The sequence below is a fragment of the Diadema antillarum genome, unplaced genomic scaffold (assembly GCF_040938485.1).
Source record: "Diadema antillarum isolate AM-2024a unplaced genomic scaffold, OU_Dant_1.0 seq00001536_RagTag, whole genome shotgun sequence".
Classification (NCBI taxonomy): Eukaryota; Metazoa; Echinodermata; class Echinoidea; order Diadematoida; family Diadematidae; genus Diadema; species Diadema antillarum.
The window spans coordinates 1,110,195-1,254,373 of record NW_027272268.1 but is presented as its reverse complement, the minus strand read 5'-3'; the positions used below and the strand labels follow the sequence as shown (position 1 = coordinate 1,254,373).

The 144,179-nt window shown below is 38.4% G+C and overlaps 6 protein-coding genes across 6 annotated transcripts in view; 3 read left to right on the top strand and 3 right to left on the bottom strand.

The window, feature by feature from the left end:
* Positions 1-3,792, top strand: part of LOC139710478 (mitogen-activated protein kinase kinase kinase 11-like) — a 73,166-nt gene extending 69,374 nt beyond the window's left edge. The window contains exon 9 of the mRNA XM_071622393.1: positions 3,246-3,792. Within this exon, the coding sequence (XP_071478494.1) occupies positions 3,246-3,733 (488 nt within the window). The 3' untranslated portion in view covers positions 3,734-3,792. The remainder of the gene's footprint in view (positions 1-3,245) is intronic.
* A 17,555-nt stretch (positions 3,793-21,347) lies between these two features.
* Positions 21,348-36,309, bottom strand: LOC139710489 (zinc finger FYVE domain-containing protein 1-like). The gene is made up of 10 exons (XM_071622402.1): positions 34,798-36,309; positions 33,558-34,062; positions 32,369-32,601; positions 31,559-31,765; positions 27,599-27,696; positions 26,880-26,997; positions 25,784-25,954; positions 24,743-24,917; positions 22,896-23,045; positions 21,348-22,315 (listed from the first exon to the last, which is right to left on the bottom strand). The coding sequence occupies exons 1-10, from the start codon at positions 36,184-36,186 to the stop codon at positions 22,083-22,085; spliced, it is 3,279 nt and encodes a 1,092-aa protein (XP_071478503.1). The 5' UTR covers positions 36,187-36,309; the 3' UTR covers positions 21,348-22,082.
* A 14,688-nt stretch (positions 36,310-50,997) lies between these two features.
* On the top strand, positions 50,998-66,670 carry LOC139710469 (RNA polymerase-associated protein RTF1 homolog). The gene is made up of 17 exons (XM_071622382.1): positions 50,998-51,316; positions 53,441-53,548; positions 54,125-54,248; positions 54,918-55,104; positions 55,988-56,193; positions 56,778-56,949; positions 57,568-57,651; positions 58,227-58,317; positions 59,753-59,835; positions 60,543-60,630; positions 61,847-61,954; positions 62,487-62,564; positions 63,391-63,512; positions 64,027-64,162; positions 65,094-65,204; positions 65,604-65,733; positions 66,390-66,670. The coding sequence occupies exons 1-17, from the start codon at positions 51,233-51,235 to the stop codon at positions 66,497-66,499; spliced, it is 2,022 nt and encodes a 673-aa protein (XP_071478483.1). The 5' UTR covers positions 50,998-51,232; the 3' UTR covers positions 66,500-66,670.
* Positions 66,671-71,990: 5,320 nt separating this feature from the next.
* LOC139710513 (uncharacterized) lies at positions 71,991-76,840 on the bottom strand. Its single transcript, XM_071622446.1, has 6 exons — positions 76,737-76,840; positions 75,695-75,837; positions 73,940-74,067; positions 73,266-73,367; positions 72,805-72,943; positions 71,991-72,180 (listed from the first exon to the last, which is right to left on the bottom strand). Exons 1-6 carry the CDS (start codon positions 76,806-76,808, stop codon positions 71,991-71,993), a joined length of 774 nt encoding a protein of 257 aa, XP_071478547.1. The 5' UTR covers positions 76,809-76,840.
* A 547-nt stretch (positions 76,841-77,387) lies between these two features.
* Positions 77,388-81,541, top strand: LOC139710512 (uncharacterized). Its single transcript, XM_071622445.1, has 4 exons — positions 77,388-77,736; positions 79,362-79,549; positions 80,268-80,577; positions 81,153-81,541. The coding sequence occupies exons 1-4, from the start codon at positions 77,388-77,390 to the stop codon at positions 81,539-81,541; spliced, it is 1,236 nt and encodes a 411-aa protein (XP_071478546.1).
* A 3,258-nt stretch (positions 81,542-84,799) lies between these two features.
* LOC139710511 (poly [ADP-ribose] polymerase tankyrase-like) lies at positions 84,800-143,013 on the bottom strand. Its single transcript, XM_071622443.1, has 51 exons — positions 142,591-143,013; positions 134,908-134,967; positions 132,874-133,063; positions 130,390-130,656; positions 129,587-129,766; positions 128,825-128,839; positions 128,593-128,734; positions 127,755-127,935; positions 126,416-126,519; positions 125,662-125,746; positions 125,087-125,197; positions 124,394-124,513; positions 123,200-123,280; positions 122,394-122,557; positions 121,933-122,042; positions 121,445-121,521; positions 120,527-120,683; positions 119,897-120,105; positions 117,927-118,148; positions 117,126-117,158; positions 116,281-116,412; positions 115,814-115,969; positions 114,780-114,944; positions 114,020-114,058; positions 113,150-113,207; positions 112,225-112,430; positions 111,501-111,580; positions 110,700-110,809; positions 109,071-109,308; positions 108,474-108,633; positions 107,759-107,835; positions 107,169-107,460; positions 106,506-106,649; positions 105,586-105,700; positions 104,349-104,463; positions 103,493-103,760; positions 102,650-102,785; positions 101,569-101,862; positions 100,814-101,082; positions 100,028-100,221; positions 99,275-99,380; positions 97,870-98,039; positions 95,177-95,321; positions 93,381-93,502; positions 92,891-92,957; positions 92,157-92,334; positions 90,654-90,761; positions 89,818-90,017; positions 88,400-88,492; positions 87,473-87,593; positions 84,800-86,331 (listed from the first exon to the last, which is right to left on the bottom strand). The coding sequence occupies exons 1-51, from the start codon at positions 142,633-142,635 to the stop codon at positions 86,210-86,212; spliced, it is 7,233 nt and encodes a 2,410-aa protein (XP_071478544.1). The 5' UTR covers positions 142,636-143,013; the 3' UTR covers positions 84,800-86,209.
* Positions 143,014-144,179: the final 1,166 nt, after the last annotated feature.

Here is a 144,179-nt window from a genome sequence, read left to right as displayed (position 1 = left end):
TCTTACCTTGGAGACAATAAGCACCACATTTGTGGTACAGGAGGCAATACTTTTTAAAGTTGCTAATTTCAGGAATATTGGTCAAAAATTGTGAAAATAAAAACACTGCAAAGAATAGTTTGTATACAGTATATATGAAATTCAGGATGGATTCTTTTTGGTTTTTTAGGCAAAATATTTTCTAAACAGTGATAAGCTGGACAGGTTTTGCAGACTTTCAATATATTAGTGTTTTCTGTGCATAAGGGTAATGCATGGCTTTGAAAAAGATTGAGGGTAGGTGTTTGAATATTTTGGAGAAGGAAAAGGATTTTTCCTGTAAAATGGTGTTGTTGATATTTGCACTTTGATCAAATTCTAAGGGGCTTTAGCACAAAAACAGCAACCACACTGAAAGCATGATAACAAGAAATAATAATAAAGAAAAGATGTTGTGCCAGTCCTTACATCTGCAGTGTGAAGGGAATTACCACACAAAGAGCATTGGGGTGTTTGGTTGTCATATTCATCTTCACGGTTTGTGTGTCATGCTTTGCACCACCCACCATTCCCGTTCATTTTTCACTGCATTCTCAGTGGTATTACACATAGCTTTCCATAATATTTCTGTTTTTTGTCTATACCTCCTCTGCTTTATTATATTAATTCTTGTCTTTCCTCGTCTCCTCAGCATTCCATACACTTGATTTTCATTTTGTTGTCATCTTTTTGTGTTCTGGCTTTGCTGTGTGTCTTACTGGATACCCAAATGAAGAGTGCTGTTTGTGCTAACAGAAACACAGCTTAGTGATTAATTTTCAAGGTATTGCTATTTCTAGGGCAGGGCTGGGTCATTTTATTAAACTCCCATCTTCAAGGTCATTTGCCTTAAAGTATTAATCTTCTTTTTTGATAGAGAGAGTTACTGTATACTCCAAATATTTCATGAGGTTTTTATTGTTGCGAAATTAAAGACACGCGAAAATATTGACTCTGATCCCGATGTGGATGTAACATACGCATGTATATTTCTCCGTTCAGTACAGGACTCCACGATCGCGAATTTAGCCACTCGCAAAATCGTCAGGAATTCCCAATTGGCGAAAATTTAGACTCACAAAATATATGGTGTATACAGTATATGTTTGGTACCCAGAGAATTCAACAACAAATACTGGCCTTGTGGGAGACATTGTTAATTATCATGATAGATTACTCTTGTAGTTTGTGCGTTTTATTTTGAGTCAGTGTGTATCAACAACGGAACCACGGCTAAAAAGATACTTTTCATAATCCGTGTAAACTTATATTTTGTATCTCACAACTTGAATGGAATTCTGAAAGTGTGAATACATTCCCTGCTGCGTCTTGTCCCGTACCTGACTGCTGTGCTTTCAAGGTGACATAGAGTTAGGACCTCATTGGCCCGAATTCACGAAGGTGGTACAATCTTGCCCATGGTTTAAACCATGGACAAAGACCATTGGGCACCAGGTGTCGCATGGAATATTTTGTTACAAAATCAGTCATTTTGTCGACATAATGACCATTTTGTTGATGGAATTATTATTTCATCGACGAAATGGTCATTTTGTTATGAAATGTTATTTCGTTACAAAATAATCATTTCGTCAATGAAATGACTGATTTCTTCATGAAATATTCCATGCAACACTTTGCGCCCCATGGTCTTTGTCCATGGTTTAAGCCATGGACAAGATTGTACCACCTTCGTGAATTCGGGCCTTTGTTAGTTGTTACTTCCTTGATATCATCAGTGTAATACATGACACTGTCAGTGTGTCACAGCAGTGCAAACACAAGTAGGGACAGTAGAAGGAAAGAGCACGCTTGTCGCAATGCAACCTGCCTCTTACTCAGTATCAATTCAGTTTGGGCATTTTGAGTCAAATGACGATGGCTTGCAAGTGAGTTGGTCATTAAAGATATCATGCATGTTCCCAGTGATTTGTGTTGTGACACCCAACCAAAGAGTTGTAGTAACATAAGTGTACTTCAAGAGGTTTTTTTTTTCCCCCTAACATAATTTCAAAAACGTGCTGATCAATGTATGTGGTGTGATATCTCAGCTACCAACATAGATATGAATATAAGGGATTTATAAGGGTACACATGCACAGACTCTCTTTCTCTCTTCCTCTCTATTTATTTCTTTCTACTTCTAACAAAATCATTTAAGTCATTTTCAGATATGCGTTAGCTGAGCTTCCATGTTTTGACAATGATGGTGGAGGAGGGTTTTTTCCCCCATTAATTTTCATTGATATACCAATATTGGGTGCATATGAATAATTGCCAGGGCATTTTTGCCATTTATTTCCAACATTGTATATTTGAATTCATGCTATAACAGGATTTCAGGATGTTATAAAATCAGGTGTTTTCAGTGTATGATGACATTCTCAGTCACATGGAATACCACAATTATATATTCTGTATATTGCAGTATAGTCATGCCACATGGAAGACTAACACTAGACGTTATTACTGCAGTGGTATACACTTGATATCATTAATGTGATTTAATGTGCAGATATTCCAATATATAGATATATTGCTTGGATGTTAAACTTTCATTTAGATGCTGACATGTATCACCTTAAGTTTTAACCCATAGTATGTTTCGTATTAACTTCACAAGACAGTGATTTGTGTTTCATGTGGAAATGGACAAACTCCATACTTACTGCCTTTTGTGAGAAAACAGTGACCTTCACACAGAGCTTGCCTAAGTGTTTTCATGATTGTGCACCCCTTTATTTACCCCATGATGACATGTATACAGTCACATTGCTTCTTTGCAGAGGGGATGAGTTGCTATTTGTGATAAAATTGGATGTATAGCTTGCAAACTTGTACATAAATGTCCGTGAAAAGTAGCATGTTCTACATCTGAATTGTGCGATATGGTACAATATCAAACTGCATGTAATCCAATGTCAGTATGCATGATATTTATGCAACCTGATTTTCCTGATAAAACCAATGGATTACACTTGTGTGAGGAAAAAGAAATTGAAATGATTAAACTGTTCAGTGACTTTAAATTTTCATTTGCTGTATTGGATGTTATCATCATAATGTCTCATAATATCTGTTCAATATGCAAAGTTTTTTATGTTTATATGGTATGGAATTTATTATTTTTCATGTTGGACTTGACAGCTGTTTGCCTGTGTGTAGAGCTTCACTGCTTTATGTGGCACTGGTTTTTAATTACAATGCACTTACATTTTGATTTGCAGGAAGAGTCTCTTCATCAGCGAACACCACACCACGTCACAGTTACCATGCCGACTCCTCCACAGCCAGTTACAGCAGCTACAGCAGCAGCAACACATCTGGTGCCACTTCTCCGCCACTGTCTACCACCACACCGCACCACATCCCTTTCCACCACTCCCTGTCCCAGCCGCAGACCCAGCAGCAGCTGCAGTTGTACCAGCATCACCTCCAGCAGCCACACCAACAGCACCCACAACACCAACCACACTCACAACACCAGCAGCAGTCAGTGCACAGCTACCATCACCACCAGCCAACATCCCTACATCACCAGCAGCAGCTCCAGCAGCAGCAGCTCCAACACCAGGTGGTCAACGCCTCCCTGCTGGACCAGGAGACTGAGGGTCAAAAGAGAGACCCGACTCGCACCCTTCCGGTCAAGCAGGCCCCACCCTCAAAAGCGGAGGCTAAGGCGTCGATCAATGCACTCATCCAAGAGTTCTTATGATCAAGGCTTTAACTTTTGTGTAATAGTAATAGTAGTGTAGTGCTGCAAAGATACACATCTTAGAACATGACACACTCCTTCAATGGGATGGGAGACCTTTTGGTAAGGAACATCGAAGCATTTGATAAGATGCCAGCATTCAAAATCTGCTCTCTGTAACAATTTGTGTTTCATTTGGTGCTGCCATCTTATTTCTTGTTCCCAGAGTCGTAAAACATGGTGTGTGTAATAGCCTTCTAGTTTAACAGTTGCTTAAATGCGAGTGTGTATTACTCATACGAGAAGTCCCATTCAGTCGCTGAACTTTGTGACATTGCTTTTTTGGTTTGTTTGATTTGTTCTTTTTCTTTTTTTTTAACCTGCATTACGAGAATCACTACAAAGGTGCTGCATTGTGTCATGAAAACAAGTTTGTTTTTGTTATTGTTCCTAATGAGTAGTGAAAATTGTTATATGCAGCTAGTGTGTTAGTAAATGCCAATGTATTGCACAGTATAGTATTCTAGTGAAAATGATTCACCGCCATCAGTACTCGATGTATTCAATACTGATCAAGAGCTGTTCTTTTTTTCTTTCTTTTTTTCAATTTTCAGTACTGAGGCCAAATCAATGCTTTTTGATTCCAGTATCTATCTTTAACATAGTAAGCAAGAGAGAGAGAATGAAAGAGTGTTAGAGAGAGAGAGAGAGAGAAAGAGAGAGGGAGAGAAAAGAAAGTACAGAGAATGCATACCCTTTACAAATGATTTTGATATATGGATATAAGAGTAGACCAATTTTTGTAACTCTATTCTTAATAAGAATTTTAGTATTCAATATCATGCACTTTAAACAGCCCTATACCTTTTCAACATTCCCCTTTGTACGTCATGATTTCCCAGGGAAAACATCATATACGTGCTGGAAGGATTTTGAATAATATTGCAGAATGACCAAAGCCTTAGTGATAATACATGTACTAGAAAACTCAAGATTACATACTTGTAGTTTTTAGTGAATGAAGGGAAAATCATTGTAAATCATGTCTTCATTCTATATGCCCATATCTTCGTTGGGAGCTTTTAATTTTTTGAATTTATTTTATTTTATTTTTTTTTTACGTGAAAGTAAACCTTACTGAGGGGGAGCTGCATTGGGTGTTGAAGTTTAGAAGCATGACAATCATTATCTTACAAAAAAGTCAGATGAAAGCAGTTCTAGTCATTCCTTGTACGTCCTTGATCAATCAGTTGTATGATTTATATAATATAAGGTATATGAGTACATTATCTTTAATCATCTTATTCCTTGTAAGCATATGGCATCATTTCATAATCAAGCAGAATAGTTTGATCAGACGCGAGCTGCCAGATATTTCAGCCCCATTCCTAGTCATCCGTGTCAGTGTTATCCTAGCACAAGAGTAACTAACTCAGACTGGCAAAAGCATGTACTACAGTATCAAGCAGACCCTCAGGTACTGTTGCACGAGCAAGTTTGCACAGCAGCAGTAATGCTATAGTGCATCACAAACCAGAAGATGGACAACAGGGGGTCCAAGAAACAGGGAATTGATGACAGTGATTTTGTGGCAATGGCCAAAAGGTTGATATGCTTTATAACAGTAAAGAGAAAGTGATGTTGAATATTCCATTTTGATTTTAGTTGTTGTTCAGCATTCCCCAAATGACTCTGTTGACAAGTCAGAGTCGTATTTGTACAGGGTTGTCTTGACAGAAATCAGATTTGATATTAAGTCAAAGTTGGCCCAAGCTTTTGATCCTAGCGCCTTTATCTTCATCTTTATCTCCATCTAGAACGTGACTGTGGTGTGCATTGGTGTATTTACACAGAGTTTGTGTGTCATTGAAATTGTTTTGCAGCATGCCTTACTTCTAGGCAGTGAGTTAGCTCTTGTTTGTTCTATGCAGGCTATGATTTAGTCATGTGTCTTGTAGAGTGCACCACCTATTTTGCTCACCTTTGCGATCATATGTCTTGGACCTAATTTACTAGAATGCATGCAAAACTGATTATTCATAGATTATGTAGTTATTTCTCCACCAGTTCATGATTCTATGACTATTTCTCTATTTCTCCTCATAATGTAGTCCATGAAAAATCAGCTGGGTGATAGATTTGTGAAGAAGAAGGATAGAGAACACAACTAGACAAATATCCCATGATCCCTTTTGTGAAGATTGTATAAGCTTATATGTAGGCTTGATCCCTCCCTCCACTCAGTTCAGTATTTCTTTCTGTCGGAAGTCCAAACCAGCGTCCCGTAGGGAAATCCCCCATGCTCTATCTCTTATCTGTGGCTCATGCCAGGGTTAGGTATTCATCTGACAGATCTTTTCTGATCACTGGCTCAAATATCGTGTTGATGTTTGTCCCTTTAAATGTTTTAACCCTTGTGCATAGGGCTTTTAAAAAGAAATTACTTTGCAGAATCATGAATTTTTAACTCCTTTCTTATGTAAATTTGATGACACCCAATTCAAAACTGCTGTCTCACTTTCTTAGGAGTCATGTCCCACTTTATTTTTAATTTTAGCAGAAAATATACGTTACATTTCTTTAAAACATATCAAACATGCCTTTTATCGCTCATCACAAGTCCAGTCAGTAGTTTGATTTTTAGTGTGGTTGATGACGTTCAGATATCCGCATTCATGTTAAGATGGTATGATGTTTGTTTTTTTTTGTTGTTTTTGTCAAGCCCACCAGAGGTGAGGGGAGACTAAGGGATCGCCTGCGCCGTCCGTCTGTCCCTCCGTCGTCTGTCCGTAACGCTACAAAAACTTCAATAACTCTTTACTCTGGTCTTCAATTGCAATTAAACTTCGAGGGAAGAGGGGTCATACAAAGTTTCACATTGTATTATATATATGAAGGTCACCTCAAGGTCAAGGCTCACAGGCAGGGGTCAATGAACTTTTAGAGCCCAATGTTAAGTTTTTATGGTGCGTTTCTATTATGGGTCATAACTTTTGATCCATAACTCCATTTGTGACCAAACTTGGATGGTAGATGTCCCTTGGGGAGTGGATGATCACCACAAGGTCAAAGGTCACAACAGGGGTCAACAAACTTTTCGAGCCCTATGTTAAGTCTTTATGGCGCGTTTCTATTATGGGTCATAACTTTTGATCCATAACTCCATTTGTGACCAAACTTGGATGGTAGATGTCCCTTTGGGAGTGGATGATCAATATAAGGTCAAAGGTCACAAGCATGGGTCAACGAACTTTTAGAGCCCAATGTGAAGTTTTTATGGCACGTTTCTATTATGAGTCATTACTTTTGATCCCTAACTTCACTTGTGACCAAACTTGGATAGTAGATGTCCCTTGGGGAGTGGATGGTCACCCAAGGTCAAAGGTCACAAGCATGGATCAACAAACTTTTAGAGCCCAATGTTAATTTTTATGGCGCGTTTCTATTATGGGTCATAATTTTTGATCCATAGGTCCGTTTGTGACCAAACTTGGATGGTAGATGTCCCTTGGGGAGTGGATGGTCACCACAAGGTCAAAGGTCACAGGCAGGGGTCAACGAACTTTAAGGGCCCAATGTTAAGTTTTTATGGCACTTTTTTTTTTGCCATAAATTTTTACCCTTTCATATCTCTTTTTATCTTTTATCTCTTTTTTTTTAATCTGTTATATCCCATTCGCGTACAATTTCTTGTCCGCGAATGGGCGAGACACATTATGGCACTTTATGGCCTTGTTTTAACCAACTGCGGTAGAATGTCTTACATAGCTCATGCATGTAATTCTGCCACTCAAACTCCAAAAGGTTGTAAGCAACAGTATTGACTCATGTGCCAAGTCCCATTTCAGCCTTTAAAGTGTTTTATGTGATATCCACGAGTAACAAATGCATCAAACATAGGTAGTCTGATTCATACCTGGGGCTGATTTGTCAGTAGGCAAGCGGAATGGAAAGTAACAAAATTATATAATTGTGTGATGCACATGATTTAATGCCACCTGTTGATTCACATGTGTGATATATTAAAGAAGTTACCATATTTGTCACTGAGGTGACTCGTTTGTTAGAATTCACTGATGTATTCATGTAATGTATTGTAATGTAATGTAATTTTTAGTGCAGCATTCTTTCAGAAGATTGTGGCCACTTGATGTGTAAGTTATTGACTTCCCAGTCATGCTCTCTATTCCCAGTGAATTCAATTCCACTTTGCATTCCAGCTTTTATTTTTTGAATCATAATCAACCAGATGTGACCATTCTTTTTTTTTAAAAGAGTTATCGATGTTTGTTTGTATATATTGCAGAAGAAAGAAGATAGAGTTCATCAAATTATATTTTGGAGTTGTGTGAATGCATTTATATCCTGAAAATGCTCTAGGAATCCTGGATATCTTTTATATCTGCCAATTTATGCAGTGTGTTAGCTGCCAATCATGAAAATGTTACTCTCCTCCTTGTGTCTGTCGGGGTTTTTTTGTTTCTTTGTAATTAACCTTGTATTAGTTCAGTAGATCATTCTGGATTCCTCAGGTCAGGTTGTCTTGGATGCCTGTGCCTCTTTCAGAAGAAATTATCATCTGCATACCCTCCATATGAGTCCAATTTCGTTGCTAGTGTTTGAAATTTGTTCATTTGATGACAATATTGTTCCTCTGTTTTAGCAGGCAAAGTAGATCCCTGTTGTGGTAAACTTCTGTCTCAGACATTTCCATTTTTACCAGCCACTGAAGGACACAAATATTAACTGATTCAGATCTATGTCATATTATTAATTTCATCTGCCAGATGTTATTGTAAGTTAGGAATGGATACACATATTATGTGACTAAAGCCAAAAATTGTATGTGTACACCTCGACTGGCACAGAATTGGTTTTATGTCAAGAACACAAGTCAAGTGGAAGTTAGATATTTATTATGTACGTTGAGAGAATCTGAGGGTTGTTAGTGTATTATTGACTTGTTCAGGTAGCAATACACACCTTGTGTCTCATTCAGATCACTGTCCATACATGAAACAGAGAGGCAACCTTGCCTGTATGCCTGTAGCTCAGAGGAATGTTGGAACAAGTATATCAACATCAGGTGTAGATATTTGTTCTATGGTGCTTGGATGTAGGATATGCTTCTACATGACAACATACCAATATCTCTTTGTGGAGGATCATGTTGGGGCATTTGTTTTCCTTCCCGTGTAGGGCAATGGCAAGTAATAATGTTGGACAGTGGCTGGTAAGCTGCAGGTTTGGCCAGTTTGCTAATGCTTATTGTGAGTAATGAGCCACTGAATGGGCTGCTTTACATATACATTCAAATTTACGGATATTTTCTTGGAGTATTTACTACCAAACAATCACATGTTCCCATGTCTACTGAATACATTTTAATACCTACAAGTGTGTGCTTGCACACATGATATCAGATATTGCTATGTCAGTCTGGCCTTAGGCAAGCCTTGTGGGTGTCAATAGTGCCCTCAGTAATACAGGTATACCAGTCATTTTTATATCAGTTAAAAGTGGTCTATTTACTTCGCTCCAACCAAATTTAAGACAACACTTGCTTGAACTTTTTATTGCTATGTTGTCCGCTAAGTGGTTTATATACTAGCTCCTATCAAATTCACAAGAACACTAAGAAACCAGTTTGCATGTATTTCTTGTTGCTATGTTAGGCAATCCCAAGACAGGGTCTCTGGATAATATGCATAGATATTGAATATGTCAGTAAACCAGTCTATTCACTCCCACATGATATCAAGCACCTTTACAACTAGGTACATACAGATCAAGTATGTAGTTAGTGTGCAGGGACTGATGGAGAGGAGGGGGCGCCATTTCCTTATATCAGTTGCTCCTGTTATATAACGGGATGGGGAAAATGATGAGACGACAATCATTTAATGACATCACACAGGTTGTCTATTTTGGGTTATCCACTGACTTAGCAGAGGAGGGTGTAGCTGAAATATTGGCTTATTCAAACCACGGTCCATCGAATGGGACTGTAGAGGGTATCCCTAGGGTTTACTTGTTCCATTGGTAGTTCTACTTTCATTAGAATGTATTTATTTCCTGTTCCTGTTTGTGTGCTCTCCTGTGGTGAAGTCTTGAACCCCTCCCGCCCCCCACCTTCTTCCGGCCCCAACCATCCAGTCCCAAAATAAAAGTTGCCATAGAGGGAGTGGTGTGAGGATTTATGTCTATCTACTCAAAGGCTGTCTGCTTCTCATGGAGTTCACATCTCAATTTCTTTTTTCATAATGGTTTATTGGTCATGAACAGTAATTGTATTTTAGTAAAGAAAGAGAGAGAAAGAAAGGGATTTGTATATGAACAATGGGATAAATGTGTTCTCAGAAAATTCCACCATGCCACAGTCGGATTTTGTAGCCATCAATATCTGATTTGTTTTTGCTATGAGATGATGAAACGAGTAGAGCACTGTATTTCATGTTGTTCTTTTCATTCCCATGCTTTACATGACCAGTGTGTGATTTTTGTCTGGGTAAGCTTCATCTTGATATATTTTCCAGCCAACTGTATACTAACAACAAATAATATGAGCTGATGTGTAGTGTTGAACTTGTTCATTGCTTTATAAAGTACTGTATACGCCATATATTTCGCGAGCCTAAATTTTCGCGAATCGCGAACTCCTGACGATTTCGCAAGAGGTTAAATTCGCGATCGGGGAGTCCTGTACTGAACGGAGAAGTGTACACTCGAACGTCACATTCACATTGGGATCAGAGTCAATATTTTCGCGTGTCTTTAATTTCGCGAATAGCACGCGACTCACGAAATTCGCGAAAATAAAAACCTTGCGAAATATTGGGCGTATACAGTAATATCTTCACAATATATGATTGCCAAGTATGGTTTTACTTGTAGCCGCTCTGTTGGTTCCATAAGCTTAATGTTGATTCATTACTTCACATCTGTCACTCATGAAGAGAAATTGGCCTTGTCTGCAGTGTATAAGCACAACCCCAGATAGTACTGTTTCAGGCATCCAGTAAAGCCATAAAATTCAGACAATAAAGATGATAAAGAAATTGTGAGGTCAGAATGAGAAGTACTGTAACTCCTTCAACATTTCTGAAGAGTAGGCATTCTTCTGCCATGGGAGACGTAGAGCATTAACCCCTGCGATAAATGATGCTGACCATTTAGAAAATGAATGTTCAATTGTAACTATACCTGTACTCTTGATCTATACTGTGATTTGTATTCATGAAGTGTGTAATATGAAAGTATTTATGAAATATTGTGTCAATTCTTGAATTTTTTAAAACTTCTTTTCTGTTGTTCTATTATTGTGGTAGAGTTGATGTTCATGGTAGTCTTTCATCTACGCTTTGGATAATGTTAAGCGCTCTCAAGGGGAAGGTGGGATGGATTTTTGCGAGGATGGGAGGGAATTGTATATTGGGTTCCGCTCCTCTCTTGATGTTAATGTCAAGCTTTAGAGGGCATAATGAGTATTTGGATTCTTTGTGACATTCCATTTCAATAATACCAACACTAGCAACATGGTACATTTTATTAAGAACATTAAGCATTTAAGAGAGTTCAGTGGTTCCCTTATCCCCCTCCCCCCCCCCCGAAAAAAAAGAGAATAAATGGCATGTAATTCTATAAACCCCTACGTCATTACCTTCAAAGAGCTCATTGCGAAATATAACTTGTCCATGGCAGATACCCTCTTGATTACCAGTAATAGGTATGCTCAATTTACAAGTTATGACATTTATCTTGGTATTGCTGCCTTTGTCACTAGGTAGTACACTCATGTCCATTTTTATCAAATAGTGTATGTTTGCTGTTTATGTTTGCTGTTTATTTTCTCTTGCTATTATTATTTATTTCTTTTATTTTTTTAGGTAGACATGTTCAGTGAAGCCTGTTTAGTTCTGAGTTCATGCGCACCATTTCATGGTGCCACTGATTTCTACAAAACTGTGATGAAATGAAAAGCTGCATTTTGCGAAGCCACTGTACACAAAGACATAATAATAGCTGTGTGAATTCACACTGTCTGTTTGCATATTTATTATCCTTTGTAGTGTACTGACGCACGACACTTCTACCATCCCGGGATAGTTTCAAGGAACTGCTGAAAGGGATTACTACTTCAAGGTTCAAGGTTCAAGTGTTACCTAGTTTTAGTGGCATCAAAGAACTGTTCTTTAGAGATATGTTTGTGCTGCTCATAAAACAAAACAAACTAAAAAGAAAAAAAAAAACTACTGTTAAATATTTAGACTTTAAGTTGCTGTGTCGCACTATTACTAGTATACTGAATGGGGTATTTTTTCCTGGCTTCAGACCAGCACTTTTTTATTATGGCTGTATTAACGCACAAAATGCTCAAAAGAAAGAGGTTCAGACAACTTGTTTTGGCAAGTATTTTGGGGTTTTTTTTTTTTACCTAAATTGTTGTAGTGATTGAGCAAGGCATATACAGAGATAATTTTGTGCAAATTTTGCACTTACTCATACTGGAGCAGCTACACACTTGAAATCCTAAACTTTCGCATACCTGCTAGTTTGTGTGAGCGTCATTTTCAATTTGTGTGCTAAGTTCTCAGAACTTACCTTACACTGAATCTCTCTGGGCTCCCATGATAAGGCCTAATGATGACATGCACATACAATGCATGACTTTATTTTCTGTTATCTCATATGCATCACAATAGGTATTGCTTTACTGTGGGTGTCGATCATCACTATTGGGACATGGTAGTTCTTTCCAGTTATGTATGATGTTCACCAAAAGTGGTCATATTTCACCATTTTCAGCATCTGTCTAACTTGGTCCACTCTCCATTTGGCATTTCAGTTTGTTTTTTTAATTTTTATCAAGCAACAGAATCATGTTATTCATGCAATATTAATACTTTGTCTTTGTATGAAAGTGAAGTATGACGTAGTACTCGGCATGTTGCATAGCGATGCGACAACATTACCAAATGAGAAGGAAAAGATGATAGATTATCAGTACAGTGTGAGTTTATATGTTGATGTATAATTTCGCTCCATACCATGAATAGATATTGTTTTATGAGAAAAAAAAAAAGTTGGTACTATATCCTGTACAGTGTGTTGGTTTTTTTACAACTTTATGTATATTTGTTTTTGTTTGTAACATATCTATATATCTATAAATATATATATATATATGTATTATCATCAACCTCACATGTATGTCATTCCGGTCATTTTATTATCAATTGATATCAACGTATAGATATATTTGATGATTTGTTCAGATGAGCAAGAGTAAAGCAACAAACGAAAACTGGTATTGAAATAATGACATTAAAACCAATGTGGAGTTTGGCAAGATGGCAGATTTTGTACAAAAAAACCAACAACAGTATTCCCAGTGTATTCTGTGTATTCTTATTTCTGTTGTTACGGCTGTTGTATGTGTGGTGTGTATGCAGGCTTATCTTTATAGGTGACAAGTTCACAAGTCAGAGGCCGGATGCGTGAGATGCAATGCGAAATTCCATCTTTTAGCTGACTGACAGAGGGCGTGTGACTGGCTTCCAGTACAGTGAAGTGTGAAAAAGTGTATAATTCTCCCTGTCGCATATAAGCATCTCGTTGCTATCGGTCGAGTCCATTCACTTTCTGTGCACTACATGCAAACAGGGAGGTGCACCTCCCTATCAAAGAGGAAATCCAATCCACATATAAGTTAGTTTGATTTTTTTTTTTTTTTGAAGTAAAATCTTGCAAGTTCAGTGGTAAAAATTTGACTGAAATCAGATGAAAAATAAGGAAGTTATGACATTTTGATGTTTGCTCATTTCTTCGAAACAGTTCATGTACAGAGGATATGAATATGCAAATGAGTTAGCTGACCATGTCATACCCTCACAATTTTCCTTTGATCGTGTACAAGAAAATGATGAAATTTCAATGTTTCTGTCATTGAAGTCTGAAACATGACGTTCTTCCTGGTTGAATAACTTCAGAATAGTGATCAGTTAGATATAGGAGGATTTGAGCCTCGGGCATAATTGCGTTTGAATGAAAAACTGGAAATTTCACAATTTTATTTACAAACTATTTATGGTAAGTTGCGAGGAAATGACATGCTCACTTTGCCATTTACATATTCATATTGACTGTTCAAGAACTGTTTCCCCCCAAAATAGCGAAACTTCAAAATGTTATAACTTCCTTATTTTTCATCCTATTTCGATCAAATTTATACTGTTTGACTAGTAATATTTTACTCTTTCTTATCAGACTAACTTGTATTTGGACTGGATTTCCCCTTTAATGCAAATGAATGAGGTGATCTTGCGCACCCATGCGCAACACACGGATGTCAAGTGGGGCCACACTTTCGGTGTTCGCTTGTGCACTTCAGTAATGCAAAGTTACTGTGCAGCAGGCATGGGTAGGGCATATATGCAGTTATCACATCTATTTTCCCCCCTTTTTTCATAACTTCAACATGTCATTTCACAATAGAAATCCATTTTTAGAGCTAGTAACTTCATACATGTACATGTATTTCTTTTCCCAACGTGTAACAATTGCTGAGAAAATCTACAAAATCATATTTGGAGATAGAGATAGTGCTCCATGTTTTTCGAGTATGATCAAATAGAGCTTGTGCTGTACACTGGCACAGCTTTCTCAACACATTGCTACGGAAATCACATACTACCGCCCGTCGTTTGAGTTATTACAGTTATACATGTATACAATAGGGAGAATTGTGTACGACATGTTGTGGTTGAGGCGCGTCATTCACATATGAATATTTGCGCCTTCATGTATGCGCCTTTATGTATATGCGCCAATCATGTATTCATGATTACACTAGCCTCTGTCAAAGACTGTCTCTACATTACATGTACAACAATTTAGGTTGCCCCCTAGGATCCTTGGGATCATCACTGACCCACCTCTGCCTTTTGTCTGTCCACCCTCTTGCTTTAATCCCCTCCCTTACTTATTGGGCTCCCTGCCCATGACTTCCAACCCCTCCCTTTTGTTTTCTTTGTTCTGTGTCCCTAGCCCTCCTCTGACTGCTCTTGTTTTGTGTAGTCCTTACAATGTGATTGCTTTCCCTGCCTGTTTGTCACTTTGCCTCTGACAAAGCTTCTGCTAGGATCGAAAGCTAAGGCCCCTTTTGACTGCCATTTTACATTTCGAGAGAAGCAAGCAGAGGGTCATTCAATTGAAATCTCAATTGCTCACATTGTCTTTTTTCTTTTTTTGACGAGAGAGATAGATTTCCCTTCTCTTAGGAGTAGTTGAAGTGACTGCAGGTGTTCCCTCAATATGAACAAGAGAGGGCTCACTAGCATTTATGGCATTGTTGGCAAGCTGTCATCATGACCAGAGCCATAATGACAACAGCCTGGTCTACAAGTTCATAAATGCCATTATGATATTAGTACCTGTACCTGTATAACATAAGAACATTAATGTCCATTATTTTGTTATAGAGGTACAATATATAATGCTGAACCAGTAATTCCCTTTTTGGTGACTTTTTGTGGTTTTGTGATGCAGGATCAGATGACTATGATTCTATGCACCTTAGATGCCTTGGTACTACAACAAAATACTCATTTTAGATAAAGAATATTTCAGACACATCAAAGTGGGCTACAGAGCAGTTTATTCACTTATATATTCACTGATATAGTGTGCATTGTACATTGCGGCATATCCATCTTAAAGTTTAGGATGAAAGGTTTCCCCCTATATCAAGAAATTCCTCTCCTTTTTTTTTTCCTGTAAATTATATTGGTACCAGATTGACATGCCAAAATCTCAGCATGTAAATTGTAACAAGTAAATACATTCTTGAAAGTTCACTCTATCACCTTTGGGGGATTGTGACATCTATCTTATTTATCTGGTGAGGATTACAGTGCATCGTGATGACATATTCATCTACGTAGTACTGTAAAAGTGGATATTTTCGCGTGACTAATTTTTCGCGCTTGGCCGGGTCGGAAGAGTTTCGCGTGTTTTTAATTCCGCGGAATCAAGACATCACGCACAGGCACATATGGCAAGCAAAAATATTCGCGTGCTTTTATTTTCGCGCTAGTTTCTGGTTGCGCGAAATGCACGAAAATTTGAACATTGCGAAAATTTCCACTTTTACAGTATGTCATTTAAAGTTCAATCCTGTTTACAGTAGGTCAGTGAAAATTAGTATCAATCTTTGAGAGATTCAGCTCACAGTAAGCCTACATCAATACAACACATACTTAAATGAGTCCAAATACTTCAGTATCAATTTACTACTTACTACAATGATGCAGTTCCATGTGAGTTAGCATACACATACACAAATTCTTTGGGCACTGTGTACTTGCAAAGTTTGGCTCATGGTTTACCTCATTTTTCCCCAAGAGGACAAAAGAAACAGAACAGAGCATTAGTTTAAAATTGACTGGAATATCTCCTCTAACATTAGCATTGCGGCACCAGTGTTCAGTATTAGTCTGCAGACTTTGAAATAAATATACAGTAGTTAGTTAGTGTTACGGACTGGACATGGCATACTCGGTTGCTTCTCTGACATATACCTTTAAGCAGAGGTAACATCATCGTAATAAAAGCAACTGCCTCTTTTGGATCTCCCTATCAACTCTTACAAGATTACAAATAACTGGTGAAAATGATCACAGCTAGCATCAAAGCATACAAAAGTTCTGACCTCTTACTGAGCAATGTCTCGGCTATAGGTTCAGGGAGTGGAAATTTAGCGAAATTCATACAGCAAATAGATACAGTGTGATGAATGTCCTGCTAACACACAAAAAAAGACTCACTCAAACTAAATGTGTTTCTGTGCAAACTTTTCAACAATTATTTTCTTTGTTATGTAAACTGAACTTGTCAAAATTTTGATACTGAAGCATCCTATCATTTTCCCTATATTGTGGGAGTTTGTAAATAACAGTCCTCTTAATGTTGTGAATAGCATGTTCAAAGCAAAGCAAATACAGGTAGCCACAGCCACAGCCAACGCCAAAATTCCCAGTATCAGCTTTAATTAGCAAAGTTCCATTGATTATAGTGACATAACTTTACGAGGAAGTATTTTCCTGGCACCAAAGCATATCAAGAACTGCTTGTCAAGTTGGTACAGTTCCAATTGATTGACTTTCAAGCAGTTAATATAAAATGGACACAACACAATAATTTCAATATCGCATAAGTACAACTTTCAATGTATGAAAACATACTGTACAGTTACACACTGCAAGACTTGATAACCACTAGAAATGAAACAAATTGTACTAAAACATACCAGTAGGCCTTCATGTCGACTTTGATTCAGGTTCCTCTGTATCATTCAAAAGGCTGCTGGTGCAATGCACATGTACATGACTGGAAAACATGCAATGAGTGACTTTCACAACTTTGCTTTAACAGTCACAATCAACACACTTGTATGAATATAGAGAACTTTCTCTTTGTGAATACATTCTTGCTCTGAAAGAGAACTGACAGGGAGCCAAACAATGTCCACATCACATCATGCAAACATTTGCAAGGTACTAAAACAGTTGGAAATTCTTTGGGTACACAAATATACTCTGTACCAGTTTGTTGTTGTTGTTGTTGTTGCTTTGTTTTGGGGTTTTTTTTGTCAGTGATAATTATAAAAAGAACAGACCTGTTCATAACTCTTAAATACACCCAAGGGGAGGACTAAGCCAAATTTTCCTGCACTTTAATACCTTTTTGATAATGAAAGTATAACGCCAAGGATATTGTATGTACGATACAGCGTAAAACATGCTGAACCCAAGCATGTCGAGAGCAGCACTGAATTCCGAACAGGCTGTGACACGCAACAAAAAGAGCTGAATTACAAACCTTTTTCAGTGCAGTCACTTCTCCAAAATTGTCACACTTGATATTGTACCTCTATTATGCTATCATGTCTCTTGTACAGCGGTGTCAGTACAACTGAAGAAAAGAACGCTATATTGGCCCAAGGACAGTCATTTTTTTTTTTTCACAAGCAGTACCCTGTTGCCACCCACCCAACAATGTCAATTTCAATGTAACAATGGTAAAAGAATTACACGATATAACAACATATTTGTTTTCTCACATCTAGACAGCCGATGACATATTCACAAAGAAGATTGTACCAAAGACACTTTACCATACAGATATAAAAATGACTTGCATCTAAAATACATACCGCATTATGGAATATTTTGAAAGCAAGCATAAAGCTTGCTCTCACGCTGTATCCAGTTACACATTCATATGTGTTGGGGTGTATAGACTGGTGTGTTAAAGTGACTAGATCAGTGTGTACTGTAGGGTGTATAGATTAGAGTGTAGTGGGAGTGTGAACTTAGTTAAGTACCAGGTAGACATTACATGGCATGAAAACACTTTGGTGTATTGGGCATGTCCACACTGGTAAATGTACAATGTACTAGCTGGTGTGTGCAATACCATGGGGATCACAATGTTCTTTCATATGTTATACAAATAGAATATATTACACTTACCCATTCTTTCCCTTACTGAAAACACACACACACAAATTCACAAACCCAATGTAACAATAAGTCAGAATATTTCTTGTAAGCAATAGCGAACACTGAACAGAATGTGCTTCAGTGAGGTGACTGGGGGCAAGTGTACTCTTTAATTAAACATGTGTACCCTCTAAGAGCAGCAAAGGATGTCAAGAGTATTATGAGTCTACAAAATGAACAATAATTCAACTTCTTGCCCTTTCCTCAACATACCATTGGGCAGGGAACTTGTCATCCAACACATGTATCTCAGTTACCTACAAACATACTTTCTTGCTGACTAGCAACCCAAGTATGGCCCAATAAACCTTGTATTCACAATAACTTTCCCTGTGTACAGCAGGGAACTTTTGACACCCTGAAACCTTGATAGTTTTGCCTATTGACCCCCCCCCCCCCTCCCCCCCCCAAAAAAAAAGACAACAAACTAACAACGAACTGGTTTCACATGTGTTATTTCTTCATGAGATGTTAATAGGCATAAGTGCCTGGACAAATGTTTATGTCTGTGATGATATTTCATTGGTCATATCTTTTTTTTCTTTCTTTCTTTCTGTGTGTGAAAATCCCACTTATAAACAATGTTGCACACCATATTCACTTCAACATGTATCTATACAAAGGGGGAAAAAATCAATAGTGGATAGAATCTGATAACCATACATCAACAATGCAGATTAAAACATGGATAATGTACAATGAATATATTAATTTACTATTTACATGGATAATGTTCTTTATCATCTGTATACTGGTGACACTGTTGCTCATTTATCATACATACATAATACAGTTACAAATTGTACAATCAATTGGGCAATGAGAGATTCCCCTTTGGCAAGATATAATATATCCATATAATAATCTGCAAATGGGGAAAAAAAAAATTAGCCTGCTTCTATCAGTTTGACTTCGGCCTGTTTTAGTTTGAATCACTGATTTATCAAAACATACAGCACTTTAATATCCACCATTTATTTCATTTCTTTTGCTTTGTTTGTAACTCTCTTTCTCTCGGCAAACTTGATCATAATGTAGTATTGCACTTTTATTTACATACGGAAACCTTTATTGTTATTTCTATTACAGTCCAAAATCCAACAGGAATTGGGATGTGAAAGAGATGTCAATGTCAAAGGTATATCAGTTAGAACAACATTTTCCTAAACAAAATATAATTTGAAATGACAGCAGGTATTGTGCTGCTGATTGATGCAAATATGACTGGAATCAGACAACCAATACAGAAGTTATGACAGTATTATAAGGACAAGTTCACCTTCATATACATGTGGATTGAGTGAAGGCAACAATGTTAGTAGAACACATCAGTGAAAGTTTGGGGAAAATCCGACAATCCGTTCAAAAATTATGAATCTTTAAAATATCTGTGCAATCACTGCTGGAGGAGAAGACTACTACAGTGTATGATGTCACATGCGTACAACGATATAAGGAAAATAAGAAGAGAATTTCACAAAACTTGACTTTTTGAATAAAGTGCACATTTCCTCGACTTGTTACTGACTTATGTTAAGGGTAATATTATTCCCCCTGACTTCTGAAAGAGAGAAGTTGAGTGTTCTTTTATTATTTGAGAAAAGTGAGAATATCTTGAAATTTCTTTATACTTTCTTTATATAGTTGTACTCATATGACATCACAAGCTATAGTAGTCTTCTCATCCAGCCGTGACTGAGCAGAAACTTCAAAAATTCATAACTTTTGAACGGATTGTCTGATTTTCCTCAAACTCTCATTGATGTGTTCTACTAATATTGCTGCTTTCACTCAACCCTAATGTCTATGAAGGTGAACTTGTCCTTTAATATCAGTCATTTATCAACTGGCTTTCATACAACACTAATGTTACAATGTACATTTCAGTTTTATGTTCAAGTAACTTTTTTGAAAACAAAACATATTCTAACTAAACAGTGTTCACCAAGCAGAAGATTAATCTAACAAGATAAACAAAAGGCATGATTTCCTTTCATCATTTTCATGCAGAGTTGTGACATTTCTTTCTTGACACGATTGAATTACTTGTAATAAAAATTTTTACCTGAAAACAGAAAATGAGTAGTACTGCTATTGCAAAATTAAGAGGTTTACTGGTATGTTGATGAGTAAATAGGACATTTTGTTAGCCAACAGAAATGCAGTAAACTAGGGATAGTAGCCTTCTCCTTATTTGTCCTACTCAGCCAAAATTTCCACTGATCTGTTGCTTTCATTTTTATTTACATTTTAATACCTTGGTTCCTTGCTTTAATGGTTTTCTTCTTTCCTCGAGTCAGAAATTGTCATAGTTGACCGTAAAATCATGTCGAATCAAAATTGCTCGTTTCTTTTGATATGTCAAGGTCTTGCTAATTCTTTACATCTTTTGTTGTATCAGCTACAGATATTGCACTTTACTAAAGGTGAAAATTACATGTCATTACCGCTGATGTAAGTAATGGCCATAATCTGTGCCATGTCTCTTCTTTATGCACAAACAGCCAGAAGCATATTAACCTGATGAGGAGTGTATGGGAAATGCGTCTTGCAGCAAAATCAAACTGTCCTCGATGGGTTAAATTCATGCTCAAAGCCATAGTTCCTCTGCTTTTCTCAGTCTATTATAAGTGAGACATAGAATAAACTGTTGTTCCACTTTTCCATACATGTATCTATGCTGTCAATTGCTAACATACTTTACCTCCATGATTTTTTTGTCTGTTTGGTTGTTGTTTTTACTTACTTTGGTTGAACTTTCTTGTCCCATGACAAAGAATACACTAGCATAATTAAGCAATAAATGCCAATTATCAGCCAGCTGTTCATTTTGTACCACATATGATGTGGCTGTAAAACAAGGAACAACGTATCACACAAATATCACACATCACTTTACCCTTCCATGGTCATACACAGGAGTTCCGAGTACTGTGCATTAAGTTGGTGTTAGTACATCACCCGTAAATGATAATAATCACCTGTAAACTAGTTCATATGCAGAGTGGATATGCATGAGCTTTACACAAGAACTTTCATACATGTCATAAGCATATAGCAAAAGAGAGGGGAAAAATAGATGTATGGTATTATCCATGATGCCACATGAAATGAGTAGAAGGCTGTCACTATGACTTTGTTGTACTTGGTATGTATACACACAAGGTGTGTATATCTTAAAGAATATATGACGAATTTGTAAGCCCATGTTTGTGAGCGTATTTATACACATCAAGAGCCAGTGGATGTAGCTGCCACCTCTATCCATGTGATGTGTTTTCCACAAAGTCATGATGACACTGATGAAATATCAACTAGTGAATATCTTTGATCAGTGGACACATGTAATTTACCGAATAGAAATTGAGTTGCATTTACACACTGTCACAATCTCAGTAGAAGATGAAGTTTTGTCAAATCAGTCCAGCAGACTCCATTTATCTGACCCCACCATGTCTGCAGTTCAAATCAACCCTAGTCAACAACTCCATTCTACTCTGCATTTATACGACAACCTTGAAAGATGCCATCTGTCAAAAATGGAGCTGAATAAACCTATTCCGTCAGTCATAAATGGTGACACAATAAGATGGACAAACATCATTGGCACTGCCTGAGGAATAGTGACCTTCTTCTGGAGCACTTCTCACTTTCCTGAAAAAAGAAAACCCACATACCATCTTGAGAAGACGGACTCTCAAGTGACCATCACACCTTTCTCCTCGATCATACTGTCACTTTCTAAATCATGTGACCAGACAGACAGCATGATGGAATTCTTCACTTCCCAGCTTCATTCCACAACCTCTCTACAGCTGTCCCTCCTTGGCGTCACACAGGCTGCACACTCTGACTGGTATGTCCCACCCCCGGGAGGGGACTGGCCTGCAGTTTGGGGAGCAGTCTGCACACACTCCCTGCCCACATGCCCTGCAGTGGTGGATCTTCAGCTTTGGGGTGAACGGCTCCTTGCACGCGATACACTCTGTGATCTCACTGTCAGGAATCCAATAGGCTGGCCTCGCTGCTTCTATCAGCATTCCTAATAAAACCAAATTAAGAGCAAAAAAAATGAACAATGGGGTCTGTAAATAATGTTGTTACATGGTATGCATCAAATCCTGGTAAATTCATGAGAGTACGAATGACAAAAGTAATCCCTGCTTTTTGTGTAATTTTAACACATACTGACTGCAAAAGCATCGTATGTGACATAGTTTCTGAAACTTCACATTGAATACAATGTATTTACATCCTTCATGTATCAAAATTATATACAGACATCTTCAGACACAAGCATGATTTGTAATAAAACTGTGTTGGTCTACTACAGTATGTCACTTCAGAAACGTCCTCAATAAATTAAACATAATTTGACCCTCTCCATACACATCCCTAAACAGTGCAGGTTCATTGTCTTCTTACATCATTTATATTTCCCTCATTGTGAAGTTGGATGTTTTCATTTCATTCATGACCTGTCTCATTTAACCCCTTGAGGACGGTTTGATTTTGCTACAACGCACATTTCCCATAGACACTTGCCCAAGTATACTTGGCACTCGTCCTCAACGGGTTAATGTTTTAACTTCTTGGTAGGTGTGTGATGCTACCTAACTTACCAGCTGGGTAATTCACAGCTGAGCCTAGTACCCCCAGGGTTGTCTGCAGCACCTCCCCAACTTTTCTGGCCATCACTGGTTGGGGTTCTTCACTCATAGCACTCTCAATCTCAGCTTCCAGGTCAATGGGCATTTTGCCTCCACCCACATCTGTGGAGAGAATGAGGGAAGATTGATCAAAAGCCTTTCAACACTAAAACTACACCTCGCACATCTACACTACAAGAAACAAGGAAAAGTAGAAATTACGCGGTGCGTAATATATGTCCCCGCCGGAAGTAGCATTTAGTAGCAAAATGTACAATATAGGTAAAAAGATGAAGGTCAAAGGTCAAAGAAGTCAAAGGTCAAAATTCTATGTAGAAGTTTTGAAGCCCTCACCTAGTGCCATCACATAAAGCAAACGGAATCGAAATCGGGTTAGAAATGGCGAAGGAGTAGCATTTTGTAGCCAATGTACAATATAGGTAAAAAAATCAAGGTCAAAGGTCAAAGAAGTCAAAGGTCAAAATTCTGTGTACAAGTTTTGAAGCCCTCACCTAGTGCCATCACATAAAGCAAACGGAATCGAAATCGGGTTAGAAATGGCGAAGGAGTAGCATTTGGTAGCAAAATGTACAATACAGGTCAAAAATCAAGGTCAAAGGTCAAAGAAATCAAAGGTCAAAATTCTGTGTAGAAGTTTTGAAGCCCTCACCTAGTGCCATCACTTAAAGCAAACGGAATTGAAATCGGGTTACAAATGGCGAAGGAGTAGCATTTTGTAGCAAAATGTACAATCTAGGTCAAAAATCAAGGTCAAAGGTCAAAGAAGTCAAAGGTCAAAATTCTGTGTAGAAGTTTTGAAGCCCTCACCTAGTGCCATCACATAAAGCAAACGGAATCAAAATCGGGTTACAAATGGCGAAGGAGTAGCATTTTGTAGGCAATGTACAATATAGGTCAAAAATCAAGGTCAAAGGTCAAAGAAGTCAAAGGTCAAAATTCTGTGTAGAAGGTTTGAAGCCCTCACCTAGTGCCATCATATAAAGCAAATGGAATCAAAATCGGGTTAGAAATGGCGAAGGAGTAGCATTTTGAAGCAAAATGTACAATATAGGTCAAAGGTCAAGGTCAAAGGTCACAACTGAAATTCTGTACAGAAGTTTCAAAGCTCCCATGTAGTGCTATCATATAAAGCAAACAGAATCAAAATTGGGTTAGAAATCGCGAAGGAGTAGCATTTTGAACATTTTGATCACACACGGACGCACACACGGACGGACACACGGACGGACGGACGGACGGACACACGGACACACGGACACACACACGTACGGAGCCCGTTTCATAGTCCCCTGCTCGAACTCGTTCGGCGGGGACAAAAAGTAAGTGAAAATGATTAACACCCAATTCTGAAAGTTCTTCAGTCCTCAGTCAGGCTTTATGCCTACTGACCCACATCAGGTAATATGACTCCACTCCTCAAGCCACAAAAACAGCCATTTAATGCACACTTGTGCTTGCACTGTGGTAGTTTCACCATACTTATAAAGTTGGAATGTGCTATGCAATGACGAACATACGGGTTATATCATTAAGTATAATCATCAACATCAAAATAATGAGAATAAGGAAGCGCTGATCACAAAAAGTAACTTTGTAGAAAAGGGTCTTATTCTTCTTTCTCTCCTTCTTTTCTTTCATCTTTTCCTCCTCTTCTTCCCCTCATCTCCTTCTTCCCTTTCTTTTTTTCTCTTTCTTCCCTTTCTTTACTTGGATTACACAAAAACTTCCTACATGATAGAAACAAACACAAACCAACACATTATTTGTCCTCTAATGGGCGACTGCTAAATTGGCTATACCTTCTGTTTTCTGGCTGAAACATGTCTCACAGACTCTGACAGGCTTTGGACCCCACCCTCTCTCTGGAACAGGCAGTTGGTGCTGGGAGCATGCATCACAGAACCCCTCCCCACAGGCCCTGCAGTGATGGATGCTTTCATCGGTGTCAAATTTCAGATGACATCGCTTGCAAGCCTGTTTAAATCATCATGAAAACAAGCACAGAAATATGGGGTAGCTCTTCCAAAAATGATTGCCTTGTCATAAAGAAAATACTTCACACACAAAAAAAATTAAAAAACACACACACACACACACAGACAAACACACACATACACATTTGATACGTAAAAGAAAAAAATAGATAAATAGCTAGAGATCTTGGATCAGTGTTTGGTCTATCATTCCAAATCATAAATTCTAATCAATATACATTTTAAAGTGCATCCGTACATATGAAGTCAACTTAAAAGGTGGTGTGATGATAAGCAAAATGTATCCATGGAAAACAGCTTTCTGATAATACTACTGCACTGCATTATTTTGATATCAATTACAATAAATGCATCAATTTCTACATTAATCCAGCAAAATCTTCTGTAAAGAATACAAAATATAAGAAGAAAAAAAATAGATCATGTCTGACCTTAATTTCAACAACCTTATTTGATATCATTTAGAATATACATCAATTTCTACATTGATCCAGCTAATCAACTGTAAAAGGAATAAAATACAGAAGAGGAAAATACAAGAAGATCACATGTAATGTTGAGATGAAAATGTTTATATTTGTATCAATCACAATACTGACACCATGTTTTTGGTTTCACAACAATCCATTGGGTCTTATTCCAGACTGTAGTCAAAATTAACCTTATGCAAACCATGCTGTGACGACTGGCTTGGTATGGAAGTAAATCTTAAAGACTAGATTAAAACTTATACAGGATTTTGCACCTTTAACTTGAGAGTAAAGTGAAGGGAAAAAAACAACAACAACAGCTCATAAGATGTTAATTCCAGATTTATTTCAAGAGAAAATATTCTCAGAAACTCACAGTGATCTCTGCATTTGGTCTCCAGTAGGGAGGGGCTATTTGGTCCATCATCCATTGTGACATCATCTTGGTGGGCTTGGCACTGACACTACTGACCACGCCCACAACCTGTTGAAGACCATCCAACAAGCGTCTTCCAGCATTGTGCGTTCCCTGCAGCACAGTGCTTCCCTAAAACCAAAACAGGTGTACTCATGAGGATAGCTTACATGACTATGTGACTTGGGAATGGTCTTGCACAGGGAGTCGAGCGTAGTTTTATGAACAATCAGAGACTGTTTTCTTAATTAGTCTGAATGTATCTCAAGGGCAAAGGAGAATGACTACACAAATGCTTGACTGTCTCTCTGGTAGCAATTGGTGTAGTTATTATTGTTCCAGAATATACTAAAGGTTGTCACATAATAATCATTGGGGGGTACATATCGTGATGTACTTCATAACTTTTGTCTAACAACAATAATAACAATGGCTACATGTATAGTGCAGAGGTCCACCTTTTGGGGCTCATTGCACTTCAAGAAAATACATATGAGAACTGTGAAAAAATAACTAACATATAAATCAATACCTGAGTTCAAAACAACAAAATCATTAGTTACAAAATTACACACAGTTTAACGTGCAGCAATGACAGGATATTTTATGAATCCATCTCGCCCATCAAATACAAACTGACCATCACACAGTGCGGTGAGTTGGCTCAGTCGGTAGCGCGTCTGCCTCACGATCACGCGGCCCGGGTTCGAACCAGAGTCTGGACTGAGCAATGTTGTGTGTAAACATACCGTCCCCTCTAGCAAGAGGCAAAACACTCTGTCCCTCGGATAGGACATAAAATGGAGGTCCCGTGTATGAGAGAGTCACAGCTCATGCACGTAAAAGATCCCGCTTCATTCATTCATCGTAAAGAGCAGGGTGTCTAACCCGGTGAAGTGGTCCCACCCCCCACATCCAACTGGACCCCATGGAAGACCAGCTTAGTGTAGCTGAATATGGGCTATCCAGCCATCTTCACGGATGGAAAATTAACAACAACAACAACATCATTTGCATTACGTTCAAAGAGTACAGGTCAAGCAATGAGAGGACTAACCCCTGGCCAGACATGTCTGATCTCTGTTCGCACTGCTTCCATCTCTGGTTCCTGGTTGCCGTACCAATACTGACGGCTGCGGTAAATGACGCCACAATGTGGACACTCCAGCACAAATCTGGTTAATATGAACACAACATTTGCAGCTTGGTGAGATACAAGTGCGATAGGCCTTTCTTTTAGCCCCCTTGAACTAGATTGGCATGAAAACACACACAGCCATCCTTGCTAATAAATGCAAATAAATTTGTGAAGTGACTGAAAACTGTAGAACAAGGAATGTTTGCGTGCAGTTTAATTTTGTGAATTTCGCAAGCACCGACATTCGCGAAACTAAATTGCACGCGAAAGTTCTTGCCTATACAATATGCATTGGATGCCAGTTTAGATGCCGATTCGCGAAAATTTCATGCTGCGAGACAGGCCATCGGCTCCAATTCGCGAAATTTTCATACCGCTAATATATTGTGTTTTACAGTACTACTTCTCAAAATACCACAATGCAAATTGACAATGTTCAAAATTATATTCTAAGAAATTAATCTCTGGTTCCAAACCTAAAAGTGCATGATTATAGTAAATCAGGTATAATTTTTTTTTCTTTTTTTTAATGATGCTAACTGACACTCTTCAAAGCAAAGAAACACTCAAGTAGGGGTTTTGACTAGGAATTGTTTTTTTTTTCCCATCTGTTTGTATATATTTGAGTAAGTACTCACCCTGACACAGCATACTTGATCATTCCCATCCAGGAGTTGTCTGACGCTGAGCACATCTTGGGCACAACCAGTACCTCTTCTCCACCCTGATAGCATGTCTGTAAAAAAAAAATTAAGACAGTGCCATATAATTTCTTAAGAAAGTAACAAAGACAAACACAAATGTCAAAAGCTCACATACAAAAAGACCAAATATCTGACTATGGACACAACACGCCCTTCCGATCGTATAAGTCAACAGAAAGAAATGTATATATAGAATCCATAACAATGAGGAAAAGTAACAGCAAAAATGTTGTAACCCCTCCCCCTCCCCCCCCCCCAAAAAAAAAATGAAATTGTCTATATTGCATAACATTTAACAAGCTTTCGTTTAAAGTAAATGCAACACACAGTCATCCAGGGAGGCATGTCAAGTTTCACTGTGACGTTCAATAGTGAAAACCTGCAAGACCTGACAGACACAATGGACATTATACCCATCCATCTGACCCAATGTGTGAGTAGCATGTTAGTCAAGTCTGGTAGCATTACAGTGTACGGGATGCTCTCCAAACTGCAGTGGTGAATCTAGCTAGATATTCACAGACTGATTCCACATAGATGTCCCCTCTCATGCATACAATACCACGCAATACAATACAAATTTTCCTACAGTCCTTAGCCTAATTGTTTCATAGCTCTTGACAGCCATTCTAATCAGTTCTCTTTCATTGCGATTGGCATCTTACAGACATTGCTTTTTATAAATATCTCAGTAATGATCATAACCATTTTCATTTCTGGCTATGTCATATAGAAACATACAGTACATTTGTACAAATTGTACACACTTCATTCTCAAACCAGATCCTGAAGTCACTCTAAACATGATTTCATGGTTACACTGCTCCATCATTGCCACCTAGTTTGCAGAATTTACATTTAATCACTGTTTAAATACATTTATCTGTTTGTACCTCTACCAGATATAAACCCTTGTGGGACACTGTTTCTAAGAATGAATAAAACTGACCTCAAAGGGGATTTTGTACTCTAGAAAAAAACCTAACCAAAAAAAAAAAAACCTGACACAAGGACAACATCAAAGACTCAGTGAAGACCCTCTGTTTACACAATTGTAAGTTTACACGTAACCTTTGGAACACAGCACTGACCTGATTAACACAGATCTTTCTGTGTACAGAAATTTATTGACATTGCTGCAGGCCAACACTTGCCATATTGTGGTTAAGTTTGGACAGTGGACTATCAAAATCCTGATTTTGTGGTTTTGCTTGGATTCAACCTCTCTAAGATGGCACAATTCAGTCAATAACACTTTTCACACAGCTGCTAATTCACAGGCATTGAAGCTGGTATCTCACTGAGCGGCAAACGTTTGCAAATTGTAGCGAATTTTAGATTCGCCAACTTTTCTGACGAATGTTTGCGAAAAATCAAGGTTCCCTTCTGCCATTAGCGACAGTTAGCGACTTTTAGCGATGTTTAGCGACAATTAGCAACACTCGAGCGAATGTTTGTGAAAGCGTTTGCGAAACACGGGTGGCGACTATTAGCGACTGTTAGCAACAGCTTTGCAAATATTAGCAACTGTTTGCAAATCCCTTGCGACAATTTGCGAATGTTTTGGGACCTGGAAAAGTACCAGGCGATTATGTATACTAGTAGTCAGACCTATAAAACGAACCTACAACCTTCCACTGCATTCAGATCTCTTGTGACCACCGTTCAAGATAGATTTTCAGAATATGGCAGTCATAGAAATACAGGACAGAGTAATTCAAGAAATTAATGGTAGTACAGATGTTTTATCAGTATTCATGGATCTTTCTAAAGCCTTCGACTGTCTTTCTCATGAAATTTTATTACAAAAATTACAATATTATGGTGTTAGAGCTGTATGTTTTAAATGGTTTAAATCTTATTTATATGGAAGAAAACAATTTACTGTGTATGATACTTTTAGTTCGTCTTTTAAGAATATTGAAATGGGTGTGCCTCAAGGATCCATTCTTGGACCTTTACTGTTTTTTATCTATACAGTATGTCCCAAAAAAATTACAATGGGACCCCCCGCAATGGTATCTTTAAAAATAGTGAATCAATCTAAATACAAATTCAGGGTATGAAACTATAACTCATTGCCCACATCTTACAGAAAATATTCAATTTGCTTCAGTGGTCAAAGACCCCGTTTACAGTGCGAGGCTCGGCCGCGGCTCGGCCGCGGCCGTGCCCAGCCCCGCTTCAGTGTAAACGCGCAAAAGGCCAAATGCGAGGCCAAAATTGGCCTCGCATTTGGCCTCACTCTGGAGGTGGTCTCGGCCGCGGCCGAACCGCGGCCAAGCCCGGCCTTTTCTTGGTGTAAACGCAAACTGGGCCAAATGCGCGGCCACTTGCGCGGCCAATTTTAGTCTGGCTTCCAAACCCTCTGCCTGTATCTTTCGCTATTCAGGACATTAACCCCCTCAATGTCGAAAACTAGTATAGTTTAAGGTGGTTTTGTCCTGCAAAGGATTCTTCCCTTCCGCAAAGGCCTTTGCCCGAACGGCGACTTCGTCGCCACGGAATTCATTTGGCAAAGTGTCTGAAAACCAGACAATACCAAATTGCATTTGTTTACAAGCAGAGCGCCACTACGACAAAATATTGAAAGGTTTGAATCAAAAGCACGGCCGAGCCCGGCAGTGTAAACGGACAAAATTGCGGGGCCCAGCCTCGCAATTGAGGCTGGGCTCGGCCGCGGCTCGGCCGCGGCTCGGCCCAGCCCCGCACTGTAAACGGGGTCAAAGAGAAATTAGGAATTTTGTAGAGGATGTCGGGAATCTCTTTCGTCCAAGTTCTGTCTATTATTCACGCGCTAGAGCATTGAATTGCTAAAATTGGAAAAATCAGACTCACGACATGCTTTACAACAATCTACATTTCTCTGTGACCGCTTAACCAAATTGAATGGGGTTTTCTGCAAAATAGAGCTAAGATGTTATATTTTAAGACCCTGAAGTAGCACTTAGACAGGTGGATCATTTTGGATGTTATCAATTCGAAAAATTGATTGTAATTTTTGGGGGACATACTGCAGTATGTCACACAAAAATTACAATCAGATTTTCGCATTGATAACATCCAATATGATTATTTTTTTTCAAGGCTACTTCATTTGCGAATGTTTGCAACTGTTAGCAAAAATACAAATTTGCAAAGAAATTTTGAACATGTTCCAAATTTCTTTGTGAAAAGAAAAACTGCTTGCGACAATAAAAACCATTTGCGAACTTTCTTGCAACTGTTAACGAACCTTTTGCAACCCTTCACGAACCCTGGTGAAATCCCAAATTCGCTACCGGTACGTTCGCAAACGTTCGCCGCTCAGTGAGATACCCCCTTTAGGATGCTCCAAAACAGATCAGACCCCCATATTAAACCAGCATTAAATCTTAAATCCCAGACCATTAATGAAAACAGAAAATTTGTTTTGAGAAGTGATGATCGGGTAGACATGTGATAAAACATCAGTGTCCGTAAGTACACATCTTACCTTGTATGCATTTTGTCATTTATATCAATAGTGGGATGCCAACAGATGTTACAAAGTACCATGTACTGTGTCCAAGATATGTTCGCTTACTCTTTGGCAGGATTTTACAAGTCTTATTGATTACAAATAAATGCATGCTGCCAAGTGACTTGTATGTATGACATGAACACAATACCTGTTTGAATATGCATCATGCACTTAAAATCAACATTCAAATTCACATAGCAATACAAAATTCAGCAAGAAAAATTGAAATATGTTGGGTATCTTGTCTATCAAAGAGGTCCCAAAAGTCAGGACAATCCTACAATCAGGCTATCAACAACGAAGAATACTAGACTGCTCACATCAGGCAAAGTATACATACTGGTGATACATTTAGTATCATGATCTGAGTGAAGATGTTTGGGATGTCTCACCTTGCAGATGTAGACCCTGTTGTCAAACTGATGCTGATATTTGCAGCGGGACGGGGCCTCATGGCAAACATTGTCTTGGCAATGATTCATCGTATTTGTGCAGCGAGCATCACATGACAGACATCGTGTGGAACAGGTGAAGTATTCATCAGGGAAGGGTGAAGGGACAATGCCATCAATGGCACCGCTGAATTTGTCATTCAGTCCCTACAGTGCAGCAGAACATGAATACAGCCAAAAATAACTACAAACTTGTTATGGCACTATGTACAGTAATATTCCTTCAAGTGGCATGATCTGTATCATCTTTATTTTTGTCTTCTTTTTTTTTTTCCTTTTAAAGGAGTGGCCAAAAACAGAAAATATGACTTGAAAAGTATTCAGTAAACTCGACAGACAACAATATACTTTCATGACTCTTAAGAAACTTTAATTCCGTTGTTCTCTTTTCATGCACCAAGGGTACCTGTACAAAAGGATACATGGGTAGGTAATGAAGAAAAGTTGTTTGGATAATGTATGCAGTAATTTTGAATGCTTTACACGAAGAAAAAAAATCCTGGTTTTGATACAGTTGATACAGTTCTGCACAGCACTGTGGAATTACAAAATATTTTGAGAGATATTGATCAATACCTATGAAAATTAGTATCAACTGACAAGAACTGAAAGTACATAATAATATATCTTTTCCAAAATACTTTAATTACGTGTTTTGACTATTTTGATAGCTCAAAGTTTATACTGTAATCTCCCACTTCGAAACAGGCTTAACACACAACATCAGATCAAGACAGTCATGGTACCAACCTTCAATGCGCAAAATACTACTTCTGGAGGTCGAGGTGACCGAACAGAGCTATTGTTGACATGGTTGAGAATGGCTGCTCTGAGGGAACTGAAATTGGTTAGTCCTTCAATTGTCTGAACCCCAATGTACTGTACACAGCTGAAGGCATCCATGTGACAGCCATGCTCCTTGAAACGCTCTTGAAGCAGAGTGTCTGCCGACTTTGTCCTACTCCTAGAGGCGTGAGTTGCAGCTGTTACACAAAATGATAAGGCAAGTCTTGTTTTCATTCCAACAAGTTCCATCTCCTGTTTCCAGTCACACAGTGTTGCATCATCACTCATTAAAATCAAATAAGCATTGCATACAGTACAACACTGTTGGTAGCTATCTCCATTACATGACCTTCCTTTACAGATTTGTTAGTATACAAATGACGCACAGGTCTGAGTGCGTCAGTCGGAATTGTGTGCATAAGGCTGCGTTCACATAGAAGTATTCGGTATTCGGTATTCGGTATTCGGCATTCGCTATTCGCTATTCGAGCACCGAATACACCATCACTAGCACCGTCAACTCACCATCCCATGTAGTGAGGATTTCTTCCTCCTACATTGCATCAAATCTTATTAACAATTTCTAAACTGCATCAGAATGTCAGTCTACATGCTTATTTTTGCTAACGGGCAAATCCAGACCAAAATTGTCATTATTTCATAAACGAGAGACGGTATACGCTGCAAGAAAATCGAACAAGCTCGATTCCCACTTTGCTATACTTTTCGCAGGTATTCGGTACATTCGAATAGTGCCCTCTTATGTGAACCGGTGTGAGGAAATCCTATCGTTCGATTCAAGCTATTCGCGTGCCCTCGAAAAATGAGCCCGAATACCCGAATAGTATACTTCTATGTGAACGCAGCCTTAGGTAACTATGGAATGCTTAACCCACGAGGCAAAGCCGAATGGGTTTAGGCTAAATTCCATAGTTATCGCATGCACACTATATTCCGACTGTTCTATAAATGGCCAACTCATAGATCTTTATATCCTAATCTTAATACAATTCAAGCAATGACTTTGTGCATCTTATTTTGGTGTATACCTTATTTTTTTTGTCCAAATCAAAACAGAAATATGACAAAACATATGCCCTACCTACTGCTTGTAGTTGGGTTCTGAGTAGTATTCAAAATATTAATACTGTACCTGCTCCAAGGGGTAGGGTGTGTGTTGTCTCATGAAACACAATAACAGCAGGTCCTAGAGTTGAAACTGGTCCCTTTATGTTACATTTCTCCAGGGTAAGCTTCAGCTCTGGCGTGAAGTGCTTCAGGTATGCCTTGGATGCGTCTCCCAGAAACTGGAACAGGTCCCTGTGAAGCCGGTCAGCTCTTGTACGGTATATGATGACATCAGAGATGGCAATCACCTTCAGCAACAGCCTCGTCCTCTTGTTCTCATTGGCAGATACCCCAAGAAGCCCCTCTGTATCTATGACAACGATGTTGGTCTTCTCATCATAGGCTGCCCAGACTCCAATCGTACAGGACTCTTGAGTTGGGGAGGTGTGAAACACTTCTTGTCCATGAAAGAAAGTGTGATTTAATGTGTGTGACTTCCCGTCCCCTGTGTTTCCAAAGATGGAAATGACTTTGATGGGTGGCTTGCCCTGGCACTGAAGCTTCTCAACGAATGACTGGGCTGTTTTGACCTGCAATGTGGAAGGATACAAAGCTACAATGTAGTTACTAAAACGGCACATGCACAAGGTTTTTCAATAATGTACTTCATAATTCTGTTGGTATCTTTCATGTCCCATTCACAATCCAATGCAACACTTTGTCTTCATTTTACAACTTTTAACCATCAGAGAACAAAGTAACTTGAATTTTTTTCTTGGTTCTTGATCATGAATTCAAGTATGACTCTTAAAATTATCTCACAAGTCCCAATTTGTGAAAGATACATTTCTTATGCTAATGAAATACAATTAGTATGGCGAGTACAGTATTTTTCCCACTTGCCCATATGTGCGGTGGGTATTTTTGGACAAGTGTCCAATAAGACCAGGAGAAAATATTCAAATGCTAACTTTCACAACAGAGTTTTAGTTGCCCTAGGCAAGCATGAAAGTACATTGTAGGTTTGTAGCACCCTGCTCTTCAGAGCAAATGGCATAAAAGAAGGAGCGAATGTATGCATACAATTGTACACTATATGGTGTAAACAGTTCTGAGCTGAGATGATAAAATGATGCTATTGAGAATTCACAATGTGCAAACTCCATGGCACCAATCACACTCAAAGATGCATGTTTTTGCCTTTAAAAAAACAAACAAACAAACAAGGAAAAAAAAAACCTCTACACACAGCTCACGGAAATAGGACAAAAAAGGGGCGAAAATCTACATGACACATAAATTGCAGAAATATACTTTCAGCATACCTGAAGGACCTCTGCATCATTCACCAGCAGAATGCCGCCACAATGGGGAGTAGGCCTAGCATAACATCCCTCATCCATGACATTTGCTGCATGCACTTGTCCATTCTTTCTGTCCCCCGAAGTAGCAGCCATCTTTTTGGACTCATCTACAGGAACTCTGTCCCTTGAAGATGATGGCACAGCTCTGACACTGCTCACTGGTTTGACAATAGCTTCCATTCTTCTCTTTCCAGAGCTCTCCAAACTGTGTGCAGACAGAATGGAATGGTTTGAGTGAGTCGAATCTGTTGAGTTTGACCTAGATCTGTCCCTCATTAGTAGGCTCACATTTTCAGTGTTGCTAGAACTGAAGTGTTCCTTTGACTGTTCCTCAGGTATTTGTTCATCAACCCTGATTGGGGATCCCCCTTGGCTTTGGAGTAAACCATGCCCTCCAAGACCGTATTCACTCTGCTGCTGGCTCCTCCGTACAATTGCTTTGTTTACTTCTGTGGCACTTCCGGGTATACCACTTGCACGGGTAACACGATGCGTCACGGTCATACGCCCATGACTGCTGCTCTCCTTGCCGTTGTTCTTTGTAGGCGCAGGTACTGCGATTGCACTGGATTGCGCAACACGGTGTTTATCCAAACTATCAAAATGTCCTGAAAGAAACTCTAGAGAGGCTGGTCCATCTTGAACGCCGCTTTCAAAAGACACGAAATCATCCCTTTCTATGTCCAAGTTCGCAGGCGATGAGAGCGAATCTTTGCTTACATCCAAAGGAGACAAACTGTGAAACTCCAATTCACTTCCAATAAAATTCAGACCGAGATCAGCCGCAGACGAGGAGATGTCCCCTGTAAGAAAAGTCGTTTGCCTTTCCTTGATCTCGCATGGAGTTGGTTCACTGAGAGAATCCATGAAAGGAGAGGGTGGCAAACAATCTTCTTGGGGTCTTGATGGATTCATGTCGACTGCTACTTGTGCTTGTGGAACCACTGGTACTGGCACGTGCGCATTTGACTCGTGCTCACCACTCACTTCGCTAACCTCTTGTTTTTGTTTTGGTAGAAGTGTGCGATGGTGACCCGTTAATTTCCCTCGATGATACTCTTTGTTGCAATCTCGACAAATCACAGTTTTGCACTCAAGACAGGAATATTCCGCTGGCTTGTAAGGACACAGAGCACACTCTACAGCGCATGGAAGTTGCTCAATTTTGCGCCTGGTGTGTGAAGCAAATTTTGGTCTTTCTGCTTTGTGAAGCAGCTTCTCGCAGTCAACGCATTGGCGAGTTCCACAATTTAGACACTCGAAACAAGCGTTTGCACCGTCGCAAGCAAACTGTTCTTGACAAACCCGTTTAGAAATGTATTTCACAGGTCGTTTGTTTCTGCTGGCCATGGCGAAATGTAAAATTCAGAGAGCGTACACGTTCGGGATACATGATTTAATCGGCCTGGAGCAACAGACATATCACTCCAATATCCCACGTCCTAAACATTATGAGGTTCGAGCGAGATGTAGTTACGAAGCTTTGCCACAGTACATAACATATCGCCGCAGCTGAATGCAGCAGCTGCGCTGCTAGCGCAGTAAACTTCACATGTACACTCGTCAATACAGACTACCCTTGTATTATTATGAAGGCATGCATGACAAGGGGGATCTCTCGTCCAGAAACAGAGCCAAGGCATTTACATAGTGTGTGTATTACATGAGCGAACCGATCAGCAGCCAATCACGCATCGCACACAATGATTACAATGTAGTGCTGTACAAAGTGTATCAGCATAAAGGTCGATTGAGGTTGATGCATGGTCTTATTTTGTACACAGTATTATCAACATACCAATACATAATATGGGTGTACCTCTTGAGAATTGGCTACCTATACTGGAAATATATTTCAGGACAAGAATTGGAAGAGGAGATAAAAAGAGAAGGAAAATGATCACATGTTTTACAAGCTTTTACAGTACAGGCCGTAGTTCTGTTCCGTTGTCAGTTGGTACTGGTAGACTATGTGATGTTTTGTTCTCTTCCCTTTTGTTGAGGACAGGTGGTATGTCTCGCGAGGGGAAGCTTTCGGCGTCATTTGACAGATCCGGGTATATTCAGATTAATCATTTTGATATTGATAAGATGATGAAAGTTATAAAGTGATAACAATATATGGACTAATAGTAATAATAGAAGGAAATTAAGAGAGATCAGAGACTGCTAGGGGTTACTGGGTGTTCAAATTGACAAGCTAGCATAAAATGCAGAGATGTCATTAAAATCAGACGTAATCAAAATGAGCCAATATTCCTCAGAGATGATGGACTAAAATGAAATACACAAATTACTTGAGCGCTCCCATGAATCTTGGACTGGAGCTCACGAATCTTTACTATATTATTATCCCCCTAAAACAAACAAACAAACAAACAAACAGTGTATTGTATAGAGTTAAAATAATTAAGAAGTTTTTGTGTGATGAAAAAGAAATAGCCAAATGCTATGATATCTTTGATATCATTTTGTCATGTCGAAACCAATGGGAGACTCGTATATGACGCCATCGAAAACTTTGGTACGCGGAGGTACGTTGTCGTGACTTTATACCACAAATCAGAGAAAATATTAATTTTATGTAGAATATGTTGTTTGATTTCATGGTCAGCTTCAGGTTAGCTCTGAGTTAGTGGCTGTGCGAGACCTTATGAGCCAGTATGACCCAAACAGACCATGGCCGCATAAGAGCGGGGGGAGGGGCAGTTCTGGCCGGGTGCACTTCACGAGACCGACACCCACGCACTGGCGTAGCCGGGGGGGGGGGGGGGGGGATGGGGGCGATCGCCCCCCCCCCCCCTAAGATTTTGACCGGGGATTTGGGAGGCAGAAAAAAAAATGCGTGTATACTGTATGCATGCACATGAAGCGGGTCTCCTTTGCAACCTTTCATCAAATAAGATATTTTTTTGAATATTTCACTCAAGTGTGCACCAGATCGTTGAATTTCAATTCAAAATATGCAAAATCTCTCGTGCTTGGGAGGGGGTATCCCCCTCCCAAACCCTCCCCCTCTGTGCCTCTTTCCCTAGCTTAGTACACTTTTTAGATTTACACAAAAAAAAATTATGAATAATTCTGAGTGCACAAGACTTATCACTTAGGCCCTATATTCCGAAAACTCAAGGTTCCCTCATGTGTAAGGGGAATTTCCCCTTTTAATCGACCCTTTCCTCCCTCAGTCCCCCCCCCCATTCATTTGTGTGTGTGTGTGTGTGTGTGATTTCCCAAATGTTGATTCCATCAAATGTGCGTATACGAGATATCTCAATTTCAACCTTAAAAAGGCAAAAGCTCCATCGGAAGGGAAGGGTGGAGATAATACTCGCCCATGCCTTCTCCCTGCTCGTCCGCCCCTCCCCCGCCCCCTTCCGCCATGCATAGAAGTAGACTGTGGCTATACCCAGATCGCTTCATTTCAATTCTAAAAACGCAAAAGCTCTGCGAGCGGGAGGGGGATTCCCCTTTCCCCCAAGCTCTATCCTCACTAGACTTTATACATACACACAGATGGTGCACATTCGGAATAAGAGCTAAATTCCGTGATTTTAACACTTCGATGAAAAAGTATTGCACCAAAAATTTGCACCAAATCGCTGAATTTCAGGTCTGAAAACGCAAAATCACCTTCGTGTGGGAGGGGATATGCCCCTATCTACACCCTCGTGTGCATGCTTTTTCTGTTTGATTGCTTAAAGGACAAGTTCACCTTCATAAACATAAGGATTGAGAGAATGTAGCAATATTAGTAGAACACATCATTGAAAGTTTGAGAAAAATCGGACAATCCGTTCAAAAGTTATGAATTTTTGAAGTTTTTGTGCAGTAACCGCTGGATGAGAAGACTACTGCAGTGTGTGAAAAACTTAGATGTCACATGCGTACAACAATATAAGGACAATATAACGAGAATTTCACAAAATTTCATCTTATGAAAAAAGTACACATTCCCCCGACTCGTTATACCGACAAATGTTATGGGTAATATTATTCCCCCTGCCTTTAGAAAGAGGCAAGTCAAATGCTCTTTTATTATGCGAAAAAAGTGAAAATATGTTGAATTTTCTTTATATTTTCTTTATACTGTTGTACGCATATGACTCACAAGCTGTAGTAGTCTCCTCATCCAGCGGTTCCAAAACAAAAATTTTAAAAATTCATAACTTTTGCATCGATTGTCCAATTTTCCTCAAACTTTCACTGATGTGTTCTACTAATATTGTTGCATTCTCTCAATCGTTATGTTTATGAGGGTGAACTTGTCCTTTAACTGCAGACAGCAATCATGATCCCCTCCCCCCTCGCTCGCTCCGCTCGCTCGGGTTCAGTCGCGTTCATGATATTCAGTGAAAAGAATTAATACAAGAAGTGTATACCATTTTATAGGCAAATTGTTCAATAATAATCTACACTAAAATACACTGCTACCTTAAACAAGTGGGACTGTTTCACGTCGATAAAACGCGCAAAAACATGCATCAAATTGCACCATTTGCAACATCAAAATGCAAAAAGTTCTTACCGTGGGAGGGGGGACACCCCCCTCCCACACCCTCCCCTCCGCCTCGCTCGCTCCGCTCGCTCGGGTTCAGTCGCGTTCATGATATTCAATGAAAAAGAATTAATACAAGAAGTGTATTTAAATTATACCATTTTATAGGCAAATTGTTCAATAATAATCTACACTAAAACTGCTACCTTAAACAAGTGTTACTGTTTCACGTCGATAAAACGCGCAAAAGCATGCATCAACATAAAATTGCACCATTTAAAACATCAAAATGCAAAAAGTTCTTACCGAGGGAGGGGGGACACCCCCCTCCCACACCCTCCCCCCCCCCCCCCCCACCCAAGATGAAATCCTGGCTACGCCGTTGCACCCACGAACCATAGAGCCCAAGAGTATACAGCCCTCGAGATAACCCACGAGTCATAACGTCAACACAATACAAGCAGTAAAAAAATCTGTTACTCTGCATGGGAGAGAAACAGGATTTGATGCGTTTTACCAAAATCTTAAAAAGTCAATGACTTCGACACTAAGCAAACAAGGTCCACGAGACCGACACATTATGACGCTTGAACCGTTTTTCAAGGTCGAACTCGTGCATGACTCGTGGGTGTTCGTCTCGTGGGATGACCTTGTTCTGCCCCCCCCCCCCCCAAACAAAAAAATATAAACCCTCTTTAGGATATTAGATTTTATGCATGTTACATTTTCCGTTATCCTAGTGCGGGTTAATGACATTATCGTGATATCTGTCACCATTCCGTTCACTGCAGTTTATTTTGTCATTGCCGGTGAGCCCTATAGGCCCTAAAACCAAATACGCAGTGGAGACATACACGCGGAACAACATTATGGCAAATAAAACATTACACGGTTTATAGTTATTTACATTTTCACTGCAAATTTAAGTCGCAGATATCTATTTTTCTTACGTATTTGAGTGAAACTTTCCCAAAATATTCCACCTATAAGGCGTAGAAGGTCGGTGAATTTCAATTAAAAACAATGCAAAAACTCCCTTGTGTGGGAGGGGGTATCCCTATCGAATATAATAGTATACATAATAGCTATTTACATTTTCCTATAGCAAGATATCTATTTTTCTTACGTATTTCATTAAAAATTTCCCAAATATTCTGTTATAAGTCTGTATGCCAGATCGTTGAATTTATTTTTTAATACAAAAGCTCCCTCGTGTGGGAGGAGGTAACTCCCTCCCAAACCATAGGATCCCTCATCTGATAGATTTTCAAATAATTTGATCATCGATGGGAATGCAACAATTTCAGAATTTAGGGGGTGACTTTTTTATCTTGCAACTTAAACTAATCTGGTGTATAGGTCTATCGTCCTACTTTTTAAATCGAGAATTCCCCAAATATTCCACCACAAGTGTTTAACAGAGCTCCCTCGTATGGGAAGGGGGGCACACCCTCCCCGTCTTGGTCACTGCTCTGCCTGGATGTGATGATGTTCGTTGCATTGTTATTCTGAGGGTTCGTTAATCCAAGGTTCTTTATTCCAAAATACACAAATTCAGAATGAAGAAATAAAAAAAAAATCATTGTCCCGAACATTAATGTTTGATCGGGTTGGTTAGTATTCTGTATTTTTTTCTCCAACTACAATAAAGTGACAAATCAACACAAATTGATACAAGATATGTGCAAAAGAAATGTATGACATACAAATTAATACCGGGTATTACACATTGAAACTGTCAATTTCGTAACAACACTGCCTCTGATAACAAATATGAAAATATAGCAACATTACAAGCCCTATATTATATACTGGATATAATAGTTATACGTGAACGAGGGAGAAATCAATGCAGGGGACCGTCATCATGTGATAACCAGAGTTTGACGTTTCTTCTCACCTCCCATGGTATGAGGCACCATAGGCCTATACATTTCCATTTTTTAATACTTTGCCACTGTACATACTATACATTCGTGACGTTATTCCGAAGGTTCGTAATTCCAAAATGAAATAAGGTTTGTTATTTCGAAGGTTCGCTAATCTCAAAATGATGGAAAGGTTCGTTAGTCCAAAAATGAAAAGAATGTGCATGCTGGCTTTGGGAATAACGAACCTTCAGAATAACAGCCAAAGTATTTCATCCAAGATGACCATGAATATCCTGAATATCTCAAAAGATTCGAGAGTTGAATTGCATCTATATACTCAGATTCGTTTATTCAGTGGAAATAGGTTAAAACCATGAATTTGCTAATTCACCAAGAAATATTTCATTTCACTGTTTGGCGGCCATCATGGATATCATAAAACCCTCCGGGGTGGAAGAGTTGCTTTAACCAGACAGGGGCGGATCCAGGAATTCCGTAAAGGGGATGGGGGTGCCCAAAAAAAAGTTCTGATGCCACTTCCAGGTTTCATCGGCTGACAAGCAAAAAAAAAAAATGATAATGATAATGATAGATAGATTAAAAAAAAAATAGGCTTCAGCGCAATTTCTGATGCCAATACAATCAGCTGACAAAGATGGTTTCTTTAGAAATTTTAGGGAGGGCACACATTCCCTCTTTCATCTTTTTTAATTTCCTTTGTTTTAACAAAAAATAAAAAATAAAGGGGGTGCGCCCGGGGCGCCCGTCCCCCCCCCCCCCCCCCCCCCCCCCCCCAAATCCGCCACTGCCAGAGTAGGATTCAGCACCCTTGGAATACATTTGATTTTTTTTTTTTAATTTGAGTTTGATTTTATTTCTGAATTTCTTTTTCATATACTTAAATGAAATACAAAGTCAATAATATATTGAACAAACTAATTGAGCACAGTATAGTTTTAATCTGACAGTTAAAACAAATAATTGATTAAATCAAATATTCAACTCTTTCCCCCTTTTTGTACATGTTTATACTCTCTAAAAAAAATCGAGTGAAAATTTTCACTCTAAAAAGAGTGAATACAAAAAAGAGTGAATTTCGAGTGAAATTGGAGTGAATTTTGAGTGAAAATGCTCATTTTCACTCATTTTGGAGTGACGTCAGGGATCACTCGAAGATTTTGGAGTGATCCCTGACGTCACTCCAAAATGAGTGAAAATGAGCATTTTCACTCAAAATTCACTCCAATTTCACTCGAAATTCACTCTTTTTTGTATTCACTCTTTTTAGAGTGAAAATTTTCACTCGATTATTTTTTTAGAGAGTATGGATGTAAAATAATAGATAATTCATTCTAAGTTTTTTTTTCACTATTTATAAGGAAATATAGGCCTACACTTATATTGGATTTATTGGCTTTGCATGTTTGTTTTTTTCATGCCGAATACAGATTTGACAAAGAAAGTACGCATTCAAGGTATGAACTATAATCTATAATAAGGGTATATTTGACATCGTGATATAACACAACACAGGTTTGTCAAAATCAATGGGCAACACATGTGTTTTCCAATGTTTTCTTATATAGGTTTGGTGAGGTGAAGGGGTTGACACAAAATGCAGAACTTGAAAACGTGACAACCCTGAAAGCAATCTACAGTATACCTTAATTCTAAACTTGATAAAAAAAACGTGCAGGTACATTTGCGAGGGAAGGGGGGGGGGGTGCACACCACGAGATCGACACCCACGAGCGATATAAGTACTGTAATATTTACTTTCATTTTATACGCATGGCTTAGCGGCTCCGTTAACTCATCACTTTTCTTCTTCATAATCGACATTGTTTTTCTTTCTATTTTCCAGCCATGTTATCAGTTCTTCTACATCTTTCTGTCTTTCCTTTCCTGTTCTATTTCTGCGTGACAGCGACTTTTGTGGATTTGTCTGGGTGCTTGTCTTACGCTGGGCTATAGTTAGGTTTTATTTGTAGTTTATGTAAAAATTTTTGTAAATCTAGTTTCATGTGCTAAGTAGAAGATCAATGATACAAGATGTAAAATTGTTTTACTATATGTTTGGGAGGAATGCACCTTATACAAGCTATGCTTCTAGAGTATTCCTCCCCATCTCCTGCATTTTCTTAACTTCAGAATGTTTTTTGTGCTTTTTCTTTTTCACCCTATCATTTGTGTATCCATAAATTCCATTCATCATATTTTGTATTAATATTGACATGATTATATTATGTACTTACATTATTATGTGGAAAGAAAAATATATTGCAAGTTCTGTTGGAGATGGAAAAAATAAAATAAATGAAATGAAATGAAATGAAATGAAATATTAAAAGCTGTGTGCGGTACACCAGCTCGACACTAGGCAAACAAGGCCCATGAGTGCGACAATATAGGGTAAAAATTAGGCCCACGGGCTCGACGGTAGGCAGAAAAAAAAAAAAAAGACCCGTGAGCTCGACAATAGGCAAATAAGGTCCACGAGTTCGACGTATAGGGAGTAGTGACTACAGCTCGACGGGATGAACAGCTCCATCTTAGTAAACCAATGATCAGTGTACGATTTTGTACAGAGTGTCCAGATAATTGCATAAGAAAGAAGGCATAATGGAAGAAAAATACAATGTATAGAATGACGTATACATTCAGATCAGCCTATGACTGCATGAAAAACATTAAATTGTGAAATGAAGTTTTCAAGGAAGTGTTTCACGAATGCATGTCGACTTACACATCTACGATACAATCATGACCTGGAGGAGGATTGTAGGATTCAGGAGAAATAAGATGTACAGTTACTTAGTTATTCATTCCTTTGCACATTTATACCGCATTGAGGATTATCAAAAGGAAAAAAAAGATATACTCAAATCGATGCATCGCTGCAATGTCAAAGCTTTTTTCAATTACCGTAATTTCATACATTTTCAAAGATGACTCATTTATACAAATTGTTTCTCTGATAGCTGGATTCCTAACTAATTATTGACAAGTCGTTTGGGATCATTTTGTATATAAAATACTAGTATACGACAGTTAAATACTAGTAGTGAAGCGATAGGGAAGGGGAAAAAAAATCTGACGTCCGACCCATTATCTTCTATACGGGTGGCAAACCGAATGACATTACCAAAAAACCCACAGTGTAGCCCCCATATCGTTTGTGAGTGCTGTGAGTGTGTGTGTGTGTGTGTGTGTGTGTGTGTGTGTGTGTGTGTGTGTGTGTGTGAGTGTGTGTGAGTGAGTGAGTGTGTGTGTTTATTTTGGGGGAGGGGTCCATGAAAAGCACAATCTAATCGGAAAGTAAAATCAACAATCTCACGCCGAAAGAGCTTGACGAAAATGCCCTCTCCAGTCAGTATATTTTTTCTTATTGCAATACCCTGTACATTAATACGCGCTTGGTGTGTATAGATGGCGCTCTGGCTCATCCTGCCGAACTTGTAGGCCTTATTTGCCTCCTGTCGAGCTGCTATATTGTGTCGAGTTCGAGGGGTGTATTGAATGAGTCGATCTTGGGCTGTAAGAAGACTCGTCGGTGCTGTATAACTCATGGACCTTGTATTCTGATGCCAAATGCCTAATAGGCAATTAAGACTTGAAAGTTGATTAGGTAAAAACTTTTCGAGATATTACATTTCATTTCATTTCATTTCATTTATTTCCAAATTCTCATAAAAAAATGAAAAGAGCAAAACGACAATAATAAGAGTACATTAGGTAAAAGTATACATGTACAAGAAGAAAAAAAAAAGCACAATGGAGAGAAAGATTTAAAAAAAAATAAAAAAGAGGAAATTTTTAAGAGAGAAAATGGAGGAGCCAGCAGAGGTCATTGGCCTTTCTATATACGGCTGGACTCCCACTTGAGATTTTATGTATATTATAAGATACGCTTAAAAAGAGGGAAAGAAAGACAAATAAAACAGGCAAACTATACATGATTGAAAAATATGTAACAAGAATACACATTGCAGGCATCACATAAACTTTTGATTAAATTTCTGCAAAAACTTCAATTATAGTTATTCAACAAATATCTTTTATATCTACGTTCAAAAGAGAGAAGGGAAGAACATAACTTAATTTCACCAGGCACAGAATTCCAAACATGTACTCCTTGATATTTAACAGATCTTTGCAATGTAACATAATCTGAGAAGAGGTAAATATAGGTCACCAGTTTGTCCATAGTGTTATATAAATGAATATCTCTCCTATGTTTGAACATATTATTAACAAAGACAGAGGGTAGTAAATTGTGAGTATACATTATGTATACATAAATGAGGCGGTTTGTAATTTACATTAATGTCAAATACAGCCTAAGAAGCTGGAGCTTTTTAAACAGAGGTTGGGAAGGTGTTGAAGGATGAGAATTTGTTCTTGGCACATAATGACCTTTTCTGGAGTGTGAACACACGATTCAAAACAGATTTTGCACATTGGCCCCAGATCATTGAACAATATGTTAAAGGCGGTAATACAGTGGCGTTATAAATATATGATAAAATCCTTAACGATAACAAAAATCTTATCCAATAGATTACACCTGTTGCACGAGATATTTTATGTACTTGTAGAACATCATCTATATGAGGCGCCCAATTAAGATGTTCATCTAACATAACACCAAGAAATGATATACAAGAAACTCGCAATACCTTTTGATTATTTATAACAACATCAGCTACATCATCTGGTATTCTCTTATTATTTTTTTTTTTGAATATTATATGCAATGACGAGAGATGATACTCTAGGTATCCCATTTCTCCTGCGTCCCAGTTCACTCCATGCACTCTCCCCGAGTAGATACGTTCGGTCATTGCACTCATGGTGCTATGTAGGCCAATCGCTGCAGGGGTAGCGGTAGGGGGCGGGGGGGGGGGGGCTGGGTTTGTTGAAGAACTACAAATAAAGTTAATGAATCGAAGAAAAAAAAAGAAACTAATAGTAGGGGAATCACAGCACTTCTATTTTCTGAACCCTGCGGCCCCCCCCCCCCCACACACACCTTTAAAAAAAAAGCGTTCTACATGATTTCATTAATTGAGGGATGTATAATAAACAGTAATAATTGATAGGCCCGGTGAAATACAACAAACTTGCCGACATCTTGTAAGTTTTTTCCTTTCCCTTGGACCATTTCAGAAAAATCAAACCTGTATAGATACAGACACAGGTAGAGCATACTCAAGAATTTGAAATTTAATTGCAAGATGATAGGTCTGTACTTATTAGAAAAAGCAAACAGACATCCCCATACAAACATAGCCCTTTTGATGCAAACAAGACAGGTGGAAGGGTTAATCAATTATCTTTACATGTAGTCTTGAACATGTGCGTTCGACTTTCAATATAGTCCATGGGCCAAGACCCGAATAATGGGTTATTGGTACCGCCTGAGGTGGCAAAACCTCTTTGGTGTCATTTTGTTTGTCGGGCATAGATATGCTTATCAAGCTATAATAGCATTTCCAAATGAGTAGCTCAGTCATAAGAAATTAATTTTTAACCAATTTGGTCTCGTTTTTATATCCCTATTATACTTCTGAATCGAAACTAACCGCTATACAAAGAAGAGCACTGTCTTCTGTATGTCCACTATTGTGTTCTGTTGTAAACGCGGTGCGCTTAGTCTTTATTCAAGGCAGGAAGGGAATATCCAAAGGGTTATGACGTCCACAGCCGTCACGCGGTGCGCTTAATCTTTATTCAAGACGGCGAAGGGAATATCCCAAGCTTATGATACAGTGTACATATCCCTTTATCTAAAAACAACAACAACAAAAGAAGCAATTCCTCGTGAATTTGCTGTATTTTTCAATTATTCATCATTTTCCGGTGAAAACGCTACGGTGACAACGCTAATACCACGCCAATGTCGCTTTATTTCCATCCAACAATGCCAGATAATGCAAAAAACAATATACTGGTACACTACAATACATTATGATAAACAATATTGTAAATGAACAGAGTGATTTTTGTTTAAAACTGATGTATTTGTTGAGAGGGTAGTATAAAAACAGTGTAGATAATCCCTTTTATTAGGAACTTTGGATATGATAACAGTACATTGTCTTGTTTTGTTTACCAGAATATTGTTGTTAATCAGGCAAAAAACAAAAACAAAACAAAAAACACACAGACACGGAAACAATTGTCACAAGATAAATTTATTAGTCCATGGCCAAGACCCAAAAAATGGGTTATTGGTATTACACCTGAGGTGGCAAGTTCTAGTTGTGCATTTGGAATGATGGCATCTAAGGATTATATTTTGCTATGATAGCATTTCCAGAGTAGTAGCTTAGTCATAGATTTCAGCCATTAACCCGATCAAGACCAAATATTTTTTGACGCTCTTTGACCAAAGACAGGCAGAGTGTGACCTTTGGTAATTTCAAGGTTTTTAAACCAATTGCTCTGAAATTTGGCACATATATTCAGCATAATAATGATGCTCTAAAAAGTGACACCATCAAAATTTCACCGCTTATATCAAAACAGAAGCACAGTGAAATGTAACAACTCACCTTGATCTTCGGGACGACTTCTATTCGTATACTTCCAGCTGGTGATGGAGTTGCGTGGCATCAGATCTCTCTTTCTTTCTTCTCACCCCCTTCTTTTGTCTCTTTGACCTTCATTGTCCTGTCAATGTGTTCTTAATTTCTGCTACAATACTGCGTCTTTACATTATGTGACAATATTGTTTCCGTGTCTGTGTGTGTGTGGTTTTTTGTTTTTTGGGTTTTTTTTTGCCTGATTAACAACAATATTCTGGTAAACACTGCTAAAAACAGTTTGTTTTTAGATAAAGAAATAAAACATTGTATCATAAGCTTTGGATATTCTCTTCGCCGTCTTGAATGAAGACTAAACGCTGTGTAAGCTTGGTTTAAAGATTACTTGCAAAATAGACAGCAATGTGTAACGGTAAATGGAGTTAAATCACAGTCGAGGCAAGTAACATGTGGTGTTCCACAGGGCTCAGTCTTAGGCCCTTTATTGTTCCTTATTTATATTAATGACATTATCAATTCATCTAGCTTGTTTACTTATTCGCTTTTTGCAGATGACACTTGCTTACTTGCCCACCACAACTATTTGTTACCCTTAATAAACTCTGTAAATGATGAAATTGGTAATATATTTGAATGGTTTTGTTGTAATAAACTATTATTGAATACTAGCAAATCTCAATATGTTGTATTTAGATTAAGAGGGAAAAGAATCCAAAATGACATTGTTCCACTTGTTATAGGCGGTAACCAGCTTGATCGAAGCCAAAATGTACGATTCCTAGGCGTTATAGTCGATGAATATTTATCGTGGAAAGACCACGTCAGTTACGTCTGTACTAAAGTTTCTCGTAGTGTTGGTATCATATCCAAGTTTCGTCTCTATTTACCAAAAGAAACCTTAATTACTCTGTATAATGCCATAGTTATGCCTCATTTAATGTACTGTAATGTAGCTTGGGGAAATACTTATAAGACTCATATAGATAAGTTGATTGTTCTTCAGAAAAAAGCTGTAAGGTATATTACAAATTCAAACTTTAGAAGTCCAAGTTTGCCATTGTTTATTCAACTTCATATTTTGCCATTTGAAAAATTAGTTATCTTGAGTTGCTTGATTTTTATATTTAAGACACAAGGTGATCCGAAATCTTTCATGAAGGATGCGTTTGTGTTAAATTCTACCGTTCATGCTTATAATACGCGTAAAAGTAATCTCATTCGTCAACCCTTTGCAAGAACTCAAACTGCCCAAAATTCATTTGTATATGTTTGTATTAGAGAATGGAATAATTTGCCATTGAGAATTAGGTCAGCCTCATCACTATCCAACTTTAAACGTACATGTCGCATTTATCTTGAGGGAAATCTGTAAAACAAGAATGATCAGGGAAGCTGAATTTAAAAGTATAGTAAAATAGAAAGTATCTTTCTGCAATTTCATGTAAATTATATGTGTGTGCATGAGAGTTTTTGTGACACGTGTTTGTATGATTGAATGTGTGTGTGTGCGCGTGTGTGTGTGTGTGTGCTTGTGTTGCATCTGTCCTATGTAAATATGTTACTATTGTACTTCTTGTTAATATGTTTAAAACTTTAGTATGTTTTGCTTTGTTTTATATGTTTATCCGGGACCCCTTTTTTACAAGCTCTGCTTCTTTTGGGGTCCCAAACCATTCATTATTCTTAATGCTGTATCCTTTTGTAAAATGTCAAATGTTTAATGAATTGGTTAAATAAACTTGAAACTTGAAACTTGAAACTTGACATCATAACCCTTTGGATATTTCCTTCGCTGCCTTGAATAAAGACCAAGCGCACCGCGTTTACAAAATACAGAAAAAATGGCGTAAATATTCATGAATGAATGATACACGCCTCAAATTTAGAATGATAACAACAACAACAAGCGCACCGCGTTTGAGTTTTGTTTGATTTAGATTTGCACACTGCACACCGGGACGTTTGCTTATTACATAATGAAAAATTATGAATTATTTGTAAATTAAGTGTTTATTTAATGGAAAGTGCGTATGAAATAATCATTTTTGATGTTTATATATCGCATTCGGGAGTCTGCTTGTGCACCATTTAATTATTATATGCGTTGGGCATCCAGAGGGTCTTGAGTGCGGTAAATGAGGGATCTAGGTTTGCAGTACGGTGTGCGCGACTGAGAAGCCTGCTCAATGTAACGAGCCGGGGGCATTTCATGAAGCGTTTGGTCGGATATTTTTCTGACAAACTGTTACAAGCTACTGAAATCCTTGCATCTGATTGGTTAAGAGCAAATTTGTCCGACAACTTTGTTGGACAAAATGTTTCATGAAATGCCCCCCTGAGTTTGCCATCAGCATGCACCAGGGGGTGTTTCATCAACGTTTGTCGGCGCTGACAACTTGAATCACCATAGTAACAGTCAGTGACCAGAGCATCTCAGCCAATCAAAACCAAGGATTTTGCTGAAATTGGTCGGTGCCGACAGTTGTCGGCGCTGACAAGCGTTGATGAAACACCCCCCCCCCCCCCGAACTTATTTGCCCCAACCGTGTAACAGCAGACAACGCGCATAAAAATAATTGTAAAAAGTTTATTTTTTAAGAAATTAATCATATGTAAAGTAATCATATTATAAAGAGAAACGCGTAAATATTGAATGACGCGCCTCAAATACAAAAACAACAAACAACAGGACACCTGTGGACATTCAGAAGACAGCTGCTCTTCTTTGTTAGCGGTTAGTTTCGATTCAGAAGTATAGGGATATAACAACGAGACCAAATTGGTTAAAAATTAATTTTTAATGAGTAATTTGGAAATGCTATCATAGCTTGATAAGCATATCTACAATGCCCGACAAACAAAATGACACCAGAAAGGTTCTGCCACCTCAGGTGGTACCAATATCTGGCCTGGCCGCGGCCTGGCCCATGGACTACTCAGTACGAGTACTAAGTAGTTTAGTGACAAAATTCTGCGGGGCGGCCGCCGTGCACCCGTCCGTCCGTCGGTGCGTGTACGCGCGTGCTCTGTCTTCCTTGTGTTTCGAGAGCCAGCCAGAGAGACTAGTACAGTACCACTGCACTGAGGAGAGGAATAAAGTAATGAGTGCTTATTGCACATGCATGATGCAGCGAGCGAGCGTAGATGTAGTCGCTCGTAATTCGTAGAGCATGCAGTGTGTGTGTTGTAAAAGCGAATAACGTAACGTGAGCGCAGTGCACAGCACGCAGTAGTGCGGATCCCTCTACCAGATCGAAGGTATTCTGACGGGGGATCTGTTGTAAAGCAACCACTGAAGTCAGTCTTTCAACAATTATTTCATCTATCTAGCCTGCAACTTATGTGGAGACCGGTTTGCCCAATTCTATATCTTCACATCATTCGTTTGATGCCTAATCTACCCTTGCTTGCTGGGGGAGCCGGAGCTTTCGTGCCAGTGACAGTGTGCCCACCAGCTAGCTAGCGTTGTGAATACAGCAGCCATGTCAAAACGAAAGAAGCCTCGCGCAGTGATAAATTCAGACAGTTCTGCTTCGGATAATGAATCAGATCTTGATTCGGAAGAGGTACGTGAAGAGTCAGACTTGTATACCATCTAACTGTTAGTGTTAGAACTCTATATTCTGATGTCACAACAGATGGTCTAGACTCTAACTACAACTGTAACTAGAAGTTAGAACCTTTTAGAAATCATGGTAACGTAGACCTCCCCAAAAGTGGCACTGACAGAGACTCAGAATAATCAGCAAGTTGATTGTGGTCACTAGACACTATCATCAATCATGGAAATAGAAAAATTCTATGTATTCAACCAGCATGTCTTTGTTTCTGTTTTTCAGTTACAAATGTAAACCTCTCACTTGTGTCATGTACCAATGCAATACTGTAAAAGTGGATATTTTCGTGCGACTAATTTTTCACGCTTGGCCGGGCAAGAAGAGTTTCGCATGTTTTTGATTCCGCGGAATTAAGACATCACGCACAGGAACGTATGGCAAGCAAAATATTCACGTGCTTTTATTTTCATGCTAGTTTCTGGTTGCGCGAAATCCGCGAAAATTTCCAGTTTTACAGTAGTACCATGATGATTGATATGGTTGGGGTGGTCGCACTTAATGCCACCTGAATATGATGACGATGATTACTACATCTAGTCTATATTTAAAGCCTAAAAAAAGGACATTTAAAAATTGGCTAGGCCTTGCCATTGCGTGGCTGCTAAAAACTCTAAATTTACTAGGTATTGATACAATACAAGAAAACACTCAGCACAGACCTATGACATGCAGTTCATTTAATTTATGTATGTAGAAACATCTACAGCCTACAGGTATGGTATTACCGGACAGCATGAGCATGGTAATTCTGAACGCTCGTGTCTGTGCGTACCGTACTAATGTCTAGCAAAGTAATGAGTATACTCGAGTAATGACATTCAATACGCATGGGACTTCTGTCTTCATAGACTAGCTTCACAGAGCGTAACTATACACAGCCCAGTCGCTGTACATGGTACACATACGCATAGCGTAGTAACAGCGTCTGGTCGGGCTACACAGAGCGATGCATGGGCTGAAATCACAACAACAAAAAAGTGACACAAAAATGTAGAAATGCTCAGAAATTCCCATTTTACCTCAGATTTAGAAGAAGATAGCGATTTTTCACAAGATTTTATCACACGAGTTGTTTATTTCCATTCACTCACATGAATTTGAATTTACCTGCCTGTCAGGTCAAACAAGTAACAAGTACACGTCTAGAACAAGTGCATGCAAACCCTTGCTTGTATAGCAAGCATCAAAGGGTACTTGAGCACTAAAACTGGTCTAACCGTACTTGGATGTGAATTTTGCACATCGCAGGTATATTTGTGGTGGTAGAATCATGTTTTTTTTTCTCTTTCTCTTGATGAAAGATGTGCAATTTCCATGAAAAAGTAGATGGAATCTGTCAGTAATATGATTCTCTTCTGTTCACTGAAAGTGTCAATGTTTATGTTAAAGGTGCATAGTCCCGGTAGTGTAGAGGGCGCTGTTGATGATACTGCCGATCACCGTTAGCATTAATACAAAGATTACCGAAGTTGGGCTGTCATCAAGAGTAAAGTGCGTAGGTGTTGCTAAGTAACGTTGCCTTCCTTGTCTTCTCTGCGCATCGTGCAGTCTGTAAATGCCAGGGTGTGTGCATATGTGCTTGTTATTATGTCATCACAAAAGAAGTTGGCTATAGATAAAGCGGTCATCCGTTTCAGCCGAATCATGAGCTGAACTTTGATCGGACCACTAACTACAGTGAATTGGACTTCTTCGGACTTGGGGAAGTGTGCCACAGCGTAAGCGCTACAGAGGAGTCAATAGCGTAGGTCTCTATAGGAAACTTGCGCCGTGCGCTCGCGTACGCATTTGACTGTAACACCGCGACCATGCATTTTTAATACTGAGATGATATAATGTTGACAAATTATTTTGTTTCCAAAGAAGATATGTTGTGTCGGTAATCACAACTTTTATTGAAGCTGGTATGCATCTTGTATTTGACAATCAAAATCTGTTCATCATGATGGAAATCACTCATTGTGACTACAATGTGTGCAGTATTCCAGTGAGCCTTCATACATGTACCTCTTTGGAAGCAGAAATGTCTAGTAGTATGAAAGTGTGGATTGTTCTCTTTTTTCCTTTCTTTAGGAACTGAAAACACTTGCAAAGAGGAAGAAGGTAGAGCCTGAGCCAGCTAAAGAATCCACATCCCAGAGGAGTAATTCAGAATCAGAAACTTCTGAGAGTGATGATGATGTGAGTAGATTTTGTTATGAATGCACATGTGTCTTTATTACCACGTGGAATCATGTGATTTCATGATATAATGCTCTACATATTAATTCATATTTTCCATGTTCAGATGATATAATACTGTGACCTGTGTCTGAACACTTTACTAATTGCAAAGGAGTCATAAGGACTTCAAAACAACTGCCAATCTGTGAGATAGTATGTGGAACTGTTGTAGTATTACAATGACAAGCAATGCTCTGTACATGTACTGTATCCATTTAAATGCATTTTTCTGCTTTATCACTTTAAGAATCAACAACTGAAACATAAAAAGGACACTAATGTCTTGATTTGGATTGGGAGATTTTATCATAATCCATCAACCCTACATGCAATAATGTGTCATGTGAAAGTTGCATAATCTTGTAGTGTGGTTGTACATATCTATCAATATCTGTTCCAGTTTTTGTGACAGTTGTCCCATAGTTCATACAGTTTCTGACATTGTACATTGCTCTAGAAGCTTATTTTGATATTGGATATTATTTGGTGTGTGTTTTTACGCGAACGATCCATTTGTACTTTCTCCTTCAACAGTGGACTCTAGGTGGTAACAAAAAGAAATCAAGAATTAAAAAGAATCCTAAAAAGAAGGTGGCACGGTCAGCATCAGATGGCTCAGGAGTCATTAGTGATTCTGACAAGTCATCACTTGAAGAGGGTAAGTCAATGATGGTTTATTCACTGATATCATGACTTGTTTCCTTGAAATACAGTGTACATGGAAACTGGAGCAAAGTGTAGTTAGGAGTTTGTTTAGAAGATTGCATTTGAGCAGCTAATTTGTGTCCTTTTTGTGCATAGTTTTCTATGACTTGTAACATGTGTATTGGATATGAGATTAAACAAAGAAGCTTTGCTGCTGTACTTGTCAACACAAGCACTGCATCAAATTTGTTGATCTGTCAAGAATCACCAACTTGTCTCAGTCAAGAATGTGTGTTCAAAACTTCATTCTGGGTTTCTTGCTCAGGTTTTTGCTCAGACATGGCCATGTACAACCTAAAATGGAATTCTTTGGAAAATGACAAAGTGCTGTTTTCCAAAGAATTCAATTTAAGATTGTACATGGCTGTGTTTCAGCAGTTTAAGATTAGAATGGTGATAATCATGTTATTTCTGATTTATAAGAAGGACATTCTTTTGCATTAATTCATGGAGGTTTATGCATCTATCCAACGTGCGTTTTAATTACCGGTAAGTATTCCCTTTGTGTGAGAATGCTGTTAGTATTCATTATAGTGCAGATGGTGCAGTAATTGATTCATTTCAAATTATTGTTCCCTGTTGTTCAAAATTGTTAATGTTGCATTATACCTTCTTCACCTAGGTGAAGTATCTGATTCTGACAGCGATGATTCCGATTCCGGTTCTGATGATGGAAAGTTCTTTGATGGCTACGATGAGAACTTCATCGGAGATGAAGAGGACAGGGCTATGCTGGAGAAGATGACAGAAAAGGAGAGAGAACAGGTCATCTACAATAGATCCGAAAAGAGAGATGCCCTCAAGACAAGGTGAGGCAGCTATCTTCCGTGACTGTTTTGTGAGTGTGGCTGTGTATCATGTTGTATTGCCTGCATTATATATTTCTTCAGTTATTGTTTATGTCCTTTCTACCTGTAAAGCTGTTTGCACAATTATTAGGTGAAGAATTTCAATGCAGAGAAAAAGTCCATTCATAGGGATATAAACTGAGAGTAACAGATATACAAATATTTCAATAAGTCTTGAAAAGTGATGAAAAAATTACAAGTCAGTTTAAGGGACATTGATTTTTCTTCACCATGCTACTTCTTATTTGCCTCGTACCAAGATTTCAAGACATGTGTTTTCTTGAATTGTGTAATATTTTAGAATAAAAGCAATATAGAGTACCTACCTAATAAGGCACCTCTTGTGAGCATTGTGAACATTCCAGTGGTTACACCTCTGTAGACATTTGTCTAGTATGCTGTATTGTTTATATTTTGATTTAGAATATCTTGTCTTATCAGATTAATTTTCCTTTTCTTTTTTTTTCTTCAGCATCAAGGTGATTTCTTTCATAATTATGACAAGAAATTGACGCTATCAATGACAAGTGTAGTTCTTCTTTGTAGTCGTACCAAAAGAATATTTCTGTGAGTATAAAAGTAACAGATTTGTTTTGTATGATTCAGTATGTTTACAAGGTAACAGAGAATAGCAAAAAAAATGAGAGCATAAAAGTGAGCATTTATTGTAAGTTGAAAAAGGGATGATAATTGTGACAAGTTGGAATTAGCCTCAGAGAAATTGAGAGAATTGTAAAAGTGTCTTTTTTTTTTAAAGTAAGAGTGTATCTGTATCATGGAAATGAAATTAACTGTTATACTTCAGCTGCACAACTGTACCCAAAACATTTTCTTCATGTTTCAGGCATGAGATTGAGAGGAAACTGAAGAAAGAAAAGAAGGAGAGGAAAAAGAAAAAGCGGGAAGAAATGGCAAAGGCAAACAGCCTCAATCTGTCAGCCAGAGAGAACCGCAGCAAGGAGAGAAGGCAAACTATTGAGACCAAGAATGACAAGAAAGCAAGAGCCATGGAGGACCTGAAAGCCCAGCGAGAGAAGAAAAAGAGAACTGGTGATTATTTCTTATGCCTTTATATTCATTCTTATCGAGTACGCACCAGAATCTAATGAGTCTGGAAGTTGTTACATGACACAATAATAGTGGTAGTAGTAGTATAGTAATAATGGTAATGATAATGTTAAGTAAATGAATTAAAGATAACAAAATGCAGCATTTAAAAGGTTGATTGTAAACTGTAGGGAAATACATACAGCAATGAAAAAGAAAAATTGCATTCTGTTATGTGTTCAATGTCTTGTGCCACATTACTTGGGAACAGGTTGTTTGCCATTTGTTATTAGATTTATACAGGGGTGCCAAAAATTTGTTGAGAGAGGTGTCACCATAATATGAACAAACATGTCAAAGAAATGTCTTAAAATATATGAGCAGCATACCTTTTTTCTTTGCCAAGAACACTCTTCAGTTACTAATCGTGAAACTGTTATGTAATAACATTGAGTTTCAGTAAATGCTCTCTTCAAGTTTGTGATAACACTATCTCCATCATCAGCTTCTAATTTGCAGATGAAAATAGCAATATTCCACAATGCTTTGTTTTTAATGCTGGATATCTGTTTGACTTTCCTTGACAGTTGAGAATGCCCCATCAAAGAAGGAGCTGTTGAAGGCAAGTGATGTGTATACAGACGATGAGGATGAGGATGATGAGGAAGAGGAGAAGCAGGAGGATGAGAAAGAGGAGCAGCGATCCACTGACCAGAGCGAAGCGTCCGAGTCCGAAGCCTCAGGATCAGAGAGAGAAGAGTATGCTCTCTTTTATCATTGACCTCAGCTTTAATGAATCAAGAACTACTGTAGGAGCATTCTGTAGTTGAACTTTTCAAGGAATGTATTTATATATTTGCCTCAGCCAAGGAAGTTATGTTTTTGTTGCTGTTGGTTTGTCTTTCTGTCAGTTTGTTTGTTTGTTTGCAAAATACTTCAAAAAGTTAACTGAAGAACTGATTTGGATGATATTTGGAGGAAAATTTGATAATGATGTAAGAAACAGATGAATAAGTTTTGGTAGTGATGCAATGCACTGTCTGGATTCAGGATTTGTTTGTTTGTTTGTTTGTTTTGTTTGTTTGTTTGTTTGTTTGTTTTGAAAGAATTTTTATCATTGGGGAAAAAGAGCCAACAAACAGGGAATTCAAGCTGTGTGTATTTGAGGTATGCTTTATGCACAGCAAGAAGCTAAGGTAGATAGACTTCTGAGACACTAGAAATTATTCTTTATTATTGGGAAATTAAGCCATTTTTAGCATATGTCTGTATGTGTGGAAATGACCTGTTTGGCGGAGGTCTGTGTTCTCGGAGTGATGTTCTATTAATTGCATGATATGTACTGATTTTCTTCTATGTCAATATGGTTGGTTTCAGGGAAGAAGAAGAGCAGATGACAATGTACGTTTCAACCAAGGAGGAACTCAACCGAATCAGACTTTCAAGAAACAAGTTGGAAAAGTAAGTCTAATATTAGAGTTTGTGAATACCAACAAGTCCATTTACAGTCATTCAAGCAGAGAAGTGAGAGCCTTTGATAATGTGATTCAATGTTATTGACTCTCAACTGGACATTTATGGGACTGAATTTCTTGTATGGCTCACTGTCGGCCTTAGTGTTGCTCATGTTGTTGTCATTCTGCTACTCAGACTGGAAATCTTTGATCATGTAGAACCTTTCTCCTCTACCCTATCCCCCTAAAAAGGGAAGAAGAATACCTGTGCACAACTAACCTCTTAACCATATTCTTTCAAACAGATGTACAGTTATAACATTGTATTCTGGATTTTGTTGTTACTTCCTACAGGGACTTTAAAGGGAAGTTTCTTCTTAACTTATTCTGTTCATCTATTTGTGATTTTTCCTTCTTTTTCAGTTTCATTCTTACATTATGCCAGCATCATGGTTAGATCAACGCATATACCGGTAGATATATTACATTTTCAAACAGTGCTCAGCACTTATTGATAACTCTCATATTATGCACATGACCCTCATAACCTGCATTTTAATTACGATTCCCCTTTTTCGACAGGTGGGTCCATATGCCCTTCTTCCACAACACAGTTGTAGGCTGCTTTGTACGGATTGGGATAGGGCACAATGCAGGAAGGCCTGTCTACCGGGTAAGCTGGAGACATCTGACAGTTACAATAAATGCAGCTTTTAGTGAGACTATCGTATTGGCCAGTGGCAGGGAAATGTCTCTATCTACATAGTCATGCAGCAAGTTAATCGGAGCGCCTTAGAAAATATTTCTAACAAATTACATAACAAATTGTAGTGCAGTACTCTCCGCATAATCAGGTGGGCTCGGGCAAAGCGTTTCTTACCCGATTAAGCGGAGTACCCGATTAACAGAAGAACACGTCTCATTCACATTTGAAACACACAATGTGCATGTACATGCATTGTACACTGTACCAAATACCTACACTGTATGCTTTACACGTGCGCTTGCACGGCACATTATATGTACATGTACCTTACACTTACTCAGTCAGGGACAATAATTTACACTCTTTTTTAAGGACAATTATGTCTTCAGAAAACTTTGTAGTTTTGACTATAGACTCCGCGCTAACACGCATGCGTTTTCCGAAACGAACAAGTCTCTTTGCGTGCATTAGTCACGTAGAACGTTGGGTTACTTTTCGAGAAGTGACTGGGGAAAAGTAGAATTATGGAGCTGGTGCATGGCCTGATTTTCGTTGCAAACATCTCGTATGGTGAGTGTTGTTGCGGAGCAAGGGTGGAGTGCAGATGTGTTCAACTCCTGTCTGTCTATGCAATTGTGAGTGCCAGCTACATGTGTGATGTTCGTTTACGTGTGGCAAGTCGGTATGTGTACATTGTGTTTTCATGTTTAATCACTCCCCAAATGATAGGTCTTCTTTGCAAATTAAGTAGAGAATGCGATTAGCCATGGAAAATTTGACATTCATGATTTCTTAAAGTGATATGTCTGCGATAAAATGTGGGTAAAAATTAGATTAGAAGAAAATTATTTACCCATTTATGCGGAGAGGCAACCTGATTATCAGGTAACTGGTAATTATAATGTGCATTGGAAGTGATTTTGACATTACTACCCAATTAAACGGAGTACCCGTTTAGGCGATACCCGATTGCGTGGAGAATACTGCAGCACTTGCTTGCAAATTCCAAGGTCACAAGTAAAACAATGTCTTCATGAGGGTGAATGAACCAAAGTTGCCAAACAGTTTATGTCCTCTATATGTTGCAGCAAGTAACTAGCAAAAATTCACATTGGTTCATGAGGACAGTACTTTCCTGCAGTATTTTGTGCCTCGTGAGAATCATACTGTGTTAACTTATGATACACAGTCCGAATGGTAGTTAACTTTGATAGAGTTAAACTCACTGATCAAATAAAAGCTAGCAAGGCACACATCTTGAACAGTGTTAAACAGATGGACAGTGAGTGGAATTGAAGTGGTGAAAGGCCACTTCACAATCTGTATCAGTGTCCAAGTATTAAGCAAGAGCATGTACAGAGTATAACTGCATGGTTATGTCATGTTCTGTGTACTGTTCTAGGTTGCAGAGATCATAGACGTTGTGGAGACAGCAAAGATCTATGCTATTGGTGGGACGCGGACAAACAAGGGTTTCAAATTGAGGTAAGATCATGTGTTACATTGTGTTGCCATTGGTTGATAGCATCTTGAGACGACCTTCTTCAGTGGCTTGTCTGCTCAGCATCTTCCAATATCAAGGCAGGGTTAATGAAGTCATGTACATACAGGGAATAGTGCTTACCCTCTACTTTACACATAAGTGACAGTAAGGTGATCACGAACCATCTCATTTCCTCCGTCAAGGAGGTTCTGTGTTTGCCGGTTTCGGTTTGTTTGTCAATTTTTTTGTTTGTTTGCATAATTACTCAAAGAGTTGTGAATGGATTTGAATGAAATTTTTAGGGAAAGTTGGTAATGACACAAGGAACAAGTGGTTAGATTTTGTGTAGTGATCCAGGTCACCATCTGGATCCAGATTTTTTTTTCTTTTTGTTAGAAATCACTATTTTGGTGGAGATTAGATGCTTGATGGAGGTCTGAGCTCTCCAAGTGCTTTCACAGTTAGAATTGAAGTTCTCTGTAGATTGTTATATTTCAAATAGCATATATTGGCCAACATCAAAAAGACCAATATGAAGGAGTCAAAGAGCTTTTCTGTTCTTTTAGTTGTGAGTATGAAAAGTTTAATGATAGATTGGAAATGGAGACTCTGAAATTAGACTGTAGGGTTAAGTAGCTTTCTCCACATTTCATACTACTGGGTAAACGATTTTGCATCTGTCGCTATAACTGCTTTGTTTTCAATGCAGATATGCTGCTCAGGAGCGTGTGTTCCGTTTGGAGTTTGTGTCAAACCAGGACTTCAGCGACACTGAATTTCAGAAGTGGCATGAAGATGTAAGTCATAGCATGCAAATCAGTTCTGTTTGCAATAACAAGTTAGATACTGTATGTGATGCTGCTGAAACATGTAGTGACATTGTATGCCGAGTTGCTGCATAGGAATACAAAAATTGTATATTTCATTACTCATTTTGAATCAGTGCATAGATGGTGTGGTCACATGTCGGTCTGTTGCCTACAGCATAACATATCATGGGTCTAAATGGATGGTATAGTACTGGTGGAGATGAGGATTGGTCTTTTTGCGAGATACCAAGAAACCACTTGAGAAATAGTTCAGCGCATACCATTCTAAGAAGACATCAAAGTTTATTTGATCAGTTTTGAAATGAAATATTATAGGATCACTCTGTTTTTGATATCTCAGCCATCCCAAAACCAATTTTCATCAAATAAAAATTGAATTCCTCTTGAAATTACATGCTCTTTCATATTTCATAAGAGGTTTCTTGATATCTCGTCCAAAAATGTTGGAAACCTGAAGTTAGGTCCCAACTAAAACTATATGATCCTTTTTTAAACTTGTTTTAGGATTGTGTGTCAATTTGTCTTAAAGGACAAGTTCACCTTCGTAGACATGAGGGTTGAGTGAATGCAGCAACATTAGTAGAACACATCAGTGAGAGTTTGAGCAAAATCGGACAGTCCGTTCAAAAGTTATGAATTTTTGAAGTTTCTGCTCAGTCACGGCTGGATGAAAAGACTACTATAGCTTGGATGTCACATGAGTACAACGATACAAAGAAAGAATAAAGAAAATTCAACATATTTCAATTTTTCTCGCATAACAAAAGAACACTCGACTTCTCCCTTTCAGAAGGCAGGGGGAATAATATTACCCTTAACATACGTCAGTAGCAAGTCAAAGAAATGTGCACTTTATTCGGAAAGTAAAATTTTGTGAAATTCTCTTTTTATTTTCCTTATATAGTTGTACGCATGTGACATCATACACTGTAGTAGTCTTCTCTTCCAGCAGTGACTGCGCAGATACTTAAAATATTCGTAACTTTTGAACGGATTGTCCAAATTTCGTCAAACTTTCACTGATGTGTTCTACTAATATTGCTGCATTCTCTCAATCCTTATGTATATGAAGGTGGACTTGTCCTTTAATATCTATTAAAATGTATAAATCTTGTGCTGTAATTCAGGCTATGAATTGTGAAATTTTAAAGGTATCTATGTCTTAATTCTTTTCCTATGTTAGATGATTAACGGTGACTTTGACCTGCCAACGATAAATGAAGTGGAGACCAAGGAGGCAGCAATCAAGAAAGCATTGAACTACAAGTACAAGGAAGAAGATATTGAGAAGGTATACAGCAATGTCAGAACAGTGAAAAGATTTTATAATGGCCATTCTGCTTTTCATCTATAATCACCAGGGTATTGGAGACTGAGGGAGGAGAAAGATACAGAAGTGTGACCCATTTTCATGTCTAAGGAATTGACTGTAATGAAGATGTGGATTGTTTTGTAATTGTAGCAACTTCTGAAAATCATATTTTGCTGTAATGCTCATGTTTCTGCCATGGTATTGATATTAAGCATTTTCAGCTTGTTTGGGAGGAATATTTAGAAGCAGGAGAATTATTTACTTCAAACAGACTTTTTCATGAGGTGTTAATCCTTGTAAAGTAGGATATATAGGATGATCCTGTGAGTCAAGAGAAATTAGTGAATCTCATCAATCTGCTTTTGAATAGTCAATAACCACTTTGTCACATTGCATGTTTCTTTGAATCAACTGTTAGTGAACCAAGTCAAAGTCATTCAATATTTGCGGTGTTTTGTAACATTTAGTGCTGGAAGTGCATTGATTATTCCGTCTGTTCAACTGTCAATAGATTGTTCTTGAGAAAGAACGGTTTCGGAAGAACCCACGGAACTATGCTATGAAGAAGACTGAACTCAAGAAAAGCAGGGTATGTACAGTGTGAAAACAAAGTATTTGCAGTTACCTTTTCCTGTGTGTGTGACAGTATAGTCTTGCTTAATCTGCATGCACGTTGAGACATGCAGTGTGTGTTTGCCTGTGCCATTTAGCATAATGATAAGAGCACTTGGCTTACTGTATACGCCATATTTTTCGTGAGTCTAAATTTTCGCGAATCAGGAATTCCTGACGACTTCGCGTGTGGTTAAATTCGCGATTGTGGAGTCCTGTACTGAACGGAGAAGTGTAAACATGTACATCACGTTCATATCGGGATCAAATTCAATATTTTCACATGTCTTTAATTTCGCAAATAGCACCTGACTCGCGCAAATTTGCGAAAATAAACCTCGCGAAATATTCGGCGTATACAGTACCTCATTCAGAAGGCAGAGGAGATATTGTTACCATTGACATATGTCGGTAACAACGGCAAGGAATGTGTATATTTTATAAAGAATGAAATTTTGTGGAGTACTCTGTATATTTTCTTTATATCGTTGTGCTACTGTAGGAATAAAAAAATCATAACTTTGCAGAATTCAGATTTTTTTTTTTCAGATTTCTTCAAATTCATAACTTCACTTATGTGATCTAGTAATGTTTCTGCATCAATGATACTCGATCCACATATATATTTGGATGTCATTCCCCTTTAAAGAGAATATAAATTTGAGGTTTTTCTGTAAGAACAAAAATAAAAAGAGTTTGTAATATGAACTGTGATAGAGGAGAGGCCAGCTTGTATCTATTTGTGTCACATTAGCCTGACTGAATGATAAACTAGTCACACATTGTACCATGTTAACCAATAGGACCAAGCTCTAGAGGAAGGTGATGAGGATAGGGCAAAGGGGCTTTCACAAAGGTTGATTGACCTGGAGGAGAGAGCAGAAGAGCTGGATCGTATCCGAAACAAGGAGGTCAATGCCATCACGTAAGTGGTAGCATCTTTATAGGGAACAGCACATACGCCTTCTCAATATATTCATTTTCATTTGCTTTTCATGTGCATTTCTTTGATTGGTGTGGCTCAGAAAGAAGCGTTATCTTTCTTGTCTCTCTCAATCAAAAGGTAATAGTGACACGAGGATATCATGCATTATCTCTGTCGTGTATATATGATTGTCCTTAATAACTTTTTGTGGATCGATGTGATACACTGCCAGATTGTTTGCAGTAGATTTCATCCAAATTTCATGTTTTGCTTTTGTGCTGTAAGTGAATATGGTAAAATGCAAAAATAGAGCATTGCTGAAAATGAGTTCAGCTTGATGTTTGCTAAGACCGAAATATGCTGTCAACTGTGTGGAGATCAAATCCAGTGGTATTGAATAATTTTTGGACTGATTGAACCAAATTTTGATCAGAGTGAATTGAGCAGGTGAAATTTTAGTGGCATTTCTGACATTGTAGGCATTGTTCATGTGTTTGTTTGTTTTTTTAAACAGATATATCAACCAAAGGAATAGGAACAGAAATATTACTGAGTCAGAGCTGGCCATGAAGGAAGAAATCAAAGAAATTGAGAATGCACCTCCGGATCCTTTCACTAGGAGACATTGTCGGCCGACGCTTGTCACCAAGGTAACATTACTTCAGAGAACGTCTTACAATTGTTCGTACACTGTGCCCACTGATCACCCAAGACCAAATATCTCCCATGTTGACTGTAGTAGTCCTTATTCACAATACAAAAGGTGAGGATTTTGACCAGCAGTTAGCTTATTGTAGGTAATTCCTGCACTTCTCATGAATGTTGTTGTAATTCTAATGCTTTTATATATGTCTTACTGTTTGTAATGCTGTCTTTTTCTGTTATATGTCAGTTTTTTTGTGGAAGTGTTGTATAAACCTCAATTTTAACTTGTAACATATTACCGGTACTCAATAGTTGATAATGAATTTGATGCAAGTTTAATTCTATGAATTTACATTCCGAGGGTGACAGTAGATTATTGAAAGTATTAAAAATATATATATGTATATAAAAGAAATCGAAGCTATGCTGTGATTACCCACAGCTTATTCTTGGTAGTTAATTGAGCTTAGAATTTGTACCTACTATCCCGATACCAGATTGTATCTGCAGATGAATTCTGGCAAAATTTTCACTGGCCAATCTAAGTAAAGTTGGGTACTGCCTCAAGAGAAAAATTGAATGAATTTCAGGCGTTCAATGAACATCACAACTATATATTATCCTATGATTAGCAAAACACTGATCGTGAAGTGAACTCTTATAGTATTTGGAGCAACTTTTGACAAGATATGGCCAGGCAGATAAGACACCTACCTAACAAAACAAATGAGTATGTCAAGCATGGAGAGGGCATTCCCCCCAATGCTGTAATGTCATGACTTAGGTCAAATAGGGAATTGATTTTACCAACCATGAACTTTAATTCTTTTTTTTTTTAATATATATAATCATATTCTATGCTGTAATGAGCAGGAGCATATAGGCTGATGGTATGTATTTTGTTACTGAAGAGATTATGATGATATTTTGTTGCAGGCTCGAGAGGAGAGCACCGAGGAGATTCTGCGGAAGCTTGAAGCTGAGAGGATGAAAAAGGAGAATGAAGAAAGACAAAAGCGAGAAGCGGAGGAGATCAAGAAGAGGGCGGTAAGATTTATTTCTTGCATTTTCCGAGAAGAAGAAAGTTTTAAAATTATAATTTGGTAGCTAATGATTGTAAACTCCTCAACTTCTAGAGAAACAGATAGAAGGGTAGATACGATGTGAAATGTTTTTAGATTTCAGACATTTATGTGTTTGTAACACAATCGTTGTACTAGAAAGTTGAAAACTTGTAAAAATGCTTCGTGACAGTTTGATAAGATATGCCCACCAATGTTAGGATTTGATGTTCATTTTGATAATGTGTGCTGCCACATTGGTCACATCAGCTCCTGGCTAACACTGTGCAATATTTGTAGAGATCAGGCTGATTTGCTTCCATATGAACTTGGAGAAAATCCTACAGTTAAAACTTAACTATGTCGATGTTCATTTCAATTTCAGGAGGAAGACATCATCGCTTCCCTGACCCAGGAAGCTGTTCCTGCAAAGGTCACAGATAGGAAGGTCTCCGAGGATCTCTTTCAAGCTCATGACTTTGACATCAAAATCGATCTTGATGTCCCACTTGCAGGTCAGTTAAATCAGAGCTGAAAGTATTCACTTCATCTGAGTCACATCTTGAATAACTAATTGTTGATAATGCTCTAGCATAGTTGATAATTTGGAGTGGTTATATGTTGCAAAATGTTTGTCATAGTTCTGGAATGAACTACAGATGTATATTTCTCATTGTTATAGCTACAATATTGTAATCCATTATACTCATAATTAAATATGTGGATTGTATTCGATTGAAACACTGCTACAATTAATAGCACTTGCCTAGATTTAACAGAGGTGATTCGCTTCATCTCTTTCAGATAGAGCATGTATCAGAGTAACAAGAAACATTAAAAGCAGTAAGGAATTAAATTGTCATATGCACACACATATGCAAAATGAAACTCCGCTTTGAATCTAATTATGTGGATATATAGCCAAAATACAATTTTGATTTAAGAAAATGTAGTGAAACCACTATGCTCATTCATAGTGATAACGACATCAATGCTGTAGATTTCAGTGGTAAGTGTATTTGGCAGGAGGCATACTGTTTTGCAAAGAAACAAACAAACAAAAACAAAACAAAAACAAAAACAAATGAGGAGTAATCTTTACATGTTGGTGTTAGTACATAAGGACATCGCTGAAAATGTTCACTGTTTCCACCTCTGCCCTGCTGCCCAGAATCCCGTCCCATCGCAGTCAACACCAGCCTGTCAGACAGAGGCGGTGAAGGTGCACCAAGGCGGTCCCTCAACCTTGATGAGTACAAGAAGATGAGAGGGCTCATCTAGCATGAAGCTGTCAGGAGGATGTCAGGAGAGGAAGGCATCCTACAAGTTGTTTGTCTAGAGAGAGATGAAGCCAATACAAGGAGAGGCAGCTAGAGACTGATTATTTGTGCTGTTGGATGTCACAAGATGTCATCTTCCTTCGTTACCTGGCAACCTCTTATCATCTTAACCACTGATCCACCTCAATTCAGTGGGATTCTGTGTTACAGGATCCTCCATTAAGACATTTTGATGTTGGTGATCCCCTCACTGACAAGAGGATGATGGCTGGAATACATGCAAGGGGTAGCATGTAAGGCTTGTGTATGAAAAGGGGTGCTGACTGAAGTAGTCAAAATGTCTAGATTTTTGTATGTGAAATGGTGTGCATAAAGCCAAGTACAAGTACACTCCTCAAGCTGTAGGAAAGAACCATGCAAAATCTGATGCCATAGTAATACCTGTACCATGGAATGTGAAGGTCTATGTGAATGGTGCTGTGTTCTTGCAGTGGAAGCAGAGAATTGAAAGTAGTGTTGGTGCCAATTCACTCTGTTCTCTGTATCAGTTTGTGTACAAAGTTCTAACAGGCTATCCTAACGGGCTATTCAGGACTCCTTTAAAGTGGAAAGCTTGTTTACGCTTGTCTTTATTCGCAGTAGCCATGCAAATTTACATGGTGATCGTGCTTTAATAGGAAAAATACTTTATGGCTTCATGGCTGTGAAGAAAAAGCTACATAAGCCGATTGTATCAAATGTCCTATATGTTCTGTCTTTAAGGCTAATTTTTATTAAATCCTTTTAGTATCTGACATAACTCACTGAAAATGTACTGATGGTCTAGAATTCTGTTTCCTTCACACAGTATGTTCAACTGATAGCATCTTTTGATTTTACCATTGAAAGGTTAGTTGTGATTTTGGTACACACCATCAAATATATGAGATAAAGTGATTTAAATGCAAGAATAGTCTCGGGTTGATGCTCATGTCGATCAGCATAAGTATTTTGGAAAAGATTGTTGTATGCATCATTCATAGCTTTGTCTACTCTATGGTCAATATGTATGAAAGCATGCACTTTGACTTGGGACTAACATGTGTTGACAGGCTCTCTAAATGTCTGAGCTCAAATATTGTTGAAAAAGACACTTTTCCCAGCCCTTTATTAACCAATCAAGATCAAATTGTAGTACTAAATCAAAAAGACTTGACTGTGGTGATGTGATCTGTTGGTTGAGTGGTTCTCAGGCTGGTCTTCAGGCCTTGGCCATGAAACTTGTCTTAGATAGTTACCTCCTCTCTCAAAACATGTGGTAGAAATTGGAAGTGGCTGGCATGTGGATGATCATTGATGATATTAGCACCACCATGAGAACAGGCAAGGGATACAGCCAGTGCAGTTGGGTTGTTGCCCATTGCCTTGCATCTTCTCAATGTAACAATGACTAGTATAGGGTGTGAATATTTTGCCCACTGAGTCAAAGCGTATTTCAGGTGGGTGTCAAAACTTATGGTGAGAACAAGTATATTGTGGCTTTGCAATATTTCATGCAAAATGAGAAGAATTTTAGAACAGTACAGTATCACTCTTTTTGCTGTCATGATAGACTGTTATGTAGTGATGTGTCTTGTTAAAGTGCACTGTTCAGTGGGAGATACCCTAAAACAGCAGTGACAGTACCAGACACGATTATTGAAAAGAGCAAAATGTAAATGAAGGGACATGTATGGTCTTTGCTTTTGAGGCTAGCCTGGGTGGTATTTGTTTATACGACAATCGCGTATATGAATGCATTGATCTATACAAGCTGTGCATTTGCAAAGCAAGTGAAGAAGTAAAGAAAGTGTCAAGCATTTATTTGTTTTAATATCACATAAAAAGAAATATAAACTAGTCTTCTCTTTCATTGAATGCCAATGAGGGCAATTTTATGTGTGTAGCCATTTGATAATTTTTTTTTTTTTTTTTAATGGTTCATTTGCAGCTTTTGTCAGGTGAAAATTACTTGCAATGTGCCTATCATGGTAGTATCTGGATTTGCAATACATAGAAAGAATGTTTTCACCAGCTTGCAAAATGTACTGAGCCATGTTATGTCCATGTGGGTGTTTGTGCATCTAATTATTTTGTGACAAACTGTCAGTGCTACAAGACAGTGATGCAAGTACAGTGTATGTAGTTCATGCCTTTGTTGGAAAGGCATTTCCATTTGTCTGAAGCATCAAAACTAAGCTACATACTGTGCTGCTATTGCCACTGGTAGATAGAGAGGGTGGCACAAATGTGAAACACTGTCAGCATCTATTTGGCAGTAGTACATGCCTTCACAATCCACAGCATATCAGCTTCAATGTGCATTTGTACTGTACTTTTACTTTCCAGGAATCTAATTTTCCTCACTCATTTCTCCCTTTAGTTAATTTTTTTTTTTTTTTTTTTTTTTGGGGGGGGGGGGGGGGGGGGGGTGACTGAATGCCTGATTTTATTTATACCCCCAGCCTTATATTTATTTGGGTGCTGGTTAAACTGAGTTTGCTAAAAAAAACCTGTTAAACGGATGCACGGTATGTCATGTTAAAAATGTGATGGCATTACTCATCCAAGAATGCAAAGTAAGATTACACTGGTCTTTTGTGTAGTCATTGGGGAACAATGTGTTATACTTGTGTACAAATGTTTTACACATAGGAAGTCCTCGTGTTGTGAAGATGCTGTAAACTGGCGTGTTACGGTTCTAAATCAAGTTATCTGATAGCCATATGGCTGTTCATACAAGATATGGGGTTATGCCTGATGGATTTACACCAGCAACTCTGACACCACCCCCCCCCCCCCCCCAAAAAAAAAAAAAAAAAAGTAGCTAATGCCCTCAGTGTAATTGCTTTGGAGTGTATACTTAGTTACTGACATTACGTGAAAATCTACCTGGTAACCAGTGGACCTTTCATTTTTTTGACCACCAGTAACATAAACATCACCCACAGAGTATTTACGACTTGATACAGCTTCATCTACTGTATTTTTTTGTTTTCTTTGATGACATTTCTCTGTGCTTTTTGTGTTGAGTTATTTCAGGAAGTGAGTTACTTGTGAACACCACATTATGTATATCTTGTATATAATGGATTTGCTGTTGGTCTCATGAGCTTGTCATACATATGATTTGATAATGTTTTTAAGTAGTGGACATGGTACAAAGACAGTGAACTGGAGTAAGAAGAAAGTTTTGTGAAGTCACTTGATGTTGATAAGCTTGTAAATAAATTTGTAGGAAATTAAACATTTTTATACACCTATGGCATTCTTTGTTTTTATTTTAATGTACCTCACCTGCCCAACTTTTGCAGATACATGTACTTTCATAAGCACATTGACAGACTTGTAGGTAGGCACTTGGAAATCATTTTGCAAGCAGCATACTCAATTCCTGATTGTAAAGGAACTGGACTTTAGGTATTGAGCTGTCATGCTGTAGTAATAACTTTGGCAGCAAAAAAAAAAAGGGGGGGAAGGGTATCAAACTACATGTATTGCTTTGTAAAATTGACGTTTGCTAAAAATTGGGATTGCTTGCAAAAACAAGAAATAAGAACAATGGAATGAAGGCTACGTGCCTGTGTGTTTGTGTGTGGGGAAGGTGGTTTGAGTTTATGATTGTGCTTGTGTACCATGGTACGTGTGTTTGTGCTAATGTGCAGTGCTCTATTCGTCGTGCAGGTATAGTATTGTACACGTACTGCTCTTCAGTTTGAGTGGCACACCATGCTGTTACCAACTCCTGGGTACCTGTAATAACTTAAGTTTCAGCTGAGTGAATAGACTCTATGCACACATTTCTTCTTTTTAATCTTGAATAAGGGGTACAATTCAATTTTTCTACATAGTGAAAAAAATCTGAATTACAGCTGTCTGGGCAGCTCTTGTGCATGTGGTATGAACAGGGTTCTTGACTTGACTCCCAAGTACACCATATTATACTCGCAAGTAACGACACGAGTATAACAAACACTGCCAGACTACTATCCTCCAATCTCGCTTAACTGTAAAATACATGTACAAGGACACTACAATGTATCATACCACGTACACAAAATGAAAGTTATACTGATACATGCAGGATATTATACATGTAATGGCATTGTTGAGGCAGTGGTAATATTCATATTTCACAAAAGTGGTAAAATTTCAGTATTCCAGTATTCTTTAGACCTACTCATTCACAGCAGCCCTCATCCTCTCAACCTTTCCACTCGCTGCCTCCAATGTAAAACTTTACACATATCATGAACACTGTTAAAACATTAAAAACAAAAATAACAAAATAACTAAAATAGACATGCAATATTGACATTTTTATTCACTTTAAAGGAACTGTTAATGTGTAACTGACATACAGCATATGGAAAAAAAGTCGGGTCTTGAGCATTCTTTAAATTACACTGTTTCTCGATAACTCCTTACAAAACCCCAAGACAGACTGACAAAGTACAATATCAAGGGAGAATTTTTGTAAGAAAAAAACAAGTTTTGCAATTTTAATACATCATCTTGGCTTGATACGACACTGGTTGCAATGCAATTTAAAGTTAAGAAGACACTAATATGTAACAGCACAGTCTAGAGAATTCCGTGCATAAATATCACAGGTTTGTGTAGTTTGGATGACATAGGTAACATGGGAATGAATGAGTAATCAAGAGGGTTTGGAAATGCTATTAAGGGTGGTTATGAAGCCCAAAAAGAGGCTGAAGAACTACTAAAAACGTCCCCAAAATGCCATTTCACACTCACAGGTTACAACATTCTGTATACTCATTCACAACAAAAATCATCATCTGTTATGACACATGGATTAGTCTGAGCAGTAGAGAGTAAGGTATGCCCTCAATTTGGAAATTTTGTGGCAAGTTTTGGTAGCATCACCAACAATTTCGTAGCTAGCAATGAACAATGCTTAATCTTCGCGTGCATCAAAACTTGCGAATCCATGTGTCACAAATTATTAGACGGTCAAGTTATACATTATAGCAGTTTAAAGAGTACGAGTTTATTCCTCGTATTGTGCTTGTAATATTCCAGTTTGGCATCAGTTGACATTTGCTTACACATAAATATTTTCCCATGGGAGGACATCTTATAAATGTTCTGCTCCCAAGAAAATATGTACAAATGGACAGCTTTCATGTAATCATATCTATCTAAAACCGTAAAAGTTGTTGGTTTCACAGGGCTTAATTTTCCAGAATTTTCCAAATCACTGTTGGAATACACATTTAACATGAGAAAGTATGGCCATTGTGTATAGCAACAGATGGAGTGAATGGAAAGGTATTAATACACTAATGATAGCCTCGGTGTCAAGAGGTGAAAACAACATCACATGAAAAATGTCTTTGACCTCCTCATTCATGAAGATATCTCTACGCGAAATACCAGTTACAGACGCTCTTTTACAGTAGCTGACTGGTATTTGACTAAATCATCTAATACAAATAAATGTTTGCGGCCTAGACTGAAGTGACCTGTGAGGTCATCTGTTCCTCCATTAAAGGCCACAAAACTTGTGACACAAAGTGAGCAGCTGTCTCTCCCTTAGCTAGGTGTGCTGTTCCCTTTTCTTGTAATCCTTCAAGCTGAGGGTCTGACGTGAAGGTGAAGTGTCCACTTGGTGATATACTGTCTGATGGTATGTGTAGTCTATCAAATACAATCCACATGCAAAAAAAAAAGAATTCAGAATGAGTAATTACACATAATACTTATATTTTGATACCACATGCTGCTCACTACTTTGTTCTTGTCACACACATTCTCACTACATGTACATACCAGGTATTCATAAATGCACATTAAGTTCTTTTCAATATGGAAACAATGTCATTTTAAGATGAACCTGAATAGGTATCAAGTAAATGGCTAGAATAATTCACCAATGATTTATAAAGTACATGTGCTAATCATATATATTGTTAAATTTATTAATAAATATCATTTGCGTGAAGTTTAACAGACTGATATCTATATTGAAAAAATAAAAGTTTGGGTATGACTGAGCTACCATGTATAACACCCTGATCTATATCAACCATAAACTCTCTCCTGGTGAACAATCATTATAAAAATCATGATTGTGGTTGCTGGCATTGACAGAGAGAGAGAATTTTTTTTTTTCAATGAATTTTCTCCACACTCCAGTTGACTGCATGTTTCAGAACAATTTTGGGGGGTTTGGAGCCTTTGGCTCAGGTGAGCTAAAAATGAAATGAAAACAAATGTGACATTAAGGTAAAAACACACGAGTTTAGGAAATATTGAGCTGACCTTTCTTCTGTGATGTTGAGGTGAATGCAATAGCCTTTGTGCATGGAGAAAAATGACAGGGAAATTGTTGACATGGCACTTATCCTGTCTGAAGAAAGCTTCAAGTGGTAGGCTGTCTTGTCCTTTACTAGACTGTCTGCTGCATGGATGCATGAACAATAAAAGAGGAGATAGGTACATACAACATTTCTTTCAGCTTGATCAATACTGGCAATTAGACATACATTAAAAAAAAAAGAATGATACAGATATACAAATATCATTGATTAATTAATGAGCAAAGACTAATTTTCATCTGGTGGGTAAAGTAAGACCTACTAGAAACAGCTATTGCCATTCTGACAGCTCAGTATGACTGCAGTCCAGTATGAAAAAATGCTTTTAATCCTCCCACCCCCAATCAATATCAATCCATGCTTTCTGATAAAAACACCATCACATACAATGTATAACAAACTTACCATCACTTTTGTCCGTTTCCAGTAGTTTCATCTCCTTGTACCAGTCGACCAGAATACTGGGTTCATTTTCTGTTACAGCTCTACATTCCCCTGGACTGAGACCTAATACACAGACAGGGACAACCAGCATGTGGTAATCAAATTCTGTTCATTCCTATATATTTTAATGGTATTCAGGTAACTATTGTTTGTACAACTATCACCCCTCTCTCTCAGATTTTTTACATTTTATGCTACTAATAAAGTACATGTGTACTATTAATGACCTGATAATTATACTGTAAAACCACAAACATTTGCAGCATGAAATTTTACCGAATTGGAGCTGACAGCTTTTCTCATGGCCCAAGATTTTGCGAATTGCCAACAGGATGGTGTACAGCATTTTACCAGCATTCAATGCATTGTGTAAATAAAAACTTTCTCATGCATCTTACTAATCGTGACTCCTTGCAAACTTCACAACAGTTTAATGCATGCAGAAATTTCTGTTTTTACAGTAATGCAGTGAAAATCACATCGCACTCTATCAGGGGCAACATAAGAGATACTTGGATGATTGTATGGTGACTTGTGGTAATGTAAACTTAATTGAAGCTTGCTGAAACAAACATTCAAACTCAATTGAACTTATTCAACATTCAAACTCAAGTTAAACTGAAATTCAATAGTACCTTCAATCAGCTCAGCACAATCACTTTCTCTGCGCAGTGCCTTGGCCAATGTAAGCTGTTCTGTTAGTTCCAAAATGTGTAATTGCTGGTGATAGCAGCTTTCCACAATTGAAAAAACATCATCAAACCTACAGATATGACAGAATGAAATGAATGAAACACATAATACAATATGTCCCCCCAAAAAATTGCAATCACATTTTCGCATTGATAACACCCAATATTATTAAACAGTCTAAATGCTACTTCAGGGTCTTAAAACATAGCATCTTAGCTCTATTTTGCAGAAAACCCCATTCAATTTGGTTAAGCGGTCACAGAGAATGTGAAAAGTTGTAAAGCATGTCATGAGTCTGATTCTTCCAAGTTTAGCACTTCGATGCTTTTGTGTGTGTATACAATAGACAGAACTTGTGAGGGAAGAGATTTTTGACATCCTCTATAAAATTCCTTATTTCTCTTTGGCCACTGAAGCAAATCGAATGGAGTTTTCTGTGAGATGTGGGCAATGAGTTATAGTTTCATACCCTGAATTTGTATTTCGATTGATTCACCATTTTTAAAGATATCATTGCGGAGGGTCCTGTTGTAATTCTTTTTGGGACATACGGTATAGATGAATGACAGATAAGGCATTGTTTGAATATTTCACATGGTATTCTACAAGTAGCATGTGTACTTTAATTAACATCTAACTTCCTGACATGCTCATGGCACTGCCTCAAATAGGTTGAATGACCTACAGAATTTTTTCAGAGACACCTGCAAATTATGAAAATGTTACTTATGTTCACATCACACATTCAATCAATAGCATGGGTGTATGCAAGGGGGGGGGGGGGGTCGGGAGTGTCGTACGACCCCCCCCCCAAAAAAAAAAAAAATTTCAGAAGGTCCACTCTCTGTAGAAGACATTTTTGTTTTTTGAGGGCTTTTTACCCTATACAACAGGAAAAAAAGTGACCAGGTGGTGTTCCAGCAAATTGTCGAAAACCTCGTAAATTTCGTAACTTAGTTTTCATATGCCATACCTTATTTCTAAGCCGCACTGCCATGCCGAAAAAGTTACTTTTGTATGCACCAAATGGCCCCATTTTAAGATATAAAATTCAAAAACTCCCTACCGTGGGAGGGGGGACACCCCCCTCCCACTCGGTCGCTCCGCTCCCTCGCAAAGGTGAAGGTCCAAACATTTTGATTACGACCCCCCCCCCCCCCCCAGAAAAAATCCTGGATACACCCCTGAATAGATATATGGGGAAAAAAGTAAAATGATTGAAACAAGTGTTTTAATGTTTTAGGATTTACAATTTTTTCCTTTTCCGTTTCCTCTACCATTCCCTTTCATCACAATTTAAGTTGACAGGCCTGCGCAGTTTTCAGATATATAAACATATTACTGTTAGTCCTCCAATCTGGATATTTTGAACAATGATTAACAGTAGCTGACTCAAGCAAGATAGAGAGACTATAAATTCTTAATAGGCTAGCTAGTAATACTGAGATGGCAAGGGGATATCCCAAACCCTGGAGAAATTGGTCATGAGTAAAACATAGTCCATCATGGTCAACAGACAATGGCCCCAAGCAATTTGCCAATAAACATAAATTAGGTACCGGTATATTTTTTTTTAGGGTAATTCTAAAAACAAAAAATAAAAAAGAAAAAGAAAAAGAAATCTATCATTAATGCAAAAGTTCATACCATGAAGACATAAAAGCACGTGTAAACACGTACATAGCAAATTTACTCACAATTTCTTGGAAGCAATAGTAGGCAGCCTTTCCCTAACAGCATGAATGCTCCTTGTCCTGGCTTCAATAACATCACCAAGCTCTCTCTTCTTACCCAGCAATTCCTCCTTCATTGCTTGGAGTCGGCATTCTTCCTCCTTGACCTATGCACAGGAAAATCATTTTCTATCAAGTGAATGCAAGAAGAATACACATTAGACCCTATAACATTTAATAGCTAGAGGGAAATACAATCACATCGCACAGGCTAAAAAGGTTAATGCCATATCATCCTGCACAATGTTCATTTGATGTACCTGTAATTGGTTCAATTGTTGTAATTTTTGGTTCTTTCATTTCACTACCAACAGAAGTTTAGAGGATTTAATTCACCTGAAGAATGTCACCTTATGATCAAAAGTGGTTCTATTTATAACTTTTCAATCCTATATGTGTTGCTTGAAGGTTTGCATGGTGAAGTAAATGAGGGAGAGAGGTTTGCGGTGACACATGTGTATCGTTGCTTGGCAGAAGAAGAGCCTATCTATGACTTGAAGAGCCTAAGAAGAGCCTATTTCTATTCCTACATTTCCTCCTACCCCCTACATGTACTTTCTTACATGTTTTCCACCCAAGTCAAGTGAAATAATATATTATGGTAAATTTACTTCTGTGATTCAGTAGTGTGATCCTGTTTGAGTGCCTTTTTACATTCAGATAATACTACAGTACACATTGATTTTATTGTACGTACTAGACTGGCCCGGTCCACCTCCACTAAAACCATTATACGATGTAGTGTCATTCAGAAGTACAGGTTCTACTGGTATTGGTACATACTAGTACTCAATAGAATAAACTGTTAATGATCCCACCCATTCAAAAATAAGTAGGAATACTAGAATTGTGCAGCTAGACCACACGCGTACACGCACAGCACAACACTAGCAGACACGTCACGCAACGCTCGATACGTTTAATTTCTGCTGGTTCAAGAACATATAAAATCGGTGAAGAGTAGAATAACTGTAACTAGAACCTATAAACAGAAAAAATCCCGTACCTCAAACAGTTGTGATTTGGCTTGGTCAACCTCAGTTTGCACCCCTTTAGCGTGTCTATTAAACGCATCCATTTTACGCAGACGCAGATCCGCTTCACACCCGTCATCGATTGACCGTGATGTACAAGTAGTGGAGAGAACGCGGTAGCGCGGCGGTGTGGCCGCTCGAGCCGGGCTGGAGCTGGGGTAGGCGGCCCGTCACAATCAGCAGCCCCACCAGCCGCTCTGCCCCGGGTACCAGCAGCCTGAGGCAAGATTGTATTTCAAAGCATTACACAGCCACCTATCACTTCAGATAGTTTTCAGCCGATGTATCCATTACTTTTTCAACATTGTGAAAATGTGTTCAAAAAATGGTCTGACTTTCAAACTTCACTCGTCGTCTGCTATCTGATGCTTCACGTGCGCGCACTTGTTCAGCCATCTTTACATATGTGCGTACACTACACTGTCTTCAATACGTCACTGGCAGTCACTGGCGCCTAGGCCGCGGGGCGCGGGCGAGCTGATAAAGATCTCCTGGAGCTCCTTGCATCATCGCTGCATCCACTGAGGAGTCAAATTTACATGTAGAGCTACTAGAATTGGAAGTGGTCAAGTGGTTCTTCTTGTACGTAAGTCGAACACAAGGCATTTTCTCAATTTGATACAATGACAGCACTAAGCAGACTCTGCCTCCAAACACTGCGATTTGAGAAAAACAAACTCCTTCGTGGTGGTCGACACCTCAAGAATCTGGCCTCGACCTCGGCGATGCTGATCAAGCCTCCCTGTTGGCGGGCAAATGATGTCTTCACAGCACGGATCTGCACACCTGAGTTGCGTGTTAGCGGTCGACGGAGGTATTCAGCTACATCACAACCCTCATCTAAAAGTCCAACTGTTCAAGAACATGCCAGCCATCATTCTATTCTCACAAGTCTCAGAAGACTGGAAAATTCTTTGCGTTTCCATGGATACTCAACACTCCGGATTGGCTTAGCACTTTGCATTGTAGCTGGTAATCATCAATGACAATGTCAAACCAAATTCTGGGTGTAACCTCCAAAATAGCTGTAGATGTCTAGATTTCTATCTGTTTAGCAAAACAATATCTATTAACTATTCAAAAGGGATATCATACCTGTACTAATGGTCTGTGAGTACGTAACATTAAGAAAGTCAACAATTTATGTGACGAGTTCTAATTTTTTAATGTCAGTTTCATTGAAAAAAAAAACCCAACATGATGTCTATAGTCTACATAGATCTATCTAGTTCTACGGTACCAAAGCTGGTTAGACCCACTTTTAATTATATACCGTATCTAAAATGCTCTCTGTCAAAAGGTTTCTTGACAAATTGTAGCTTTAATTGTGAGTTCCAGGTCAATCTACGTCAGTCAGTTTCTAAGCCTAAGGAATATTAATCCACACACTTTTTTTAAAAATTATACAATAACAGAGACTCCAACCCCAAGCACCTTCTGATCTGGAGATTCTCCCGCCTGAAACCCCTAGTAAATGGGAGATTCCAAGTTGATGTGTGCGAAGCGCGAAATTCCCAGTGCGCAGGGTTCTAGATGCTCTGGCTGGTGCTATTTAAGGCTTATTTTTTTCAACATACAATAAAAATACATGTAAGTAAGAAATCCTTTCCAACAGGAGACAAAGAGCCAGGACGGGAGAAATTAAATCTCAAGCGGGAGGACGGGAGATTTTGCAAAAATGGTTTTCGGCGGGAGATCTCCCGTCAAAAACGGGAGAGTTGGAGTCTCTGCAATAAGATTTGTTTGTGTGTGTGTGTTTACAACTACAATTAGTTCTTTGCAGTTATGGCACAGTAGTAGATCTTTGGGTTTTCTTCTGTGTATGGCTATTTTGGTTTTTTGTGTGTGACCAGCTGCATGCTATTTGGTGTTTTATGTACCAACATTCAAACTTGTACTATTGTAAGACTTGATGTTACTTGAATGTCAACAGTCATGACAAAGATGCCGAGTCCATCATAAAAAGGTAGATAGATGATGAAGTACTACATCATATACATGTGACTCCATCGGCATCAGTTCTTTCAGCTTCATATTCACAGCAAAAATATGCAGCATTCAATCTAGACAGAAGAAAGGAGGGAAATTGAAGTGTAAGAAATACAAACCTCGAAATTACCTAATACCCAATTACCCATTACAACCTTGCTTGTCATAGTAAATAAATCTATACCAATTATTGCACCCCATTTTCTCTTTTATCTTAGAATATGGACACACATGACTGCACCTCTTGATAATTCTGCTAATAATGCTACTTTTACCCCCCCCCCCCCCCCCCATCATTTCCATAGGCAACCAGTTGAGCTTTGTCACTGTGTTGCTATGGAATATGTAGGCCACATTTCTCGAAGGTGAACAGTCATAACAATCCTGGATTATTGTCATTTAATGCCTTTAAAACAAAAATAATGCTTTGTGTTTTATTTGTATACAGTGTGGACTTAAAAATGTCAGCATTCTGTCAGATTTTACTAATATTTTTCAAATATGATAAGTTCATATTTATGCCTGAACCTACAGTTAAGAAAGAAATGTCAACTGAGGGGTGAGACCGTCGGTATTCTGTGTTGTTTGTTTGTTTGTTTATTTCCCAGGAGCCACAGTGTACCTGATGTGGGAGCCAATAAGAGAAAATGTTGCTGTCGAGGTTTCCCAGGTCGCCTCACGATCCCTAGGGCATGAGGAGGTGGTGGGAAAAGCAGAAGAATTTACCAGGAGCCTCCTGAACACACTCCTCAATGATGAAAACATGCACTCTCTGGCTGCACAGTTTGTCAAGGAGGTAAAGTTTGCATGGGGGATAGATGGAACTTTGTCTGTGTGGAATACAGTTGTAAGCTGGAAGGCTCAATATAGGGCCCCTTGTATGCAGCAGGGGCAAATTGCCCACCTGGAGATTTTTAGAGTATGACATTCGTTATGAAATTATAACAATTTAGGGCATGGAATGTGTGGGGCGTGCTTTCACCCCTTGAAGAAATATCCTGCACATGGCTTTGGTAATGTTGCATTCTCTAACAGATAGGGAAAAAAAGCCTGTTCTTATTAGATGAAATCTTTGAAGACTTCCGTGGTGGTAGAATGTTGGGTGGTAGACGGTTTCATGGTGCACCACGTATTCTTTCTAGGGTAAGTGTAACTGTTCTTATTCATTGTTCATATTACAATGATAGTTCTTTCAAATACACACTGTACATTTATTTTGAAATTTACTTCTATATTTCCTTGCAGAAAATGTATTTCTTTCCTCGAAAAGTATTTTATCAAACTTGCATCTTGAGTAAATCCTGCTTAACTTATATCCATGGCGTACATAGGTTACAGTCAAGTACTTTCAGAACTCGAGACATCCTTACATCAAAGCAAATAGTGTAGCAGCTTTTGTTCATTGGAAAGGTGTAATGTGGTGCAAACACTCATTGTCAAAATAGAATTTGAAACATTATTGTCATGTACATGCCAGCTTTTCACATCTTGTAATATGGTACTTTATGATGTAGGTTCTGAACAGCCCTGAGACTAGACGAGCCAGCATAGAATATATCACTCGTGTTCTGGAAGACCCTCACACAAGACAGTTTCTGGCTTCCACGATCAAGGAGGTGCTTCTCCTTGCCATCAATGACCCAGAGACCAGGGCGGCTCTCAAGGCGGCGGTGGTATTGATCCTCTCTGACCCTGCATCACAGAAGGCAGCCAGGGATCTCATCCTAGCAGTGTTCCAGCATGAGGAGCTCAAGAAAGTGGCTGCAGAGTTTTTTGGCGATGTCTTGAAGTCCCAAGTGGTCATCACTCAAGCAACTCAACTCGGTATGTCCAAGGAGAACAGAGAAGCAAAAGAGCTAAAACAGAGACCACTATGTTCACAGATAGGCACTGGTTGTCCGAATTGAAGGAGATAGATTTCAAGTTGAAGTAGTTTTCTATGACTAGTGTTAGAGGGAAATCTTGTTCTGATTACTTAGTGTAACATTCTATGTTATTGTTTGCTGTAGTAGAAATGTGTTACTCTGTAAATGTTATCTAGCAGTGCAGTATAACCTTGTTTATTAATAACACAGTCATAGAGAGATACCTAATATAACACGGTCATTTTGCAGGACCCATTCCTTTCATATTCTTTGTCCCTGATGTAACGAGATATCCCATATAAAGAGGAGCTTTCAGTGGTTCCAAGCAGCTTTGTTCCCCTGTATGAGCAAACTTATGATTTAGTATACTTGGTTTGTTTGGTGCCAAAATCTTTAAAATAAAAGAAAAAATGTGATATTCCATGACCTAAAGGGTTAGAATTGTATTGTGTGATAAATGCATTTAGCAGCTGTATGAGGTGCATGTGAAAGACAATAACAACAAAAGTGCTTTTCTCTTCTACCATCCCTTAGGGAAGAATGTCACATACAATGTCATCACCGACCCCAAACTGAAGGAGGAGACAGGAAAGTCTTTTTGGCAGGCTATGAAGTATTCTATCACCCCACGATGGCTGTCTGGATCCTCATCTACAGAAGTAACTGACGATTCCACTGAAGAACCATCTCCACAACAGGCATCTGAAGACCCGTCTGTTACAGTTGACTCATTGCCATCAGAACCACAGACTTCACCATCTTCAGAATCATCCCCGACATCATTGACAGATGCATCTTCCTTGTCACAATCAGAGCCAACTTCTGCCGATGAAGAGACTGTGTTGGCCCACTCAGCACAGAGAGAACAGCCAGAAGATAAAACTGATGAGTGCATTGATGAAGATGCCAACATTTTGACATGATAAACAACTGGAATACCATGGTGATACATATTTACTTGACTGGCCTGAATTCTTTTAGCCTTGCCAGTGAAGAAGTATTGGAAATGTTCTGAAATATAATGATGTGATGTCTGCTGTGGCCCATTACAGTTTCCAGTCTATCTTGCCTTATGTTGATTTCACTGTAAAGGAAAAGTAGACCTAAGGTGAACCTTCCAAAATAATCTTCATGTTTCCTTGTGCACAGATGAAGAAGATTATATGTGTTGTTGTCAATGGGAGTACAGAAACATGTTGGGGTAACTAGGTGTGATATTTTGTTGACAATTGCCTCCATTTAGGAAGGGAAATGTGATGCTTGAATGAAACAAAACCAAAATTCTCTTATTTCTGACTCTAAACAGAAAAGAAGCTGACATGGACATCTATTAATAGACAGTTTAGATGCCATCAAGTAACAAAGGGAACTCAAATGAAGTTCAGTCAAATTTGCAGTGCTAGTAGCATTACAGAATAAAAATACATTCCAAAGCATCGGTGTGCAATTTGCATTTGGACAAATTTGCAATGAGAATAGGTATACATACATTAAGTTGGATGTCATCTGGCAAGTTAATAATCAGCATGTTCTGTATTTCGTTTGTCTCTAGATCTTGGTATCCGTTTGTCATAAGATGGGATGTAAAAAAAAAAAGAGAACCACTCAACAAAAATCCCACAAATGTTGGCCTTTTGTCGAGTCATTCGGAATTTTAGAGATTAAAATAGTTGATACATACTTGTATACATGTTATGTTTGTAAGTGGTGTAGCTGTCATATAGCAGAAACAAAATCCTTGCCCAGCAACTCTTTAAGTCCATTATTTTTTTACTTATTTGTTTATGACTACTTAATGTCTATGCAATTTCCTGTATTCTTTCACTGATTTGTCTCCATTTGAAAGCAGCTGAAGAATAAAACTACAAAGGTAGATGAATTGATGTTTCTTTTTTTTAATGACTTTCCACCTAATATAACTTTCTGCTACATTTAATTTTTTTTTTCTTAAACCAGGTAAAATGCAAAGTACAGTGTACATGAATCAAATTTACTACATGGTCTCTACCACCATGCGACTCTGCAGAGCAGAATTTGGTGTTCAAATACAGGGTCAACAAAATGATGGAAGATATTGCCTAAGAATTGGTTACAAGAAAAAGTGACACACAGATGTAATATCCTGGATAGTAACTTTACTCTAATATACGTGTAATGGAAAATTGTGTTGGCAATCATAAACTTCAGGCACACCAACCTCAAAGAAAAAAAAAAAAGAATGCAGAATTTAGTCAAACAACATTTTATTGTTTGAGATTGAACATCAACTAGACATTACATCAGTATAAAAAAAAAAAGACTTCAAAGTAAACCAAATAAGGGGAAATGGTATGCATTATACATGAGTTTTTATACAGTACATAGAATATCACTCTAAAATAGGGGAAATTTCTACAATGAATTCTAGGAATACATAAAAATGCTAGCCATGAGGTCTAACATGTTAACAAATGAGGGGAGTTGAATAGCATAGCAAATGAATTTTCAGAGTTTCCTATGCGGTGTTTGTGCTCCAGTGAGCATCCATAAGCATCCACCAAGATTTCTTGATGACTACATACTGACAAATTTGGGGAAGGGAGTGTTCCAGAAGTCTTCTCAAAATAAGACATATAAGAATTAATGATTTCTTTTACTGAAAAGTCTCCATGTTTCATCCAAATTAAAGATGGACTCTACATCCCTTTATCACATTGCCTGTGCATTTCACTGCAACAAATCCTGTATCAAAACTACACATGCTAGCACAAATCTAAAACAATACGTCAAACATACAGTAAGAGAAAATTTCAGAAGACATAGAATATAAAAGGTTTCACATTTAAAAGCATTCACTAGTAACACAAGACAACCATTAAAAAAAATGCAGTGCTTGAGAGATGTGAATCATGAGTGCTGTGCATACAGAAACAAAGTACAGTAGATAAAAAAAAAAGGTGAAATCATTTTAAAAAGTGGCAGTTACTTTAAAAATGATAACGCAGAATCTAATATACAAAATATATTGGGAAAACTGTCATTTGGCTTTGTTGAAACTAAATTCATTTACACTGTGTAGTGCGGTCAACCATGATTCATACATTAAATCAATTGATGGTGTACCGGTATGTCATTTTTAAAACCGATAGTATGAGTCTCAGTAGCACTATATCTCTAGAAACTGTTTTGTTTTTGTTTTTTGTTTTTGCATGCTTGGGAAGATAAACTTTAAAATGCAAGTGTTTTTCTCGTTCAATTGATGTCTTTGGTGGCATCACTGAATGCAATGGTTGATTCATGGTTCACTTTGACAATCTACTTGTACAGAGGGGTGTAAAATTCTTACACCGTTCTGTACTTTTTTTGATCCTGGGAAGCAAGCTTGAAAGAAATCTTTCCAGATGCACACAGATGGTTTACTTCTACAACAGAAAAACATTCAGTCTTTACCAGGTGTTGTTCATGCAACAACAAAACTTCATGCGCAGTCATTTTAAATTCTGCCTCTTTACCCTTCAAAGAAACCTTGTAATTGACAATGCGATTCTTCACAAATTCAACAACACATTTATGGCAAAATGCATAAAGCTATACAATTGGAATTTCTCACATGCATGATTTACAAGTTAAAAGTTTCATTACAAATATACTGTACAACCAGTATTGATTTGAGAACAGAGTTGTAATAACAGTACCAGGTAAATTGAAAATTAGCACTCTCCGAGAGCAATTGAGATGAAGACTAATAACATCAGAAGTAGTTCATTTATTCAAAATTCAAATCTGCTCATTCGATTGTATCTACAGATATAAAGGTAAAATATTGATTTTGAGATGGATAGTGAAAATGCTAGAATTCTTGTTTTACCCTTCACTGAATTTCGCAGGCATTAAGACTTACTTACATTCTTAAAAGTGTAATAAATATCACGAGATTTTGTAACCAGGGTCAGAAATTCATTTTGCATGTATCAGAAGTACATGATCTACATTTCAAAAAGAACTGAAAAATTACGAGTACGCCATGATCTTGTCAATTTTCGTCACTATGAAGAAAAATGCGTCTGTTTCTCATATCTTTCTCATGATCCTTAGAAATTGTTTCATGTAAATATCATTTCATATCAAATTTAATATGAGAAATGCAGGACACAATATGGTGTTCAAAAGAGGTTTTTTTCTTCATTTCTTTATCAATTTACGGGGGGGGGGGGGGGGGGGGGGGAACACATCCCTACGTAAACATAAACCTTACTCAAAATCTCCATATTCTATAACAATCAAGATTATTGACCATACAGAAAACAAGGAGCAGTCTTGGCCACAAATTTTTCTATTTTTATGGGAAAAAAAAATGATTTCATAAATTTTGCTCCAATCCAGCAAGCTTCTATCTTGGAATGGAAAGTTTGCAGGAAATCTGCACTCTGAAATTTGTATAAAAAATATCCAAAAGTAGTGAGTTTTTCATGCTTATGAATCCAAGACAAAATTGTATCTGACACTAACCAGTAGTACAACATGTCTTCTTAATGTGCACCGATTTCGCCAGAAGGCGCGACACATTCGGTTATGTTTTTCCAAGAAAAATATAACTATTTACACTAACCTAAAATATTGAGTTGTCTCGAGCACTGTTTGTCTCCAATTCCTTTTCACAGCAGTCAGCACTTGTCAAAAAATGCTTGACAGATGACAAGCATTCACATCATCTACATCCTAATACAAGATGTATCAATACACATAAAACTTGGTAGCATCTTCAAAAGAAATAAGTCATATTGATTAAACAATTGCATTTCTAAGCATGTAAAATCCCTTACAAAAGGCAAATAATCTAGTCGGCATCTGCAACATCTACAGGCGCAGTCTATAACAAATTTGTTTAAAAGCAGCAGAATGTTAATCACACATTTCTCTCTTCAAAATGAAGTTCAAGAAATATGTTTCCAAAAATTGTTTAAGAAATCTCGAGACTTTGTCAACCTGTGTGTATGTGTGTGTGTGGTGTTATTGTTTGTTTGTTTTTTTTTGTTGGCTATTCTACACTATGTCATATATATACATATACACACACACTCAAGACCAATCTTCTTCAGCAGACAACTTGCCCCCTCCTCTGGAAAAGCCAAAGCCATTAGGTGAAGCTCAGAGGATACCCACAACAGCTGTATCCCAAAAAGTCTCACAAACAAGCATAAAACCAGTTATACAAAAATGTATCAAGGACATAGTCTCTTTGAAATTAATCTTACATTTCAGATTAAGGACTACCAAGACTACATCAAAGCAACTCCTATCCACTGTCTTACCATAACCTATTTTAGTAATGAACAGTTAACTCATACTAATAAATCCAGGAAATAGAGAGGATTAAGCCTTTCTACAATGCTTTCTACATTCTATAATGTAATGACCTGATCTATAATCAAGTCAAGTATCACCGCACAGAAAACATGGTTGGATCCTCACTGTACATAACATGTTAAGTCCCAGCAGAAAGTCTAGACTTCATATTTACACACTACCATTGGTTGTCCTGATATTCAATGTATCTCCCAGCTACAGTGACTGCCTGCGGGGATAAGGTGACTAGACATCTGGGAGACATTTTATTTCTTGACCTGCACCAAATAGCGCAGACACGTCTGCCCTGCCTTGCCGATGATGTACTCACTGCTGTTACCCCAATATCTAACCTTGTTCATCACTTCGCCAAGGGGTAGAACGGCACCTGCAGGGTTTGAAACCAAGCAAAAATTGTAGGTATGTGTCAAACAAAAGAGGTGTGAAAACCATCAATGACAGAAACCAGTTTAGATTCCTGTGTGCATCACAAGTTTTTCAGATGTTGGTTACGTCCAGAGTTAAAGTCAGCCTGGGTGGTCTTTACACATGAACTCTGTCTACTACATTGGACACTGACCATTAGTCTCCCACACGTATCACATATACATAATTTGTATGTATTTTGGACACATCAATTCAACTTTGTCATTTTACAGTGAGCACAAGACAGCTTCAGCCTGTAAAGATGGAAAGCATATTGAATATATTTGATGCTTCTTCCTCCAAGAAAGAGGACACCATTATCAAAAAGTTGATTCTCAGCATAGCAAGCACAATACTACTAGTCATCTGAAGCCACTAAGTTGGTGAACAGTTGACATGGCTTGCAAAAAGCGTAGCACTCATTATGGTCAGCTCATCTCGCTACAATTTCAACTAAGACATGCTTGATGTATGTCATACATGAGTCATTACTGAGAGAAATGGAAATGTGAACTTGTCCTATACACCCATGAGGTCGAGTCAATTCAGCAAATACTGTATACGCCATATATTTCGCGAGTCTAAATTTTCGCGAATCGGGAATTCCCGACGACTTCGCAAGCGGTTAAATTCGCGATTGTGAAGTCCTGTACTGAACGGAGAAGTGTACACGCATACGTCACATTCAAATCGAGATCAGTCAATATTTTCGCGTGTCTTTCATTTAGCGAATAGCACCTGATTTGCGAAATTCGCAAAAATAAAAACCTCGCAAAATATTTGGCGTATACAGTAAATATTTCAAGGAGCTCTACTGCTGATTTGTAACATATTCACTCTATTTTCACTATGCACTTACAAAGTGGTGAATGAAATACACTACTAATCCATTTGACAAACGTTTAAGTTTTTTTTTCTTTTTCTTCTTCATTTATTTGAAAGAACTGTCAACTTCTTCATTTTCTCCTTAAAACTATTGCTCATGAAGACAAAGGGATGTGAACTTCAAACTGAGTATTGATGGCATTAGATTCTCAAATGACCTTTGACACCAAAGGTTAAAGGTGATGTAGTGACGTCTCCCAGTAAAAAAGTTCACTGACCTGAGGGTAGGAGGATGTCCCCCTCTGGGTCTGGCTCCTCTGTGCCAACGTACTTGAGGCTGTGGAAGCCCTTCTTGAGTGTGTGGGTACTCTCGTATTTCTGCACGTTGCCAAGGGCAACCTAGAGGCATGACAGGAGATAAGATGAAAACAGGGCGGAATTACATCAGTATGAAATATCATCTTTTCTGAATACAGCCTTTCCTTGCAAAGATCAACATCCACTGTGTCCCTCCCAACTAATGGGTATAAATGGGTACCTGGCACTGCTAGGGTAATACTAATAGCAGGGCCCCTCTGGAAGAGCGGCGACAACACTAAAGCGGCCACCCTGGATAAAGCAGCAGAAGACCTTATAACTGTATAAGCCACTTATGATCCAAGTGCTAACTATTCAAACACCACCATACCACCAACCAGCCACAAACATGTCAAAATCATTGATTGAAAAAAAAAAAAAAAAATCCTGTTTGGCTCTGTTGCAAACAAAGGTTCTATAATTGCCAGTGGTATACATTTGGCATTGTTTGTTTTGTTTGCTTGTTCCTTGTTTTTCTCGTTCAGCAACCAGAGCAAATTGACCGTCATGACAGGCATCTTACATCTCCTGTGTGTCATTTAAACATACAAAAAGTGAATCACTTGACAAAGGCTTTGATGGTTACCATTAATGGAAGTCATAACACCATTATCAACCAGGAAATTGGTGAAAGTCTGAAACTTCAGTCTACAGAAGACACACCATACTGAAACTTAACTATGATAAAACAGATTTTCTTACATTATAGCTATACATTATCCTTATAGAACCATTCTCGAAGACAAGAATGATGTTTGTAGCAAATAACATGAGGGCAGTCAGGAATAGTAATTTGAAAAGAAAACACGAAGAAATCGCCATGTTTAAGATAGTTGACAACAAATTACCTCATTGATGAAAAGGAAGTTACATTTGCAGTCAGAGGAGTAACCGTGACAGTAGTCGTAGCTCTTGGCAAACATGTCCGCATGATATATCCCCTGGAAGAAAAACAATGACAAAGCAATTCCATGAGATATGCCTAAATTACCACCCACCACTTACCATAACATTTATCAACAGACTGTCACACATTTATCAATGAAGCAAACGTACTGATGATAACGATGTCATGATACCATACTCTCAGTACATGGTAACATTATCCCATAGAAACTTTTTACAGAAAACATTGCTAAACTTGTGAAATCTATGTCTTATTCTCATAGAAGTCAAAAGTCCCCCCCCCCCCCATCCGAAGAAAACAAAAGATTAATGACATAAGACAGTGACAGCACAACCAAATTCCTCTCTGTACAACCAAATTCCTCTCTGTACAACCAAATTCCTCTCTGTTTTCTTTGATCTTTCTTGGCTCACTCTTAGGTGACTACATTTTAAAGGGGATGGCTAGTAACCTATCAGTGGGAATCAGTGGGAATGCTGGGGGATGATTGTTCCAATTCTTGTGGGATTCATTTAAGAGTACATTATATATCTATTGTTGTGTGAAAATTATTTGCTTCAGAATGGTCTCATATTCAAGTAATGTGCAGTTTAATGTTTCCAGGCTAGCATGCCTGTACAGTGATGGGGCATTAAACTGCACATTACTTGAATATGAGACCATTCTGAAGCAAATAATTTTCACACAACAATAGATATATAATGTACTCTTAAAGGGGATGGCTAGTAACCGATCAGTGGGAATCAGTGGGAATGCTGAGGGATGATTGTTCCAATCCTTGTGGGATTCATTTAAGAGTACATTATATACCTACTGTTGTGTGAAAATTATTTGCTTCAGAACGGTCTCATATTCAAGTAATGTGCAGATTAATGCCCCGTCACTGACCAGGGACGCTTACCTGGAAACATTAAACTGCACATTACTTGAATATGAGACCATTCTGAAGCAAATAATTTTCACACAAGAATAGGTATATAATGTACTCTTAAATGAATCCCACAAGGATTGGAACAATCATCCCTCAGCATTCCTACTGATTCCCACTGATCACTTACTAGCCATCCCCTTTAAATGAATCCCACAAGAATTGGAACAATCATCCCCCAGCATTCCCACTGATTCCCACTGATCAGTTACTCGCCACCCCCTTTAAGCTTAAATTCAGAACTCTCGAGGTATGACACTTCACACATGTAGTCGAGATTTGCCAGAGCACAAAAGGTTGTTCTTTATTCTACTGCTGACCACATTGTACCACAAGGTGGCCCTGTTAACACAATATCAACAGGAGATGTGTACATTGCACATCAAACTCTATAACACCCTCTTCATTACAGCACAGAGTAGAACACTCACCGCACCAAAGACCGCCCCCGTGACCCCTGACCCCAGAGGTGAGACCAGCAAGCCCCTTTTCAGGATGCTAAGAATGTTGAACGGCTTTGTCCCATGCCACAACAGCTTGCGATTCTCAGCGGGGAAGGCATCTAGCTTTTCATCGGCACCCTTCCGTCTGACACGGTATATCCTCTCCACCTGTACATTGTGATTCTTCTCTGTGGATGGAGGTAGGAGAGAGGAAAGAGAGAGGAAAGAACTTAACAAAGAGCACTCACTGCAGATAAACAAAGTATTAAAACCTCATGATTGCTGGCCAATTCATACAGCATTTAGAGTCAAAATGCAACTGAATCTTTATGACACTGACTGCATTTGTGTGCTTTGACAAGTATGTAATATGTGGTGCGTCATCACGTTACCTGTACAAAGCAAAGATTATAAAAAGAATAAAATGCATGAAATGCTGACTTTGGCAATGTAACCTTTACAGTTTTCCAATTTTAATTCTCTGCTTAAAAATATTTTTCTTGAAACAAAGTAGGCAAAATACATATCAATTTAAAGCTTAGAATCTGGCGAATTCATATCTGCCAAAAACAATCAAATTGTTTTCCCTACATTATATGGCTTTTTTGTGATGACGCATCACATATTGTATACTCTTTACAGGTTAGCATGTGCATGTATTACAATAGAAAAAGGAATGACATTTGATGCTTCTCATAATCAGTTATTTGCTATTGATGTCTGCTGGAATACTGCAGCATTGGCTAATTGTAAACCCACACATTGCAGCTCTTATACCATGATTCTACAGTGATTCAACAATGCAATCACACTAAGGTACTCACTCGTGTTGTGAATGTGCTTGAGAATGAGCTGAGATTCTTCATCATCCTCTGACATGGGCTCTATGTCACAGTCCAGACACCGGTACACGTAATCCAGAGGGTTGACATCTAGGACAGAAACAAGAATCGCTGGTAAGCAATTTGTCCTACAGCTTGTACATTACAACCTAAACTTTAAAGTTATGCTGAAGCAGCCAGTAGTGCAGTAGCTCTTTGAGTCCAATAGAGAGAGAGAAAAAAAAAAGTGAATCTGATGGACTGGTGCACACTGTCATCTCTTATCTGAAGGACATCATTCCTATTGATGCACAGTAAATTCATTGTCATCTCAAAGAACAGAACATGAATTTGTAATCATCTGCCGACGTGTGGCTCAACATTACAGGATCACAAAATAATTGCTCCTGTGTCAAACAATGTGGCTGTGCATGAAACAAGCATGGGTAGTGGTTTTTGGTCACAAACTAGCATGCACGGGCAATGTCAGCAATTATTTTCATGAGAAAGTCATGGAACATTTGAGTGACTGCCCAGTCACATGACCTTGACAGCCAGTTACTGGTGTGCACAGAAAACAGCATTAGATGACTGCTACTTATAGGGTCATATCTCTGTCTCACATTTCTTTTACTTCACATTGTTACTGCTTGTGAGAACCGAGATCGTCCTTAACCCTAACCAGGCCGGGCTTTTTTGGGTGTTCTGTGGCCGGGGAGGGGTTGATTCAACCCCCCCCCCCCCCCCCCCCCCCCGAGATCTTGGCCATTGATCGCGCAATCGCCATGAAATTTGGCACGTGCATTACCTGTGGTGTAATCTACCAAGCTATACAAAAAGAAATGGAAATTTTCCTCATAATAATTAATTATGCTAATATATGCATAAAATAATACATTTTGCTCTAAATCAGAAATTAAAGCTCCTAGAATCCTAATTTTTGGTGAAAACATTCTTTGTAGCATTCCTAACAATGTATTTTTAAAAAAATTGGTATCAAAATCAATTTCTTATGTATTTTATTGTTTTATGAATTTCTTATGTATTTCATTGTTTTTTCGACCTTTTGTTTTATCATTTTTTTTCGCAAAATTTATGACAGAACCTATTTCAAGCATAATTATGCTAAAATTAATTAGTTTCAGCCTATGAAAGTGAAAATAATCATATCTTTATGAATAAGAAGAGAAAACTCCATTTGCATAGACTTTATATACAAAATCATGTTTTTGAGCCATTTTCGGTCTGACAGGCATGTATAAAACGTTATGCAGCATCGTAATGGTATGCACGATTTTCGCGAAAATGGTGTCAAAAGATGTGCGAGACCTGAAAGTAAAAAGTCAGCGAACGGCACGATCAAAAAATTTTGTGCGGCGGAGTAGTCGCGAAAAATGTCGAGGGGGGGGGGGGGGTGATTCAACCCCCCCCCCGGCCTTTTTAGGGTTAATGGGGGGAAATTTCCCCTTTACAAGAAAACAACTAGACCTTAAGAGGGCGCCCTACCTGTAACTCTGTGCTGCGCCCCAACCATCAGCTTGCCGACAAACTCCAGGTCATCCATATCAGACAGCTTCTGCATGGCTTCGTCCACCTGGTGAACGGCTTGAAACGGATCCATAGACTGGTAGGAGAAGTCATCATTGGGGACCAGCAAGTAGAATTCAGAGCTAAGGTCTGTTCTCTGTGTTTGGTCCAGTGGAATGGTATTAGGAAGAGAAAACAAACAAACAGCAAGATGGGGTTAACACCTACGAGTATGACATGTCTAGCCAAATGCTGCCTGTATGTGGCATGGAGACAAGACAGCTAGGGTAAAGTAAAGCTTTTCCATCAAAGCTTTTTAATTCTTAATAAGTGACTGTACAGTACAAGTCTTCTTTTTTTTTCAAGTAGCATGGTCAGCATTAATTGCTACCCCATCCTTCCCACTGATTTCTGTGCACAAGGCAAAGACTAAAGGGACATGAAGATGATGCATCTCATAGAGAATATCAACAAAAAAAAAGGAAGAAGGGGTTTCACTCCATGCAATGAGAGAGTTCTGACCATTATTAAAAGAGAAAATGAAACGGAGATCTGTCACATAAATAGAGCTCGCTGCCTGATGCTTTAGACAATGCAATATCTTTAGGTTTGTCAAAACGGGAATTTACATGATACATAGCAATGGTAGTATTACAAGCAAGGTTTCTTTCATCAGTAATTGCCAGATGTAAGAGAATGGTCAACTTTCATACCTTATCATGCAGTTCTTGTTTCTTGTCTGCCGTCAAGTCTTGCTTATCCAGTTCCTTTAGGATGGCTCTGATCAATCAAACAGAACAACAGAATACCATGAAAACAATGTCATGTAAGCCTAACATCTCAAATCTATGCATATAAACTACTGTAAATTGCTTTTGAGATGATGAATGTAATTGTGATACACTGCACTTGATTTATAGGATTTGGTTCATTATCTTTTAATGACTGTTTATACTCATTGAGTAAGTATATTCCAAGGAGATTCTGCACAGAATTGGAAGAAAAAACCCCCAATATATTTGTCTTTTTAAATTAACAGTACATATAACAAGATAGTACATACAAAGGGTAAAAGGACCTTTGTCATTGACTAGCAAATCAACATTTTCAAACAATTTCTTGCAACATTACAGTAATACAAATCATTGCTGAACGGCATTTGCAGTGCTAAAATGCGAAAGTATTGATATCAGTCCCACTCACTTGATCTCTTGTAAGACACCTCGTGCCTCTGTTAAGACGCTCTTTTGAATGTGTCCAAAGGGTAGAAGCCTCTGTGATGCCCCACATCTCACCATTGCATTCTTCAGCATGCTTTCTGAGGTCTGCGGGAGAGAACAAGTCACATGACGCTCTGAGATTGCTGTCACAGGAAATGAGATTTTGATATCTGCTGGCGTGATGAGCATAAGTTGGCATCCATTGTCCACATTCATGAATATACATGTAATATCTGCCAGTATAATCGAACATGATTGGATCATCAGCTACTTTATATCACTCAGAGGTGATATTAACCCTAACTGCACTGGGGGGGGGGGGGGGGGGGGGCCTCAGAGGCCCCCCCCCCCCCCCTCGACATTTCGCATGATTACTCTGCAACACACAATGCTCTCACCGCGATGATCCATGACTTTTTTCTTTTGAGTTTCCCGCACATTTTGACACCAAATTTGTGACGCCTGGGGGTACGGTTCTGAAGTTACATTACTTTTTGTACATGCACGTGAGGCCAAAAATGGCTAAAAAATGTGATTTTGTGTACAAAGTCAATGCAAATTGAGTTTTTTCACATGGTTCATATAAATATGCTTATTTTTACTCTCAATGGCTAAAATTAGTTTGTTTTCGGAGTATTATGCTTCAAAAAGTGTCTGTGACATATTTTGTTACAAAAAACAACAAAAACAAAAGGTCAAAAAAACAATGAAATACATAAGAAATTCATGAAACAATAAAATAAATAAGAAATTAATTCTGATACCGAATTTTTTTTGAAGCACATTTGCTAAGAATGCCACAAAGAATAATTATACCAAAAATGAGCACTTTTGGAGCTTTATTTACTGATTTAGATGAAAGATTCTGATTTCTCGCATAAATTATCATAATTAATCGAAATAAAATAAAAGAAGATTATTTTGGAAAATTTAAAAACACGATCTTGTAGATTACATCGCACACTACCATTGTGCAAAGTTCCGCGGCGATCGCGCGATCAACGGCCGAGATCTTAAGGGGAGCCCCCCCCCCAGTCTTTCGAGCTACCGAAATAGCCCAGTCTTTTTAGGGTTAAGCCTTGTTGAAAAATACAATATTTGACAATTCATTCCTAGTCTGTGTAAGAAAAAAGAAATTATGTATGGAATTTCTGAAAGGACAAGTGATGGTATTAAACACTGTCTGAAACAAAGATTCTATCATATGCTGCAATTCTGGACGTTCTTGACCATTGCATAAAGACAGATAAAAGCACAGGCTACAAGAGCAGTCTTTGGTAGTATATTTGATTTTCTCACAAATCTTTTCCTTGTAGAAAAAAGAAAAATGAAGCAATGTAAAGGGAGGAAAGAAAATAATAAAACTATTTCTTATTTCTTGTATGTCCTTCTGCATTCATGCATAACATATCAACACTACAGGTCACATGATATGTAATGCCCTGGAGACTCTTGTACATCCTGGGGTCCATTTCATGAAATTCTTATGAGAGACTTTTTGCTCACAAGACACAAATGTGAGAGACTTCATGAAATGGATTTGAAAGTCTCCCCCAGCTAAAAACTTGTACATATGAACGACTTTGGCCATTCTGAGATTTATGTAAAGACTTTTATGTGATGACTTCATGAAATGGACCTCAGGACTGTAACTCAAAAATCCTGTACTAATCTCATTTTGATTTGATTTGATAAAATGATATCTACCATGATACAATCCCCCAATACACAGGAATTATTTCTGATACCCAACAATGGGAGGAAAGAGCCCAGACATACCAGTAATTTCAGTAGTTCCTGAGTTCCAGCAGAGAGTTTGGACGGCTTATCGAACTTGAAGTCAAACTGGACTCTCTTCACGGTGCGGCGGTCAAAGTACGGGTCTGTCTTCACCAGATTGTACTTGCCTGGAAACCTCTTGAACCTGATGAATGAAGACAAAAACACAAAAAAAAAAAACCCACAGGAATCAATGCTAATGATAATATTATTCATAATGCTAGTGGCTACTTAATAGGTTCATATTCTATCAAATACTGATGCCTCAGGTGCTGGTAGAATGAACTGTCACAGTAGACATCAATTATCATCAAACAGTATAAAAATATAACACAACTAGACATATCGCTACGGCGACTGATATGCCTCTGCCATAATGCATGGTTCTCCTAATAGGTCTATAGTACAATGTCTTGACAATGTGTGATGACAGTTTCACACAATTGGCAAAATATTAAAATGACAGGTTTGACACAAATGTGCTGAATGTTCACTTTCCTAGAACTAGGTTCAATTGGATGAATGACTAAAATGTCAGAGTGCAGGTATTTGGGAAACTGATGATTTTTACTTGACTTTTGACCCTTTTATAAGTTTAAGCATTGAGTAATTTTCAAGGTATTGAGAAAAAGTATAATTTCAATATCAAATGGGAAAATAGCATTATCTAAACCTGGCCTTTGACCTTTGACCTCACAGTTCCAAAGAGAATCACTGTTAGGTTGAACATGCATAAATATGTAAGTTTCATGATGATACCTTGAGTTACTTTTGAGATATGGAGGAAAAAGTGCAATTCATCACTTTCACTTGACCTCTGACCTTTTGACATTTGACCTTTTGGCAAGAAACTTCCCACAGAATATATATTGGGTAATACATGTATACACCAAGTTTTAAAAAAAAAACCTTCAGGCATTGCATAAACATAAGGAAAGTAGTGATATTTTGAGGAGTTAACCTTGACCTTTGACCCCTGACCTTTGAACCATGACCCCCAACTTCCCTAGATAATCACTGCCCATTGGAACAAGCATATATACTAAGTTCCATGAAGATACCTTGAACCATTTGCGAGATATGGAGAAAAACATGAATTTTCAACCTTTTTTTTCTCAAAATAACCTGTGACCTTTGACCCCATGACCCTAAAATCCAAACAAAGTATTATCCCCCAGGATATACCCTCATACCAAGTTTGATGTAAAACCACCACACGGTTCTTGAGATATCGACAAAAACGAAACGGGACGGACGTACGTACGGACGGACGGACAACCCGAAAACATAATGCCTCCGGCCACTTCGTTGGCAGAGGCATAAAAATTGATCAAAGAATTGATCTGTCATGCTACAGCCCTGCACAATGATCTAAAAACTAATACCACAAACTCCTTGAGTTATACAAGCTGTGATAGTTTGTGAAAACAACAAACTTTTAAATTTGACCTGAAATTCTGACCTCTGACATTTGTTCACTGCAGCGAAAAAAGAAGAAGATTGAAATCAGTGTACTAGTATACGAATAATTTATGAGTTGTGAGTGCATAGGGCACGAATATCGCACGAGGCGCAAGATAAGCCACTGGTCTATTCAACAAGGCGCGTAGCGCCGCGTTGAATAGACCAGTGGCGAATCTCGCGCCGAGTGCGGTATTACGTGCCCCAATGCACGAACAAAATCATAAATTATTCGTTTTATACAACACCTTGTCCACAATCACAGTACTAAATTAGTGACCGCCAACTCAGGAAGGCCCAAAAATAAATGTATTAACAATTAGGCCGAGAATTGTAAACCACCCTGTGTACTGCTTTCAAACACTCGTCATGATTCGACCACACAGTCACAGGAATCACAAACTCCGCAGGGTCTATACCCACTCTACACTACGTTAGATCGAGTTAGGCCTGACTGTTAGGCCGATCTGAGATGTCGGTAGATCTAGTAGCTTTGTCTATTTCCGAAAATGATTTTGTATAAAAACACAGAAAAATAATCAAATTACGGTTTCTCAACTTGAAATGAAGTCTTGATTTTGGGATCACTGTGGTCCACGTAGCAAATCAGAGTCAAAAGTAAAAACACAGCAGTAGGTATAAAGGCCGCAATACATGCAACTAGCTAGGTAAAGTAGCTGCGCGTACACGTTAACGTTGTTGCAGTACTCCGCCCCGCGCCTGGTCTGTGAGACTTACCGGCAGCGCAGCGCAGCCGGCCAGCACGTAGTTTGCTGGCGCTTTGCTAGTGTGAGCCACAGGACTCTGTGAGCGGCCATGCATTAGTAGCCCCCCGCGAAGCCGTGCTATAGTACCTTCGAGCCGTGCAATAGGCCCATACCAGGGGCCTATTGTATGGCTGTCACTCTAAATGAGTTTGATAGGTATTTTCTATTGAATGTCATGTGACATGTTCTTGGCCAATCACAATTCGACATCATTCTGAGGTGTTGTATAATATCTCATATTCCATTTTGGCATCGAGTCGATTTTGAATTGAATTCTTCCTTCTTACATCAAATGGAGTGGTATAACAGATGACCCCTTTGAATGCCTCCATGCACTCTAGATATGGAGACATGATAATGCCCATCAAAAGCAAAAACACATGCTTACACACCCTTCTTGGGATGAAACCAAACTATATGGTTGAAATGAAAATCTAATCTGAGTAAAGAGGTCAATCTACTCACTCCTTGACATTAGACCATTGGTTGCCGCTCTTTGCCTTGAAGATTTTGCAGAATTCAGCGATGGCACCTTCCCTGGAGGGGAGAGGGGTGCGCTGGAACTGACCTTGGTGTCCGATCCGTCCCCATCTTGTTATCAAGATGTACAGGTCTTTGGTCTTGGAAAACACAATCTTAAAGAGAGAAGAATGATGATACATCATGTCCTATAGGAAAAATACATCTGTGACAACCATGCATGCTTGTCCTTGAAGATCCTCTTTTTTCCTTTTTCTTAAAAGTAATAGGAAAGTAACCCTATAGACATATACAAGGGTACAAGCAACTTATATTGCAAAATATTTACTCATCTTTTACGAAAATATGTATCCCATTGACTGATCATCAGAACTTAGTTTTTATTCTTCCTTTCAATTGCACACCAACCCATCATGGGTTGTGATATGTAATCCATGATATCATTTAAAATTGGTGATAACATATCATAATGTGTTCAATGCGTTTTCATCAAAGCTATCACAGTCTATAATTTGCTTAAACTTTTTATTACTTTAAACTTCTGGTCACATTTTAGCCACTGGTATCCTTCACCCCTGATGTATTCCCTGATCCCCCATAACAATGCTTTTCAGTTGTTATAGAAATGCTGGCCTCAATCCACAAAGGCAGTTGAAATCAAATCCATTCATTTAATTTAATCCATGGACTGACACAAGCAAAACAGATGCACAACGCAAATCTATGTGTCAACAAATGTTCAGTACGTGTGCTGGAGTAAACAATGTGACACTAACATTAATGCAGTAAAACATGGTATAATCCAGGATCAGTGTGAAATTGGACCATTTGGGTTTTAACATTTTAGAGTGGCTTTCCTCATCTACACAACATGAATGAGGTTGTGACCACAGGCTTAAAGGGGCATTCCAGACGATTTTCATAATGTCACATCATGTAGTACAAAAATCAACAGTTCCATGTATAGATTTGCTAAATTTATTGTGGTCTTTGAGCAGAGAAACCATACTTGAAAAACCAGAAACCAAAATACACTGAACAATGATTATGACATAGAAGGCTCACATATTTCAGAAATGTAGCGGTATAATTCCACTACAATACCACTTGCTTAACAAGTACAGTACACCTGTGTATAATCTATGCACGCCTTCTTCTTTTGTTCTGCTTCCTTGAGCCCCAACTCATGCATTCTTATGGTGAGTCTGCCATATCATCATCCTTGCTCATTGCAACTTGTTATGAATTTTAAAAACATTCTTATTCCTCATCCCAATCACTAAAAATTCTGCAATGCTGTACCCAGCATAACTAATTTATAGTTGTTCAAATGTAAGAGTCTGAAAATCATCCGGAGGTCTCCTCTAACAGACGAGCCACAGAAACTGACCTGCATCTTGTAGAAGTTGTTCATGCCGAAGACGCCGTACCTGACGTCCACTTTGGTCATCAGGATGTCGTAGGGAATGTCTTGTTCTGTGTCCATCAACACCTCACTGCAAGCCAATGAGGAGGGAAACAAACATAAAAACAGATTTGAGCAACATTCTCCTACAAGTTATAACTTGTGAAAAAAAAAAAATCTTCAACAAACAAACACAACATGTTTGCTATATTGATGGGAATATATGCATACAATGTGCATAAATACATACACACGCATATAACAAAGCCAACAAACAACAAAATAACATGGCTTTCACTGTCTCCTGTGAATGAAATTATCTAGTTCCTTACTTCTTCCACAGAATCCTGTAAAGGTATGTTTGCCTCTACTTTTCGTTAACACAAAATCAAACCATAAACCCATTTAGACATGAAAATGTATAAGAAATCACGACGATATTAGGAAAGAGGAATGATGTTATGAAAGAGGAAAGTTTGAGGAATAAAGGAATATATTGGAAGATGGACTTTTTCTTACTTAATTGTACACCAGATGAAAATATACTGATGAAACAGTGATGACTACAACAGTGCGTTTGATAATGTGCCAACTGCATCAACTCCAGTGCTCTCTTAATTGATGTCCTCTATTGGATTGACAATGAACAAAGTGAGCAAACATCTATTCCCCATCAACTCCACCCCACCCCTACCCCTCCATCCCTCCCAGCTCCTCCCCATCAGGTCTGACACTCACCCTGCCTCCTTCAGCTCTGCAGCTGAGTCAACACGAGGCTTGGGATACTTGGGCAGCTCGGTCAACTCCTTCTGGCTCTCCTGTTTAACCTTGTCCAGCAGGGCCTGCGAGTCTGCCTGGTAGTCAATGCTGGGCTCTCCCGTCCAGTCACACCCGTCACTCCATGGGCTCCTCAGGGGAGGCGCAGGCATTTTCTGCAGTTGTCAAATGCAAAATGGCTAACATAATTAAGTGAATCGTTCTTTATCGTGAGTAACCTCCTCGAGCCAATTTGCTTGTTCTCTTTCAACAACTACCATGACAGTTATATATTATGTCATTCTTTATGTGATGTACTCAAAGACAACTCTACATCTCTGAATATCTTGGAAGTTTCCTTTCTTCATGTGACCCTTTCGCTTCGTCAAAAAATCCTGCAAACATTAAAAATGGAGGCATAAAAAGCATTTTCATGCGACCTATGTATGCTGGCAAGTTGCAAAGTGTTTACTGTCAATGAAAGATTAAAAAACACATACCATTGACAACTACATAAGATGAAGAAGTACAATAACAGAAATATCAAATAAGGCAACGACAGTGTGATCAAAACATCAACAGTGGGAAAGAAATAAAATCTAATCAAAATGTCTACAGGTCTTCGGGAGGTACTGGAAAATACCTAGCCTCAGGTTTATGCTGCATATACACTTCGTAAATTGGTTCTTCCGTGCCAAGTCAGTTTGAATTAGCACCCCTAATAGCTCTTAACAGATAAACATCATCTATGGACAGCAGAACACTCACCATCTGAGGCTTCTTGAGGCCTAGCAATCTCTGCAAGGCCTCTGCCATGGTGTGTGAGCCACTCTCAAGGGCATAGTCCAGCGGTGTCTTCCCAGACAAGTCCTTCACTTCGATCGGCGCCCCCAGGTGGTGGAGAAGGTTCAGTAGCTCCACGTTCTCGTGCGTGCCGTAGTCGGTCGTCCTCATCATGTGGTGGATGACGGTACGCCCTTTGGAGTCTGTAGCACTCAGGTTGACTGGGCTGGTCTTCTGGAACGCGGGCTTCTCATCTTCTGCAAAGGCACGGGTGCAAGGACGATGTGGAAGATTGCGTCTGTAAATTATCATCCCATGCACGAAGCAAGCATGGTCTATCCCTCCCCCCCCCCCCCTTTCCTCCCCATTTACAGATGCAAGATATGGCAGTTCAGTTCCAGATATATGTATTACTCTGTTTGACCCTTGGGACCCTGAAGTTTTTGTCAAAACTAACCTCTGCTAACTGAGGAAAGCAGTAGATTTCTGACAATGCTGTAATGCAGGTTGAGATTAATTGAATGAGTACATTATGGAATTCCTTTTATGAGTGATAAAACACATTGCAAACCTAGGATATGGCTTTATGGGAGCAACATAAGACAGATGACTTGAAACTGCTAATTCCTTTTTGTAAATGACTAAACACAACATATACACCAAATAAAACCACCAGGTACAGAAGACATGATGTTTGAGAGAAACAAAGATTTGGAAAGAGAAGAAATGAGGAAACTTACTCTTGGCTCCTTTGCCCTTCTTGCCTTTTCCCTTGGTAGCTTGCCCACTCTCATCTTCATCATCCATCTTGTCTTCATCCTCCTCCTCCTGTTCTCCATTCTCAGCGATGGCATCCTCATCATTGTCATCCTCATTCTCCATGGCTTCATCCTCCTCCTCCTCCTCTTCCTCCTCATCCTCCATAGGCTCCTCATCCTCATCGACCTCATCCTCATCCTCATCCTCGTCTTCATCTTCATCTTCGTCATCGTCACCGCCACCATTGAAGATATTTGCTCTAGCCCTCTTCTTAGCTGTACATCAACAGGGGAAAAAAAATCAGAGAGGGGGGAAAACATTAATTCTTTGTTCCATGACTGTGGATAATGCTGAAGTAAAGATTTTAAGGCATGAGGTTAACTCTCGCATCACTGCTGACAACTTATTTATGCAGAAAGTGAATGACATATTTAAAGTCCGGGGGGGGGGGGGGGGGGGGGGGGGGGGGGGGGGGTGTTTCATCAACGTTTGTCAGCGCTGACAACTTGAATTACCATAGTAACAGTGTAAGTGACCAGAGCATCTCAGCCAATCAAAACCAAGGATTTTGCTGAAATTGTCAGCACTGACAGTTGTCAGTGCTGACAAACATTGATGAGACACCCTCCAGGTCCTGATTCCAGCATCATTTTAACATTCAGCTGCCAAACCCAAGGTCTTGTGATGGAATCACTCACACTATCCCTTCCTAGATAGTTTGCTGCAATGAGTCATCCATGAACAAACATTCGTGATTAAGTAGCAGAGAACACGGATACAGAGACTGCACATCCACAAAGGGGAAGTATTATTGATATAACTTTATCTTTATCATCACAAATCCCTATCATTCAGTATGCCTGAACTTGTATGAATAACAACATTAGGTAAAATTATATCTCCTGGGCTGATCTTTAAAGTGGTAGTTATGTTGACGGCAAAGGAAATATCTATGAAAATAAAGTAAACCAATGACAGACATTTCCACAAATGTCAGAATCCATCAATGAAATGCTCTTTGACACTTCACAGAGACCATCACATCTGATCACTGATACTCACATCCCCACAATGATGCTCCAAACATCCCGACTGTTGCGGCCTTTTTCCCCTGCTTGGCAGGCTGTGTTACCTTCTTGCCATCATCCGCCGGGTTGTAGTCATAGTTGAGGAGGAGCTTCACGAGACAGGTGTCATTCTACAGATACATGAAAGAAAGAAACAAAAAATCATTATCCTAGTCTAAAACTTGAATCAGGCGGTCCTTAGAATGAAAGAGAGAGGGCTCTGTGTGCGCACTGACACATAACTCTTGAGAGCAGAGTGCATATTCTTGGATGCTCCCACTGGAATTACTTGGCCCTTAAGCTTGCTGTCTGATTACATGCAGGACAATTCCACCATTAACATTGCATCAGTCATAAATCTGACTAGGATGTCAATGATGTAAAAAGTAGGCAAGCAGCACTAAGCTGAAGAATTCACTGATGAGTGTTATTGACTGACACACAACCCTCTTACATCCTCCCTGTCATTGATAAAAAATAAAGAAAAATAAATATATTTGACAATATCAAACACTTGTACTACAGATTTATTGTAAGATAGCCAAACGAAAAGTCAACAGTGAAAATGAAAATCTTCAGCAATACATGCGTGTATTTCTTTGATACTTAACAAAGAGAGTTTAGTTGGTTTTTATATCAATCAATGTCGACAGATTAAAAGTAAATAGCATATTGAATGCATATCTTTATCTCTTTTGTGCAATGAAAACAGTGTATGAAAAAAGTAAGAATTTCCTCTTCATTTAGAGAAACTGAAACGTAATGGAACTTGTGAAATAATAGTAGAACATGTGAAACAGATTTCAGCTGAGGCCATGACAAAGTCATAAAACCAAACCTTTTTGACAGCCAACATGAGGGGCAGAAGTGAGTCCCTGTCATGGTAGTTTGGATCTGCACCGAGCTTCAAGAGATCCTGGACCTGCTTGAAGTAACCCACACGGATCACAGCCTCTAGGGGTGACATGTTGCCCACTGGGTGATTGGTATGGTGGTACCACTGTTCCAGCTCGTCGTTCCCTAGTGACTGGGCTCCGCTGCCCTCTACTGGCCAGAGTGGGAGAGGGATTGTGACGTTCAGGGAGGCACCAATCTCAAGCAACCAGCTGTAGGGAGAGAGAAGGAAAGTCTGTCAACATGAATGTGGTACATACAAATCTGCACTTGACATGACTACAGTAACATCTATGCAAACACTTTAGAGTTACCGTAATCCAAGAACGGTAATTTCACTAAACAATACTTTTGATACAGGAAATTTACATTGAATGTTTAATTTTGGAGCAGCTAAAACAAATGTCTTTAAAAGAGAGATAGAAAATAATTGAGGGTTCAGTTTCTATTTCTCAATGATCAATCAATTTCAATCATCAGTGTCAAACTCTGATACCAACTATTTCATCAAATGATGCACTCATAAGAGTTTATACAAGCAACTGCAATATTTACATCCCACACATGTTCCTCAATGACAATCCCTGCAACATGAAAACAATAAGGACTGGTGTCTTGATGACAGAAATATGTCTTGATGACAGAAATATGTCTTGATGACAAAATTCTGAAATTATACGAAAATGCTGCAAAATATACCACGTACAAAGTACTGGTATTGAAACTGTCCTCAGGTTGTGTTGTCTTATTTTAACTGACTTTGGCAAAGAATTTCACTACTTCTCCTTCATATCACCCACCGCACAAGTTCCTCGTTGTACTCTGGCCGTCTCCAGAAGGCAGTGGCCAAGAGGTTACGACCTTTGGCATCAGTACTGGTCAGTATTTGTCTACCGTCTTGCTGCTTCATGTGATCTGAAAAGAAAGTCAGTCATGATTATTTTTAATACTGTCACATTTGACTTCCAAACATGTTCACATTTGTTGTGATGCTTGTTTAATTGCACAGTAGATAGTTTGTGTAAATCAACCTCAATCAATTTGATTTACTAGTTTCTGTATCATCATCTCACATAAATCAAAGTACAAATTTTTGCCCAATGCAATACAACATATGCATTTGGCAAAAGCAAGGAGAGAAAAAAAATACTTTAACCACAAAACTGGGAAACAGCAACAACTTGATATTTTACATGAATTAATCCAGATATGGTGAAATTCAGAGTGGGTAGAAAGTTACTTGTTACTTTCATTCAGTAGAATGTAAGGTAGTAACCAGGGGCATGTTCCATAAAACTTGTCATCAGTGACAAGTAGTCATAGATGTGACAAGCTACTAAAATCCTTGCATCTGATTGGCTGAGAGCAAATTTGTCATAGAAATGTGGCAGTTGTCACTGATGACAAGTTTTATGAAACGGGCCCCTGCTGGTGTCCCTTATCCATTTCTCACTCACATTGGACAATGCCAGAGTGCATAATACAGAAAATCTCAATGCCACTTAACCACACTATTGCAGATAACTATTCTATATTCTACAGTTAATCAAATACTGAGAAGAAAAGTACAAGGACTAAAAGTCATAATGTGGCAATCAGTATTATTTCTAGTACATGCGGAGTGATACATTTTGGTGTACTGTCTACGCCATATATATAGTGAGTAAATTTTTCAAGAATCTGGACATCCCAAAAACTTCTTCAATGATTAAATTCATGACCATGGAGTACAGTAACCAATGAATGTAGAAGGTATGCACGAACATTGGATTATGATGGGATAAGGCATGATATTTTTCATGTACTGTTAAATTTTTGGATAGCATCTGACTAACAAAATCACGAAAATAAAAGCTCATAGAGTATTCGGTGTATACAGTCATTAAGAAAATATCATTAGCCAATGGGAATAACAAAGATGATGATGTCTGATTCATAGGAGGTGAGGTTACCATGTCAACTGTAGTATGTCTAAGGATGATTCAGAAAGACCTGCAAAGTTAGACTGTTAAGTCGGGATGTGTCTAGATTTCTTACCCCACAGCAGTTTGCACAGTTCCATGTTCTGAGCCAGGACTGCATAGGTAAGGGGTGTGCACCTGAACTGGTCATTCCCCAAGCCAACCTCCTTTGCCAACAGTCTTTGTGCAACCTGATATTCAAACAAGACAAAATAAAACAAACCACAAGTTTTCAGTGAAAGCATGAGTAGAAAGTTAATGCCAATCCTGTCTGTAAGTGACAGCACACAGAAACAATGCTGCTATGCCTGTGGGCATCTTCTTATTCAGCAAATGATGACATCACAAAGATGGTGTCTAATTCAACCTAGATAGCCTCTTCAAAGTTGACACTCCTCTCGAGGAGGGCCCTGCCATTACCATCAGCCCCCGATTGCTGCATACCCATTGATACCCCTGGGTCAAAATAGACATTTTGTGGAAACAATGCCTGCAGATGTCATCTCATCCATTCAGTGATGTCTTGACAGCAGATATTCAGTAAATATGCAGGACCACCAGAGGATCTCAGCAAACAGAGTTATGTTTACTTCACCTGCAGACACCTATTCATCTAGTCACATCTGCACAAACTTCTTTCAATGGACATGAATGTATACACAGAAGCAGACCTCCCAACCTTTCTGACTAAACATTAGGGATGATTTAGCTCCCAAGTAGGAAAGAAAGAGCAGTTCCCATACGAGTGTGTAGTAAAATTATCATGAAAAATAGGAAATTCTGATTGAAACAAGAGCTGAGAATGGTCAAAATTCAGATTCTTTCCTCCAAATTCAGAATGGTTAGGTCTGCAGAAGGGAGGAAACATAATGGGAACTGTTCCAAAATCTTAAGAAAAAAGACACTAGACTGAAGCTACCTATTCTTATCATCTATGTGAATGATCTTGAAATGACAGAGAGCTATAAGTCTATGAGTATGCCACTGAGGCCTCACCTTGGAGCAGTGCACACCCTCAGACTCCAGGGCTAAGATGTGGAGTAGGTTCTGCTGCTTGGCCCCTGGTGCATCGATACGTTTCTCACGTGCCTTGGAGATCAGGTTCAGCACCAGCTGCAAACGGTGCTCCTCTATCGCTGCCTGTTCAGATCACAAAAGAGAATACTTTATATTTAGTATGCGAGGTTCATAGGTTGATGTACAAGGAGAAGCAATGAAACCTTGCCCTGAAGTTCATACAAGTGGTACGCTTGTTGATTTTTTAAATAAAGTATAAACAGTACAACGACAAACAAGAAACTTGAGTTCTGGAACAATCATGAGGTTTTAAACAATCATGAGGTTTCAAACATAGGCTTGAGGACAATATTATTGTCTCAAAATGAAATTTTATATGAATATATGTAAGACAGAGCACTAAGGTATACTTATCAATCAAAAAAGAAATATCCTTATGCTGTCCAAATCATAAGCAAAACAAAAAATCACAACTCCAGACATTCCAAAATATGTCCACATTCTCCATGAGTTAGGAAATGCTTGATTCCTCTTACTCTTATAGCATGATGTGCCTGCCTGACTTCTACAAGTCACACAGGGCAAACTACAAGGTGGTGGACCCATAAGTCCATTTTTGAGAGCTGGGACTGGACAGCTCACCTTGATGGGGGTGATGTAGGGCACGTTGCAAGGCTCCAGTCGGTCCATGAGCAGGAAGAGGATTCCCTGCCAGTTGTTTCTCACCACCGTACGGAAGAGTGACTCCACGCTCCTCTCGGCAACGGGTGGGACCTCTTTCTTCCTGAGGGGCTTCCACAGCCATACCCGCTCCATCTTCCTCCGCTCCTCCTCCTGCTGCTTGCGCAACTCCTCCGCCCTGGCCGCTGTGATCAGCTGTTTGGTCACACTCACTGAAATGTTGGCTTGCCGCTGCAAGAAGAAGATCACCACACTGCAAAGGAATCAGAATGGGGAGAAAACAAAACAAGGCCTTTACACATCTTTGCTCTTTTTTACTGTTCAAGCACATTATCAATATTACAAATCAAAACAATTCAAAATTGATCAAATTTACATTGAGATCTAAATATAAATAGAACAGATCACATTTGAAACTTTGTAATCTTTTGCTGATCATTTGATGAGTACAATGGAAAATACAGATGAAATGCAAAAATTGGTAAAAAAGATACATTTTGATAGAATTTTTTACGACACACACGAGACCCATATAACTTTTACCATCTCACCTGATGTGGCCTCCCATGGCTGCCATGGCAAGTGGAGTGTTTCCAAGAGAGTCTTTGATGTCAATATTTGTGTAGCACTGGATGAATGAAACAAACAAACAAATAAACAAATACATATGACATTCAACTGTGCTCATTCAACAGTCACACATTTCATGATTACAAAATCCAACGAAGAAAGAGAAGCAGAGTTTACCTGCGAAGATACGGCTATATGGCATATTGAAGAAAAGTTCAACTTTTTGTACGAATTAGACAAGGGTTCTGGGTGAGCATGTGAAACTTTAAAATTCCACAACTTTCTAAAATATTGTCCAATTGAGCTGAAATTTTCCCTCTTCTATTTGATTTCACTCAATCAAAGTCGACGTAAAAATGCATTGGATTTTCATTTTGCTGTTGCATCATATTCAAAATATAGAATCACAGTAGAAGATTGAGACACTACAAACAGTTACGGTAAATATTGTGAATTCTTTAAAATACATATGGGTATGCCCCTTTCCTAGGCTTTTCTTTTGCAGAAAGCTAGATCTAGGAGACAGTGTACAAATGGATCCAATTTTCTTCCCTATCCTATTCTACTTTGGCTCACCATTTCAAGAAAGAGCCGTATACTGATCACTAATTGCCAAATACCAATACCATGAAACTGTAAGAATTTTGTTAAAGTCTGCCAATGAAAGCTATCAATTGGTGGGGTCAAGGGTCATACCTCTGCGATGTCCATGATGGAGATGATAGCCCCACGGTGGGCCGCTAGATGGAGCGGAGTCCGACCCAGGTTGTCAGGTTTATTGATCTTCCTCTGCTTCATGGCACCCTTCAGGAGGCTGACCGCCTCTATGGGGTCAATGGCCAGGCGGTCATTCTCACTGGACACAACAAAAAACAAAGCATGTAGTGTAGAACGAGCTGACACAGAAAGATGCACACATCCCACTCAAACCATTATTTGCCTTTGCCTTACATCAGAAGCATTACAAGCTCAACAAAGTACTTTATTCTCTTTAGTGCTCATTAAATTGGGTCATTCAAAATTTTCCGCGTTACATCTTTTCGAATTTAGCAGCCCTTGTGTTTGTATAGAGAAGAGCAAATGTGAATAAAATAGTAATAGTCATTCTGTATCAACCATATGTATAAGACCAATTCATAGGTACTAAGAACAACTCTACTCACTGCTGCTACCAGACCTGACAGTTTGATTTATCTCAAGAATGCTCTGTGAAACACAACATTCCACCATAAGTTTTGTTACTCATACAGATCTTTCCTCCCCCCACCCCCCCCCCCCCCCCACCATACTTACTTGTTGATGTTGATGAAGAGGTAGTGAAGAGGCAGCAGTCCATCTTCGTCTTCGGCAAAGAGGTCGGCCCTTTGATCGAGCATGAGTTCGATGACGTCCAGACTGGGGTCCTTGTCAGCGATGTACTTCTGGCAGGCGTAGTGGAGAGGCGTCCTCCCCTTGCTGTCCTTGGCACTGATGTCAGCTCCACTCTTGAGGAGCTTCTCAATCACTTGGGCCATGCTTAGAGTTGGGGAGCCTGATTGGAGGGGGTGTGTAAAAACTGACCTCGTAACTACCGGTGAAAAGATTTAAAGGTAGGGAATCCCATTCGCACGCCTTAAATGAAGAGCTGTATAAATACAGTGGTATGTTGAAGAGAGTATCATTTTAGAAACTCCCATAAAGTACTGAAAGTGGAAGGTAACATTTAGTACATTTTTTTGACCGTTAGATTTTGAATTGAATTGTTTTCGGGGCTCACCGTAAATTCCAGTACATTACTAGGCTACTTTTGCAGACCCATGTACTACATGTGTGTCCATCATGTATATTTTGTGAAGAAAGTTCATCAACACTTACAAACATTTCTATATACATTCTTGCCACACACTCTATATGTTATCACATCAGCTCTTGTACTTTTAGATTTGTGTTTATAGATCACAAATACAGAAGAATGCAACAAAAAGGCTTATAAGTGTGGCTGACACACAGAACTACTGAGTAGTTGAGCTTTGTGCATTATTCAAAATTTAGATAACTGTTGACTTCCAAATTTCTAAGCAGTGGCCTAAGCAAGTCCCCTGAGGTTCATATCTAATGTTTTGCTGCATTTTGGGAGGTCTGTAAAAGGTATCCCCTACCTTTAAGACATTTCATACTCATCTTGATGAGTTTGATTAGAAGTTTGATTAGCTGAAACATCTTTTCGTTCTCTAGTGATACACTCAAAAGAGACTCAAATGTAGCCATTTCAGTCTCCTGCACCATGCTCAGAGAAACACATTCATGCTTGCCAGAGGGTGTGATGGCCAACAACTGATGGTGCATGATGGAAAGTTGAGCGGACAGGTTGAAGGTCACATATATATCTACACTGCGGCAACAACTACCACTGACAGCATGTACAAATGTGTATCATTAGTAAATAGAAATCATCACGTCAAAGAAAAAAAAGATGAATCGTACAACACAGCTGGATGTCTGTAAAAATGTTACAATCTTCCTGAAGCATTAAGCTATTTGGGAACACTTTTTTCAACACTCACATACACACACAATTATATAAAAAAAAAAAAAGAATGATACTCTAGGTAACTGCAATATCAGTTTTTTTTTTTCTTTTTTCCTTTTTTTTTTTAAGGATTACTGCATTTTCAGAAATGTCTAAAAGAGCAATAACTCTTACATCAGAACAAAGGCTAAAAAGCAAATTTCCCATGTAAATGCCAAGAACTCAATATCATGACCATGTTCTAATTTTTTGTACATGACAAATTCATTCCTACAGGACAAAGCAATACAGGATTTCAGTAATTACAAGTTCTATAAGCAACCAAACATCTCCATGTGTTAGAAGGATGCATACTCATGTGATTACTACTACAGGGGCAAGTACAAGTGGTGAGAGACAATTCTATGTCATACCATAGGTGGACATGGCTACATAGTGAAGTGGGGTCAGTCTGCTGCCCTCAACGGCTGTGTTGACTGTAGCCGGTGAGAGAAGGATGTCCAGTAGTTCATACATGTTTTCCCTGAACAGCAGAGAGACATAGCAGATTGGGGAATGAGATGAAATTAATGTTCACACTCTTAAAGCTCAATGTGACACAGATAAGTGTCGTAAAGGTTGAAGTAGTACATTCACAGCTTAAATCCAGTGGACTGAAGTCACTGCAATCACAAATATTTTCCTGTAGGTAGAGCCAACTAAACAGCTGTTTGCATCATGCTTTGTGCTTCAGTGACAGGAGTGAATGTTGCCCGAGCAACAAAATATGAGACTGAAATAACTGCTATCTCTATTTGAAACCAACTATTCTGTTTTGACCACCAACTGCTGAAGTGGTGTCATTTTTGCACTTACAGCAATGAATACTATCATCAAGGTGATTATCACTATTGGGATCATGAAAATCATTCTCACCATTACAATCAATATCAGTAAATTCATAATCATCATATCATCTTCTTCACCATCAACATCATCAACATCATCACTGTAATCATCATCATCATCATCGTCCATCATCATCATTATCATCATCATCATCGTCCATCATCATCATCATCATCATCATTATCATCATCTCCATCGTCATCGTCATCATCGACATCATCGACATCATCGTCATTATCATCATCATCATCATCATCATCATCATCATCATCATCAGAACTACTGTCACCAGTCTGCCATGAGTTTACATCATGCTAGACTCTTACTTCAGGGCCAGTAGAAGAGGCATGGCCCTCTGGTCATCCTTGTGAGAGGATGGAAGGGCGATGTCAGCTCCAGCATCCACCTGTAGGGAGGAGACAGAAACATCTCATCATCAGACTCTGCCGCATCCACTACTGTATGTCTGCGTATCATGCCAGCACGGCAAAGCATTCTTCCATTCCTATCAGAGCATTTGCTATAACTTGAATGAAAGTGTAGTAATCAAATGATGTGAACTTGGAAATCTCCAAGGCTCCACATCACAGCCTGGCAGAGGATATGGCTTGGGTTAGGGGGGGGGGGGGGGGGGGGAACTGGCTAACAACTACTTCTCTCTCTTGTTAAGATATCTATATCTCACTTTTCATCACAAACTTTGTCAACAAGCACAAAACCTTGTATTCAAGTTAATATTCTGCAGCTCAATACACAGACTGAAAAATCTCTAATTAGTTTATCTCCACCTCACGTAGCACACCTGGGCCAGGTATCACAAAATTCATCAGATTTTCTTACATCGCAACGAGATGTGGGACAAACTGACAACCTCTTAAAAACAAACAAACAAACAAACAAACAAACAAACAAACAAACAAACAGACAAATAAATGCCTTTGGTATTAGTCATATCAGAGACATATAGGCCAGAAGGACACAAAAGCAGGATCTGACCACTAGATTGAAGGAACTTCTCAGTCTCAGGAGCAATGTGCCTGGAAAACTCACCAGGTATTTGACAAGCTTGTGCTTGCCAGCCATGATGGCTATGTGTAGTGGATTGCGGCCACCTGGCCCCCGGAGGTTGAGGTCAGGTTTCAGCTTCAGGATGGCCTGGAGTGCAGGGAAGGTCGATTGAGTCTCTGTCCCTGATACTTTGCCTGCTCTCTCATTCCCTGAAACCAGCATGTGGACCACTGTTCTCATATCTGGATCTATTGAGAAAGAGTTATGAGGATGGAAAATTAGAAACAAAAGGAGTTCATACACATCTTAGATTTCAGGCTTTCTTCTACTTTTTAAAACTCAATTACATCTGCACTGTTCAGATCCATAAGCTACTATATCAACCTGTGTTCTTTCTTTTTTTCTACATATTATGAAGATATCAAATGGCCATATGATACTATGTTTCATGATAAATGCATCATAAAGGCACACCTCAATTGTGACTTCTGAGAAATGACCAAAATATTATTATGGCTCTTCCAAAAACTGACAAGTGGGGTAATGTACATGGCTACCAAGAACATTTTACTATTAAATGCATTTTACAACAATACTTGGAAGAATGTTCAGGAATTTTAAAAAGAATGCAACGAAAAGCAGCTTATGAAACTCATGTTTTCTTATCATAAAGGCATACACTGTTACAGAACGATTGCAATAATACAAAACCACTATCTTTGATTACAACTTTACATAAACAACAGACTTTTCATAGGAATGCATATTATTAAAGCTTAAATCAGTGTTTTGATGTTCAGTATGGGAGCTGATTTTGGGGATAAATATATGAAGACAGAAAGAGTGCAGCAAAATCTGTATCAATTTTGAAAGGAATATATATTCAAAGAATTGATCGGTTTTATGAGGGTAAAATATGTGTAGAGGGTTGAAAGATTCAGCCCTTTTTGTTTTTTCTTGTTCTTACTTTCCCCTGATGGCCTGACCATCGCATCAATGTCTGGGTCTGTTTCATCCAGCAGACACTGAAAAAAAAGAAAAAACAACAAGAGATATTGACTCACTCACATGGTAGGGATTTTCACAATTACACATATACCCACATCCCCTACTTTGAAATATCTCCCTAGTACCATCACGTTATCTTTACGCTGAAATTGATATCAGAACTACATGTATCAATTACAGCTAAACTTACGATAAATGGCACATTTCCCATCATTTTCCCCTTCGATGCTTAAAAATTTATGTTGTTATTAGTAGATCATCATCATGAATGGACTATTGTGATGTCATTATATTTGCATATAAACTGTCATAGACAGGCCATGACAAGTTAATTTTCAATCGAAGATACATATGACGAGTTAATTTTCAATCAAAGATACAATCCCAATCAAAGATACAACCCCCCCCCCACCAAAAAAAAAACAACAACAACAACAACGCACATTTACACTAACGACAATGATTTCCACATAATACATAATGGTTACCACTGGTATTTATAATAGATAGAGTTACTTTTCATTACATACACACAGACATAGGATTGCACTACTTCTGCACACAAGTCTCTCAGTAGATCCTGCTGTTACATTCAATCCCAGGTGACGAGATTTTTCCACAAGTAAGATACACAACTTTAAATCACCTAAAGATGAGAAATATTTGAATAAGATAGGGATAGCCTACCATCTGTAAGGGAACATGCACAGATATCTGCAAAGTACATGTCTACAGATTTGATAATACGACTACAACAACAACAATAACAACAAAAACGATATGACAATCATGCTGAATCATATTTGAATTAGAGACCATTGAAACTTACCTGCAGAAATGCTCTTGCTGCCGCACTTGAATCCTCTGACTTTATTAACAGAAACAAACAAACAAACAAACAAAAAACAAAGGAGAAAATGAGAACATACATATGATACTGTCGCATCATATGTTGGTGTAACGCTACACCTTACAGACACAGGAAACAAATGTGATGTGGCTGTTAAGAAACAATATAAAATGGATCTGAGAAGAGAATGACACACAGCGGAAAAGTACCTACGATCACTTCAGATTGCCTGGACACAATTCACACAATGCATGCAAAAATCATTGTAAAAATTGTGATGAAATATGAATACTTATCACACTGTTTCAACACTGGCTCGTTGCCTCATCATATTTACACAGGGTGAAAGTGCTTTGCTCAATGAGAAATCAACTATAAATTTTCTAAGATTCCCCTCACCTTTTGTGCTAAAGTCAAGCAATATACTTAACCCCCTGCCAAGTACGGACACGCTGCGGCCACAAGATTGTGTATTTACAAGCTGGAATAAACATTTTGAATCTGTGTCTGCTGTCCCACCAACATCACAACTGATCACATCCATCAAAGACACAAGCTTTTACCCACAGAGAATATGACTGCTACATGTATATGCTCCTTTCTTGGTGCTACATTCAGGTAATGATGACATCATAAATGTGACTGCATACCCTAACTGGTGGGTCATATTCCATACCAGTACCAATCCAATCGGTACAATGTTATAAGAGAAGAGGAAAGAGGAAATGACAGCTCCTACCATTCTTCCTGTGGAGTACTCTGATGTCCATCTAAGCAGGGGAGTAAAACCACGCTTGTCCCTCTTCTTGCCAAGAAGCTTCAGATCCAAGCTGTTCTTGTCTGGAGGTGTGGCAGCATCCGTGTTGTTGGGTAGGCCCTCATCCCTGGCAGTGGCTTTCTTTCCCTGTGGGGATAATTTTAGAAGTACAAGCCTTGGTCTCTAAAATTTGCTAAAATTCAGAGGAAATATATCTATTGAAGCAAAAGGAGCAAAAGCTGCATGTATACCGGCCACAAAAACAATATATGTCACCATCTTAAAGCAGTGATATTTGATAAAGTAAATTCAAGCTGATATTACAGTATCATATTTTTGTTTTGCTGGTTATTATATACCGCATGTGATGATAGTTGCTCTTCTCCAAGTGACAGCAGTATGGTACCAGTTATTAGTCTTCAAATAATTCACTTACTCTGAAGACCGATGATATGTAACAATGAAAAGAAATCTATGTGTACCTACACATATTATGTTGACATTATGCCTTACAATTAGCTTATGCATTTGGCCAAGAACAGGTGTATGTTATCAGTCCTTTTTTCCTGTTTCTCTACTTTGAATGAAACATTTCAGTATTGAGGGTCCTGTTTACCTTTGGGAGCAGTGATTTAAAAAATGTTTAAGATATCACTTTTGATGCATATGTGTAGGTCTGTTGTATCACAAAATATCCTACCATATAGCATTTTTGCAATAAAGCCTAAAATATAAGGAGATATCAGTATTTTTCTCATTAAACTGTAACTGTAGACGGTTTAGTCTGGAAACATTCTTATTATAACTATTGTTCACGTTTTGTATATTTGACAATACTTAACATCAATTACACTGGTTCAAATTTTTACATTGGTTGTTTCAATCCGTAACTCACATTTTGGAACTATTTTGAAGCACTAATGCTGGGTTTTTGTTTCATCTGCAAATGGTAAATTATGCCTTCAAAAGAAAAACCATGATAAAGATGGGGTTGCTTGAATACTGAAGTTTCTTACATTTTCCACGATGATGTTGAGGAGCACAGACTGATTGGAGTTCAAACACTTCTTGGCCATGATATGGAGCAGGTTTTCTTCCTCAGCATTGGTGAAGTTGGTCAGCTGAACTCCTTTATCCAGCAGAAACTTCACAAGGTCTGCATTGTAGCTAGCCTGGCATGTAACAGCAAAACAATGATTAAGACGTAACAGTCGTATCTTGCTCGACAAATCCAATCTGTTTGCGTGCTCTTTGCACCGATTCAAATCTATGAAAGCAAAGCAAATGTAATTTTGAATCACAAACAAACAAGAACAACAAGGCAAAATTGTGAAGCCCTGTAGTAAGTATTAAAATTGATCAGACACTACATAGATATAGAAGATAAGGGGAATTTCTAGATAAGGCATAGTGTATCAATAAATTAAGGCTAAAATATATAAAGCACTGAAAGCAAATATCTATGGAGACAGGAGTGGAATACCTTCTTGATGGCGATGTCTACCACACTTTCTCCACCAGCTGTGATGGCATGAGGATCACATCCCTTGTCTACCAACAGGGTTGCCATGTCAACACTGATCTTCATCAGCTCAGCCTTCAGCTCAGTCTGGTACTGAAATTGGAGAAAAACAGTTGGTCTTTTACCCACACATGGACTATCAATACACCTTGAGCCCTGACGCATCCAATATTGAACAGAAACACTCCGTTACAAATATACCACTCAACTATCAAGGAATGAACAAAAACTTGTAAAATTTGGTGGACATCATAGGTGGATGTTTTGCAGGAATATTGAATAGACCGGTTCTGTAATGTATTCATTTTTTTTTTTTTTATGCATGCTTTTTCACAAAAATTGCCCTGAACAACCACAAAGCTTGACAGAGGCTTGCCCGAACTAGCAATAACCAAGAGAATTCCTGCCTTTGGAACTTAATGGGAGGGAACAGATGAATGAAATGTTTCATTACTAGGCTGTAGGAAAAGAAACAGCTATAAATTGTAATACATTACAGAAAATACATTACAGAAATGGGTCTTTTCCCTGTCAATCAATCTATGTTAAAATCAATAAAGTTTTGGGTCACAAATTCACAGAATTTCCCCCTTGTTCCTGCTCTCTTTTGGGGGGAAGGGGGTGGCGGGCATTGCCACATTATGACATCACTGTGGTGCCATATTTGTTGTCAAAAGGTTGCAAAGAATTTGACTTTTTTGTGCCTCTCTTGAAATGTTTTGATATCCACATCAGCCCACCTTTTGCCCCTAATACCATGTACATGTCAAATTAAACTCTGACTGCAGATTGAGTAGATGACTTACCACATTGATGTCACTTGCAGCCAAATGATGAAGCTGTGAATGTGAAGCAAAAACAGAGATGAAACTACATCACAGAGAAATGTTCATCATAAAACTCTGAAGCATTGATCACAAAGGTGACATGTTCAAAGAGTGTAATAATCCACAGCAACTCTTGATTTTACCCCCCCCCCCCAAAAAAAAAAAAAAAAAAAAAAAATCTGCATTTGAGAATTACAATATTGTTACACAATGAAATAAAAAAGTTTTTTTTTTTTTAGAGTGGATCAATGTTTTCTTCTGTTTATGAAAAAAAAAAATAATCATAACCTAAAATTACAAGTCTCAATATATTCTTGCTAAGTTATACCAACTCAGATCATTTTGTGGCATACTTTGAGAGGCTGAAAATTACAGTAGGTATTCATTATGTATTTTACTGCCCAGTATTTCTTGGCATGTCAAGACAACCATTTCCTGGAATATTTTCAGGATATGAAGCTAATCCCCCTTGTATCTGATAAATAGAGCATATCTCCAGAGACATTTTTCCTAAAGAATTGAAAACATCATACCTAATGAATGCACATTTCAAAAGTGACTGACAATTTAAAATTGAAATATGAAAAACAGAAACTCCACTATACAAGAGATGTGCTGTACAAATGTATGACCACAAAATATAGCCCTGCATCACAAACTCAATACACACTATACATAACTCTGCACAAAGATGGCCACAGAAATCTTTTTGTCCCATAATTTTGCTTACATATCAGCACATCTTGGCAGCCACAGCCTGATTGAGATCATCATACTTACAGCATTCCAATCATTGGCATCCTTGAGGGCAGCATTCGCTTTCTTCTCCATGATCAGGTACTTGAGCTGGTCAAGCATCTCCTGGGAGACAGTGCCAGCGGTCAGCATGACGATGGTCCAGCCCTCATCGTCCCTAAAGTTAACGTCCACGCTGGGGTCCTCCAGGAGAAGGTCAGCACAGCCGATGTGACCCTTCATGAAGGCGATGCCCAGAGGGGGTACCTGTGTTTGGAGAGGTGAGACAGATTGATGACTCTATGCAAACATTAGTTACGTTCACACGCAGTTGCCAAACTTGAAGTTTAGGTCGAAAACTTAACTGTCGATGATTAGCTCCACTTGTGAATTCACGACGCCGGTTCACACGCGCACCTAAACTTTAAGTTACAACTTACGAGCGAGCCCCACTCGATAACAATGACCACGTGCCCATACAAAATAGCGCAGGGAATGACACGCAAGGTTCCTGCTAACTCACAAGCTCGTTGATTATTGTGTTCACACGGAGTGAAACGAGTGGGACCCCCTGTGGCTCATGGAGAGAGCGTAAACCCTAAGATGTCTCGTGGTTCTAACCATCGACTACATTTTAAGAGTGCTAACTTTCGAGTGCGTCAACACGGTGCTAAACTACAAGCTAATCCTCAAGAGTTAAATTTTTGACCTAAACTTTAAGTTTAGGAACAGCGATGTGAACCTAACTAATGACGGTTTCATACATATTTTTCTCTAGTACCCCCATTCCACAGCAATTTTTTTCTCATCGGTCACTCGTCGGAAGCAAGGTTTATTGCTTCCAGCCACCCATCAAAGTGTATTGGATTGCAGTCTGATGAATCTGACTTGGTTGGTTGACTATCAGGTGAATGTCAGATGTGTGGCGCGTGATCTTCATTGGATGAGCTTGGCTCACTGGATCACCGTCCGACATGTCTGACACTGACCTGATAGTCGACCAACACAAGTTGGATTCATCAGACTGTGATCCAATACACTTTGGTGGGAGGCCGGAAGCAATAAACTTAGCTTTCGATGAGTAACCAGTGAGAAAATTTCTCTGTGGAATGGGGGTAATACATTTCTCTCATACTACTGTATCCATTTGTTACTCACTGTTCAATAACACTTTTACTGTTTTGTAATGTAGAGTATGTGATGAATACTACATGAATACTAATAGAGTTTGAATTTATAAATTAAGTTGATACTTCAAAGGTAGCATTCTGCTCCTTGCTGGACTGTACTGGGTGCATACACAGTACATACTAAACACTATATTGCAGATAGAGGCACATTAGTGAACTAGAAAAGCACTCGGAGAGCACAGACCTCTGCCAAACAGTGCATTTCCACCCATACACGCATGCTGAGAATTACCCATTTTCCCAATGATAAAGAAGTCTTTGTTTACCTCAACAGCTTCTTGCATGCCACCAGCCTTGAGCAGAGCACGCGCTTTAGTGCACATATGCAAACCTCAAGTACGCGCAGCTTGAACTCCCATGATCATTGACCCTATTTGCCAAAAGATGAAAAAGCCTTCAAAAATTCACACAAATTCCCGGCTCACTACCAAAACTCTATCATCTGTTCCCTGTGTCATTATCAACTTTTCTTGCAAGTTTCATCGAATCCCTTCTCAACTTATTGAGTTATTTTGCACACAGATAAACCAACGCCAACAAAAACATAACCTCCTTCCTTAGCAGAGGTAATTAAACACACAGTGCACACTGGAACCATTTATATAAATGACCATGCCGAAACTCATAAACAAATAACCACATTAACATTTCAGTTGTCTGCTGTTAGATGTAGATGAGTATACAGTATCAAGAAAGGCTCTTGTAAGTAGTGAGATTATGCAATCATCAGGTGAATACAATGTGACAAGGCAGTTCCAAGTCAATGTAATCGGTACCTGATCACATAGAGGAAAGAATACTTCAAAATGGGAATGTCAGACTTACCTTCCAGTCATTTAGGGCATTAGGGTTGGCACCTCCAGACAGCAGGAGACGTAGGGCAAACCACCATCCATAGCCGGCTGCGTAGTGGAGCGGTGTGTTCCCTGAAGAATCCCTGGCGTTGGGATCGCAGCCTTTACGCAGGAGAAAGGCTGCGATGGGAACATGGCCGTTCATGACGGAAAGCATCAGGGGTGTCCTCTTGATTTTGTCTGGAATGAGAAGTATAAGATATGTGTACATGACTTACTGATGTAACTACCATGTAATATTGGTGTCATTAATAACAATTCAAAATATCAAAAAAGAAAGTCAAAAGAAACAAGACTGGACTTTATGTCACACTCTTGTCTATCAATACTCCTCACTTTCACATCACTGGGCATGGGAAAAAAACCACGAAAATGCTACACATACACACATAAACACACAAACATACACCAGAGGAAAGCAAGCTCAAAAAGTGCACTACCATGGAACTTGAACAGAATATATTACGACAAACACTACCAAAAATCCCAGCCAAATTGACCATATTCTAAAATACACCAAATCAGAATGACATCAGTGAAGCCAAAAGAGATGACCCTCATGTCACCTTTAATCAAATGAGGGCACTTCACAGGTACCCACCTCTCTGGTCCAGAATAGCCCCACTGTCTGCCAGGGCCTTGACTGTCTGAAGGTGGCCCTGCTCGCAGGCCACCATGAACGGTGTCAACTTGTTCTTCCCTGCTGACAAGGTGGCCTTGAGGTCGGCTCCGTGCTTGAGGAGAGCTCGGGCAGCATCCTGCCAAGCATTCCACAGAAGAAGACAACAACTTCAGCTAAACACCACATCATTAACAGATTTCATTCTACACAGAGGTTGTAGTAGCCTCTTTCAAATGCACTCCTAATTTCTGCTAATTTCTGCTAAATTTAATTTGCCTTTTCAGTTATGGGACCAAAACTTTGGAATCAACTACCTATTCAATTACGTCAACTGCCATCAACAAAAAAATTCAAATCAAAACTAGAAATGTATTTATTTCTCTCACATTGAGAATTACATAAGTGAAATCTATAACGTCCAGGAAAATTGGGTCCATTATCAGGTATGTGTTTGCCTGTTAGTTTGTTATTTTCTTCCCTGTTCTCATATTCTGTATATATATTTTTCTTGAAGCACCATGAGCATCGAAAGGTGGACCTGGGTGCTATACAAACAGCCGCTATTATTATCATTAAGGCACAATATGCTATCATAATGGCATGTGTAATGTCAATGAGACCACATCTCTGAACTGCACCATACCTTCTTAAAATGCCATAGACACTTCCAAGAAGATTTCAAAACAAGACTGTCTGATTTAACCCTTTGAGGACAGACTGATTTTGCTACAACACACATTTCCCATAGACACTTGCCCGAGTATATTCAGGACTCGTCCTCAACAGGTTAAGATGTATGTACTCAATTATGACAGGAAATTAAATGCTATAATGTATCCACTTGTTTAGATACACACAAACACAAACAAACAAACAAACACCATCAGTAGTACTCACAGTATGGCCCATCAAACAGGCATAGTGCAGCGGTGTTTGACCAAATTTGTTTTTCCGGAAAACTCCTCCTTTCTCCTCTGAAATGAACAAAGCAGACCATTAAAAATAATAATAATAATAATAAACTTCCTGAAAATGACTTTAAATACATAAATGTGCAGATGTATAAAACTCACATTTTCAATCTTTCTTTTACAGAGAAGGTATTCAACAACTGAAGTGATAAAATTTTGTCATCTGAATAAAGTAAGAGACTGAGACAAGAAATAACCATACCACTCATAAAAACTTGTGCGTTATATTCTTTTTTTTAATGTACAATCACATGATCAGAAAAAGCTGATGAATTATAAATTGGTTATTGTGCAATGTATACTGCAGTTGAAAAAGACAGTTGTACAAGTTATAACAAGATACGGGTATTTGACCCCTCTGTTGACCACTGGTCAAGCAGGTCTCTATGCTCTAGAAAGTGACCGATGTCTTACCATTCTTCAGCTTCTTGACCAAGACTTCAATATTCTGGGTTCTGTTCAGTGAGGCAGCAAGCATGAGTGCCGTGTTCCCCTGGTTGTCTGTTTCATCAGCAAACGCCCCTCTTTAGAGCAATGACGCACATAAAATATATCATATAGATGAACAAAATGAACAGCCAAAGGTGCTTGGCTGACATACAGAAAAAAATGTTCTATTATGCCTAGACTTGCACTGCTCTGAGAGAAACTGTGAAGATCTGGTATACTGCTTATCCCTTGCAATATCGGATGGTAAACAATAACAAACCCTTCATATGAAGAATATGGCACTACACCATCCTTAGACATGAGTCAATTCACTACATTAGCTCACACATTTAGTCTTCCTACAGGGAATTTTCTCTATCATAAACCTGGACAATGCTAGGATTGCTTTTTTTTTTAATGTCAGGGAGAAAAATCAACTCTTTCACCTTTGAAGGAGCAGCTCGAGTGGACCCGACCCAGTGCAGCCAGCAGCATAGTGAATGACCTTACGGCCACTGGTGTCCGTTGCGTTCATCTCAGGCACGGCAGAGAGCAGCTTTTCCAAGATTTTGGGATTGGGATTTACGGCAGCGCAGTGCAGCGGCATGATCTATCATGGGAAGGAGAAGTCAAAGAAAAGACAGGTAAACATCTGCTTCTCCCCCGTTTCATTTCCTGTTAGTTCTCAGTTTTCTTGTCCTACCCATAAATTCCTGTCATAAATATAAATTCTTTGCATCTAATTCTGACCTCTCAACCTTTCTGACTATAGAAAAAAGAAAAAACAAAACAAACCAGGGATGGTTTGGCTAAAATGCAGGAAGGAAAGAGCAGTTCCCAAAGGAGTGTATAGTAAAATTATCAAGAATAAAAATAGGAAACTCCTATTGAAACAAGAGCTGGGAAAGATCAAAATTCAGATTCTTTCCTCCAAATTCAGAATAGGTGGGAGGTCTGCTAATCCCACATCATACCAATTAATTTAAATGTCATAATTCAATCTTTTTACAACTTTGTTGGTCTGTTCTTTGGAGTAACAATACTACATCAGTATCAGAATACGATCTTAAAAATATACCGGACTGCCCTATTTAGGCTTATCTAACAAGCTTGCCAATAAAATGGTAGCTTCATGAGTTATTGCCTTTACTGTAATATGACAATATGACCTTGAACTTTATGACCCTAACGACTGCAAGCCAGATGTAAGGAAGTGTAGAAGAGGATTACCACCATGCCGACGCGCACATACCCTGTTATTGGTCCAAGGCTTTTTCGTCACTGAAACCGGCTTGAAAGGTGACAATTCATCTGGCTTGTCACACAACAGCACCTGCATCATAAAGGAAGATTGAGAATACATTGTTCGCAGTTAATCATGACGTATCCATTTAAGGTATTCTCCTTCTTTGTTTACCTGTGACTGACTGCATTTGAAGTCATTCTGTAAGTTTCCAAATGATAAAAGTTTCAAATTTCTACATCATTCAGTGGACTATCTAAACCCCAGTGATTTGTTTTGCGTATGAAGATGCACCAAAATAGTTTCTCAACACAATTCATTTATGGAATTAAATCTGACATATCCACTCTTGAAATGAAAACCAAAATACCCAGAAAGCAGGAACCTCATGGTGAGCAGAAAATATTGATTCAATGAGAGTACACAGGTGTTCAAAGTAATCATTAATTTTCTCATTGTAAAAGCCATTCAAGGTTTGTGATAAAATTTGACACATGTATGTCTTCTTGAAGCCGTATACACAGTTCTAATAGAATTTGGAAAACTGGAGATGATTGCAATTACAGACTCCTTCATTGAGAACAGAGACAGGTATGTCATATTTACATTGTGGCTGATCAATATTTGGGGTTATGTAATACAAAATACAAGATTAAAGGGATGATATAGTATTGGTAGAGGTGAGGATTGGGCTGTTAACTTTTTGCAAGATATCAAGAAACCACTTGTAAAATAGTACAGAGGATATCATTCTATGAGGAATTCTATTTGATGAAAATCGGTTTTGGAATGACTGAGACATCCAAAAACAAAGTACAACAGAGCAATCGTAATAAAAGGTGGGTCCCACCTTTTATCAGCACTGCTCTGTTTTGGGTATCTCAGCCATTTCAAAACCACTTTTCATCAAATAAACGTTGAATTCCTCTTGGAATTACATGCTCTTTCATATTTCAGAAGAGGTTTCTCATTAATTCACCCAAAAATGTTAGAAACCTGAGGTTAGGTCTCAGCCAAAACTATACGATCCCTTTAAGCATATGTTTATGCATTTCTGATTACAAAAAAAAACAAAAAAAACATTTTTTTCTTAAATAAACTATAATTAAATTTTCAAAATACAAGAAAATAATATGAAGTTTTCTTCAAACAGCAACCTCATTGCACAAAAATATTTGTCACTGTATGGACACGGCACATTACCTCTTCATGCAACTTGTTGAATCCCCATCCCCCATCCTCATTGGACCGTTTGACCAACTCTCCAGCCAGCTTGCGATGTCCTCGTCTGACCGCTTCCCGTATCTCTTCAAACACTCTGGCCTATCAAGGTCAAGGAGATCAAGAAGATCAAGGAGACCACAATGATTAGTGATTACACTTAGGAGACATATGTATCCAATTTTACACAGTTCCAATGCAAAATGGTCTGATTCAGAAAAAGTGCACATCCACATCTCATAGATCTAGGCAATTCCCAATAATTTTCATAATTCTGGCTATATTTCTTTCTAAACTGTATAGATTTGCATTATTATTATGATTTTCACCTTAGTTTTCATTTTGATTTTCAACACAATTCTAATATTCTCAATTGAAATCATGTTTTATATCTAGTTTTTTTTTCTTCTTTTTGTACAGATCAGTCTTCCTGTGTTATGCATATTATGTCTATTCAGAGAACATTGGTCTAAATCATGATTCTTTCAAATCTCATAAACACACTGATATGTAGTCGCCAAAACAGAGGATTGACATTATTACATCACTGCATTACCCTTTTTGACAATCGTCATACCAATGACACAGTAATTTAAGCCAAAACCTTTTTACATAGGAGGGGAGGGAGAGCTACTCAGCCCCAATGACGGTCAAACTGTTGAAGTCCAAACTCACCTTGACATTGGTCCTCTCCCGAATGACCATGTCAATGGTGCTCAGGCTGGATCCCTGCTCCATCAGTTTCCTGGCGATCGTTGAGTCATCCACACCAACATCGTGGTAATCCTGATAGAAGGAGAAAGAAGACAACAATAGTTAAAATTAAAAATAATCACAAAATACTGAGAAGGTCCTATTCAAATACATTTTTGTTTTTTGGTTACCGAACTTCTCTGGGGCATTTAGTATAATGCACTCACTCATATATATAAAACAACTGTAAGATTGCTTTCCAATAGCAGTTGTAATTTGAATAATTTTCATACGAAAGCAGTGGAAAGTGGATCATATACACACACCAGCTCAAAACACCGCATATCAGTGAAGAGGCAAGTGTCCTTTTGTACACAAAACAAAAAATAAAACAAAACAAAACAATGCACGATATACAAATAACAATCACACATATTAACAGGGAGTATCTAGTTTGAAAAGAATTGAAAGGCGTGATAACAAGATGTTTCACCCAAACAAACACAAACACATTTCAACTTAGTGCAAAAGATGAGCATAAAGGCACTACTGCTTACCTTCAAGAAAGCATCGTTCCCTTCCCTGGATCCCCTGGCTACGTTGATACTCCTCACAGCATGACCCAGGCTTATGTAGTTGTAACTTTGGGCACAAGAACAAAAGTGAAAGTGACAATGAACCTCCAGTCAGCACTTTGCTATTAAGCATTTTCTTATTGGGGGGGGGGGGGGGGGGGGGGGAGGGGGCAAGGATCATTGGGAGAGAACGGTTTCAAAGATGATCAGTAGCTGGATAATTGTTGGTTTGTTAGTTTTTTCCTACAAATTTTAAGGAGGGGGGAGGCTAGTACAACTTAGAGACAAATAATGTCTTGTGTTCTGATTGGGCTGGTTTGTATTTGACAAGCTTGACAGGGTAAGTCAAGACAGCATACAAATGAAAATGTGGTGCACTGAACTGCCTAAGCTGGAAGTAACCATTGAATAAAACATCGATATGTAACAGACATCAAGGTCCAAATTCGCAGAGGTGGTTTAGATACAGACCATGGTCTATGCAAATTTCTTCAGTGTAAATGCACGCGACATGATTGTGGGTATACCAACACATGACCATCAACAAATGCGCACAGATATGCCTATTTCACGCTATTTTAGTCCATGGACTAAATTCAAATTTAAACCACCTTCGTGAATTTGGACCTAAGAAACTGCAGAATGCTGAGACTTTGTCTCGTATTAAGTTTGTTTTGTTATTGTTATTGAATCAAGTTTGAATACTATGAGAAAAGAACCGGCCATCTCATCTCACCTTCCTGTGGACTCCTTCTTCAGGCTGTGGCTCGGCATGGGGCAGCGTCGGGTGCCTTTGTTGATCTCAGTCAGCAAGGCTTTGATGAAGGACTGGCTGTTTGCCTGCAATGGGGAGTATGAGAGTAAAACAATAAAATCACACTCTGTGGTGGCACAAAGTGAGTCCTACTACAGGTGACTCCATTCATTCATCAATAGCTATGAAGATCAGCTGGATATGTCACCTCATGATCACTACTCCAAAATAAGCATTCACCACTGGAAGTCAGTATCCAAAGATATTACTACAATATCAAAGTGACAGAAAGGATGTTTCTTCACTGTGAAAAGATGCAGCATCATAAGCAGTGCGTAAATGAAGACAAGTTGACCTCATTTTTTTCATTCCTCACTACTACATTGTAGGCAGACCCTTATTTCACACGATTTCTTAAAGGACAAGTTCACCTTCATAAACATAATGATTGAGAGAATGCAACAATAATAGTAGAACACATCAGTGAAAGTTTGACGAAAATTGGACAATCGATGCAAAAGTTATGAATTTTTTAAATTTTTGTGTTGGAACCGCTGGATGAGGAGACTACTACAGCTTGTGAGTCATATGCGTACAACAGTATAAAGAAAATGTAAAAGAAAATTCAACATATTTTCACTTTTCTCGCATAATAAAGGAGCTCTTGACTTGCCTCTTTCTAAAGGCAGGGGGAATAATATTACCCATAACATTTGTTGGTAACGAGTCAGGGGAATGTGTATTTTTTTGAAAAGATGGAATTTTGTGAAATTCTCTTTGTATTTTCCTTATATTGTTGTACGCATGTGACATCTAAGTTATTCATACACTGCAGTAGTCTTCTCATCCAGCGGTTACTGCACAAAAACTTCAAAAATTCATAACTTTTGAACGGATTGTCTGATTTTCCTCAAACTTTCACTGATGTGTTCTACTAATATTGCTACATTCTCTCAATCCTTATGTTGATGAAGGTGAACTTGTCCTTTAAGTCTCAAGTACTGGAAAACCAAAAACGTTTGCTGCATGAACCTTTCTTGTATTGGAGCTGACAACCTTTTTCACAGCATGAAACACATTTGAATTACCAACCATTAAAAATAATTACAAGCACACCACATGTATCAGTAAAACAGGGATTTGCTGTACTTTCACACACATTTTTATTTTGCAAATTTTGGCTCCTCACAAAATTCGGCAGGTTTCATGCTCATCAAAATTTCTGATTTCAAAGAATCTGTTGTGAAGAGTTGCTTAAAAGTGAGAAGCTACTAAAGGAGGAATACTACTTTTGTAGAAAGCTTGTCCTTTGGCACTGTACCTTGATGGCATAGTCAAGGGCATTCTCCCTTATAGCCACACTCCTCTTGGCAAAGACAGAAGGCACTTGTTTGGTGTTGGCCAGGAGTTGTTTGAGGAGGGGCATGTCATTGGTCAACACAGCTCGTATGGCACGCTTGCACTGGACGATGCGTGAGACCTCAGGCATACTGTTTTCATTTCTGTAAAGTGTAACATACCGGGAAATAGAGAGAGGGGAGGAATGAGAAAAAAGAGAGAGATAAGGAAGAGATACAGCAGGAACAGACAGACAGGCAGACAGACAGACAGAGAAGGCAACATAGAATAATCAATGTACGACCAAAAGCTGAGTCATGCTAATGACTATCATGGAATCTTTTCCACTGGATTTGATGAACTGTTACAACATCAATGATGCATGGACTCTTATCTGATTTGAACAAGATTATCTGATGATAACAAATCTCTTAATTGAACACAATTGATTGTATTATTTAGTTTGAAGAGGCACTTTTGACGCATTTGATGACAACCTCTTCTTACAATTCAGAAGAGAAGTTACAAATCTGTCACAGAATAAGAGTATATCTAACTTAATAAAAATGGAATCTTGAGTATTTGAAACATGCCATGATCTTGGCATATTCACTGCTCATCACGCAAGATGGAATAAATACTGAATGACCTCATTTTGTGAAAAGGCGATAAGTAGACCATACAAGCAAAATCACTTTCACAATCATATTTCAAGCACAAAACTGGCTTTTAACACATCTTCCAACCCACTTTATATCTACTAAGCTTACTGCAATCATCAGGCTGATTGTTAAACTTGACTATGGGTCAGAGACACTTACTTGACTTCAAACATGGGATCTTTGCTGACGAGTTCAATCTTGCTGTTGGGCACCAGTCGTCTGTTTGGGTCCAGTTTGGCTCGGCCTCCTTTCTCCTTCTCCTTCTTGCCACCCTTCCCAGCATCCCTGCCCTTCCTTCCACCTCCTCTCTTTTTCTCTGTGGTCATGAAGAGGAACATTGATGGCATTACTACATTACTTCCCTTCCCAGCATCCCTGCCCTTCCTTCCACCTCCCCTTTTCTTCTCTGTGGTCATGAAGAGGAAAATTGATGACATTACTACCTTACAACTTCTCGAAAAAAGAAAAAAAAAGTAATTGGAACAATACATCTTGTATATTTCATAATCCTCTCATAAATCTTTGCAAGCGCTAAACTATGACAAACTTTTCTAGTGACATATTCGCAATTTCATTGAGCATCAAATGTAGCAATAAACATCAATTTGTAATAACAATATCATGAATGACTATAAATGAAAGGTGATATATTCAAGGCCATTATGGGTTAAATAAACAACAACAAAAAACCTTTGCGGGATGAGCAATATAATCAGTAAAAAATCAACCTTGGAGATGTTATGAATGAATATCAATTGAACAGATTAGTCAGAAATCACTCACTCACACACACACACACACACACACACAACACACAAAATGACACAATCATCACACACATTACACTACACATTACACACAGTATGTATACTTAATGTGTCAGTGTGTTCTCTAAGACAGTAACTTGCCTATTTCTAGTAATCCTCTGGCACTATTTGATATGTTCTTTAATCAGATTTTGTTGTGTAGACCTCAAGATATTGTGAAATGAATAAGTTTGAAAAACAAAGTAATAGATATACATTGCAAATGAAGTGAATAAACAGATAAAGGTACATAAAATGTGAATGCTCACATAAACAGACAAAACAGAAAGCATTAAATAAAAGAATGAATGAATGACTAAAGAAATGAGTAATTCTAACAAATATACCTTTCACAACTCTCTGTCTTCTTTTCAGCTGCTTGGCGTTCCTCTGAACCTTCGTGGCAACTGTTCTGGCCCTACCTGGTGACTTTTTGGTGACAGGTGTCTGTTTCTTGGGGGTGGTTGACCTTCTGCCCTTCTTCCCTTGAGCAAGTTGCTCAGACAGCTGATCAAGTGAAGCCCGACCTGAAAGATGGATTTGTACCAAGTGGCAAGATATCAAATTTTTTCATCTTAAACTATTCAAAGTTCGTTACCTTTTTCGATTAAGAAATCTTTCATTGGTAACCAATCCAAGAGTGATTTTTAAATTGCATTCTTCATGTCTTTAAAGGATGGTATAGTTTTGGATGAAATGGGGCTTCAGGTTTCCCACACCTTTGTGGGATAATGAGAAACCTCTGATGAAATACGAAAGGGGATACAAATCTAAGAGAAATTAAATGTCTATTTGATGAAAATTGGTTCTGAAATGGCTGAGATAGCCAAAATCAAAGAGGTCGTAATAAAAGTTGGGACCCATGTTTCATTAGGACCACTTTGTTTTACTTTGTTTTGGGATATCCCAGCCATTTCAAAACCGATTCTCATCAAATAAACTTTGAACATCTATTACACTTGTATGCTCTTTAATATTTCACAGGTGGTTTCTAATCATCTTGCATACAGTTAAAATCTGAATCCCCCATCTCAACCAAAACTGTACCATTCCTTTAAAGTACAAATGAATACATGATCTCCATGAATATATTATGTAATTTATTCCCTCATTCACTCACTCTCTCTCTCTCTCTCTCCGTCAGACTTACCATCTGCATCGCTGAGCTGACCCTTCTCCTTCTTGACAGACAAGTTGAGAATCTTTTCGATGCGGGAGATCTCGTTGTCCGGCAGCTTCTTGAGCCCCTTCTCTCCGGCCGGCTTGAGCTGGACCTGGGTCAGCACACTGTCGCGGTCAACGGCGTCCAGGAAGGACATCTTGTAGATGCCATGCTTGGTCTCCTCCAGCCACTGGATGTTGAGGGAGCGGCTGTGATCGTACACATACTTCAGCGTCTGACAGAGGTAAAATCCGCCTGATGTACAGAAAAAGATAATAAGGATGGCAAGGTAAACCATTGGCTTATCTATTTGACATACGTAGGATGAACAATGACTGGGTTTCAGGATGAAGTCAGACATGAAGGATGCAGAAATGAAGAAAACACTACCTTGGGTAATTGGTCTGTTCTTTTACTCTCTGTTCACAACCTTCCTTCCCACTCTCCCTCATTAAACTATTTCACAAATCATCATTCTTAATTTCTCCATCAATTTCTCCATGGTTCATCAGTTTTCATAACATACTTATCACAAACAACATGTAGGGAAGAGGCAGCAATATCAGCTTAGTTAGCATTATCAGCTTCACTACAATACAAGGTACATCATACAAAGAGCTGCATAGGTTTAGGTGATGTCAAGTCATTCATAGTTGAACACCTGGCCATCTTTGAATCTTATAGACCTGCAAAACCCCCACCATGAGGAAGAAATTCAGCTTTGCAAATTTTCCTTGTATTACAATACTTTGAAAGAAAACATTGACATCACATCATACATGAGCAGAAATGATCAGACATATGATGAGAGTCTCCATAAGACTTTCTCACCGGGTTGAGCATTGGCTTGTTTCCAAGACGTTACGAATCATTCATCAGCTCACATGATTCATGCAATTTGCTCAATAAGTAGAGCAAGAGAGAAAACCCAAGAGAGACGCAAAGCTTGGACATGGGGGAAGAAATCTGATGCACCAACCCCATGATGATCATAGTAGCACTTGTACTGCCCACAATGTGCTGGTACATTCAGATGAAGCCATAACAGTGATAGCCAAAAGAAACCACTTTAAATACTCCCACTCACATACATCAAAACTGTTTTCATATCATCTGAAGCCATTGATCAGTACAGACTGGAAGAAAGCCAAAACTAACTAAGTGCAAGCAACAGAGTTCATGTGGCTTGTGACGCCAAAATTTCTTTCACTATCTAATTTCCAAGGTATATTTTCATTGCAATCAAAACAATGTTACAATTGTGATGCTGGGATATCACACAAATGCCAAGTACATTGTAGAAGTGGTCTTCTGCAATACACTTTTTTTTTTTTTTTTTTTTTTTTTGCCTATCTTTGGTAATACTAGTAGTCCAGAATACAAAAGCTTTGCCCAATAAACTGATCACAGCAAATTCAGTCAGCCTCTACATGAGTACTGCAAAATTGTCCAAACTTTCTTTCTACAGCCTTTGGGTGGTCCTGCTCTCATATGCTAGGTCTTGGTACTACCATGTCAAAGTACATTGTAAATTTGTCTTCCACTATGCACATACACTCAGCGAATCCATCAAATCAATACTTCCATCACGAGTGTTGAAATGTTTAGCAAATAGACCAGTTTGGCTTGGGTACCATTTTTCATGGCAATTCTGGGGGCTTCAAGTATGCTTAAAGGATATCAACATATCAATGCACCTTGCCCACTGCATTAAACCCATTGAAAGTGCTTTTCTTCTTCTTTGGAAACCCCCAGTTATGACCACTGTGAGTTACAGTACTCTGAAGTCAGATTCATCCATACAGGCTACACCCTTTCAAGAGTTCTTGACACAAAGAACATTTTTCATTGCGGAAACAAGAATGAAAAATAGCAACTTTCACAACATGACATTGTAATCAAAAGGAATGACTTGTGCAGATTTATAGCGTAGGACCATCAAAAGCCCATGACCCTATTTGAGAGGTCCTGACTTTCCCATTATCATCAAGACATACTATACTCAGCTGCTGCAGTACACACACATTGTAAATATTTGCCCAAGATATTGATTTTCCTCCCGGATGAATAATAAACTATTAGGTTTCAGATATGATCAGAAATGAATCTTCAGTATATCTAGTTACCAACTCCAAGGACGTCGAGGCTGCAATGAGGAGGATTACACGGTACAAATTGGATTAAAAACTTTTGTGGTAATTACAGTCTTAATTCATCATAGGGTTAAGTTCCCATATCACAGAAGGACAATCAAAATAGTGATACTGATACTACCAACAGCACACAAGGCACTTTATCTCTCGACTGAAACCCATTTCCAGGTGCAAGGAGATATACTTAACAGCAATGGTGGGAAATCTGAGAAGCAAAATTAAAAGAACAAGTCTGCAAGATTAACTATTTTCAGGTATTTTACACAAAATATATCAAATTCTTGATATGACAATGCTTGTTTGTATCATTGTATCATACCTTCACTGCGGACTGCCAGGTAGGCACCCTTCCCAAAGTACACCTCTTTTTTGGCAGAGGTCGGAGTGCGGGTCTTGGAGTGCTTGGAGAATGCCTCCACCACATCCGACTGGTATCGCTCTGCTTGCGTCCGCTTGCGCTTGACATTGGGGCTGCGCTGGGGGCTGTCGGATTTGGACGGAGATCGCTTCTACAGAACACGAAAAAAAAAAGGAGTTGTTTTAGATAAGAATCCACAAACATGACCACGACAGCAATATGATGACAATCAGTTTCCTTTACATTTGATAGAGGACCTTCAAGTTATCATTCTCGTTTCCTATCCCTCTATAACTTGTAAAACAATTGATCCCACAAGATTTTGTACACTCTAAAGGCGACATGACCACCACACTGATACAGTGTAAGTGCAATGATAACGTTAAAGGGACATTCTAGACAATTTATATAATTTCACGTGATATGCATGAAGTGCCATGTGTAGATTTGTGGAATTTATTGTGGTACTTGAGCAGATAAACCAATAATCTTCTAAAAAAACACCTGAAACATAATAAACTGAATGAGGATGATTACATAGGAGGCTTACATATTCCAGTAATGTAGAAATGTTTCCATTACCTGCCATACCACTTGCTTTACAAGTTAACCTATCAGGTGTAAAATTCATGCATAATTGTTCTGCTTCATTGAGCCCCCACTCATGCATTCTTATGTGAGGTTGCTATGACATCATTTTTGTTCCTTGTGATTTGTTAAAAATAATAAGAACATTCTTATTCTCCATCCAAATCACAAATTCATAAACTCTGTACACCCAGTATAACCCATTTATAGATGTTCAAATGTAGAAGTCTAAAAATCACCCGGTCTCCTTCAAGGAAAGACTTACAGGGGAATGATACCCAATACACATGTGCATTGAGTGAATGCAGCAATATTAGTAGAAAAAATTAGTGGCAGTTTGAAGAAAATAGAACAATCAGTTCAAAAGTTAAGCATTTTTTAATTTTTGTGCAGCCATCACTGGATGAGAAGATTACTACATTAATGTTAAATACGGAGAATGATAAAAAGAAAATACTGTACAAAGAGAATTCTACAAAATTTCATTTTCACATAAAGTGCACGTTTCTATGACTTGTTATTGACATGTATGTTAAAGGTAATATTATTCCCCATGCTTTCTAAAAGAGGTAAGTCAAGTGCTCTTTCATTATGCTCTAGAAAAGTGAAAATATGTTGAATTTTCTTTATATTTTCTTTATATTCTTGTCCATGATATCATGATGTCATAAAATGTTATCCAGCAATGGCCACATCTGAACTGTAAAACTTTGGTACAGATTATCAGATTTTCCTAAAACTGTCAATGATGTGTTCTACAATGTACTAATGTTGCTGCATCCACTCAATTCACATCCAGCTTTTAATACATATATTTGGGTTTCATTCTCATTTCAATATGCAGTCCACAATAATGATATTTCATCTTCTGAAATTTACAACCATGTATTTCTTGGGGCCTGTGTATCATGTAAATTAAATAAGTATCAAACTTTTTAATCAGTGTGATATTTAATTCTTTTATTCTTTTCTATTTTGAAAAGAAATCATGAATATGCATCCAAGTGATAATGAAATTGAAAGCCATACTGCAACCAACATGTATGAAAAATACCCTTTCAGCTTTTCAGAGACTAGGAAGCTTGCTCTTTATTTGTGAAACCTTTTGTCTATCATTTATGTTGTATCTTCCATTTGCAGCATAGATATCACATCAGAAGCTCTGAATCCATCCGTTACTGAGAGCAAAATCTCAACGCTAATGGCATAAAGTATCAATTAATTCCACAGAGAGTTGTCTAGAATAGCTTGCAATAAATCATCAAAGCAATAAGTCCTACTCCTGCACATGGAAGCAGCATGACTACAGTGGTATGCTCAATTACATTTTAGATTGAAATATAAACAAACTGTTTTCCCTGTATGGCACATTGCCTGTAAGATAAATGCACAGCAGACTGTAAGTACCTTGGGAGGTGTCGCACTGCTTGTACTGGCCTCTTGTTCATCAGCCATCTTCCTCCTTTTCTGTAAGAAATAATTGCAAGAAAATAGATGATTTATCTATGTGAGCTTTCAGTTAAACTAGTAATATCAAAATATCTCACTTACTGTTTGCCCTTCATTTGACCCCTTGGCTGGTACACAGACCTGACAGACCAGCACGAAGAATCATCTCCAAAATGTTGAAAAAAAGCACAAATACTCACTCTTGCAGAAGCTTTACTTACAGTCAAATTACCTTCAGTTGTATCACAAGACTTTTGACATTTCTGGCAAAACTCATATTAAAAGGATGAAACATTCCAAATGACAACAAACAAAAACTTGGAGTCACCATCAGTAGACTAATATGCAATTTTTTGTATGCATATCGTTTCATTCTGTCATCAGCACTGCTGGTACATTCTAAGCACTTGTGCATGGTAGGCCTACACCTTAACATCTGCTACAATGTACTCTGAAGTGATTATACTAGTCGACTCCTAATCAATATAACATTTTCATCCATTAACATTATTACAACCGTACATGTGAATGTAGCGTAATCATTGATGCATGCACACAACCTGATGGAATTTACACATGGTATATCACATGCTTGTCTATCTGCCACGCCTCCCACACACTCAGCTTCCCAGGGCGGTCTGCTAGAGCAGTCTGAATTACGGCAAATATCAGACGGTTACCCCAGCCTCCCTGCAAGACTAAACAAACAAATGCACTTGTAGTTTGGCCTTGTCCTTCCCCTGACAAAGAGCCCCAGCACACATTGCCCATTGCTCTGTGTTATATTTGGAACGAGTCACCCGTCAAGTTTCATTGTGGCAGGGACCTGAGAAGCTACATTCAATATCTGGCATGTACTTGATGTACTTCAAACACACAAACACACACACACACACACATGTATACATCAATATACATAATCACAGGAAAGGCCCTTCAAGCATAATCTATAATACATCCCTTGGGTGAGTTGTTTGAGCTCATACATAAGGGTGGAATTAATGGGAGAAATTTCATGGACTAAATGATCCTTTTGTACTTTTGATACAGAATCATAACATGTAAGTTCTTACTGTGGACCCTGTAGATACACCATACACTCAGAAGACTCATTTCAAACACATTGAACTGTGGCACATCTGAACATATGCCAGTAAAGTGTAATTTATCCACATGGAGGTATCTCCATGTATTCTCATACATGTATTAAAGGTATCCTCAGGACAGAACTTAAAACACATACACACATACAATTTACAAATACATATCAATCAACACAAATATACGCACATATTGCATTGCAAATTTATGAAATCAGTATCATTCAGACGGTACACATTTTACACTGCACAGTACTGATGCTACACTATGGAACAGTAATAGCCAGCTAACAAAATCTAGTACCCGTTACACTTATATATACTAATACAGGTGTTCATCTGTATTACCATGTACTGTATCATACTGATTCCCCTCGATAAAAACAAACAAACAAACAAAAAGACCACTAAATATGTGCTATAAGACTAAAGAAAAAGCTTCACAACATCCAAAAATACAGATATTTGTATACATGTACACTCTGGAATTAGTCTTTTGTTGAGTTGGTAGAAACTATGCAGTCAATACCCCTACTAGGTAGTCATGAATAAATTATGTGGATCCAAATAATGCAATCAAGACCAAAAAGAGTGCAACCTTGGAAAGTCATGTGCCCATTCTCATATGAGACTCCTCTAGCACTAATGCATGATTTGTGCAACCAGTGGTGGTGGGTGATGGGGACCATGGGGGCACACAAACACACACATACACACACACACACACACACACACACATGTATAAACTATAAAGGAAAACCTGGTTCACTTCCTAATGTACATGGAGGACATCAAGTACACTGTACAGCAAGAAATTTTCGCGGCATAAAATTTTTCGCTAATTGGAGCCGGCAGTGTTTGTCGCGGCATGAATTTTTCACGAATTGCCACCAGCACTCGATGTCTACACTGTACATTATGTCCACACAAATTTTTGCAGGCATGTTAGTTCCCGGAAATTTGCAAAATAGAATGCATGCGAAAAATTTTTGTCGTACTGTAATCTTCTTATTTGGCTCTCTTGGCTGCACAAGCCTTGAAACAAGATTTTTTTTGTGTGTGTGGTTTAATGAAAAAAAAAAATCTATTTAAAGACATTTTTATCATTATTATTCAGTGAGGTATGAAAAAAGAGGTATCCTTTACATTGATACTGACTTGACTACCTTACATCTGCAAGTTTTAAGAAAATATGTTGGTAATAATCTAGAAATCCTTCATAAATCAGTTGCATGCATTAATTTCTTTATCTTGTGTATGCCATATAAAGATGTAAATTCCACAATGTTAAATCATCCTTTGATCATCTAATTTCTTTTATTTGTTTGGAATTTGAAACAGAACACTGAATAGCTTCTAAAAACGGGAAGTTGGGCATTCATTAACCAAACAAAACAAAACAAAACAAAATAAAAATCTGCTCTGATTGTTGATGGGCTTTGTATATCTATCACTCTGTTTATTGTGTAACACTTCTTGTATGGTTCTGTTACATTTAAAAGAAATAAATCAATAAAACAAAGTCTTGAAATATCTTTGTTTACTCTTATGAGAACTCAAAAGCAGTCTTGTGCTGATATCATCCACATAATAACAGTATTCACAAGAAAACTGCAACAGTTTGTTGAATTATGTACATAGTCATTTTTTTTTTCTGACCTCACATTCATATTATCCACATCCACCAGATGCTGAAAGAGGAACAAGACGACCTGATTGTCTAGCCAACTCTTGATGGAACACTAATAATTTCTAGAGGTAGAAGGAAGCTTGCAGGCATTAGGTATTCATACACAAATTGGCATGCCGAACAACATACTTTCCAGTACGCTTGAAAGGCATCCCTTTTGATTGCAATTCTTTACACACGGCGGCTTATAAAACACTTAGCAATATGGTATACTGTAGGCTATGCTTAACCCATAGTGACTGTGAAAATGAAGTCATTTTTATACCAGCAAAATGAAACAGTGATGCCAGTTGCTTTCTAGTGGCCAAAAAAATTATGAATATTACTTTAACAAGAAAAATTGATCTGTGATTTTAATGATTAAATTAACACAAGAAATTGACTGTCTTTCTTCCTGTAGTTTGTCTGCTACTACTATTATACTTACTATTTAAAACAGAATCATTGACTCGACATACTAAATACAAATTATGTAAAACATCAAACAAAAATGTACAGATTTCACATAATACACTTTATTACACACACACAGTCTAAAAATATCTGAACAAATCATATGGAATTTAGCACTAAACTGGTAAAATCACCAGATGATTTACACCAAATAATACCTGTCAACCAGAAAAAGGGGAGAAAATGGTATGAAGTACCTACTCTCGTGACCTTTGTGTTGTGTTGTGAGGCACTGTGACATGAAAATGTGATTAATCATTCCACCGTGAGCGTGGGTGGTAGAATGTAGAACACTGGCATAGGATTATTCGGTTTGCACCCCAGATTCACTGGATAGTTTATTGAAGAATCACGAAATCATAGTGTGTTGGGTTGGTGAATTTGTACCTGTACTTTAAGCCATGACAGAATCATGCAACATGTAAAGACCATATGTTAAGTGTAGAACACTGAGGGTACATAACAGGCATCATGACATTAACATCATAGTAACTGTTGGCCTAAATATTGAGTATATACATGATGTATCACATTTTTGCTTGATAGTAGTACTATTACATACATTTACATTTACTACAAAAAGCTGTAATCGGGTTAAACTATGCCTTGTCCTTGTAAATTATGCAAGAATGCAAGTTTTGTAAACAGTTTTACAATCAGAGTTGTAGTCATGAATGTGCTGTTAGTCATCAATTACACGGCCAGGAGCATACATACATTGTAGTGCATGTAGTACTTGCGCTAGTACAAAGCACTGATCATGTTCTTATTTATGTTCCAGAAGTATTTTTTTTTAATTTGAAAATTACAAAGCCTTGTCCACATGCAGTAAAAGAGAGAAAGAGAGACGGAAAGAAAAAAAAAAACCTCACCAGCAGGCCCATGAAATCGTTTTCCAGTTTAGACTAGCTGAAATTTCATCCCATACAACGTGTACATGTACAGTATGTGTTTCTGGATGACTTGCCAGGAAAAATCCTTAATTTCTGTAAATATCCTTCCTCATTGAAACACTGTTGGCTCAGATCATGTGCGATTAAAATGCAAAAGACAATTTTGGCATGCAGTTATACTAATATGTAAGCTGTATGCTACAATGCAAAATATGCCATTCAACCACAGTCTTCAATGGTATAGTCTGAATACTGAAATACAAAAGTACATCTCGATCACACTCATTGCAATGAGACAAATGTGATGAGCTATTGAAATATATGTATCAATCAAGAGTAATGACTAAAATATTTTATTTATTGGACAGGTACTGGCAAATTTATGAGCAACTCTCTTAAAAAAACACAATCAATCAATTGCAGTGGAATATCAAAATCAAAAGATTCCAAGAAGTCTTGTGATTTACAATAAATCATATGACTGTATTGTCTAGCAAATACAATCAATTTCAATTTCAAAACTTGCTGTGCATTTTAAGACAATTTAAACATAAATTCGAAGCCTTATCACACAAATACACTCATGTATGCATTCTGGTTTATTGTTCACACTGCAAAAAACCATCACGCACTGAACTTACAAAAATATTGATAAATATATTAACTTATAAGCTCATCAATTATGAATATTCAACTGCAGTTGGAATTTAAAAAGAAAGTATATAATAATCTTTATACAACTTCGTATCCATAAAATATGGAAAAAGGATTCAAATAAAAATGTCTGGTGTTTTATGATGCACTCATAAATTCAGGTCGAAAAAAAAAAAGACATTGTGTTTGCTATACATTTAATACTGTGTACACTGTTATTTTCGCGTACAGATATTTTCGCGAACGAGGAGGTCATACACATTTTCACGAGATGTTGTTTTTGTGAATTGATGCCGATGCTAAAGTAAATGCACTAGTACCCTAGCGCATGGAGACATTTTCGCGATCCAACCGATTCACGAAATTCGCAAAAATAACAGCTTATACAGTACTAAGTAGTACGGACAGTGCCTACAGTATGCAGGACATTACAAGGTTGCATTGTTATGTTTTTAAAAACAGAACTATGGGTACAAATTTGTAAGTACATTTTGTAGGGCATTGTTGCAAATGAATGTAAAGCTGCTTTAAATCTATTTCCTACCTCGTATGCATTCCTCTTGATGAGAACATAGAATGTTTAATCTGACAGCTGTTGACATAATCAATTCATTGAATGCACTCTCCGTTGTAACTTGGCTAAATTTACAGATATCCAGTCTACTCCAATGTCTAGAGCTTCACAAACTAGCAATTTACTGCACGTACATGTAGTTGCAACCTAGCAAATGTATAGTTTGCTCGAATATATACACGTACAATGAAATTCTTTGAATATGATACTACCCATTTCTGAAACAAGAGACAATACTAGTGACTCGTACATATCAACTGATTAAAAAATAATATAAAATATATACACCTTGTAAGTGAATTTGTATTAGGAACAATTGCTATCATTTATAAAACCATAACCATATCGTCATTACTATATTCATACTAAACCACTTATGATGTCTGAAAAGCCATAAAATGTAAAGACTTTGCCCTTTGGTCTCAAATGAGAGCATACGTGTACAGCCTTGTGTCTGCAGTTTATTGAATCTACCCAAAGGAGAGCACTAGTGCATTTCAAGCACTCCATTGTAAACACATGGAGTTGGTATACCCACCCCTCCCACTTGCCATTCATGGTGCTATGAACAACTCTCTTTCCCTCTCCCTCTCCCTCTCTCCCTCTTACACTTCCTTTTCCTTTCGTAGCTCTCTCAGCTTTCTGGAAAGTACCAATGTGCTTTCACTACTGTATGCTTGCATATTGTAACAGAAAGCACATTCCTTATTTCCTTTTTTTTTTTCTCTCTCTCTCTCTCTCTTTTATCAGTATCCTTTATGTGACCCGCTACAACAAAAGGATCCGAAAGTCAGGGAAGGTCGACTTTCTGAAAATGACATGACATTATCCCTTTAGTCTTCCTCTTTAACTGCATAAACAACACAACTCATAAAAGTACTCGGTTGCGAAGATATCGATGAAATTAAGAGAGCATGTCAAGTGGTCTAGGAAATCGGCATTTCAAGAAAACCGCCTCCAAAATTTTTCTTCCGACACAATCATGATCAAGGGGAGGTAAAGACAGTTTTCACCTGTTGACAATAGAAGGTATGCCCCTGGCAACCTCCGCGATATTCATTCAAACTTAGCACCAGCCATCTATGCACAACCAATCAGTAACCAGGATGCAACACACTCACCAATAAGGTCACTCCTTCGTTGCTAGGGGCGGAGTCTATCTGCAGCACTAAATCCAAATTTTCAGACACATTTCTGCTCCGATTAAACACGGAAAATCATGGCCCACGAAAACGCTATATATTTCTTCCCTTTCCTTTGATCAGTTACCTTCTAAATTTCGGCAGTTGGTAGACGTAACATAAGACTACAAAATTATGTCAAAAACAGAAAGTCAATGGCTTATACCGATTTTGATGATCTGACTTTAAACTCGATTTTCTCGGCTCAGCCGTCAGCAACTTTCAGATCCTTTTGATGTGGCGGGTCACATATAATACACACAAACACACATACATGCAACTCACTTATTTACTGCTGCCTAATGAAATTTTAGGAGCTCTAGCAATTCTTTACTTTGGCAAACCCCTTCCACTTACAGTACAATGTACATTCTTGGGGTGGAATACAACACCTTGCTCTTCGAGAGAGATATTTCAAAGTTAATTGGAACAAAAAAAAAAGGTCGAGCAAGAGCTACACTTTGTCACCACATTTCATATTGGAGAAAGGCAGCTTTACACAACTCTAGCATTACATCTATACAGGAAAGGGTACAGAGTCATCATTGACATTTTAATCTAGAGTTATTTTAGTAGCAACCAATAAACCATACTCCTCGAGAAAACACTCTCTGTAGCCGATACTACAGCACATGTCAAGTCACATTCCTGATAAAGGTATTCCCTACAAAAAACTGTCTTTTCCCTCATGCTCACACACACACAAAAAAAGAATAATATTAGAATACTGGTTTCTCATTTCTGACAAGTTTCCATGTCACTCACACCCTGCACAAAACTTATGGTACCGGTATCTGCTTCAGACTTCAATATTCCCCCCTGAGTGCCAATAGTGACAAGAGGCCTTGCAATTTTGGATTTTTTAAAAAAAATATGTATATTTCAAGACATGGGAAATGCTTTAAATATGAATAAAGATTGCTTGACAAAATCACTGTTTTGTGCACACCACATTACTATGAAAGAACATACATAATAGGCAGTGTGTTCCACCATGGCAAACTTCAAGTCTGACCACCTACAATACACCCTCACATGAAATAACAACAGATAGGAATGTGGGCAAAGCCACAACACACACAGCTAGACAACATACCCTGGATCTGCTTGTGGATCGCCGCAGCCACATGCCGGGAGCCATAACGCAGAGCTCGTCAGCCGCAAACACTGATAAACTGATTTCTCCACCAAAGGCAGCAAGCGTCTAGCCACTTGTCCCGCGTCAAAAATATTGGCTGTACTTGCTGTTCAATACCCAAACAGTTGTCAAGCAACATCAATTTCTATAACTGTAGTAATCCCTCTTTGTTTTTTTCCCTTTCCTTATCCTTTGTGCCTTTTTCCTCCAACGACTTTGAGGAAGGTACAAAATATGTACGAGCAGCAGGAGTAATTTGCTTTCAAAGGCAGGCAGCTAGCTCTGAAATCAGATGTAGTTTGGCCAATGCCAAGGAGTATTTATACTGTTGGACGCACACATTTTCATGTGCAGCATATATCTCAATGGCTGATATTTAATCAGCGTGAGGATGGGTGACGTGAGCGCACGACACAGCTCAGCGAGACTCCGCTGCTCAGCAGACTGCCCTGCTTGTCACAACCTGAACGTCAGTGATCTCTCTTGGACAAGTGCCAATTTTGCAGGCAGCTTTACGACACTAGTGATTTACCCCATTTATGATGAACATGGCCTTGGGTACATAAGTACAGCAGCAGTTGGGGGTTCTGACGCAGCCCCTATGTCAACAGCAGTTGCTTTGTGAGTAGCGTGGGATATTGCTTTCACCCATGTTCGCAATGGGCTGTTTCATGGTGTAATGCTTACTAAATTAGAATCATCAACGGTGGTTAGTACCATGGACTGACATACAAAGCAAGCTCAGATCATAAAATTTAATTTACACTTCATTTTTTTTTCTAATCCATTTATCCTTGAACCAAAATCATCACCTCCTATAACATAAGACTTGTTTTGATATGAATCAATGTAAATTAAAGATTATGTACACTTGAACATGGGCTCTGGCCAACATCCTGATTGGGCATACATTATTGTACAGTGAGAACATATGGAAGTAATAATATCAATTTGACACATACTGTAAACCAATCCTTGCACATTGGACATACCTTAAATTGGCAACAGTTAGGCAGACTGCGAGCTCGAACAAGTTTGAGGATCTCTTCTTTCTGCCTGGCTCTTTATTCCCTCCTAGCATGGACCAGTGAATCTACACAAGCAGGCTGCTGCATGTTGGAATTACATTACTCATGATGAGAACACTTTCGTTTATATCTCACTGAAAATTTTGTTCCTTGCTTGCTATTTGATAAAAGTATGTGCATTATTGTCAAGATACTACTGTATCCATACAGCATAAAATACAGGGAATACCATTTTCCTAGTCAAATATGTAACGTCCTGAATTCCTACATTTCATTTGGCATTCAAATGTTGTATATTCAAGTCATTTACAAGTACAAAACACATTATAAATGTTAAATTAAAGTGAAGATGAAAGAAATATAGTTACAGTGTATTTATGGCTAGACACAGTTTTAAATGCAAAAGAAGTACAATCTTTGTAACTCGTAGTCTAAAATATATTTGTGTACTTTGTTGCATAATTTATTTCAGAAAAAGGTGTAGATTTCTGTCATCTATGGAACTTCATGTACAGTAAT

Coding starts and splice junctions, on each gene's coding strand:
- LOC139710513 (XM_071622446.1), bottom strand. CDS start 76,808: ATGGATGCGTTTAATAGACACGCTAAAGGGGTGCAAACTGAGGTTGAC. Junction 75,838..76,736: donor CCAAATCACAACTGTTTGAG/GTACGGGATTTT, acceptor TCCTGTGCATAG/GTCAAGGAGGAAGAATGCCG. Junction 73,368..73,939: donor TTGTGCTGAGCTGATTGAAG/GTACTATTGAAT, acceptor TCTGTGTATTAG/GTCTCAGTCCAGGGGAATGT.
- LOC139710511 (XM_071622443.1), bottom strand. CDS start 142,635: ATGGCTCCCGGCATGTGGCTGCGGCGATCCACAAGCAGATCCAGG. Junction 126,520..127,754: donor CCCTTGACTATGCCATCAAG/GTACAGTGCCAA, acceptor TCCCCATTGCAG/GCAAACAGCCAGTCCTTCAT. Junction 109,309..110,699: donor TGTAGCCATGTCCACCTATG/GTATGACATAGA, acceptor CCCTCCAATCAG/GCTCCCCAACTCTAAGCATG.
- LOC139710469 (XM_071622382.1), top strand. CDS start 51,233: ATGTCAAAACGAAAGAAGCCTCGCGCAGTGATAAATTCAGACAGTTCT. Junction 54,249..54,917: donor CAAGTCATCACTTGAAGAGG/GTAAGTCAATGA, acceptor TTCTTCACCTAG/GTGAAGTATCTGATTCTGAC. Junction 61,955..62,486: donor AGGAAGAAGATATTGAGAAG/GTATACAGCAAT, acceptor AACTGTCAATAG/ATTGTTCTTGAGAAAGAACG.
- LOC139710512 (XM_071622445.1), top strand. CDS start 77,388: ATGACAGCACTAAGCAGACTCTGCCTCCAAACACTGCGATTTGAGAAA. Junction 77,737..79,361: donor AGCACTTTGCATTGTAGCTG/GTAATCATCAAT, acceptor TTTATTTCCCAG/GAGCCACAGTGTACCTGATG. Junction 79,550..80,267: donor CTGCACAGTTTGTCAAGGAG/GTAAAGTTTGCA, acceptor TTTATGATGTAG/GTTCTGAACAGCCCTGAGAC.
- LOC139710489 (XM_071622402.1), bottom strand. CDS start 36,186: ATGGCCAGCAGAAACAAACGACCTGTGAAATACATTTCTAAACGGGTT. Junction 34,063..34,797: donor ATGATGCAGAGGTCCTTCAG/GTATGCTGAAAG, acceptor TCCACATTGCAG/GTCAAAACAGCCCAGTCATT. Junction 31,766..32,368: donor TAGTATTTTGCGCATTGAAG/GTTGGTACCATG, acceptor GCTGCACTGTAG/GGACTGAATGACAAATTCAG.